Below are 140,015 nucleotides of genomic sequence, written 5' to 3'. Positions count from 1 at the left end.
TCTGCAAACCAAAAGCTAAGCTAACCCATGTTTCCCATTAAAACAAACTAGGTTTCACTACACCCTCCCCATTGCCGTAACAAGTATGACGTCATAGTCGTGACGCCACCAAAGGTGAATTGAACCCAAATGTTAAAAGCGCTCTGGACTAAAAGCATAAAGCTAGGTAAAAATCATATTCAAAACATGTTAAAACCCAAATAACTAAAAAAAACAAAGGGACATAATGTCCACCATGACGAGCACAGCAGGCCAAAGTAAGGGCAAGTAATGCAAGTATTGAATTTGTTATTATAAGCCAATCATCAAATTATCTAAGAATAGTCATGATCTTGAAGAGCATCTTAAAAGCCATCAAATGGAAAGGACCTCAGGAAAGAGGCCACATCGTCAGATGTTAGTTCGATCACAGGATAGGCAGATGGATTCACTGAGCAGTAGTGCGTAGTAGTCCCTTGTGTAGGTCCACTTGCAGGAGTGGCATCCTCCATAGTGCCAGAAAGAGCCAGATCGTTCACCGGGGCAGCTCATAAGTGTCGGGGGGCACGACGCTGAATGAAACCTCATCAGGGACATCAGCAGTGCTTGGTCCACAGGAGGCACTGGCGTAACAGCAAGACACACTGTAGGCAAGTGTTCAAAGAGGCACCATACGCAGCGAAAGACTGGTTGCCCGCACAATAGTAGTGGTCGGAATGACAATGACCAACCACGCTCCAATTCCTCCAGCAACGAAGCATTAAAGACCATGCGTTCACGGCACAGTTGAGCTGGTGGCAGCGGCTCCATTGCTTTGCGTAGCTGGAAAGACGCGAATCAGAAGAAATAGCAGCAGTATTCCTCCAATCAATGCCAAAATAATCGGAAAGCCGCTAAACACACTTAAAAAGCGTGAATGGATGGCTGATGGGTCTGGATTTGTGTCCATCTTCCAGACGGTCTTCGGAGTCATTCCATCAGCCTTAAAGAAATGGACAATCCCAGTAGTGCGACAAGCATTGAAAATTCTGGATACCAATTCTCCAAAGTGCTTGGGGAAATTGGTATTTAAAAGGGATTGTATCTCGGCTGATGATCTTGCAATCTGGAGAGCATACATCTCTCTAGCTGATGTCAACACGACTTCTTTTTTAAACAGTAGCGCCTCTAGCCTGTTCAGCTTATCATAATTTACGTTAGCAGTATCAACGTGAGGCCACATATCTGATACTTTTATCTCTTGTGTGGGGGGAACAAAACTTGTCCACAAGCTGTAACGACCTTATAGACTGAAACTGCATAGCCAGTTCCTAGTCGCATACTGCAACAGCTTTGGTCGCTCAGCACCACATAACTTCCATTCAAAAGTACATGAAATGCTGGTCGAATCAAAGGGATGGGAGTACCCTTCAGAAAACAGGCCAAGTTTGCGACCCCCGCATTGCTATGGCAGTGAAGGAACACCTGCTTGCAGATCCTTGAATGACTAACAGTAGTCTCTCATTCGCTTCCGCTGAGAAAGACCTCGGTTTCGCCGTTCAGACATTTGTATTCAAAGGGCAACTCCCACTTCTTTAATATAGCGATCAACCAGTCGCTCGTACCTACCCATGGCAAGATGTTTCAAACAATTTAAAAAGTGGAAATAGGCCGATTTAATAATGCCATGTACTGTTGAAGGACTCTCTGCAACTGTGAAAGGCATCTTTTCTATTTATTGTGAAGCCTGGTGAAACTCGCTTCCCTTTTAGCCATTGTCTGTTGTTCCTTGGATAAATTAAAAGCGGTGAACAATTCACTACCGTTAATGTACTTCCATGGAACTCTGCCATTTTTTAAAGTCTGTAATGTCCAATCTAACTGCATGATGGAACGCAGCTGACTTTGCCCATGATATAAAAGGGACATATCTGTCTGATTGGTATCTACGCAGACAATACAAAATTTGTCAGGGAATAAATCCTGTTGGACTGTGTTCATGTTATTTTTGACAACAGCCAAAGCCTTTTCTAAGTTTTCCCTATCTATTTGCCATAAACGTGCAGCAGCTTCTATCTGAGAAAGCTTCCAGATCTCATTATACATAACATAGATGAATCTTTTAGAGAGTGGCTTCCTAGGACCTAACAAAAAGTCCTGCAAGTCTACTTTTTCAGAAAGAGTGTTAAGCTGTTCTTTGACTGTGGCTCACATGTTAGACATTACCCATTGTTGGCACAGTTTACCCACACTGTATGTTGTAACTATACCCGTGTGTTGACCCGCGACAAAGCGAGGGTCTGGCCGGCTGAAAGGAAATGCCTTCCTTGGTATGGTTACCCCCTAACATTTTGCCTTTTGTTGATGCGAGTTATGATTGAAAGTGTGCTGGGACCCTGCTAACCAGGCCCCAGCACCAGTGTTCTTTCCCTAAACTGTACCTTTGTTCCCACAATTGGCACTGCCCTGGCACACAGATGAGTCCCTTGTAAATGGTACCAAGGGCCCTGTGGCCAGGGAAGGTCTCTAACGGCTGCAGCATGAATTGTGCCACCCTGGGGACCCCTCACTCAGCACACGCACACTGCTTCACAGCTTGTGTGTGCTGGTGGGGAGAAAATGACTGAGTTGACATGGCACGCCCCTCAGGGTGGCATGCCCACCTCTCACTGCCTATGGCATAGGTAAGTCACCCCTCTAGCAGGCCTTACAGCCCTAAGGCAGGGTGCACTATACCACAGGTGAGTGCATAGTTGCATGAGCACTATGCCCCTACAGTGTCTAAGCAAAACCTTAGACCTGGTAAGTGCCGATTAGCCATGAAGAGTATATGGTCTGGGAGTCTGTCAGTTACGAACTCCACAGTTCCATAATGGCTACACTGAAATCTGGGAAGTTTGGTATCAAACGTCTCAGCACAATAAATGCACACTGATGCCAGTGTGGGATTTATTGTAAAATACACCCAGAGGGCATTTTAGAGATGCCCCCTGAATGCCAGTCCGACTCCTAGTGCTAAGATAACCAGTTTCTGCCAGCCTGCCACAACCAGACGAGTTTCTAGCCACATGGGGTGAGTGCCTTTGTCACTCTGTGGCCAGGAACAAAGCCTGCACTGGGTGGAGGTGCTTCTCACCTCCCCCTGCAGGAGCTGTAACACCTGCCGGTAAGCCTCAAAGGCTCATGCCTTTTGTTACAGCACCCCCAGGGCATCCCAGCTAGTGGAGATGCCCGACCCCCGGCCACTGCCCCCACTTTTGGCAGCAAGACTGGAGGAGATAATTAGAAAAACAAGGGGGAGTCCACCTACCAGTCATTAGAGCACCTAAGGTGCCCTGAACTGAGGTGACCCCTGCCTTTAGAAATCCTCCATCTTACATTTGCCTGACATCCATTGGTGTCTATTGGCCTAATAAACCACTGCCGGGACTGAAAAGTGAAGAATTAAAGGTACCAGCCCGAACCTTTTGCATTTACCGCTTCCTAGGTGATATTCAGGAAGAATTTGCTATCATTAAACTTTGCAGATGTGGGGATACTGGGCGTGTTCATTTCTTTTATTTTTGCTAACCCCAGACAGGATGTCTGTTGAATGGTGTCATTTAAAGAGATCATTTGCACAGGAACCAGGCATGCTCTAAATAAAACTTCCCTACCTTGTATTTGCCATTCTTGTGTTCCCATACACTCTTTAGATCAACTGTGTTCCTCCAGTATTCATAACCTTCAACTGCAAGATTGGGAAACAAAGGAATCTGAATAAATCAGCTTTGTATCAGTTAGCAAAATGTTCCTAATTTTTAAAGGCGGTAACTTGAAATAATAGGACTCTGGATGTTTTGTGTCATGCCCAGAAAAATAAGTAAATTTATCTGAATAACGTTTTGGGCTCCCCACAGTTGGTGTTGTACAGTGTTTTCACTGTGTGTAGTTACATACTGGTCTATGTCTAGTGGCACGTTGCAGGTAGTAATGTCCCCAGTTGTAGCAGAACATTTCCCCATAATTCTTTGTATGGCTATATACATCATCACTTTCAAATACTGAATAGTTCTTCATTTCAGTTAACATAGAATCAACTATCTGGACATCCCTATCATCAGATACAACACCAGGTGTAATTACATCTGTCATAGAAATTTTGAATACATGTGGAATTTGAATGACTTCACTAGGCCCGTATATATCTAATGGAATGTTTTCCCACACAATCCCATCAGGAATTGGTACAGCTGAGATGTTCACAAGGGGCAAGTCTCTTCTGAACTTATGTGAGGAATGATATGGAGTTAAGACTTCATCCACAAGCTCAAGTGAGGAGCGTTCAAGAAGGTAATGACCATTTATAAGTAAAAAGAAAACAGTCACAAAACCAATCCATAAAAACAATGCAAAAAATGTCAAGCGGAACCATAAATAGTTCCATCGGTATATTAAACAGTTTTTTAAAGCCATAAATGCAGCTTACGTGTCTTTGAAACATTTTCAATCTCTGGAGTGGATAAGTCTGAAGAAAAGTCATCAATGTCGATGAAATAGCCAGAAGCAGTCTCTGCAAACGCAGGAGCAGATGCATTACCAGCGGATGGAATCCACTTCACGTGGAGGCTCATTGTAGATGCTGTTGTCAGTCTGTGTAGTGTTGGTGTAGAAAACAGCCAAATCTTGGATAGGTGGTGTTTGTTGAAGTGGTAACTGGAATTAGCAAGAGCTCATTTTCCGCCCTCCCCACTGTCGAGGGGGTATTTGTAGCATCGTTGAACATCGGTGTGTCATCCGAAGTAGTGTTATTTCTACTTTGAAGAGGTATGTCCTGTTGGGTACTGAGAGGGGACTGGGAAGTACCCAAGGGACCTCTGGGTCTACTGTGCAGGATCGGCCACGTGATGAAGTTTAACGCCATCACTAGAAATTAATCTCTTTCCTTTGGAACCAGGCAGCGGTGGTAGGATGACAGTTCTGGTACCATGTACTTCCAAGACTGAGACCGGTGCTCTGTAGGATGGACTGAATTCCTTCTTCACAGCGATCTTCTCACGAACCAGATCCCCGACTTTGGGAATCCAGCCAGTGGAAGTTGTTGGTAAATCTCTTATTCCTAAGGTGGCAGCACTGGCAGATGATTTATCATCACGAAGTTGCTGAAGCTCCTGTAAAAAAAAAAGTGAGACGTTCATTTAGTCAAAAGGTGTGTCTGCTGCCACCAAATCAGAGCCATCAAGATCTGGGACATACATAGGTATCCCAAAGAGAACCTCATAGGGAGTGTGTTCCCCCTCTTCCGCCCCCCCACCTCCCCCCCAAAGGACCGTCTTGGCAAATTATTCAGTGCTCTCTGGACCCCATATAGGTGATGTAGCCAACTGCAGCCAGAACCTAATATGCTAGCTGTTAAGGACTGCTTTAGATCACGGTTCCCCTTCTCCATGACCAAATTTCCCTATGGATGGTATGGTGAGTAATGGAGTTCAACACCTATCGTCCCCATTGTGTCTCTGAATGCCTTAGAGGCAAAAGCAGGGCCCTGGTCCGAATGGAGGGCTACAACTGCATATGTAGCGATAAAGATCAGCAAGATTTTTTTTTATAACCGTTTGAGCGACAGCTGACCGCTGTGGCCATACCCACAGGAATCTAGAACAAGAATCTACAGCGACTAAGATTTATTTGTATGCACCATCCGGTTGGAGGGGACTGCAATGGTCCAGGTACACACAGTGTAGTGGCCTGCTGGACACTGAGGGATGTCTGCGGTGGGCGTTTGATGTTTGAGCCCTTAATTTGCTGGCAAATGTCGCACCAAAGGACGTACCTTTTTGTCTGCTTGTATAGACCTGGGCACCAAGAAGTGTTTCTGTAAGAGTGTCACTGTGGCCGAAATACCAGCATGAGCAGAAGCGACGAGCTGATGTGCTGCTTTTATTAGATCTAATCTCTGGTCTTCATTGGGGATTGCTCGATATCCAACCCCAGGAAGTGTTGCGTAGGCAACATTCTGTGCACTGATATGGTAAGAGTATTTTGTAGGGTATCCTTTTGGAAGAGACTTGCCTTCAGCCGAAGCTTTCACGGCAGGCAGAATTTCATTATCCAATCTCGTATGGGAACCAGTCACTGCAGCCACAGAAGCCGTAGCTACTGCAGATTTGGCTGCCTCGTCAGCCAAAGTATTGCCGATAATGTGTACTTCTACACGTTGATGGCCCAATATCTGTCCTACATGATTTAGAGTCTCTAAACCCGTACATCCGCCAATGATTAAGATTGTAAGACTGAACGTGGTAGTACGAGTCACAGACAATTAAAGTCGATAGTCCTGGCTCTATGTGTTCTAGCAAGTTCAGCAAACTGAGCTGTGCAGTCCCCTAGTGTCTGTGTGTATGTATTGTTTTGTTGGAAGACTCCGTCCTTCGTCACTCTTCTTACGGCTGAGTATTGATGTTTAGTACCTACAGCTGGTTGTGCTGAACCATCAATGTAAATGACAGTATATCTGTCAAGGGGCAAAATATCTAGAGGAGCGGGGTACTCCTGTTTGTATTGGAGAAATTCTTGTGTCTGAGTAGTCCACATCAGTGGCAGTCAGGGAGGTTGCCCACTGAATCCAGCGTGGATGTAATGCTTTAGCGTTAGGATCGCTTGCTTTGATGACTGGCACTGGGTTAACAACAATGATGTGTTTCCCTTCGGCAAGTGGCCTGTCCTTAATGATAGCCATTTGAACTGCAGTTAGTAATTTTTCTGTTGGTGCAAAACGTTGTTCTGCATTGGAGTATAAATGTGATTTTATATGCTATGGGCACTGTGTCGCCTTCGTTGAAGGTGACATAAGTGAACCCTGTTGCACCAGCAATTATTCTGATGACCAAATTTATTTTATCATGGGTGTGCAAGTGTTTTGCTTCTAGCATGTCCTGTTGCAATTCCCTAAGGATGTGTGTGTTCAACTGTCCAGTGTCTGCTAGAAAAATCAGGGCGTATTAAGTCATAGAGTGGCTTGATACATTGTGCATAGTGAGGAATCTATGTTCTGCCAAAATTTAAGAAACCAAGTAAAGACTGTAGTTTCTTGAGAGTGCTGGGTGGGTGCGGGTGAGCGCATTTTTCTAGAAAGTGCGGGCCAGGCTCTTGCCCTCGTTTGAGAGCTCGCATTCCAGGAATACGCTGAGAGGGGCTGTAGGAAGTTGGCTCTGTATGCACTATTTCAAAGTAAGGAATAGTATGCACAGAGTCCAAGGGTTCCCCTTAGAGGTAAGATAGTGGCAAAAAGAGATAATACTAATGCTCTATTTTGTGGTAGTGTGGTCGAGCAGTGGGCTTATCAAAGGAGTAGTGTTAAGCATTTGTTGTACATACACACAGGCAATAAATGAGGAACACACACTCAGAAACAATTCCAGGCCAATAGGTTTTTGTTATAGAAAAATATATTTTCTTAGTTTATTTTAAGAACCACAGGTTCAAATTCTACATGTAATATCTCATTTGAAAGGTATTGCAGGTAAGTACTTTAGGCACTTTGAATAATCACAATAGCATATATACTTTTTACATAAAACACATTTAGCTGTTTTAAAAGTGGACACAGTGCAATTTTCACAGTTCCTGGGGGAGGTAAAGTAATGTTAGTTCTTGCAGGTAAGTAAACCACCTACGAGGTTAAGATTGGGGTCCAAGGTAGCCCACCGTTGGGGGGTTCAGAGCAACCCCAAAGTCACCACACCAGCAGCTCAGGGCCGGTCAGGTGCAGAGTTCAAAGTGGTGCCCAAAACACATAGTCTTCAATGGAGAGAAGGGGGTGCCCCGGTTCCAGTCTGCCAGCAGGTAAGTACCTGCGTCTTTGGAGGGAAGACCAGGGGGGTTTTGTAGGGCACCGGGGGGGACACAAGTCCACACCGAAAGTACACCCTCAGCAGCGCGGGGGCGGCCGGGTGCAGTGTGCAAACAAGCGTCAGGTTTGTAATAGGTTTCAATGGGAGACCAAGGGGTCTCTTCAGCGGTGCAGGCATCCAAGGGGGGGGCTCCTCGGGGTAGCCACCACCTAGGCAAGGGAGAGGGCCTCCTGGGGGTCACTCCTGCACTGAAGTTCCGATCCTTCAGGGGCTGGGGGCTGCGGGTGCAGGGTCTTTTCCAGCCGTTGGGATTTTAGAGTCAGGCAGTCGCGGTCAGGGGGAGCCTCGGGATTCCCTCTGCAGGCGTCGCTGTGGAGGCTCAGGGGGGACAACTTTGGTTACTCACAGTCTCGGAGTCGCCGGAGGGTCCTCCCTGAGGTGTTGTTTCTCCACCAGTCGAGTTGGGGTCGCCGGGTGCAGTGTTGCAAGTCTCACGCTTCTTGCGGGGATTGCAGGGGTCTTTAAATCTGCTCCTCTGGATACAAAGTTGCAGTCTTTGTTGAACAGGGCCGCTGTTCTCGGGAGTTTCTTGGTCTCTTGGAAGCAGGGCAGTCCTCTGAGGATTCAGAGGTCGCTGGTCCTGGAGAAAGCGTCGCTGGAGCAGGTTTCTTTAGAAGGCAGGAGACAGGCCGGTAGGACTGGGGCCAAAGCAGTTGGTGTCTTCTTTCTTCTTCTGCAGGGGTTTTCAGCTCAGCAGTCTTCTTCTTCAGTAAGTTGCAGGAATCTAAATTCTTAGGTTCAGGGGGAGCCCTTAAATACTCAATTTAAGGGCGTGTTTAGGTCTGGGGGTTAGTAGCCAATGGCTACTAGCCCTGAGGGTGGGTACACCCTCTTTGTGCCTCCTCCCAAGGGGAGGGGGTCACATTCTTATCCCTATTGGGGGAATCCTCCATCTGCAAGATGGAGGATTTCTAAAAGCCAGAGTCACCTCAGCTCAGGACACCTTAAGGGCTGTCCTGACTGGCCAGTGACTCCTCCTTGTTTTTCTCATTATTTCTCCTGGACTTGCCGCCAAAAGTGGGGGCTGGGTCCAGGGGGGCGGGCATCTCCACTAGCTGGAGTGCCCTGGGGCATTGTAACATGAAGCTTGAGCCTTTGAAGCTCACTGCTAGGTGTTACAGTTCCTGCAGGGGGGAGGTGTGAAGCACCTCCACCCAGAGCAGGCTTTGTTTCTGTCCTCAGAGAGCACAAAGGCTCTCACAGCATGGGGTCAGAAACTCGTCTCTCAGCAGCAGGCTGGCAGATACCAGTCAGTCCTGCACTGAACAATTGGGTAAAATACAGGGGGCATCTCTAAGATGCCCTCTGTGTGCATTTTTTAATAAATCCAACACTGGCATCGGTGTGGGTTTATTATTCTGAGACGTTTGATACTAAACTTCCCAGTATTCAGTGTAGCCATTATGGAGCTGTGGAGTTCGTTTTTGACAGACTCCCAGACCATATACTCTTATGGCTACCCTGCACTTACAATGTCTAAGGTTTTGCTTAGACACTGTAGGGGCATAGTTCTCATGCACCTATGCCCTCACCTGTGGTGTAGTGCACCCTGCCATAGGGCTGTAAGGCCTGCTAGAGGGGTGACTTACCTATGCCACAGGCAGTGTGAGGTTGGCATGGCACCCTGAGGGGAGTGCCATGTCGACTTAGTCATTTTCTCCCCACCAGCACACACAAGCTGGCAAGCAGTGTGTCTGTGCTGAGTGAGGGGTCCCTAGGGTGGCATAAGTCATGCTGCAGCCCTTAGAGACCTTCCCTGGCATCAGGGCCCTTGGTACCAGGGGTACCAGTTACAAGGGACTTACCTGGGTGCCAGGGTTGTGCCAATTGTGGAGACAATGGTACATTTTAGGTGAAAGAACACTGGTGCTGGGGCCTGGTTAGCAGGGTCCCAGCACACTTCTCAGTCAAGTCAGCATCAGTATCAGGCAAAAAGTGGGGGGGTAACTGAAACAGGGAGCCATTTCTTTACAGAGGCTATTTTTGTTTTACTAAAATTAAATTTGTAGCCGAGGGCTGCGAATCCTAAAACGATTGATCGACCCTGGCAAGATGAATGTTGAGGTCGTCATCCGAGAGATAAATATCATCCACATAAGACAACGCTCTGGATCAATATCATGCAATATTCGTGTTACTCGGGCTGAGAACAGTCCTGGGGTGTTCTGGCAGCCTTGGGACAAACGGCAGAAGCGTTTCTGTGAGCTAAAGGAGAATGCACTCAGGTCCCGACTTTCATGTGCTAAGTTCTGGCAGAAAAACCTGTTGGAAATATCCAACTTTTTTTTATTTATTATATATATATATATATATATATATATATATATATATATATATATATATATATATTTTAAGCACTATATTGTTAGTGTTGTGCTATGTGAATTCTATACAGCGTATGTATGTGTATGACTGTTGAAGTGTCTGTAATCTAAGACTATTCTATAAGAATGGTCTGGTTTTGCAACTGGGAATAATGGGTTATTCATTGCAGAGACACAGGGCTCAATTACTCCCTGGTATTCAAGCTGAGTGAGGATCTCCCTCACTGGAGCCTTTGCTTCGTGTTTAACAAGATATTGTGGCCGAGGTTAGGGTGTAGACCTGATAGCTGTTGTATGGCAAGGAGAATCCTTGTCCCAATCTACATGATTATGGTACAACGCAGGCTTTTGCGCCAAAGCCCAATTGACAGCGTAGGCTTGTTTTACCGCCTCTGGAATAAGATCAGAGAAGGAAGGCAAAATGACATCTTCCCCATGTGGGATCTTACGAACGTGCTCAGGTGGCCAGTCCCTTTCGACCAGCAGGACATCACAACTAAGTTCATCCCAAAATATCACACCAATGGTGCTCTCTACGTCTCCCTCAATCTGGATATTTAAATCATAAACTCTTTCAGGTGGGAGTGCGCGCCCATCCGCAGTCTCAACTGCAATGAAATCGCTAGTTGCTGTTGCATCCAGATGATCTTTCAGACTCTGGTGACATATTGTGACCTCTGCTGCGCTGTCTAACATTGTCACTGCTCACGGCTTGTTCTTCAGCAATGTTCTCAAGTGTACTGGCATTTTAAACTGTGGCTTTTCTTGTGGGGACTTATCTTTTTTTTTTGTCTGAAGATTATGGTGAGTCTTTCTTCTGTTTCACGTATTCAGGACGTCTATCAGGATGGCCCCCCTCTCTCGCTACATCTGTCCGGTGCGTCCTGAAAGGAACGAGAGGGACGTGAATCAGTATATCTTTCAGGAGTGTTTATATTTTTTCTATTTCTGAGAGTGTATCTCCTATTGGAGTTCACTGGATGTGGAGAATCTGTTCTCTGATCTAGTCTATCCTTAAATTCTTTTTGTTTATCCCAGCGCTTCTTAGAACCCTCCCCCCCACCCCCCTGTGCTTGTTTAGTACCTTCCTTAGGGGTGGTACTCTGTAATACAAGGATCTTCGGCTTGGCTCACAAACTATCCCGTGGATTAGGTGTAGGAAATCTTTTTCTGTAGCTCTTTCTCCTGGTCCAAATGTGGAATCTCTCGGAGGCACTGGCGTATAGCCAGTGCTACCACTTCCCCTTTGATTAATTTCATCCCCAAATCCAGGGCTGGTGCAGCCCTGTGCTCATTCTGTATTTGTTTTAACAATTCCGATAAATTGGCAAATGTCGGCGTACCATGTGTGGTAGTATAAAGTGCAGCGGAGACTGTACCCCATGTAGTGCAGTCATCCACTGAGGGCACCATCCCAAAGGGCAAGCACATTTTGAGAACTGTTTCTTCTGTGGTCACGTATGGGGAAACACAGCTTCCAGCGGATTTGTTTTCTGGGCTATCTCTTGTTCTGTGGGTACCTTATCCATGATAGTATGTACTGTTTGTGGATTAATCCAAGTAGCCAATTGATATCCAGCAGGTGCTGGACGCGCTGGTGTAGTGTTCGAATTCATAATGCGAACTTTGAACAAGTCATCTGTAAAATGTTTATTAGCTCAATGTATAAGTTTTGCAGGTCTGCCGCCTGCATGTTTTGTATACCTGGGTGAGGGTGTGTATGTGGCAAACATAGGCCATGTTGGTCCATCATTACCTAAGGGACCTAATCTGACGGGTTGTATTACATGTGGTAGAGCGCCATTAAACCAGTTCTGATGTTCTTGATAAGTAATCGTAATCTTAAGATACTGGTATGCTTGGTACTGTTGAGGTACGTTTGCAATTCTGTATGTGTGGAATGTGAATAATCTTTGGTCTTCCTCCACAAAGGTGACCCAAGAGTCGAATATTTCTGTTTGGTAGACTTCACTAGCTTCTACTATAAATGTGACATCCCTGCCCTCATCTGTTAAGCCATGCGCTACTAGATGTAGAGTTGATGCTTGTCTAACATTCTCAGGAATGTCTATGGTGTTAGCCATATTGTGAAATGGGTAAGAGATGGAACACCAAATGAGGAGTAAAGTCCTTTTAAGAGTTCAAGCTTGAACAACCTGCAGCCTGAAATGAGATGCTCCCTGTTCAGCTGAGGAGGATCTTCCCCCAAGACCACGTACGTCTCTGTATAATGGTACTTGGGGAACCTGTAACATGTGTGATCGTGACAGTCAGGGTATCTGTAAATTAGTGCCTAAACACCATCGTTGGTGGCGCCATGTCGTAGTTGGGCTCTTGCTCTGGGAAAGACTGCTGGTTTAAGGATGACAGTACTTATGCTTGTAGGCAACTATCGACAGTCCTACAACAAGTCGCAACTGCCGTCCTAACCCTCCTGGCTCACAAGCAGCACCTCACCAAAAAGCCAAACAGTAAAAGGTGATTTGTGGCAGCCTTTACGCATAGACACAAGAGTGTGACATTTCAGGGAGTGTTGTGGTTTTCTCACATGAACAAAATGTCTCAATCAACCACAGGCAATGAAGAAGATGCAGTAAGGTTTCAATAGGTTTTATTTAACAAAACTGCAATCTGCGATAAGTTGCATGGGCTGCAATGATTAGGATAATGAACAGTGCAAGAAACAGAATGGTAAAGATGAGTCATTAATACAAAGACCACCAACCATCTTGTAATGGTTGACGGGGGTACAAGTCTGCAAGCCAAAGGCTAAGCTAACCCATGTTTCCCATTAAAACAAACTAGGTTTCACTTCAGTCTTGATTATTATGGCTACCCAAGTTGAAAATACATGAATTGGCCCAATGTGTGAACACTGCATATTCACATCTTGTTCCAAACTATTTAGGTTGTCCAAGCATTTAATTTGTCATCTACAACAGTGTTCAGTTTTTAATGATCATGCTCAAAGGTTGTGCACTAGTCAAAAATATTAAATGCTGGTTTCTAATTTTGATGCAAGGAAGTTCCTTTCAATTTAGATAAATCACACGTTTTTACATAACTTTTTTTTTCTTCTTTTTTTCCCTTCCCCAAATCCGTGTAGACCACCTTCTGAGTAGGTCTGGATGCCCCAAGAAATGTACCATTCGCTTTGGGGCAGGCATGGATCTAGGGTACACCATTAGTGATGCATCCATTCCCCCACCATCCGCTTATAGCTGCTAAAAAAAAAAAAACTCTGTCACCTTTTACTGCTTCTATGACCACAGCGTTCTTATACAGGGATGGTCTCCCATTTCTCCACCAATTGAGAGACTATCGCAACAGATCACTTGGGTCATCCAGCTAAACCAGAAGGGTTATGCCCTCCTCTTCCTCCTTCTGTATCACCCTCCATCCACCAACAGTATACAGTTCAATTTTGGAGACATAAGTGTTTGCCCTACTGAGCAAAGGGGCCATCTGGAAGAGTGGGCACAGGATTTTTCTTCCATTACTTCTTGCTATCCAAAAAGGACTGAGGTATGAGGCCCATCCTGGATCCGAGAGGTCCAAGAAACATTCTGGATGTTTTCCTTCTGAACTTGTTAATTTGTCAAGGCAAATACAAAATGCTGTCCCTGAGACATATCTTTCTGATCTTGAATGAGCTTCTACTTCCATCTTATAATTCTCCTTGCTCTCATATGTTACCTGAGGTTCACTGTTGAATCCCCAAACTATTTTTTACGGTCTTGCTGTTTAGGTTGACAGCCATTCCTCGTGTTATCAAGAAAGTACCTGCTGTTGCTTTGCACTGAGACAACCAGGAGTCTGTGTTTCCATACTTGGACAAATGAGTAGTGAATGGGGGTGGGGGGAGGTCATGTTGTTTGTCTAGGCACACCCGCAGCAGGATTTCTCCACCAATTGAGAGACTATTGCAACAGATCACTTGGGTCATCCAGCTAAACCAGAAGGGTTATGCCCTCCTCTTCCTCCTTCTGGATCACCCTCCATCCACCAACAGTATACAGTTCAATTTTGGAGACATAAGTATTTGCCCTACTGAGCAAAGGGGCCATCTGGAAGAGTGGGCACAGGATTTTTCTTCCATTACTTCTTGCTCTCCAAAAAGGAATGAGGTATGAGGCCCATCCTGGATCCGAGAGGTCCAAGAAACATTCTGGATGTTTTCCTTCTGAACTTGTTAATTTGTCAAGGCAAATACAAAATGCTGTCCCTGAGACATATCTTTCTGATCTTGAATGACCTTCTTCTTCCATCTTATAATTCTCCTTGCTCTCATATGTTACCTGAGTTTCACTGTTGAATCCCCAAACTATTTTTCGCGGTCTTGCTGTTTAGGTTGACAGCCATTCCTCGTGTTATCAAGAAAGTGCCTGCTGTTGCTTTGCACTGAGACAACCAGGAGTCTGTGTTTCCATACTTGGACAAATGAGTAGTGAATGGGGGTGGGGGGAGGTCATGTTGTTTGTCTAGGCACACCCGCAGCAGGATGATTTTCATCCCTGTCTGACTTTACTGTCCATGCCCAAAAATCTCCTTTCACTACAACACTGAGATTAGCTTTCATAGGAGCAGTGTTTCTCACGACTTGCATGGTGGATTTTCTTCCTCCTCAGAAGAAAGTGCACCAAATTTCCTTGTAATGCATCTCCCCCACCTCTGCATCCTCTGATCATTACACTGAGGGAAACAACTAGAAAACCTAAGGACAGAAATCTGAGTTCTTCTTAACGCAACTTGACCATCTTTCTATATATGAAATGGTTCATCTGGCAATTGTAGGTTCTTGGATGTGCTCTAGTCAGTTATTAAATACTCCACTACAAGTTTCAAAACTACAATGTCGATTAAACCTGACCCTCTCCCCCTTGGACAGAAGCAGTTTCATCCGTGAACCCTCTCACTCTTTATAAAATTCCGATTGAATACTGAATGTTCCTCCTCATTCCTTTGAGACCGATCTTCCATCTCTCTCCATCAGTTAGTGTATTTCAATTATCTGCTTATCTAGACTATTCCATTGCCCTCGACCCAATAGGAAGCAGCACCTTAAATCTCATCAAGGCCAATCCAGGGCTCCTTGCGAATACCTTTATCAAAGTGGAGTCCCCTTACTTGCACTACCTTCTCTACAACTGCAGGTCCTCTGTGGTTCACAATAATGACCTGGCCAAACCATACACTTTTTTAGGCCGAGCGCGCAAGGGCTTTGAAATGTAATCTATCTGTGGGCTTTTAACCACGCCCATCACATCACTTGTTTGTGGGCTTGCCTTTCAAAATCCTTCATCATTGGTAAATGCTTTGCGTTTGTCCCTCTTTGGGGCGGTTTGGTTACCTCGACATCGACCCTGTTACATGGATAATTGCATGATTGCTGATACGTTTGTTGTGAGCGAACTTCTATTTCCTTTTGTATCTCTCCTTCCCACTCATGGTGGACATGGCACTTTGAATCGGCTTGCTTGTGTGAACTATTTTGCTTTTCATTTTCAATTTAAGTGGCAAGAAAAGTTAAATTAGGAATTTACAATGTTAACACCTGTAACTCAAGCAAATGCGAGACCCATTGCATTGCAAATGCTTGTTTTAATTGGATGTTATTTATGAAACCTTTCCTGACCTGAAGCATTAATTTGCACTGCCTGTACTAACCAGACAGCATAGTATATCACACAGCTTCCTTTCTCAAGCAAAATGACCCCTCTCAGCCACTGTTGACTTGGCACATTTTCTTGACCTTATACTCTTCCATTGACTAGAGCTTCTGGTGATGATCCCACAAGAGTAAAATAATCACTTCCATAAGATTATAGTAACATTGACTTATACCAGCTAAGTCTGCAAACAGTATCTGCTTTCTTTGTCCCTCTACAACCTAATGCCAACCTGCTTGCTACCCAGTACAACTCTTGACTGATGTAATCAGTTGAAAGGAGTTGCCTCTAAACTCTTTTGGTAGTCTGTTTGGAGACATGAGCTTTCCAGGATTGTCAAGAAGGTTGGCTGTAATACTAAATCCTGTCTTCTTTGAGACTCCATTTTACAAGGCAATGAACTGACCCCAGAAATTGTTTCTTTGTCAAACAGGCCACTAACCCAACTCTTTCTGTCCCTTGTGCTGACCTGCTTTTGCAAAGAGACTTCTAATGTTTTTGTAGAAACAATTTAATATTCAATCTGCTCTCCTTGATCGTAGCCATTGCTGAGAAAAACATTAACCACTTGGGCTGATATGGACTCAATTCCTCTAGCTAAAATAGCCCTAACCTTGCAACTTTCTGAAACTCTTGGCAAAGACTTTTGCCACCACCTTTCTCGCCACTGGACTAGCAATCAACTATTTTTCTTTGATGCAGAAATTGTTAAGTTTGCTCAAAACTTACAAGGTTGAAACCTCCTCTAAAAAAAAAAAAAAAAAAAAAAAAAAAAAAAAAAGCGAGTCTCTCTGCTGAGCTGTCGACCCATATCTAGGGTCATAGAGACTTGGGTTACTTCACACATTTTAGAAAATAACTCTTCTATGTTCTTGTTTTTAAACATGTTTGCTGCATAGAAATGTCTCAAACAATTGGTGATACTCTGTGTCCTAGGAGCTGATGGTTCTTGCCTTCTAATTCTCAGACATGACTGCAATGTTAATAGATTACAGTGGCATCTTCCCGATACCATTAAAAACAGCCTTGGCATTGAACCTCAAGTGCCCAGTTCACATACCTGCTAACCAGGTTCCCTGGGCCAGATCTCCTTCCCTAAAACTGTTGTGATGCATTGGCACAATTGACAAAACCTTTAGCTGCTACTATAAGTCCCTAGTAAATGGTACTTAGGTACCCAGGGCATGGGCCAGCACAGATTGTGCCACCCTCTAGGGCCATGCATCTAGAAGCACCCAGCACTGCCTTTGCAGGCTGAGTGTTCTGATGCAGTCCTAAAAGCCAAACTTGACATGGCACACAGCCTGTGTGCCCTGTCCACTACTCACTGCATGCACTATAGATAAGTCACCCTCTGGCAGGCCTTCCAGCCCTAAGGCAGGATGCACTCTACTGTATGTGTGGGCATAGATGCATGAGCAATATGCCCCTACTGTGCCCTTGTCTTACTTAGGACACAGTAAGTTAACAGGGTAGCCATTTTAATGCATGTGCTGGACAGTGGTCACTATGTGTTTTGCAGCTACATTTTTTTCATATTGTTTTAATGTTTCATATAGTAACTGTCTTTAATTTCAATACAATAGCCACGCATGATTACATTATTATATAAATGAGTCGAAGATATTATCTAGCCAGAAAAAGCTTGATAATATTTCTAGTCGTGTATCATGTATAAATGTACCAGACAGTAAAGACATCAAAAGAAAGAAAATAAGAGAGGAAAAAGGTGAACGTAACCATAATCTTTTATGTTGCATACACTAAACCAGTATCTTGGAAATTAGCATGGCAATTTGTTGACACCTTGTCTAATAGTGAAGCATCAGTCTCCATCTAAATTAACCGTTCATTTATACTAGTAGATGGTGCAGTCACTTTGCTCTAGTTCGTAATATGTCCCATACTAGGATGTCAACCGATGTTGTACTCTAATGGGTTTTACTATGCAAAAAATGTCCAGTGTCAGACATTTAACTGTTACTCCTTCTAGTCTAATCTCAGGGAGGCGCCTCATCATTTTTAGCTTAGTTTTGCAGCCTCGTGATGGCTACCCTGTGTATCAAACAACTCAGAATGATGAATCCAAACTGGTACCAGCATTGGATTTATTCCAAAATGTACCCAGGGGTCATCTTAGAGGTCCCCCCTGCCAAAGCTAACTACCCTGGCATGGTTGCTGGCCGGTCACAACCAGCCTTCCACTACCAGACAAGATTCTGAGCCCCTGGGGTGAGAGCGCCTGCTCTCTGGGCTTCTGAACAAAGCCCTTCCTGGGTGGAAGTGCTAACAGCCCTGCTCCCTCCGGAATATGCACTGCCCTGCAAGTGAGCTTGAAAGGGCGTACCGCCCTTGAAACTTGACCCCAGGCCTGCTGCTAGCAGCAGATCGCTGGCCCGGTTGTAAACCCCCACTTTTGGTGGGAGCAATGCCGGGAAACCAGACAAAGGACAGGAGTGGGCAGCCCTGGCTTGCACCACCCCTAAGGTGTTGGATGTGAGGTGACCTTTCCATTTCATTTTCCTCCATGTTGCATGGAAGGAAAATAGCCAATTGGGTGTAGGGAAAGTGACCTTTGCCCACAGGAAGCGGTCAATTGATGGTTGTAGCCACACTAAGGTAGACGACCCATTGGCCACTACTAGGTAGCCCCTAAAATGCCCACTAAATACAGTACTTAGTGGGCATCCGTAGACCAAGAAATCAGATTCCAAGGGCAAAAGACCAGCAACAAAGGAGACCCAAGGCTTGAGAACTGAAGTCCTGCTGCACCAAGAAAAGGTGCCAAAATCTGCCTGCTGCTCCCAGGACTCGACAATTGTCACTGAGGGGTTGCTTGGACATTGGACAGACTCTGCAAACCCCCAGAGGACCTCCACTCTTCAAAAATTGCCAAAGATCTACCTCCACAGTGAAGGCATCTCTCTACAACCACAAGGAACCAAAGACCCAGTGAAGGCCACTTCACGGACCGGCTGCTGATCAAGGAACCGGATGCTGCAGCTGGACAAACTTCACTCGTCGGACCATGAGGACAAACCCTCTGGTGTGCCAATTTTGGTGGCACTGCACCCTCCACCTCCCACCAGAGTGCCCCTGCTGACCTGCAAGCGACCTTCAAAGAGACCTACCTCCTGCTTCCAAGGGTACCTTTGCGCACAGCCCCTGGCTGACCGATTCGCTCTGCACCTGGACGTCCTGTACCCTGCACTGAAGATCCAACTGTGGGTCCTCCACCCCAGGCGACCTCGACATTCCAAGGGGATCCCCCAGACTTACCTGTAAGTCCACCTGTGCAGTGCTTTTCCAAGTGGTCCCCAGCAGTATCCTGGCACTAGTGTCAACGACTTTCTGCACCTGCTCCCGCCAAAACTGGGAGCCGCCCGAACTTCTCCAGTGGTCCAGAGTGCCCATCGATGACCTCAACATACATGCTAAAGGAGATATTGGTAAATGCACTGCCTGATTTTATATACATTTTCAAAGTATTTTCTCCATTGATTTCTACGCTGCGTATTTACGTAAAAAAGGCTTTTTTTGTTTTTTTTATTAAAACTAAAAAAAAATCATAACTTTAAAAAGTACTTACCCGATTTTGATGATATTGGCCTTAAAATTCATATAAAACATTTTGTCATTTGGTCTCGAGTTATTCTTTTGAGTGTCTCTTTTCATTTATTGATAGTGTGAGCACAACAAATGCTATGCAAGATTAGCCTAACTGCCCGGCCAAGCTACCATAAAAATTAGAGCATTAGGCTGTCTAGGTTTTTACCCCTCTAAACCACTGTGTGGTTGCCTGGACCCCCTGCACAGTGTACCTAGTTTTGCACACTACATAGAAGGCCAGCCTCCTACAAAGTGCAGCACTGCATCGAAGAAGCTTATAAATGAAATAGTAAGCAATAGTAATAGTAAGTGGTAGTATACCACATAGGGCAAACCAAACAAGTTCAATGTAGGGTTTTCAGGAGTGGTAAGACTTGACCTGCTTGCAGAAGATTTGGAAACAAAGCAGAAGTTTAGAGAAAGAAATATTAAATTGCATCTGGACAGCTCTATCATTGGAAAAAGCTGCAACCTTACTAGTCTGAGGGATGGCTTGCAGCTTCAATGTTTAAAGGAAAAAAAACTCCTAAGTAATGTATACATTATTAGATGAGCTCTTACAAGAATGAATATAGCTGCTATTTTTGGCAAAAAAAGGTTAGAATGGATGAATCAATTTTTGTAAAGCAATTGATTACAATTCTTTTTAGAGTAAAAAACATAACCAGGTCCAAAAATGGAAGAGCGTTCATGCAGTGGTTATTCGCAGTGATGAACAATTTAGAGGATTTTTTTTTAGTTTTTAGCAGTCTTAATATAGGATGCTTTACATTTTAATTGAGTTTTGCGGCATGCCTTGAAGTAGAGGTGCAGGTTTGGTAACACATATCTTAAGGGAACCTTCAAGTTAGTGAAGTAAAAAACAAATGAAGGGTCAACTAAGGGAGCATATTTACCTTTGCCACAATGGGGGGGGGGGGGGGGGAGGGCTAGAAAGCAAGGTTGCCTGCAGGCATGAATCCACTCACCCTCATTCCTGAAACAGGAGGGATCTCTAGGAACCTGGCCACAATTGGCAATGGCAAAAAGAAATCCAGATTAACCAAAGCCCTTCTAAAGGTAAATTTAGCAACGCAAACCTAATCTCTTTGAATATTGTGTGGGGCCAATAAACTTGCTCAAGATCCAAATCTGGAATCTTTCCTGTGAATTTTTGACATATGGTTACAGGAAACTTGGCAAGAGGCCGAAAACCCCTCTGTCTGGATATCGGGAATTCTCAAATCCAGCAGAAAAAGTAAAATCAAAAGGTCACCCAAAAGGCAGCTAATCAACTCCCATAACAACCATGGCTACTGGGCCCAATATCCACGGCTATCCTAATAGCAAACATTCATATAAATCCCCATGTGGCCTAAAAGAACACCTACTAAGTATAACTAAGCATTAATAATTTGTTTTCAGAGCTTTGTATGGTGGTCATTACAGGAGAACTTTAACTTAAACATGGCCAATCATGGCAAGCAAAGCATCATAGAAGGAGCCCAGGATCAGAATCTGGATTTTCCGTCACAGATCGATTGATTAATGCGACCACACACTCGTAGGAGTCATGGCGGCCTTAGGGCCCTTAATGGCAGATTTCCAAAGGATTCTCCAATGAGCCCTACTCATAAATCAAAGAAATCAGCACCCACCTTGGATTACACTTGTGCCCCTATGGTAATCTTTCACCTTATACAGGATTTCCTCATAGAGGTAAGATGTGAAAGTGACCACTGTAGGAGGCTGGACTGGCTTGTAGTGAGTACCAAGGGGTACTTGCACCTTGCACCAGGCCCAGTTATCCCTTATTAGTGTATAGGGTGTCTAGCAGCTTAGGCTGATAGATAATGGTAGCTTAGCAGAGCAGCTTAGGCTGAACTAGGAGACGTGTGAAGCTACTACAGTACCACTTAGTGTCATATGCACAATATCATAAGAAAACACAATACACAGTTATACTAAAAATAAAGGTACTTTATTTTTATGACAATATGCCAAAGTATCTTAGAGTGTACCCTCAGTGAGAGGATAGGAAATATACACAAGATATATATACACCATAGCAAAAATATGCAGTATAGTCTTAGAAAACAGTGCAAACAATGTATAGTTACAATAGGATGCAATGGGGAAACATAGGGATAGGGGCAACACAAACCATATACTCCAAAAGTGGAATGTGAACCACGAATGGACCCCAAACCTATGTGACCTTGTAGAGGGTCGCTGGGACTATTAGAAAATAGTGAGAGTTAGAAAAATAACCCTCCCCAAGACCCTGAAAAGTGAGTGCAAAGTGCACCAAAGTTCCCCTAAGGACAAAATAGTCGTGTTAGAGGGAGAATGCAAGGAAAACACAAATCAGCAATGCAACAACGATGGATTCCTGTCTGAAGGTACCTGTGGAACAAGGGGACCAAGTCCAAAAGTCACAAGCAGCTCGGAGATGGGCAGATGCCCAAGAAATGCCAGCGGTTGGTGCAAAGAAGCTCTTACTAGGCTGAAGAACTGTGAATACTGCAGGAACGACAAGGGCTAGAGACTTCCCCTTTGGAGGATGGATCCCCCACGCCTTGGAGAGTCGTGCAGAAGTGTTTTCCCGCCGGATGGACGCCAACAAGCCTTGCTACACGCAAATCGTGCGTTTGGCGTTTTTGGACGCTGCTGGGGCCCAGGAGGGACCAGGAGGTCGCAAATTGGACCTGCAGAGAGAGGGGACGTCGAGCAAGACAAAGAGCCCTCACTGGAGCAGGTAGCACCCGGAGAAGTGCCAGAAACAGGCACTACGAGGATGCGTGAAACGGTGCTCGCCGAAGTTGCACAAAGGAGTCCCACGTCGCCGGAGACCAACTTAGAAAGTCGTGCAATGCAGGTTAGAGTGCCGTGGACCCAGGCTTGGCTGTGCACACAGGATTTCCGCCGGAAGTGCACAGGGGCCGGAGAAGCTTGCAAAGTCGCGGTTCCCAGCAATGCAGCCCAGCGAGGTGAGGCAAGGACTTACCTCCACCAAACTTGGGCTGAAGAGTCACTGGACTGTGGGGGTCACTTGGACAGTGTCGCTGGATTCGAGGGACCTCGCTCGTCGTGCTGAGAGGAGACCCAAGGGACCGGTAATGCAGCTTTTTGGTGCCTGCGGTTGCAGGGGGAAGATTCCGTCGACCCACGGGAGATTTCTTCGGAGCTTCTGGTGCAGAGAGGAGGCAGACTACCTCCACAGCATGCACAAGCAGGAAAACAGTCGAGAAGGCGGCAGGATCAGCGTTACAGAGTTGCAGTAGTCGTCTTTGCTACTATGTTGCAGGTTTGCAGGCTTCCAGCGCGGTCAGCGGTCGATTCCTTATCAGAAGGTGAAGAGGGAGATGCAGAGGAACTCGGCTGAGCTCATGCATTCGTTATCTAAAGTTTCCCCAGAGACAGAGACCCTAAATAGCCAGAAAAGAGGGTTTGGCTACCTAGGAGAGAGGAAAGGCTACTAACACCTGAAGGAGCCTATCAGCAGGAGTCTCTGACGTCACCTGGTGGCACTGGCCACTCAGAGCAGTCCAGTGTGCCAGCAGCACCTCTGTTTCCAAGATGGCAGAGGTCTGGAGCACACTGGAGGAGCTCTGGACACCTCCCAGGGGAGGTGCAGGTCAGGGGAGTGGTCACTCCCCTTTCCTTTGTCCAGTTTCGTGCCAGAGCAGGGGCTAAGGGGTCCCTGAACCGGTGTAGACTGGCTTATGCAGAATTGGGCACATCTGTGCCCAACAAAGCATTTCCAGAGGCTGGGGGAGGCTACTCCTCCCCTGCCTTCACACCATTTTCCAAAGGGAGAGGGTGTCACACCCTCTCTCAGAGGAAGTTCTTTGTTCTGCCATCCTGGGCCAGGCCTGGCTGGACCCCAGGAGGGCAGCTGCCTGTCTGAGGGGTTGGCAGCAGCTGCAGTGAAACCCCAGGAAGGGCAGTCTGGCAGTACCAGGGTCTGTGCTACAGACCACTGGGATCATGGAATTGTACCAACAATGCCAGGATGGCATAGAGGGGGCAATTCCATGATCATAGACATGTTACATGGCCATATTCGGAGTTACCATGGTGAAGCTACATATAGGTAGTGACCTATATGTAGTGCACGCGTGTAATGGTGTCCCCGCACTCACAAAGTTCAGTGAATTGGCTCTGAACAATGTGGGGGCACCTTGGCTAGTGCCAGGGTGCCCTCACACTAAGTAACTTTGCACCTAACCTTTACCACGTAAAGGTTAGACATATAGGTGACTTATAAGTTACTTAAGTGCAGTGTAAAATGGCTGTGAAATAACGTGGACGTTATTTCACTCAGGCTGCAGTGGCAGGCCTGTGTAAGAATTGTCAGAGCTCCCTATGGGTGGCAAAAGAAATGCTGCAGCCCATAGGGATCTCCTGGAACCCCAATACCCTGGGTACCTCAGTACCATATACTAGGGAATTATAAGGGTGTTCCAGTAAGCCAATGAAAATTGGTAAAAATGGTCACTAGCCTGTTAGTGACAATTTGAAAGTAATGAGAGAGCATAACCACTGAGGTTCTGGTTAGCAGAGCCTCAGTGAGACAGTTAGGCACCACACAGGGAACATATACATGCCCACCTATGAGCACTGGGGCCCTGTGTGACAGGGTCCCAGTGACACATACATATAGGCCACAAACCTATGAGCACTGGGGTCCTGACCAGCAGGATCCCAGTGACACATAACAACCATACTGAAAACATAGTGTTTTCACTATGAGCACTGAGGCCTGGCTATCAGGATCCCAGTGAGACAGTGAAAACAGTGACAAACACCCTGACATACACTCACAAACAGGCCAAAAGTGGGGGTAACAAGGCTAGAAAGAGGCTACCTTCTCACAACCACCATCGACAATTTACTACAATATTGAGCGACAACCAATATGTGGATTACATGAAAAAGCTTGGAGAATAGGATCCAGGAAGTAATGAACAAGAGGGGCGAACTCATCTATGGAAAACTGAGGCATGGAAAGTTGGCCTACCAGCAGTGTGAGGGGCACAAGCGGATGCAATCTCCAAATTAGGAAGCCATGTTGACATCAAAAAGGAAACAGCTGGCCACCCAACAACAGCAGACTGCCATTACCTGATAAAACAGTGATGGTTCATGGGTCCTTAAAGCAGCCAGACTTCTAAAGCTCCAGCACTCAGAATGCACCCAACTTGGCTCTTTCTTAAAACTAAGAAAGAAATACAAGAAGGTGCTATGGGAAGTTTAGTTAGTTTTTGGTTAACCTTTCACTTTTTATACTTTTTTCAGGGTTTTTTTCTTTAATAAATCACCATTATTTTTTCTGTTACTATGTCAGGTGATGAGCAAACCCAGTCTATAAAGGAAAATTTGAAATCCTTCATTAAAGACTCTGTTCAGCATGCACCTGTGTCCATGATTGACATTTAAAAAAATGTGGAAGCCTCACTTTCAAAAATGTTACAGAACTCCAAGGGTGCTCCTCCTAAAAGAGGGACGAAACGTGCGGCACAGCCTTATGTGCCTTCCAAAGGCGTTTCGGTTAAATTTGGGCCTCCCACACGAGAGGCGAATTCTTTGGGTCTCCCTTACTCTCCCCTTAATATACTAAATCTTAGAGATACTGACAGTGATGGGGATGTCAATGTTGATGCCCCACAAGCAAATGATGATGCTTATGATGATGGGCCTTTGGAGAAAAGGTGTAAAATTTCTCCCTCTGTGCTCTCCCCTCATCTAGTGTCTGACAATCTCGTTGATCATTTTGGTGAACCCATGTTTGACACTATGTCAATCCACCACCCAAATTCTTCTGAGTGGTTCCCGTCCGATCATGTTTCTGATTTATGTATCCTTTTATTTAAGGCATGCACTGGATAAGTCATCTAGGAATAAGTTAAAGTCCGAATGTCCTAGATCTTCCCTTCCCTTTAAGGTGGCTGATACCCTCACGATCGACCCCAACATGCTAATATTTTTTACTAAGTTTCGGAAGGACCCCAAGAAAGGAGTTGATAGGGCCTGGTCTAATGGCCAGGATAGACTTTTGGATCTAGTTGGACCTTTAACTAGGATTCTTGATTTAGCCGAAGAGGCAAAGATGGAGGGCAATCATGTCAACCCTGAGGTGCTCTCGAACTGGGCTCAGAGAGCTATATGTATGCTGAGCAATGCCAATGCCTATATCTCCCAGCGGCGAAAAAGCCTGTTGTTAAAAATTGGCCCCAAGCTTAGTTCATTGACAACCAAAGAGGAAGGCCCTAATGTGGATGGCCTTCTTTTTGGGGACTCATTTATAAAAGAAATGAGTGTATGTGTCTACGTTTACTTCCTTGGATAAGGTGCTTTTTTGGAAGGGCCGGTAAAGGAATGGGTCGATTTGCCAGCTGTTATTCTTCAAGAGGGCAATCCCTTGGCAGAGGCTCCTTCAAGCAGGGCACACAGCAAAAATTCTACCAGGGGTACAAACCTCAATTCTATCCCGATGTTTCTGTGGAAGCCGTAACGGGATACAGATCCAATGGAGACCAGCTTGTAGGTAAGAACTTCCATTTCTGGCCTTCCTCCGGTTGGTCATCTCGAACCTCGGATCCTTGGGTTATCCAAACAGTTCAAGGTTACTGTATAGAGCTTTATCAGGTTCCTTTTCAAACTCACTTACCTCAACCTCTTAATTTTTCCCAAGATCAGTTCCTTCTGGTTCAGGAGAAAGTGCAGTCCTTACTGACAAAACAGGCTATAGAAAAGGTTTCTTTCGACCTATTGAGGTTCCTCAGTACCATCTTTTTGGTTCAGAAAAAGAACATCAAACATCATCCACTTATAAACCTGAAGTTCTTCAACAATTTTGTGGTATACCACCATTTCAAGACGGAGACTATTCTCCATCTGAGAGATATTCTGCTTCAGAATGACTGGTTGGGCCGTCTGGACCTCCAATACACATATCTACAGGAAATTTCTTCAGTTCCAATGGGGGACCTCTTTCTTTCGGTTCAAAACTCTCCCTTTCGGTCTTTTATCAGCTCCTTGGTGCTTCACCAAGATCCTGAAACTGGTAATAGCCTTCCTCAGAGGTCAAGGGATAAGACTCCTAGTCTATCTGGATGATTTCCTCTTGATGGCAAAAGACAAGTCTTGTCTACTGGTTCAATTAAACCTTTGCCGGGACCTTTTGTCAAGGTTTTTATTTTTATTTTTTAAATCTTCAAAAGTCTGTTCTAATTCCTTCTCAACGTCTCAAATTTATCGGTTTCATAGTGAACACTGTCGATTTGGTGATTCAACTCCCTCAACAGAAGGTGACTCTGATAAAGAAAGAGATACGTCACACCTTATCTATCCCTCTCTGTTCCCTCAGATCCATAGCATGTTTAGTAGGTCTTCTTTCCTCCTCCATTCAGGCCATCTTTCTGGGGGCCCCTTCATTACAGGGCTCTTCAAAGATTGAAGATCCGTCACCTCGAAAGGATCTAGCCTAATCAGACCCTTTTGTGCTGGATTCCGAGTCCAGAGAAGAGCTTTGCTGGTGGATGAGTCACTTAGACGCTAGGAACATGAAAAAGATTTTCTCTGCCTCCCCAGATCTTTTCTTAGAGTCAGATGCAAGTCTGATGGGTTTGGGCGCAAGATGTGGTCAACTCTCGACTGGGGGTCCATGGTCCGTTCAGGAGTCCTCACTGAACATCAATTATTTAGAGATGCTTGCAGGTTCCTTTGACATCCAGTCCTTCTTAAAAGACAGAGTAAAATGCTCAGTTCTTCTGAGAATGGACAACCTGTCTGCTGTCAGGTACATAAATTGTCTGGGGGGAACGAGATCCGAACCACTGGCTCTTTTGGCCAGGAGCCTGTGGGAATTCTGTCTCGCAAAGAATATCTCGGTCAAGGCGGATTATCTCCCAGGCAAGCTGAGTGTGGTGGCAGATTGGTTTTTCAGGCATACCTACGACTCAAGTGATTGGAGACTTCATCCTTCCGTATGCAGTCATCTTTCTTCGGTCCTCGGGTCCATGTCCATAGACCTCTTTGCCTCCCGGATCAACACTCAACTTCCTTCCTTCTTCAGCTGGAGGCCGGATCAGTTAGCTATTGCCACAGATGCTTTCCTTCAGCCATGGCCTTCTTCTCCCCTCTACGCCTTTCCCCCTTCCTCTTTATTGCTTGAGTGCTGGCTCAAGCCCACAGGCTTCACACATCCATTGTTCTGATCACTCTTTTCTGGCATTCCCAACCTTGGTACCCAAACCTGTTGGAGCTTTCTTCAGATCTTCCAATATTGATCCCTCTGTTTCCCAATCTGCTCTTAAACCCCCAGAGTCTTCCTCACAGTCTAGTCTTAGAAGGCTCCCTGCATCTCAAAGCGTGGAGAATTTCAGGGCTTCCTGGAGAACCCCAGGAATTTTGAAGGAAGTGGTCCAGGTCATCCAGCAATCCTTGGCTCCAGGTAGAACAAGGGTTTACAAATCCGCCTGGTTGGTTTGGTGTAGCTGGTGTTTGTACAGGGATTCAGATCCCTTTTCAGCAGATGTAACCTTAGTGGTGAATTTTCTGGCTTCATTGGCTTCACAAGGTAAGGCTTATCGTACCGTCAATACTTACAGGTCTACCATCTCTTGAGAGCATGTCAGAGTGGATGGAAGTCCCATTGGAGAACATCCATTGGTTTTGTCAACTTGTACGTTCTGCTAAACCTCCTGTTCCCAAATACAATGTTATGTGGGATGTTGACTCAGTACTTCAGTTATTTCTTGCATGGCTGGATAATGCTGATCTATCGCTGAAACATTTGTCTGCCAAATTGACTATGCTCTTGTGTTTAGTCTCTATTAAACAGGTATCAGATGTTAAGGCCCTGGACGTTTCCTCCTTCCGTTATTCCTAGGTGTTTATTTTCAAGTCAGTAGGCGTACCAAAACCATCTTATCTACTGTACATCACCCCTTTTTTCCCCCTCTCAACTTCATTTGTGTGTTGGTAATTGTTTGAAAACTTATTCTTGAACTGCAGATCTCAGAACTTCCTCCTCTTACCAATTACTTATTTCATTTCAGAAACCCCACAAACCTTGGCTCGTTGGGTTAGATGGCTCATGTCCCTGCTGGTGTGTCTACCCTTTCTTATGGCGCTCATTCAGTGAGAGGGCCTGCGGCCCCTCAAGCCTTTTTGGCAGGGGCTGGTTTACATGACATTCTCAGATTTGCAGATTGGTCAAACATTAGAACTTTTTATTGTAAACCTGTAGATCATCCACTGGACACTTATTTTGTTGCTTTAAACAAGCATAATAGGAGCCTCCGGTCTCGTAATAAAATTGAGATTTTCCTAGCCTTGGTGTCTGAAAAGCTACGTTTTATTAAAGACACGGAAGCGAGTACTATCCCACCTCATTCGTTTTAACCCTCCCTGTTGCTTCTTCTGCAGTTGCTATGCCTTTAACGAGCTCTGCTGCATCTGGCAAAGCCACATCCGGTTTCACCTTGTCTGATGCCTGTGTATCAAAGTTCTGGATCCTCAGTTCTTCCTCCCCGGCTCCTGATGGACTTCTTTAAGGATTTCTTCTCAGCTCTACTGACTCTGTGCATAGTTTTATTTTTGCTGTTTGAACCTATTTTTGACTGACTCTCGCAAGAAAAGAGGGCCTGTTGCTCTCAGTCAAGATGTTTATTCGTGTACTCAATGTTGGATTGGTCACCCCATTGTGATGCTATCTGGTAGTTTTTCTCCCAGGGTTTCTGGAATTTATAGTTCTTGGCAGCTGTTTAATAAAGTAAGAAAAGAAATGCATAATACTTGCCTCCATGTCTTTAATAAAATCTAGCCTTTCAGACAATAAGGCTAGGAAAATCCCAATTAGATTGGAAATTGGACTGCAGGAGGAAGTAATGGTACAAAAGGAGGCCTTTCTTAAATATGCCTCACTGTTAGAACAGGCTGTCTCCAACTCCCTGAAGACCCTGATTTGGAAAGAAATTGGTCTTAATGGCCCAGAATTCCAGCACGTGGTCGGAAAGAATTGTGGCGACATTTAAGCACATTTGGCAAAAAACTTTACCACACAAATCCTTTAAGCAACTATTGCATAAAAAAAATGAAGCAACTTTCTTGGAGCAACGAGAAAGGAAAGTTCACCTTTATTTGTATATTGGTACCTCTGTTTTACGGTGTTCAGAGCACCCAATGAATTGTCGGTGCTCCAGTCTTAACTTTCAATTGTTGCTAATTGCAATGGTTTGTATGAATTGTGCAAATAAATAAAAATACAAACAGTGCAAAATGACCTTTTCTTAAAAGCTTCTAAAATTTGCCTCCAGGAAACCTGTCAATGTAACAACTTTGAATTTGTTGACTGTTTTATAACTTCCATGAAAATATGAACTGAGTTTGAGGTCATACAACGGGTAGGGTTCGGCATTTGGTTTATGAGCTGCGATTTCTTGACATTTTGAGCAACTTCAAGAGAAACAGTTAAAGCAGTTAATATTAGCATTCCTTCAGTTAATGAACGCAATTCAGGGGTTATTTTTAAAGTACGCATTCCCCTCGGTAAAGCCTAGGGTAATATCAGTGCTTGATTTGTAAATAAAAAGGTGCAGGTGCCCCAAGCCCTCCTCTTAAACACGTGGCTGCTGCAATTAAATGGGTGAACACGGAACACTGAGGCAGAGTAATCCTGAAGCCATCATGGGCCTCTTAAATCCATATAAAGCCACTCCCTGCCCCTGCAGCTCACTCTTGCAGCTTTCTAATTTTTCCCTTTGCAACGCTTTTTCGTTTTTCCCTTCCCCCGTTTTTCCCATATGTGTCTTTTGCTTACAGCAAATGCTTGAGGCAGAAGAATAAGCCCCGGCCCTAAAAAAATGAGTGCCGGTGCTCCGCTCCGGATACAACAAGCACAAATTAAGCACTGGGTAATATTCTACTAGCTGTGTCTGCATGCGAGGTTCAGTGCTGTGGTTCTTTAAACCACAAGAAGAAAAACGATTGGAAAAGCAAGTTTTGAGGGAAATATTCTGCAGTGCTCGAGTTTGGTTGTCTGTAAACACAATACCTCAAGAATATATTGTAAATTGGATGATCTTAAAATTCTGAAGTGTATTTTTTTTTAAAACTATTATTAAGGACTGAGGGATTTCCCGTCAAATCAGTTACAGTGAGAAGGGTAAGATCAAGTTGGAGGCGTTGCTGTTCTTTGTTTACAGCAGTGACCCAGGAATTAAATAATATTTATTTTTTGTTTTCCCCCCAGTTCAGGCCTGAATATTGTCTTCCGACTAGGACTGCGCCCAATATTTATTAATAATAGAGTGACAGCGGAGAAAGAAGCTTTGTGTTGTATTGTGTCTCAAGCCACTCATCCAATTTATCTTTGGATTCCTTTCACATTTTAAAGTTTTCTATTGCACGAACGTTTGTAAAGTATTGATCTTTTTTGAGGCTGTGAATCTAATAAATTAAATTGAGCTAAATGCAATGCAGTTATCTCTGCATGTGAATATCCCCCTTGGCCTCATCAATGATATTTTCAATATTTACGCTATATTTGTTGCTCTTACATTGCCAACTTTGGTAAGCAACAATTCCTAAATCCCCGTAACTTGCTACCTTTTAATTGTCCTCATAGTTTTGTTTTCTATAATAAATATATTTCTTACTTTAATTCTCCATAGGTTTTATACTTTGGTTCTGCTGCCTTCCAATATGCAGTCGAAACTCTCAGTGATATGAAGAGGTGTTGTTAACTTTCCAACATTGCCTTCTGTGATGTTGGCTATATAATGACTATTACTTTGATTCCAAGGCTGCCACTAGCAAGCCTTCTAGAATATGTCAGCTCTATAGGTGCCAGGATCGTTTACCAAAAGGTTTTGGTAGATCTGCCTAACATGGGATTAACCACCCACCTGGTGTTGGTTATACCATTTGTTCAGTGTTCATCAGACTTCAGTAGGTTTAAAGTTCTACATGTACATGAGGAGGAATCCTTCATTGCCTTTCCTAAGTTTAGGAAGTAGTACTAATGTAGACAGCCATAGTTTTTTAAGGCTGACCACCCCAGTTTTCCCAAAAAATATAATGTACATATATACATAAAGGTGAAATGGATCTATTGGTCTTTTAAATTGCTGTTCACATTTTGCTTCCACCCCCTACAGATTGGGGCAGTGGATTGCCCCAGTTTACCCTTTGGCTCCCTTCTCTTTGAGTGACTACACAAAGCCTGGGGCTCTGCAGCCTTGTGGTGCAAGCCGCCCCTCCGTATAGGAAGCCCCCATTCAGCCCAAGGGGAGAGGCGGTGGAGGACTGCTATATACTTGGCATATTATGTATATCCGACCTTATGTTTTTATTATATATATATACTACTTTATTCTGCAATTGGCCATACTACTAAGTGTCATTTCTTCCACTGCACATTTGCTGCTGTGGAGTAGCACTGAACCTGGTCTCATAACTTCACTGCTGGAGCTGAAGTCTTTGCTTGTGTGCACAATGACTATATATAGCACAAGAATGCTTTTGAAAAGAAAAGAAACTTGCACCACCTTCCTAACGCCATTGGTTTGCCAGTACTTCTTGTAATATTGTGCGAGAAATTAAATTTCTCTGTTGATAGGTTAGTATGGCCACGGTCCAACGATTTATTTAATGACTGAGAGGAACCACCAATTTTTGCCTGCTGGAAGGTTGTGATCCATCTTTTCTTCTCCAAATGTTTTTTAGTGGTCTCTGAAGCCAATCAGGGCAATTTCTACTCTTCCGTACAGTTGCTGCAGAGATTCTTCCAACTTCTCCTTGCAGGGCACAGCTATACAGAAATATTCAAAGTTTTTTAAACAATCTACATGTATCGTATAAGTACCGTATATCTTTGCATTACTTATTCAGACATCCCCATTCTGTCTGATTTTGAGTGTATATGATAATAGTTTATTTACTTTACTTCTCTTTCGAAGTATAATTGTTTAATCCTCATTAACTGTGGCGCCATCATTTTAATTAAACGGGTCTCCATTTGTTTCTTTCATTCTAAGTAAGTCGCTACTCACTCTGATCCCACTCTCGCCTTCCTTCAGAATCTTCCATGAAATGCCAAAATTGCATATCCACTCGAGTAAGGTGCTTGCGGCCCACCCTTTTATTGGAGAAATGTGAAAAGTAGTATAGAGTGCATCACTTAGATATAAATATTTAGGGGCATATTTATACTCCGTCTGCGCCGATTGTGCGTCAAAAATTTTGACGCACAATCAGCGCAAACGTTGCCCCGTATTTAAACTTTGACGCCCGAGCCCGCGGACGACAAAATTCCGCCGTGTGCGTCATTTTTGGGATGCGCCAACCCGCCTTGCGTTAATTATATGCAAGTTAGGCGTTCCCGTCCAAAAAATGGCTTAAAGGGCCGTGCGTAGTATTTATGCTTTCGTGCAAAAATGACGCACAGCCGGGAGGCGGAGTCAGAAAATGACGCACAGCCCGCTTTGCGTCAAAAATTAACGCCTGGGTCAGGGCAGGCGTTAACATGGGGCAAACACACCTGTTAATTTAACACAGCAGAGCAGCAACAGGGAGACATGGAGGTGATTCTAATCCAGCGTGCACGCAGACGCAGAGCCCAGCAGCAACAACAGCAGCTACAACAACACCAGCAGGGACCCTAAAGGCAGCGCAGAAGGCAGGAGAGGATTTTCCGCCCAAGAACAACCCTTTAGGGCCTCAGGGAACACGACATCATACAGAGGTACCGGTTGAACTTGCAGGCCATTCAGCAGCTGCTGCGCAACATTGAACAGCATTTGGCACCCACTTTGGTGACAACCCGCACCATCCCAACAGAAACAAAGCTGCTTGCTGTAACAACTGGTGCCCTGGTTGGCGGAATATCACAACCATCATTCTCCACCTTTTTGCCCAAAGTACTGTATGCCATCATTCCACTGACACCCCGCCACATCTGCTTCCCTAACACACTGCAGAAGCAGCAGGAAACAAAACAGGGGTTCTACGCAATCAGTGGCTTCCCACACGTCCTTGGTGCAATCGACTGCACGCATGTACGCCTTGTGCCACCTGCTGCAACTGAACACCTCTACCGCAACAGGAAGCACACACATTCCATCAACGTGCAGGCCATAGTCGATCACCAGGGATTGATCACCAACATCGTGGCTAAATATCCTGGGAGTGTACATGACTCATACATCTTCCGTCACTGCACCATCAATGAACACTTCCAGGATGGACGGTATGGCAATGGACTACTTGTTGGTAAGTACAAAAACCTACTTATATACACACTGCACAGCAACCATCTAGGACATACAACACATACACCACAACAGCAACATGTGAACAGGAACATACTGAGGTCGTGCCATCGCTAGCCATGTTTCTTAGCTCACCATTGAACCTGTCACACATTGGAATTTACTGTACAGCTTAATGTGAAGACGTCAATGAGTGTGGTTGCCTAATTGTCACCTTGCAAATTGTAAGTGTCCCAATTACCTTTACATTAATACATTGCATAAGTTTCAAGGTATGGGATGTCCAGGGTACTTTGATATGAACGTGTTAACAACACTTTCAATTTTAACTGTGCATGGAACTATCATCTCACCCCCAGTGAAGACACATGGACACCTGTATCACAAGTCACAATGCTAGGGATGGCACACTGTACTGCAAATCCCAAAACATACTGCTGACAAACGGTTAGCAGACAAACACTCGTTCAGCCAAGGAAACAACACAATGCAGATGGTACAGCCAACAAGCATAGGATGTCACATTAGTACACAAAAGAGTCACAGACAACACAAGACAACTACTGCCATTAAAGGTCTTTTCAATAGTGCCAGCTACATCAACATGATCCCATTCATTTTCTCTTGCAGCTGATCAGGGGTATGGCATCCAGCCATGGATTATGACACCATATGGCAACCCAAGTACAGCTGCAGAGCGTGCATACAACGAGGCCCATAGGAGGACACGCAGCATTGTCGAGCGTACCTTCGGCATCCTCAAGTCAAGGTTCCGCTGCCTCGACATCACTGGTGGTAGCCTCCTATATTTCCCCGAGATGGTCTGTAGGATCATCCTCACATGTGCAATATTGCACAACATTTGTATCAAAAGAAACATTCCCCTCCTGGAACCAGAGCCACACATGCCTGAAGAGGAGGAAGAGGAGGATGCTGGCCTGCAACAGGAGGGAGAACTGCAGAACACAGCTGCTGGTATACGCAGGTGGCAACAGATTGTAAATAATTTCTTCTGAATATGATCACCTTCACCACTTTAGTTAACTAATTTAAATAAACACCTATTCTAATCACCATATCATGGTCTGGCTATTCCTTTTTGCACACCTTCATCTCTACTTATCAGAATAAGAGTGTTGCCTCATGGAGCATTGCTGAGGTACTGAGTAGGACACGGAACATCCCAGAGCTAATGTGATGCCTAACATACAATGGTCACATACACACACACTCTTAATGACATATATCATGTACATATCTCCTTTGAAGGCCAATAGCAGAGGACCACAACTATTTCACACATACATGTTGAAAGCAAGGTCCAACGCAGCATATGGCACACAACTATGACACCATCACTCAATAAGGGGAAAAGAAGCCTCATACATGAGGCAGTCAATGTGCTTTGGCATCACTAACAGGAATGTCTGACCAGACCCTTGACAGCAGTTAGTCCAACTGCATCCAATATTTGCAAAGAATATCTGTGACTAGAGTTCCATAGAAGCAGAACATAGACAGCACAAGCGCCACACATATGACATGCATTGCGCACATGACATTCCATGCACATGTCAGCCCATTTCCTAACTCCTGACACACCCATGCACATGGTCACAACCCACCTGTCGGAAGAGGTCCCTGGAATACTAAGATGTGTACCCTGATAATACCTCCTCTACACACACGGACCAACATTAGCAAACCAGTGTGCTACACCCTTTCCTAAGGTATGCCATTGTCATATAACATCTGACTGCATGGACGTCAGGTCAATTTATACGCTGTCTTCTAGTTTCAAAACCCTGTTAGCACATGTAGATTGCTTCCCCTTGTGAAAATGTCTGTTGGCCCTTAGAATGCAAGTCTCACCTACAGGACTGGTGAGAAACAGATGCAGCCCACACCTGTGATCACCTCCATGCACAACACCCATTTCAAAAAGCACTGCCCCTGATGATGCCTGGAACAGCATAGGAGTTGCCATTATGTCAAATACACCGTCAACCATTGATACTAATTAAGCCGTGTAACACAGCCCTTGGGTTCATTTGTCACCTTCAAAAACACAGGACATACACAGTTTGACATGTCAACTGTCTAGTTTGTCCTCCAAACAGTCTCAGTCAGACCACTGATTATGTAACTTGTCCAGTAGCTGGCTCCTGAATCACCTTGCATTCTGTCAGCCTGTCTGTGCGTCACACTAAAGTATCCCTGTGTCTACATATGTACCACACGTGCGTAAGCAAACCTCCCATTCATCAGGGGGCATTGGGCATGGGCTTCTTGCATGCATACCCAAATACATTGTATAGCATCATCTGCCTTTTAACTGTACCATTTGAGTTACATCCTCTTGGAAATTCAAAATTCATGGCCCATCCCTTGTCTGGGTTGCATATATGCATGAATGACAAAGTGTGACAGTGTCCCAGGGTCATAGGCAGGGATTGGGTACGGGGCTTTCAGCACAACCAGCAACCTCTGATAATGTCCATGAATAATACACAAATGTCAGAACCATGACAGTTCACACACAGCATCACCGTGCGCACAACATAGTGATGGGCCGTGTGTGGTGAATAGCTGCGAGAATAAACAGCACAGAGGCTATGATGTTCCCAGATGCAGTGGGAAGTGCAGAGGCCAACCTGTGTACAAATGTTGTAATGACACCTGTCGGAACATGACAATTGAGACATTATCTCTCTCAGCACACCAAGGTTGCCCTGTTGACTGTCTCATTACACGTCTTTAGTGACAGGGTGGGACCATCCACATGTTGGGGCACATGTCCACATCTACTTTACTCACATTGATCAACAAAGGATACTCAGTAGTTACAGGAATAGCTGCCACTGACTCATGATGAGTCCTGGTCCGAACTGTGACAAATTACACCCCAAACAATCTACAGGATCATCATTGGACCACACACATGAACAAGACACCGATGTGCAATTGATCACTGGAAATATGCGGACACGTGCTGTCTTGTATGCTGGTCCACCACAGCCACTTGATAGTTGGGGCTCACTTCTATGGCCTCAACTGTGGTGTCATCATACATATGAGATTGACCCTTGTCTGTCTGTGCAAACAACATGGTACCCACTTCCTCAATGCATGTGTATGACTCACTGTGGGATTCATCAACTAGTGCCTAGGAAGCTCTTACCAATGCTCTAGGACATAGGATGTAGAAAATGTGGACCATTGACATGAACATGCGTCTGCCATCCATCTGGTGCATGCTATGTCACATGTGGTGTCTACGTGACCCTAAAACTTGGAAGTATACTTTACGGGTGTTGTTACATGTATGACTAACACATGCCCTTGCTCATTTTCAATTTGACTTGCATCTTAGGATTGGACACATGGACGTCACATTCATACAACCATATGTATAATTATGCTTCATGTGATATACACACACACTTGGTCAACCAACACATTAGTTGTCAAAGCACACACTTTGAGCCAAAGGAATTTAGGTATTGTACATATGTGCGTCACAATGCTATCCTCTCCTTATGACAAACATGCACAATTTGTGCCACACATATAGGTAGGCCACACTTATGACCATCTATGACGTCAGGCAACTGTAAAAATACTGTGAAGGGTGTAGTGGATGATGTTCCGCTGCAGTATGATGTCACACATGTGAACATACACCATCAACACCATACTGTCTTCAATTAGCCATCTCTGATGTGTTCCAAATGTAAAATAACCAAAAAACAAGTAAAAATGCCCCAAACCAGTTAATGCACTGTAATTTTGACGTCCCTAGCGGTATGCGTAATTTTTCGTTTACCAAAACTGTATTTGCGTCATTTTTTTTGACGCACAGGAGTGAAATTTAGCCTGCATCCAGATATTTGTACAGTCCATGTATCATTATGTGGATGCGGGTTAATATTCACGTCTGTGCGCCAAAAAAAATGACGCAAATACAATTTTGTGCAACAAAAAATGACGCATAACGCTAAAAAGGTCGGACTTTTCATACAGGAAGTGATGTAATAGGATATCCTGTTTACAGATCATGTACAGTGGGTGTACTTTCACTTTGCAGTCTATGATCCTTCTAGACTGTGTGGCTGTGTAGAGAGTGTTCTCCAGAGATTTTGTGCTGTATTTGTCCTGTGTGCTATCTGTAAAGTCCTTTTGTGAAATAAATATTGTTTGTGTATACTGTAGTACTGTGTTTTGTCTACATTTGTCCATTTATCTTGTGTATTTCTTGTTTGTGGGAGTCTGTTGTGGGTAGTGTTAGTTTGGGGATAGTTGGGCTCTTTTAGTGTTTAGGTTTACTTTTTTTTCTGTCTTTTTACCCCTACTTTCACCCTTTTCCCCTTTCTATTTCTTTTACCCCTATTCCTTATCTTCATCTATAAGTATGTCTGGTAGGCCACGTCTTGGCAGGATGGAGGAAGAGGAGTTGGGGGGCTTCATCTGGCTGGTGACACATTTCTTGCCGCTCATGATCCAGGCAGGAGGCAGGGGGCAGGGTCATACAGGGGTATCCGACAGAGGCGTGCAGAATCCGGTGGGGAAAGGTGCTGCATCACCTGCAGCGTGTGTATGCCAGCCAGAGGAGTGACCAGCAGCTGAAGCACCGGTGGGCTGACCTCATCACCAGGGAGCAGGATCTCTTGGACCACCTGGGAATCATGATTGGTGGCACTGTTGGTGAGTACGACTATTGTTAATGTGCACGATTAAATGCTCTGTAGTGACATCAGGGGATTAGTGCAATGGCTGCCGGCTAACTTGATGACTGTGTGTAATGCTGGGGAAAAATAAGGGGATCATTGATGCACTATGGCAAGGATCACAATTGCTAGCTGTCAGGTAGCACGTGCTCAGCAAACTTACAGGTAACTTTACCATGAAGGAAATTGGTGCAGCCTTTTTGTCAGCACAGCTAACAAAATAGGAGCCAATCATGTCTATATAGGGTACTATTGACAGAGAAGTACAGATGTACCAACATTTAGGCCAACTATGTTGACGCAATTGCTAGACTGACTTTAGAATCACTACATGATGCTGAAAATGAGTGCTGCCTTCACGTCAATTGATAATAGCAAAGTGGCTCAGACATTGGTCTCATGTTAGTCTGGTGAGTGTGGAAGAAAAGCGTTCACAGAAGTACTATGAATGTGTGGGATTATTGTGTTTCGTGATCTTTTTGGATACATGTCAGTTCATGATTTGAAAACATCGTGAAAAGGTCTAAGGTGCCCTCAGCTAACATCTTAAGATGTTTGTTGGAATTAGTTGAGCCACAATCCAAATATGGATGGCAGTCCAAGTGTATGCACATGGCTTCACATCTCCATGGTTGGTGCAAATCACCATAGCTGGGCCACATCAATTGACTATACTGTAACAACAGGATGGCTTACAGGAGTCCCTGCCTCTCCCTCTGTACATTGGGCCTATGTGCAATATATGTGTCATGGCCACAAGGCATGTTTGACTGGTAATGCAGTCCTCAAGTAACCAGGCGTTGGATGTTTCTCTTGGATGCACATGATGAGACGATTACACTCCATATTTTTAGTGCTCACCAATTATGAGGCAAGTTTGCAACCACATGATAGATAGGGCCAATGTATGTGTGCAGATATGTGTGTAACTGTCACAGGAGACCCATGCTATGTACAAGTTGGCCGTGAAATATCAGATGCAGTACCATCATGTCTGAATGGCTGCCATTTCCTTATTCAGCCTACACATTGTAAATGATTATGAAATTGTTGCACTGTGCACAGATTTTGAGCACATTTCTTCCTTCCATACCTTACAGGTGGACCGGCACCCTACACTGTGGGAGAGGTGATGACATTTGAGGACCCCGGCTACTCCAGTAAGTGTTGATATGTCTGTTATGTGTTGTGTTTGCTGGTTATGGACTTGTGTGAGTTGGACGCATAGCAAAGTGTGATGCGTTGGGCAAGCTTTTCACTTGTTCCATGAGTGGGAATGCAGTTCTCACATGTTTTTAGTTTGCCAATGCGTATCCAATGGTATCATGTAGGGATTGTAGGACATCTCTGTAGGCCCCACTGTGAGTACAGGGGATAGTCATGTGTATGACATTTGTATCAACAAGAGTCGCAATGGAAGTCATCCCCTATTTAGTCAGCCTGTCAGACCCACATTCTCTAAGATTGGTAGAGCTAATAGCTTTCTAATAGACATCTGCTTCCCTATTTACCTACGTAAGTTTGAAACAGTAGGTAGAACCTCCTAGCAGCATGTACTTCCACATGTAGTGCATCAAGTCTGTGGAACCTGAGTGTAATGGCCTAGGTGTGCATGCAATTCATGATCATGGGTGTTCTAGCAACTCTGTGTCTGATGTAAGTCAGGCCTCACTGGAAGTATATGTTGTGTCCCAAGTTCTGCATTTCCTGACATGTCTGACCCTATGAGTGCTCTAGGGTTTGCTGACTCCTAATTGTAGATAGACCTTACCTGTGGTGTGTCTGTAGAGACAAACATGTGTGGAGTTGCCTATACACTCCTCGGTGTACTTGTTGTTGGCAAATTATAGTTGTATATCCACCGCACCCCCTAAAACACAGCCATGGGTTTGTGAATGGGGTACCTAGTACTGATGCTACCAGTATGTTACACATACCTGTGAATAAGTGACGGTTTGGTTGCATACTAGTATACACACTCAGGTTTGGCACTTGGTACCATACTGGAAAGTCCAGTTACAACTTGCAGACCATGTGGCTTTAGTTTTCCGTACACTGACATTTGTAGCCCAGCTCTTGGTGGAGGATATGCAGCATGATTCTTAGATGATAACTGTCAGAACTCAGATTGCAAGTCAAAGCCAGTTGTTACCCATCTTGTGGGTTATGGATGTGCTTTGTGTGATGTCACCTTTGTTGTCTGGCCTGCCATATACTTCCTCAGGGACATTCAATGCTCTGTATCGTGATATGAGCTGTTACAAGTACAGTAGATGTAATGTCTGATTAACTTGCTGTGCCTACTCACACAATGCAGTTACTAATGTAGCATATCTGCATTTTTCTTCACAGCAAATAACATGACTCCAGACCAGGTCCGTGAATTTCAGCGCCGGGCCATGCGATACCAGCACATCCTGCTGGTGGAGTCGAGGTTCCGGAGGATGGCCCGGCGATATCGCCATGAACGTGCCTCCGGGGCATGGCGAGCCTTCCCACAGGGTGGGCCTACTTTGCCCACCACAGCCACCACAGAAACAACCACCAATCAGAGCCAGGTGGCCCCACCCACAGCTGCCACTGTTGATCCAACATCTGCTGGACTTCCTGGCCCCAGCATTGCCACCGGTGCAGGACAGCCCACACAGACCTCCTCCACCGGTACCCAGACTGCCACTGCTCCATTTGTTGACCCTGCAGCCTTCAATAGACTTGAACATAAGATGGACAAAGTGCTGCGCAAGATGAGCCATCTGAGCCGGGACATGCAGCACATTAAAGGGCGGGTCAAGGATATTAAGAGGACCCTCCGGAGGGCCATCCTCTAGACACTTAATTTGATGGACATGATACCCTCCCCTTCCTCCTCTTTCCTTGTTCTTATAGTTAGTGGGCTTAGGGGGCTTAGTGTTAGGTTAGTATAGGCTGTTAGTTTAGTTAGTGTTAGTGGGTGTGGGGTGGGGGTCCTGCTTGTTTCATTTTTGACTTATTACATGTGTGGGTGGGTGGGGGGGGCTATGTTGGGGTTCTTGTGTGTAAAAAAAAAAAAAAAAAAATACCAAAAGTTCTGCGTACTTCAGCCACACTGTTAATCTTGTCGACAATTTGTTGCCATATAGCCTCTCTCCTACTGATTGGCAACTTTGATGTGACAAACAGTTGGTGCTGGTGTTCCGTCACCTCTTTAACCAGAATTTCCTGCTCCTCTGCACTAAAGCGACACTTTCTTTTCTTCTTAAAAGTGTCCTGGTTCTTGTGTGGGTCCTCCTGGCTGGTTCCTGTCATCTTCCTGGGGTCTGTAGTGGCATCTGGGATCCATTTTGGCTCTCCTCTGGTGAAATGGCTGTGTTTGCTGTGTTTTTTTGACGCTATTGCGTCAAAAAAAACGGCGCATATGCGGTTTGCGTTGTCGTAAATCGACCCACAGTCATTTCCACTGCGTTAACGTTGTTTTCCTTTACGACTTGACGCCGCGGTGTGCGTCAAAAATAATGACTCCCACCTGTTGTTTGTGCCGCCGTGCGTCAAAGTATAAATATGACGCCCGCACGGCGCACCAAAATGGCGTTAGCCGGCGGTAATATTTTTGACGCAAAACTGCGCCGGTGCAGTTTTGCGTCAAAAAGTATAAATATGGGCCTTATTATGTTAGGTAGGTCTCTTGAATAGGCCTGGGAGGACTTCCAATTACACCAGAGTAATTGAAGTAATTTTGATAATTCTGTGTTACTGTTTGATTCAGAATTACTGATAATGCCATTACTACTGCATGCATAATTAAGACTAATATGGGAGAGGAGGGATCCTACACAGAGTGAGTACGTTTAATAAGCACCCGCTCTCTATTTGTATTCTGACTCACTATTTCTTAGTACAAAATGCATACTCAATTTTGGATACAAGGGTCGTTATACGCTAAGAAAATAGTGTAAATGTGGAGAGTACGTTGGGGGAAAATCCTATACCCAAGAGCGTCCATTTGGGATGCAAGGGGGCATTTTTGCACTAAGAAGTCACTAAACACAGGATTACTCTTCCCTCATAAGGTTTCGTGATCTTGCTGACTTCAAAGGTAATTCTGTGTGATTATGCTACACAGCATTACGTGTTACACCAACTCCTACTCTTGAAGCAGAGTTGTCCTTGTTTGCAGAGTTGTCAATTTCCTAAGAAGGGAATGCTGTTTCACAGGATGGTTTATGCCTGGGACAATTTAGAGCATTAACCATGATTATGGCAATAAAATTTACAGAGGAGAGTATAGCTGGGCCTACCTCAGATATACTATTACGGTGAGTCCTATATATTCTATGCAGTTATACTGCTGTCTTTGAATATCAGACATAACCACACGTATGTACCATGCAGTTCTTACAACGCGTTGACCTTTGAAATGTGTGTAATGCCATGTGTGGTTTTATAATGCATGCTTTTACCATGCAATTCAATTGTAAAGCCTGATGTATCTATATATATATATATATATATGTGTGTATACACACACTCTCTCTTTTTTTTTTTTTTTTTTCCTTCCCTGTATGAGAGTCTTCCTTCGTCGCCTTACTTGCATTATGCCTATTGCTGTGTGCTCCGCAGGCTCAATGCTCGACTCCTCACGGGTCAGAGGTTCTAGAGTAGGAGCTCTGCTTCGTTTAATATAGAGATTTAGATATATTTGTAGATATTCAGTAAACCAACCAAAGATCACAGGGATGTTATAGTTAGGTTCAGAATTAATACGCACGATACCATAGAAATTCAGCTGTTAGTTATTTCAAGTAATTATATCTTGTGCCTTCAGGTCACTATAACTCATGCCCCCGCCATGCAGTTTTCTCATCAATAATTTCATCAGAAATGTTAGCGATATTACCAAGGATATAGAAGATGTCATGAGTGATATGTGTTGTAAGTAGCAGTGCATGGAGGGTTTTAGTAACCTGAAATAACTAACTATAACAGCTGAATTTCTATGGTTTTGTGCTTTTAAATTCTGAAACAAACTATAACATCCCTGAAACCTCTGGGTTTTTCAGTGAATTTCCATGTCGTTTTAATGCTGTTTCCTAACTATGAGGTACCTGTAACTTAGGTGTATGGGTGGGTAGGTGTGTGAGTATTAGTGTAGGTCTGTGAGTGAGTATATGTGTGGTTTTTTGTTGTTGTTGGTGTAACTGGGGTCTGGATCAGTTGAGTCACCCAAATCTATGAGGATCCACAGATTCTTTTGCGGTCCAAAAAGTGTTTTTGGATAATTTCCTGCCCATGAGGGGTCCCTCACAGACCCCTCCATTATTCCCATGGGGCCAAGGTACCTCTACACTGACGCCTTTTTTCATGTTTTAATTTTATATTCACCGCTGGGTACAGAGTTCCGCTGAACAAAATGGTTGCGGTCAGCCAATCATGGCATTGCTGTTGGTGCGTGGATCCGTGTCTCTAGTTATACAGATTTATTTTTACTTTAGTAACTCCTAAACTCATCAACAGATTTACACCAAATTACAGAAAGGGCTTTCTCTGGACCAAGAGCTAGCTTTCTGCCAAATTTGGTGTAATTGTGTCCAGCGGTTTGAGCTGTAGTTATGTTTAAAATCCCCATGGAATATTGCATGCGGAAAATGTGTTTTGGAACCCCCTTTTTCTCAGGCCCGTGCTTGACGGATCACCCTGAAACTTTCCACACAGCAGCTGAAGTGAGTTGTGTACTAGTTTTGAAAACTTTGTCAAGATTTGTCAAATGCTGCCAAAGTTATTAGCAAAAGAAAAGAAACACTTTTTCTAAGGAAACTAGGTCCTAACTAACTACCTACTGGCAACCACCACTAGGTTTTATTTATAGATATACACACAAATGCCAATGTGACATTGTAGTTGGGTGAAAATGACAGTTAAAATGCAACATTTTAAACTCAAATGACCACTAAAATAGACCAGTTCCAGACCTTTTTTGTTTGCAAGGTGCACGCTCAAGTAAGAAAAGTGGCGCAAAATCACGTGATGTCAAATTTTGAGAATACTGGCAAACTAAGCATGTGAAATTTGGGAATTTTGCAGATATTGTTGCTGTAGTTAGGCCCATATTTATACTTTTTGACGCAAAACTGTCAAAAAAATTAGCGCTGGCTAACGCCATTCTGAAGCGTCATGCGGGCGCCGTATTTATTGAATGACGTTAGCCGCCGGCGCCGTCTCGTGTGCGTTAAAAAAAACGACATACACCAGGCAGCGCCGGCGTAGGGGGATATGGGGCTTGGGCGTCAAGAAATGGGGCAAGTCAGGTTGAAGCAATTTTTTCGCCTCAACCCGATTTGCGCCATTTTTTTTCACTCCCAACCCCCATAGAAATTACTCCTGTCTTAGCAAAGACAGGAGTCATGCCCCCTTGCCCAATGGCCATGCCCAGGGGACATCTGTCCCCTGGGCATGGTCATTGGGCATAGTGGCATGTAGGGGGGCACAAATCAGGCCCCCCCTATGCCACAAAAAAATAAATAAATAAATACTTACCTGAACTTACCTTAATGTCCCTGGGATGGGTCCCTCCAGCCTTGGGTGTCCTCCTGGGGTGGGCAAGGGTGACAGGGGGTGTCCCTGGGGGCATGGGAGGGCACCTCTGGGCTCCTTCAGAGCCCACAGGTCCCTTAACGCCTGCCTTTTGCAGGCGCTAAAAAACGGCGCAAAAGCGTCCGTACGTCATTTTTTTTGACCCGCCCACTACCGGGCGTGATTTTTGCCCGGGAGTATAAATCCGACGCACATGCCTCGGAGTCGATTTTTTAGACGGGAACGCATACCTTGCATATAATTAACGCAAAGTAGGTGTCCACGCTAAAAAATGACGCTAACTCCATGGACTTTGGCGCTAGACGTGTCTAACGCCAAAGTATAAATATGGAGTTAGTTTTGCGTCGAAATTGCGTCAAAAAAAACGACGCAATTCCGGCGCAAACGGAGTATAAATAAGCCCCATCGAATTTTCCTGAGGGCTAGACACTTTTCATCCCATGATTTAAAGGTGATATTTGTATTCACCAGCTCAGAGCCAAGATAACCATAGGACTAGTACAAAGTGGACTAGTAGACATTCAGGGAAATGCCCTTTGTAGGGGGTGCCGCTAGTGTAAATACAGACTAGGGGCCAGATGTAGCAAAGGGTTTGCGCCTCGCAAACAGCGAAAATCGCCGTTTGCGAGGCGCAAAAGCCTCTTTGCTATTCAGAAATGCATATTGCGAGTCGGGACCGACTCGCAATATGCATTTCAGAATCGCAAATAGGAAGGGGTGTTCCCTTCCTATTTGTGATTCGGAGTGGAATGCAATTCCATTTGCGACTGCATATGCGGTCGCAAATGGAGTCGCAGTTACCATCCACTTGAAGTGGATGGTAACCCACTCGCAAATTGGAAGGGGTCCCCATGGGACCCCTTCCACTTTGTGAATGGACCCACAAATATTTTTTCAGGGCAGGGAGTGGTCCAAGGGACCACTCCCTGCCCTGAAAAAATACCGAAACTAAAGGTTTCGTTTTTTTTTTTAAGTGCAGCTCGTTTTCCTTTAAGGAAAACGGGCTACACTTAAAAAAAAAAAATAAAAAAATGCTTTATTTAAAAGCAGTCACGAACATGGAGGTCTGCTGACTGCAGCAGGCCTCCATGTTTGCGAGTGCCTAGACTCGCTATGGGGCCGCAATTTGCGACCCACCTCATTAATATTAATGAGGTGGGTCATTGCGACCCCATAGCGACTCGCAGACGGTGTCTGAGACACCGTTCTGCATACCAATTTGCGAGTTGCAAATTGCGAGTCGCAGGGACTCGCAATTTGCAAGTCGCAAATTGGCGTTTTGCTACATCTGGCCCTAGGTTGGCACTCCCACCTTTTACAAATGAAAGGCGCTGGAGACATAATAATTGCATCAATGTTTCAGTCACATAAAGAGAATGATCATTTCCTGCACAGGTGTACATCTCCAAGTGCAATACTTGCTGGATTTGTAGACCTAAATACTGTATCTGACTTTTTGAGTTGTCAGATCTATTAAACAAGCTATTAACATATTTAGGGGCATGTTTATACTCTGTCTGCGCTGAATTTGCATAATTTGTTTGACAAAAATTAGGCGCAAACTTAACCCCATATTTTATAACGTCACAATATTGGAGTTGGATGCGTGAACCCACCTTGCGTCAATCAGATGCAAGGTAGGCATTCCCATCCAAAAAATGATGCTATCCCCATAGCGCCATATTTATCCCAAGTACTAAAATGATGCACGGGTTGGAGGCGGACCCAAATAATGGAATTAAGCTTGCTTAGCGCCATTATTTAATGCCTGGGTCGGACCAGGAGTTAGGGGACCTGTGGGCCCATTTCCATGGTCAAACACCATGGAATGGGTCCACAGGTGCCCGACCCGGAACACCCACACCAGAAGATGGGGGGGGACCCCATCCCATATAAGTAGGGTAAGTATAGGTAAGTATTTTTGTCATTTTTATTTAAAGTGCCATTGGGGACCCTGATAAGGGGTCCCCTGCATGGCACTGGGTGCAGTGGTCATGCCCATGGGACACTGGTCTCCTGTGCTGGCCATTGGGGTGGTGGGCATGTCTCCTGTCTTTTCTAAGACAGGTGTCATGTTTTAGGATGGTTGTGCGCCTGGAAATGACGCAAGACTGGTTAGTGGCATTTTTTTCCCCACTAACCAGCCTAACGTAAATTTTTGACGCACAAACTCCTAATCACCAACACCGCCACCCCCACCCAGCAAGCGTCATTTTTGCCGACGTTAACCCATGCTTAGCGCCGGCTTGCGCCATTCCATAAACATGGCGCCCAGCTGGCACTCAGGAATTGCACAAGCCAGCGGTAAATGCTTTGGTGCAACACTGCATTAGCGCAGTTTTGCACCCAAAAGTTTAAATATGCCCCTTAATTTTTAGCACTCCAACTGGTCAGACGTCCAGAGGGCTCCTGTGCAGTAGTTAGCGGAATGTAGCAGGTGACTTGACAGACTGTGTGTTGAACCATGTCATAACAGGTCCGATTCCTTCAACCCTGAATATGTCCACATAGGAATAACCTGTATGACCTCACTCCTGTACCCACCTCCTTTTGATATAGTCTATCACTGGCTCACAAACCCAGCTTAGTAACATAGCTGACTGTTCATTTATCATCTCCCACAGACTACTGGAATGGTAAGCCAGTGTTTAGGGACCACACAACAAAGCTCAAAAACCCTCACTTCTGTCCTTGTATTTAGATCAGGCTTCTCTGACAGGTAGCCTGTGAGCTACTGGTAGCTCTCCAGCTACCTGTGAGTAGCTCTCGTGTATGCAGCCAAACCTACTTAATTAGAAGCTTCGGCTTGGCTGAAATAATTTAAGTATGCCAAAATTGAGAGTGTGTATTTGAGGTGAAAATGTGTTTATAGTCAGAACTCATGAGTTCATACTTTGAGGAGAACGGTTGATTTTCCAAATATATATTTAAAATTGATATTTCAGTGATAAATAATGTGGGATTGAGTAAACTTTTTACAAATGTTATTACCTTGGTAACATACATTGTTGCTCTGATTTATGGGTTACCCATGTAGAGGCATTGCATATTTGGAATGATTTTTCTTTTTTTAAACAATATTGCTGGCAACCATACCTGATGCACTGAAGTGATTGCTGGTAGCAAACCGATAGTAACCTTGCAAATGGTTGCTACTAATGTAATATTGTCCAATGTGGACACTATTACACTGCTAATATATTAGTCGCTCTTGATGCGTTTAATTAAACATAAGTAGCTCTGTATACTGAAAAGGTTGGAGACCCCCTGATTTAGATACTACAGTGGAAACCACATACAAGAACCCTTCCACTGATGACCAAAAAGATTCAGGCCCATATTTATGGAAGGTTAGTGTCGCTTTAGCATCATTAATTTTGACACTAAAGCGGCGCTAACAACTTGGGCCCGTATTTATACTTTTTTGACGCTAAACTGCGCTAACGCAGTTTAGCGTCAAAAAGTTTAGCGCCGGCTAACGCCATTCTGAAGCGCCATGCGGGCGCCGTATTTATTGAATGGCGTTAGCCGGCGCTAGCAGACCGGCGCTGCCTGGTGTGCGTGGAAAAAAAACACGTACACCAGGCAGCGCCGGCGTTGGGGAAAATGGCGTTAGGGCGTCTTAAAATGGTGCAAGTCAGGTTGACGCAAAAAAATCGCCTCCACCCGATTTGCGCCATTTTTAACGACGCCCAGACGCCAATTACATGACTCCTGTCTTAGTAAAGACTTATGTCCCCTGGGCATGGTCATTGGGCATTGTGGCATGTAGGGGGGCACAAATCAGGCCCCCCTATGCCCCAAAAAAATATTTAAAAAAAATATATATATACTTACCTGAACTTACCTGAATGTCCCTGGGATGGGTCCCTCCATCCTTGGGTGTCCTCCTGGGGTGGGCAAGGGTGGCAGGGGGGGTCCCTGGGGGCATGGGAGGGCAGCTGTGGGCTCATTTTGAGCCCACAGGTCCCTTAACGCCTGCCCTGACCCAGGCGTTAAAAAGAGGCGCAAATGCGGGGTTTTTTTGCCCCGCCCACTCCCGGGCGTGATTTTTGCCCGGGAGTATAAATACGACGCATTTGCGTCGTAGTCATTTTTTTAGACGGGAACGCCTACCTTGCATCTCATTAACGCAAGGAAGGCGTTCACGCAAAAAAATGACGCTCTTTCCTCATACTTTGGCGCTAGACGCGTCGAACGCCAAAGTATAAATATGGCGTTAGTTTTGCGCCGAATTTGCGTCGAAAAAAACGACGCAAATTTGGCGCAAACGGAGTATAAATATGCCCCTTGATATTTACATTTTGACGCTAGACCCTTCTAGCGTCAAAATATTGGAGTTGGCGCCATTTCTAGGAAGCGCCAACCCACCTTGTGTCAATGAGATGCAAGGTAGGCGTTCCCTTACTAAAAAAGACACTAGCCCCCAGCGCCATATTTAACTCTCAACGCTGAAGCGACGCACAAGTAGGAGGCGGACATAAATAATGGGGCTAAGCCCGCTTAGCGACCATTATGTTAATGTGAAGGTAGGCCCATTTTCATGGGTAAACACCATGGAATGGGCACAAAGTTGCCCACCCTACCCCCATCATCAATCATCAATACCACCACCACCACCACCACCACCACCCCCCCCCCCCTGTCTGTAGTTTGACAGGAGTAATTTTTTGACTCTGTGCAACAAAAAATTACACTAGGCTGACTAGAAGCAGATATTTTGCCGCTAATCAGCCTAATGTCATTTTTGACCCACTAGCATCATTTACCCATACGACATCTGTCACCGGCTAGCGTCTTTTTTTTTTGAGGCGCTAGCTATTCTTTAGCGCCATTGTGTGTATTTTTACAAATATGGTGTGTGGATCGCGTTAGCTAGTGTTAAAAAACAAAATTACGCACAACTGCACTAGCACAGTTGGGTGCCATTTTTCATAAATATGGGCCTCAGTTTGCAGTTTAACAGAGCTGGCCCAGTATAACTTTATGAAGCGTAAGTGTCTTATGCACAAGAACAGGTTGTCAGTGAAAGCTGCTCTGTAGAGGTTTGGTCTCCATAATTCTGGAAATACCCCAATCTTGTTGGCTGAATTTTAACACAACACTCATTGGGACCTAACGTTTTATGTACCAATACAGAACTATTGCCAACTTCTACCAAACACTCCCCTGACAACATTCAAACTTAGGAGATCTTGAAGGTAACTACTGTTGGTATTGCATCTCAAGATGAACACCCGTGACTTACAGGCTTCCAGACCACACCATCAAGCACACACGATTTCCCAATGAAAACCTTACACAGTTAGTACACCTGTAATGTCTACTACCTTGAAAAACTTTACAGCTCTGTAATGAATAATATTTAACACCCACCACAAGCCCTTGTATGTCTTGTGCAGTGTTATAACTAGTATAAAACATTACCTTATTTAACACAAAATAAACTCCTTCCCCCCCACCCCACAGTGTACATACTACGACATTTTGGCCCATATTTATACTTTTTGACGCAAAACTGCGCTAACGCAGTTTTGCGCCAAAAACATTTGCGCCGGCTAACGCCAAGTCAGGCTGAGGCAAAAAAAACGTCTTAACCCGATTTGCGCCTTTTTTTTTGGGCGCCCAGACGCCATTAACATGACTCCTGTCTTAGCAAAGACAGGAGTCATGCCCCCTTGCCCAATGGCCATGCCCAGGGGACTTCTGTCCCCTGGGCATGGTCATTGGGCATAGTGGCATGTAGGGGGGCACAAATCAGGCCCCCCTATGCCAAAAAAAATAAAAAAAAATACTTACCACAACTTACCTTTTCTTCCCTGGGGTGGGTCCCTCCATCCTTGGGTGTCCGCCTGGGGTGGGCAAGGGTGGCAGGGGGTGTCCCTGGGGGCTTGGGAGGGCACCTCTGGGCTCATTCTGAGCCCACAGGTCCCTTAACGCCTGCCCTGACCCAGGGGCTAAAATCCGGCGCAAATGCAGGTTTTTTAGTCCCGCCCACTCCCGGGCGTCATTTTTGCCCGGGAGTATAAATCCGACGCAATAGCATCGGAGTCATTTTTTAAGACGGGAACGCCTACCTTGCATATCATTAACGCAAGGAAGGTGTTCACGCAAAAAAATGACGCTAACTCCATGAACTTTGGCGCTAGACGCGTCTAACGCCAAAGTATAAATATGGAGTTAGTTTTGCGTCGAATTTGCGTCGAAAAAAACGACGCAAATTCGGCGCAAACGGAGTATAAATATGCCCCTTTTTGTCCATGTCTTAAACATCATGGCCCGTATTTATACTTTTTGACGCTAAACTGCGCTAACGCAGTTTAGCGTCAAAAAATTTTGCGCCGGCTAACGCCATTCTGAAGCGCCATGCGGGCGCCGTATTTATTGAATGGCGTTAGCCGGCGCAAGCAGACCGGCGCTGCCTGGTGTGCGTGGAAAAAAAACACGTACACCAGGCAGCGCCGGCGTAGGGAAAAATGGCGCTAGGGCGTCTTAAAAATGTTGCAAGTCAGGTTGACGCAAAAAATCGCCTCCACCCGATTTGCGCCATTTTTAACGACGCCCAGATGCCATTTACATGACTCCTGTCTTAGTAAAGACAGGAGTCATGCCCCCTTGCCCAATGGCCATGCCCAGGGGACTTATGTCCCCTGGGCATGGTCATTGGGCATTGAGGCATGTAGGGGGGCACAAATCAGGCCCCCCTATGCCACAAAAAAATATAAAAAAAAAAAAAATGTATACTTACCTGAACTTACCTGAATGTCCCTGGGGTGGGTCCCTCCATCCTTGGATGTCCTCCTGGGGTGGGCAAGGGTGACAGGGGGGGTCCCTGGGGGCATGGGAGGGCAGCTGTGGGCTCATTTTGAGCCCACAGGTCCCTTAACGCCTGCCCTGACCCAGGCGTTAAAAAGTGGCGCAAATGCGGGGTTTTCTGCCCCGCCAACTCCCGGGCGTGATTTTTGCCCGGGAGTATAAATACGACGCATTTGCGTCGCAGTCATTTTTTTGGACGGGAACGCCTACCTTGCATCTCATTAACGCAAGGAAGGCGTTCACGCTAAAAAATTACGCTCTTTACTCATACTTTGGCGCTAGACGCGTCTAGCGCCAAAGTATAAATATGGCGTTAGTTTTGCGCCGAATTTGCGTCGAAAAAAACGACGCTAATTCGGCGCAAACGGAGTATAAATATGCCCCCATGTTTCAGATCTGAAAACTCCTCTCTGGACCTCACAACTCTTTACATACAAGCCTTATCCAACAGCCTGCCTGTGCCTGAATAGCCTTAAAACTAGGCTCTTCCAACGTTAAACTCTGGCAGCCTGAGTAACAGCCTGAGGTAGTCATGCCTACTTGTCAGGTAAAGGCCATCAAAGCACAAAAAAGACACATGGAGAGCAAATAAACGTGCCAGTCTCTTCTGGAGCCAGTCCAGACCAACGAGGCCACAATCTGACAGCAAAAGCAGAACGTTACAAGAGCATCATGAGAGGCAAGAGGACAGGTTCTTTGAGTTTCCAATAGGTAGATCCAGAGGATGCTGCACTTAGCATCAATAACTGTGTCTACATGGCCTTCTCCTGCTATATCAGCAGTGATATCCATTACTAAGCTCTGCCCCTAGGACTCCTTATCTGCCAGATCAAAATATGCCTTTTTCTACCAGAGAAAGAAGACTGTTTCAGATTGTACAGGCAAACATTAAAGCCGATAAATAATCTTTAGACACTGATTAGCCATTACCCAGAAGATTAAAACTGGCCATTGCTACCAGTCTGTGTGATGGAGAGAAATTTACTGTCTGAAGGCACAGTATCTCTTCGAAAACGTCTCTTTTGTACCCCAAATGATTTCTCTGAGAACATTTACTAACTCTCTTAATAGCACGTTTAGCACTGAGTGCACCTCCCTGTCTTTCACAGATTTGTTATTCCTATTACACAATTTATTTGGAGTTTCTTAAATAATTATTATGTTTGTCTTCTCCCGGTTAGTATTAACTCCCCATCACAGTCCCATTTTCTAGAGATGTCATCAAAGCTGCCTTTTTGGATTTCTCCAAGTGACCATTGTTGGACATAACCCTGCCTGTGGTTGGGAGATCGGTGATGGATGCCTCACAATAATCACCCCCCCCCCCTCTCCATTTTCCGAGAGGTTTGCTTTTAAGGATGTTCCTGTAGATTCCATGGCTGGTCTCTCACCAGGGCTCTGTGCAGAATAAGCAAGTAACCTTGTCGCCACCAACACTCTGTTGGGTTCTCTTGTAGTTCTTATGTCGAGTCTTGCGAGGATTCTGGAACCTTTGCTCGAGACTCGACATAAGACGGGAGAACGGTTGGGCCGGCGGCTGTGGCGGTGGTGGTGTTCATGAGCTGGTCTGCATTATCCTGAATAAAACTTGTACTCACAAGAACCAAGACTCTTCACTGGCGACGAGGATGGGATACGCGCACCTTTGTGTTCTACACGATTCCTCACCTGGATCTCAACTTTCATCAACATTTTTATAGTGGTTACATTAAATATGCAGCAATCCATTCTCCCTCCTCCAGTATTCTCTCCTGATCCTATTTCATCAGAAGCGGATTGGGATTAGTGGAAAGAAGGTTTCGAAGCATATTTAGATGCCATAGACGGTGACTCCTTTACTCATAGGAAAAAGTTTGCTGTTTTACGTCATTGTTTAGGCCCAGAGGGCCGCAAAATTTTAAAACACATTCCCCAAGTGTCTGTTTCATTAGATGTGGGTGAAGGTGATGGCGGTATTGATGAATGTGCTTCTGCTATTAAGTCCCTTGATGATAGATTTAGAGCGTGTAAACATTTTATTATGGAAAGACACAAATTTTATAAAAGAGTACAAGTTCCTAGAGAACCAGTGGCTAACTTTGTGGGGGCCTTGAGAATGTTAGCAGTTTCCTGTGATTACAAGGCATGTGAGGATGAAATGATTAGAGATCAACTTGTCGAGAAAACTAATAATAAGAAAGTTCAAGAAACACTATTGTCTACACCGAATTTAACATTAGAAAAGGCCGTGGGGATAGCCACTAGAATCGAGAATACAACAGTGTTCATGCAACAGATGAGTATAACTAGTGAGAAGGATTCTCATCAGAAAGTTGCTATAATCAAACAGAAATTTAACAAATCCCAAGCAAATGTCAAAGCTGAAACATCAGTTAGGAAGGAGAATCACAAGAAAAGGGAATGTTTTAGGTGTGGTAGTCCCACCCATTTAGGTAATGCAAGTAATTGTCCTGCTGTAGGAAAAAGATGTTCCAAATGCTCCAAAGTTGGGCATTTTGCTAGAGTGTGTAGGGCCGTTAACACATCAAGTTCCAGTTCAAGGGATAAAGTTCTTAAGTTACACAATGACAATTTGGATGATTTTGATCCTCCCTCTAGTGAGGATGACGAAATTCTCACTGTTGTATGTTGTTCTAAAAAGAGCAATGGTATTTTTCTTAAAAACACTAAGAGGCCTACCTGTAAGTTGTCAATTAATGGGTGTGAAATAATTGTTGTGGCCGATTCAGGTTCACCCTATACACTTGTGAGTCAAAATGTGTGGAAAGAAAATTTCAACCATGTTGAGCTCAGGAAGTCTCGCATCAAGCCTGTGGGATATGGTGGCAAACCAGTGGAAGTTTTGGGGGAGTATGAAGTCGAGTTGAATTTCCAAGGTAATGTGGCTAAGGGAGTTGTGTATGTGGCTAATGATGATACATGTATTTTAGGTTGGGAAGACCAAAGAATGTTGGGTATTTTGTTGGATCCTAATAACCCCGAACAAGTAATACTGAGCAAGAATTACAACCAGGTGTTATCTGTTAGTTCTGTGTGGGTCGATGCCTTTCCAGGTGTTTTTAAAGAAGGAATTGGTATGTTCAGGGGATTTGCACACAAGATAAAGTTAAAGGAGAATGCAGTTCCCAAGGTCCATAAAGTACGTTGAGTACCTTTAGCGTTGAGAACAGAGTTGAAAAAGGAGCTAGATAGATTGTGTGATCAACGCATAATTGAGAGGGTGGATGCATCAGATTGGGTGGCCCCCATAGTGATTGCCCGTAAGGCCAATAACTCTATTCGCATGTGTGTGGATTTATGTGACCTTAATGCACAAATTTGGGTGGATTGCCATCCGTTGCCCAATATTTTCGAAATGCTATCTATTCTAGGTGATGCCAGCGTGTTCAGTTTGTTGGACATGACATCGGCTTATCATCAAATTAATCTGCATCCTGATTCAAGACATTTGACAGCTTTTGTTACTCCGGAAGGCTTGTTCCAATTTAGACGCATGCCATTTGGCTTAGCTTCAGCGGTATTCCAAAGGGTGGTGGACAGTTTATTTGGAGGTATGGAGGGTGTTATTGCTTTCCAGGACGACATTCTAGTCTTTGGCAAGGATCAAGCACAGCATGATGAAAGAATGGAACGAGTATTGTCTTTGTTGAATAAAAAAAGGGATTGTTCTAGGGGCAAACAAATGTAAATTTGGTGTATCTAGTATTGATTATCTAGGGTATAAAATTTCCAAACAAGGTGTGGAACCAAAGGAAAAGCTGGTTGGGGCTATTGAAGATTTTCAGTCACCTAGTAATAAAGATCAGATCAGATCATTCATGGGCCTGATCGAGTTTTATTTGAGGTTCATTCCTAATTGTGCAAGTAAAACACATACAATCAGATCTCTTTTAAGGAAAAATGTTAAATTTGACTGGTGCCTGGAGTGTGAACAGGAGTTTGCAGCCATTAAAAAGGAAGTAGCATTGGCAATTCCGTTGAAGTCTTTTAACACAAGGGACGAAATAGTAATAATGACGGATGCCAGTCAACTTGGGTTGGGAGCTGTTTTGATGCAGAGGAAAAACGGTAGGGATGAGGTGATAGCCTTTGCCTCGCATAGTCTGAGAGGTGCTGGAGCAACATACTCAACTATTGAAAGGGAAGCCCTTGCATGTTGGTGGGGCATTGTGCATTTCAAATCGTATCTGTGGGGTGTACAGTTTACAGTCAGGATGGATCACAAATCCTTAGTACAATTGTTTTCTACCTCTGGTGCGCATCGAGCCACTCCCAGAATAGCCAAGGGACAGATTACAAATGTATAACTTTCATGTAGAATATGTCCCAGGTGCAAAGAATATACTTGCCGATTCCCTTTCCCGTCTTCCTTGCAAGAATGAGTCAGATGAGGAGGAGCCAGAAGAGGATGATGTCCTGGTATGCTCTATAGTGTATCAATTGGGAGGTGCTGTGACGGAAGATGAGTGTAGGCAAGCGTGTGGAAGTGATGAACAATTGAAGGAGGTCATGGAGGGCATAGTGCAGGGATGGTCTGTGTGCAAATCTGAACAGTGTGAAGTGTACAAACATGTTTTTGAGGAGTTGTCTATTGTAAATAACATGTTGATGCATGCAGATGTAATGGTTGTACCAAAAGATTTAAGGTACAAAGTATTGTCCTTGGGACATGAAGGACACTTAGGAATGCGGCCATGAAAAGGAGGAGAATAAGAGAGGATTTCTGGTGGCCTGAGCTGGACAGAGATGTGGAACACTTCGTGAGAGATTGTTTGGCCTGTGCTATTAGTGACAAGTCTCAAGTCGTCCTGCCATCTCCTGTTGAAGCTACTGAAGTGCCTGGGAAAGCCTGGAGTAAGGTTGCAGTGGATTTGATTGGACCTGTCAATATGCTCAATGGGCAAGTGGAGTATGGTATAGTGTTAATTGACTTTTATAGTCGTTGGCCCGAGTTTAAGTTGGTGAAGGTACCTAATTCTCATAAGGTCATTGAATTTTTGGAATCTGTTTTTCACAGAGAGGGTATTCCTGATGAGATACTTACTGACAACGTCAGTCAATTCACATCTTCTCAATTTTCTGATTTTTTGGTGCTCATGGGCATTAAACATGTTAAGACATCACTTTATCATCCTAAGAGTAATGGTCTAGTTGAGCGCTTTAACAGAGTGATCAAAGAGAATATGCAGCTGGCCAAAGCTGGAGGTTTAAATTGTAAGGATGAGCTGAGGAAGTTGTTGTGGGCTTTGCGGACCACACCCAATGCAGATACCGGTGTGTCTCCTTTTATATTATTGAAGGGAAGAGCTCCTGGAACTAAGTTGACAAGGAAGTGGATGGGTGAAAATGGAGTTGATGAGGGATTGATTGAGAAAGTGAATGAAAAAAGGATTTCTGCTCAGAATAAATACAAAGATGATCCTAGGAAAACAATTTGTGTAAAGGTGGGTGATTATGTTAAAATCAAGAGTGCCCGCATTGTTCAGAAAGGTGAATCTAAATGTTCTTGTCCTAAGAAAGTTATAAAAATTTGTAAAAATGCTGTTAAATTGGAAGATGGCAATTGGTGGAATAAGGAGAGGTTGTCCTTGGCTCGTGATGTGGAACTTTTGAACAAGTCTTTGAAGGAATCCACCAAAGTAAATCAAGAGGCAAGGAACGACCCACGGAAGGACAAGAATTTGGAAGGACCTGACAAGAAGGAGTGTGTGACGATGGACATAAGGAGAAGATCCTCAACTAGGAATAGGATGCTTCCTAGGAAGTGTCGTGATTTTGTACTTTCAGTTTAACAAATGTTTTACATGTTTTTGTATATTTTGGGTGTAATTTTGTATGTGTTAAAGGGAAGGATATGTTGGGTTCTCTTGTAGTTCTTATGTCGAGTCTTACGGGGATTCTGGAACCTTTGCTCGAGACTCGACATAAGACGGGAGAATGGTTGTGGCGGTGGTGTTCATGATCTGTTCTGCATTATCCTGAATAAAACTTGTACTCACAAGAACCAAGACTCTTCACACTCCCAGCTGCTAATGGCCACCGAGCCTTGGGAGCTGCCGAAGCACTGTCAACTCTGGCAGAAATCTGCGAAAACACTTAAGTCGCCTGCCCCATCTTAAGTCTAATTAAATATACTCCTGTTGAGTTTAGGCCCTTGTCAGCTGACAGAAACCCATGGTTCATTGGCTGTGGCTAGGTCTTTTATTTGGGAGGGTATAGGCAGGTATCAGCAATGCTGCTAAGCCACCAGATCAGAGGGCACTGGAAAGTGAACAGAAGAAACATTACTGAAGTGGACAGAGGTGGTTGTGGCTCCAGGTAGACTAAAAGAACAAGTGTAGTTCAGTAATAGAGACAAGGCAGATACACAGGCTAGGTGCACGCTGTACCCAAGGTAGATGAAGGTAGATGCTTCAATACTAAGGGGCATATTTACAAGAAAGCACTTTTCTTGCGTCGCACCTGCCCCACCTAATGATACCATGGTTGCGCCGTACTTACAATATGGCGCACCATGGTAGTCGCTAGGACAATACCGTCAAAATGTTGATGCTATTGTGGCACTTTGCGCCACTAGCATCAAAAATGTTGACACTAGTGCAGCAAAGCAGAGGGAGGCCCATTGATAAAAATGGGTGTGTCATTTCAATGCCTGCTCTGAGCAGGTGTTAAAAATGATGGAAAAATGGCACAGTGAAATGTTGTAAATTTCACTGTTCCATTTTTTTCGGGCCTCTCCGTGTCGGAATGCGCCCCGTGTGCCACATTATGCCAGCGCAAGCACTGCACCACTTTGTAAATACGGGAACGCTGCCTTAGCATAAAACAAAATGATGCTAGGTGGGCGCAACATGCTTGTAAATATGCCCCTAAGGTTTGTCTACAGCAGACATTATCCCTCCAGGTGCTCTAACGTGTCATGAGCGGGTAAAAGCAAAATCACTGGCAGCACATAACGACTCAACCAAAGTTCAACTCATGTTTTTGTCAAACCCACTTGAATAAAACCAGACTTTAGGGCCCGTATTTATACTTTTTTAGCTGCGCATTTCAAATTGTATTTTGTAAGTTTGCGCCGCTTTTGCGTCAAAAAGCGTCGCAAATGCAACGCTAAGAAAGTATAAATATGGGCCTAGGTTCGTCCAAGGACAGTAGTTTAAAGGGGATAGTGCAAAATACCTACTTTTTATTCATAGACTCTGGGCTTTATCAGCTAGGCAGTGGTTGGTATGTTTCCCACAGTATGAACTCGTCAACTACCTGTTCTGCAGTAGTCTGTCGGAAAAAAAACTGGTTTGGCCATTAATTCTCTTAGTTGTACATTGACATTTTAAATGGATAGTGTAAGGACATTTGGTTTATGACCTCACCAAGTAATACCCTTACCATCCCCTTTAAGACCAGTAGGCTTAATTTGTTAAACCTTTTCAGCAAAACGTTGGCCCAGCTGTATTGTGGTCAGTTAGACACTTTAGGCAACAAACTCTAATGGGGAGCCAGTCAGGGGGACCAGCAAAGTCCTCAGAAACAGTTACCTCAGCAGGTGATGCAGAATTCAGTCAATCTCAGGCACTTTTATCTGTTGCAGTGATTCCCTACTGAAGTTGCCCTGCTGCAAGGAATACAGGATGCTGTTGGATGGGGGATGAGGTGTTCCTGCGGGTACTCCTCGGTCCAGAGTGGGATGAGGAGGTCCTGTCAATAGGGTAAATGTTTCACAAAGTCCTCTCAGTCCTGGCAGAAATCCATTTGCCACTGGACTACCAGGTGCCTGGTATTGTGTTCACAGTCAAATCCTTTCCTGGGTGATAACTTGCCTTCTGGGCATCAAAGCTGCACTCCAACCCTCCTGGCTTCAGCAAACATGTTGCAACAGGGCAGTCCTTCCAGTCCTGATGAGTTCTGGGTGCCCGGGGCTGACAATTTTATGCTCAGAAAGTGTCCTCAGGGTGGACATGGTCGGTGGCCAATGGGCTTCCAAGACTCCTCCCTCTTGATAGCCACTTCTGGACACCGCCTATCCAACTGTAACATCTAAATACGGGTGGTGGGATCCTGCCTGCCTGACTGCTAGGAAGGGTGCTCCACTGTGGCGGTCTTTGGCTCAGCGGCAATACATCTAAATACGACAGGTGGAACATTGTTAACTTGACAGTCTTCTTGCGTCCGACGCCGACACGACTTGGCAGTAACACTGCTAAGATCTAAATCAGGCCCTCAGTCTTTCCACAGTAAAAACAACAGATTTTTACTGTGGAAGCATGTAAAATATATGTTCTGCCCATGAAATATGCTGCACCCTGCCTTAGGGCTCAGTAGTCCTGTCTTAGGAGTGACATGTTTCAGGGGGAGATTTGACTTTGCCATGGCTTTAAATGGCAGAATAGTTTGCCCTTTTGGGGCCTCTGGCTGCAGTGTTCCTTTGCACTCACAGGGTACCGTTCGTGAGTATATATATTTTTTTCAATTGCTATGCACCCTGGGTTTTTAACCACTGTGTTAATCCCACCTTCTAGCAGCATTGGTATCACTGTGGCCTCCAGTTTTGCAGCCGTTTGGAGCCTACTAATTCCTTTCTGCGAACATGCTCCTTCTTAGAGGATTTTCATCCCCTAGGTCATCCCTTGTCCTGAAGAGCCCCTCTCATTCAACTCAGGGTCGAAACGCTGTCAATATTATAATATATCTTTTTTTAATTTTGTACACTGTGGTAACTGCCCAGTGTTGACCTATGGCTTATGTTAATCAGGCTGTCTTATGAACACCAATGTACCACTGATTTGCACTAAAGTTTGATCACTACTTTCTTTTATGGTTTCTTGTCAGAATGAGTTCCATGTGAATGTTTGTTCCCAAGTTTTTGATTGATACCCATGTTCACATGGACATTTAGGTTGCTCTTGTTATACTAATTAGCCGAAAGTAGCCCTCTTTAAGAAACACTCCATCATGATTTTGTAATAGTCCGCCTTCGCTCCTGTGAAACCTGCTACCCCTTCAATCACACAAAGTGCCTCTGCCCCGGTATAGCTTGTTGCTGGCTTTCGGCCACATTTGCGCTATATAAATAGCACAAACACACATCAGAATCCCAGTGGCTAGGTAAATATTTAATTCACACATTCAAATTTCAAATGAATGGCAGAACGTGAACAAAATATTTTTTCTTCCTTCAAAAGAAGAGGAAATCGTCAAAAAAAAGGAAACCTGACACACAAAGTTGGGAAAGTATAATTCCAATTATTATTTTGAGACTATTGTGCTGCACATCAAACACAGACCCATTTTAATACTTTTTTAGCGCCGCATTTGCTCTTCTTTCTGACGCAAAAACGGCGCAAACTTACAAAATACAATTGTATTTTGTAAGTTTGCGCCGTTTCTGCGTCAAAAAATGACACAAATGTGCCGCTAAAAAAGTATAAATATGGGCCATATTTCCTTGCTCATACTTCATATAATTTTAAAGCTTTTCTTTGCAACCTTGACCTGAATTGTATCCCTCGTCTTCTGAAATTGGGACTGTGATCCTGTCCAAAAGACTGGTAACCCTTGATACAGAGTCAAAAGTGGGAGCTGCCCAGGACGGGCACCTTCTTCTGTGCAGGGGACTCTGCTGACATTGAGCGGAACATGAGGCAGGTGTGGCAAATTCTACCTGCGCTCTCTATCATGTCCGTTTTTGTAACTGCTTGTGGCATTGACCCCCCTATAACTTTAAGGAAGAACGGATGCCACAGAGGTGCATTGTGGTGCGAGAGCAGGCGCTGAGGTCTGAACTTCCTGGCAAAGATCCATTCGAAGTGATGGCTTTCCTAATTAGTGACGCAGCCAAATTTCCCCTAATTAATATACATGAGGTGGGTCTTGTGCACGTCGCAGCTCATCTTTGACTTGAAGCAGATTAGCACAACAGGCAAACGGTTGGCTCTGCAAAGATAGCGCCTCACCGCAACAAGTTCAGTTGACACATCTGGCCACTTATATTCTATCCCTCAGACATAATGGGTGGTTGATTTTTTTATTGGACCAACCAAGAGTCTTCTCGGGACCTGCAGTTCTTGGAGATTCTTATGGAAGATGTACAGACGTCCCATTCTAGGCCATAGTAAGGACCTCATATCAAGGTGCGCGCCAGAGGCTAGAATGGGATCTCCAATACTGCGCTTTGTGCCTCACCTTAATTTCCTGGCACGTTTCAGATACAAATGATGTGCAATTCGTTTTTAGGATGTATTACCAAGCCAGATTAGAATTAGCTGGACCTCTCCCCATTAGTTCCAGGATGCCCATACACAGCATCGTAATGTCCTGCCGTAGTTTGCATATACGCACCCCTGGCCTTCACTTTCAAATAGGGTCCCCACGGACCCCTGAGGCTCATTCAAAAGGGTGTTTCCTTCTGTGTGATAAAAATGTTTTAATGCGTCTTGTGCGATATCTTTCCTCATGCACACACAACCTATTCGCACAGCATAAAAAGGGATGCCCTCATCTCTATGGATCCACATTTCCATGCAAATGAGGAATGACTAATAGATTTGAAACCAGAACCACTAACAGAGCATTCAGTACCACAAGAAGATCTTTGCAGTGCCTTTCGGGGTACAAAACTGCTCCACCTTCAGGACAAATGGATCCAGAGGGCAAATAAGGCACTGATTTAACAATAGCAACACAAAAGGATAATGGATGGAGTGCTGAAACCTTTCAAACACTCACCCCCGCCACAGATCTGGGTTATATCCATTGTTCTTTTGCTCACCATGCCACCCCAGTTTGGACCCAGCCATATGCAAATCAGTCTTGACCATGCCCCACATTGGGACAGTTTAACAATAATACTTATGTGCCTAGGACTGTTATTAAAATATAATATTTCATATGGTATTTGACTCATTTTGTGATCTACCACTGAATGATGAGCCGGGATAGTACCCGCAGCACTGGATCTTCACCACTGTAGCAGACAACTAACCGCGCCATTGAGAAGAACGGTATTAGAGGCATTGATGACACAATTATTGATGGACACCACATAGCAGAATGAGTGTTTGGATTACACTTTCTTCTACACCGTCATTGACTTTATTCTTTCCAGTTATGAACAAAAAAGAAATCATTTACCACTACATTTCCGAACTCTCTGTCTGCTCTTGTGCCCAAATAGAACGCATCGTATAAAATCCTCCAAAATTCACAGCGATCCATAGAATCCCTTAGCTCAAAGCTCATTGGCCGAAAAACAGAAAACTAGCTCACAAGCATATTGAAGTTTTGTGATTCACAAAGTACTTGATGACCAGTTGTTGCTAATATACAAGCGTGTTCTTCATTCACATACAGTTAACAGCATATTGTTCGTATGTTATTACAGAGCATAACAAAAACCGAAGAAACGAGTACAGTATAGTTTATTTCTGGAGAGTTAGAGAAATTCAAATCCAACATGCAGATTTTTAATGTGGTCTGTACCATAAAGGTCAGCAGTGTTCCTTAATTGTACCTACATTTAAACAGCTCTTTGACCTTTTTCTGTTTAAGCATTATACCAACACAATAGCTTTACTTATTAGTAAACATTTCTAGTAACTGATTAAAGCGGTCCCATTGGTGGGAAACATAAAATCTGATGTACAATAACTGTCCTAAATTCAATTTATTTTCAAAGTGTATTAAAATAACCCAAGGACTTTAACCGGATTTACACTGTTATTTCTTACAAATTGACCACTGTATTTTAAGACGTGGCTGCATTAGGCTATATTTTTTTGTGTGTGAAAGAAGCACAATTTGCTGTATGAAAAAGGACATAGATACAGTGCACAATTTAAAAATGCTTTTTTTTCAAAGACCTGTACGTTTGCATTTGAGGACTTGTATGTATGTATTTATGTACTGAAAAGAAACTCGTAACGTAAAAATAGACAATCCAAATTACAACCTATTAGATGGGGATTTAGTGTACTGTCAATGGCTAATTTGTTGAGGAAGAAAGCTAAAGGAAAGACACTTAGGGCCTAGTTTATACTTTTTTAGCACCGCTTTTGCGTCATTTTTTTTACGCAAAAGCAGCAGAAACTTAAAAAATTTCATTATATTTTGTACGTTTGCGCCACTTTTGCATCAAAATATGACGTAAATGCAGCGATAAAAAAAGTATAAATCAGGCCCTTAGAGTGGACGAGAGAAAATGACCTAGCACATTATTATGTTGAGTGGGTGGGGCTCCTAGCATATCATTATGTTGAGTGGGTGGGGCTGGCCCCTCAATTAGATCAGGTGGCAAAATGGGAGGATACGAAAACAGTGCTCTGTATAATTCTCGGTGCAGAATAGAATTCTTTCTGCATAAAGGTGATATCCATTTCCAGAAGGCAAAAATGCCTCTGGGGTAGAAGCAGTGCTTAATTGTTGTAGGGGGTTGCTGGTGGGCACCACTGGCACTTATGTGAGGGTCCTGGGACTCTTTGCCACCTCATGCAGTGTTCCACTGCTATACCACACAGAGCAGCTATACACAGCACATTCCCTCAATTTCCACTAGCGTCCAATGAAAATAAAAGGACAGCCAATACACTGACCCTTCAAAATTCACTACATTGGTAGCCCTTCTTCTATTCCCACTCCAAAACAGAAACAAGAGAAGTAGTCTTGCTCAGCAGTTAGGCAAACTGTGTGTATAGCAGACTGGTGGTAGGTAGTTCCAGGCGGGAGTGACACCTTAGCCTGTCTTCCTAGATTCCGTCACCTCCTCAGAAAAAAATTGTGGACGGCACGTATAATTTTACAAATTAAGCACGGGACAAAATGTCTACTATTGAACTTAACGTCACAAGTTCGAACAAAGGCCTATCCTCTAAGATTGTCATGTGTACAAAAGCAACAAAATTGATATTTTGAGTAGGGACAATGGCAAAAATCAGTTTTTACAGGTGGGAATTTACCAAAACCTCATTCGTCTATTTATCTCACATGCCAATTTTGAACTATTTTTTGTTTGTCAAAAGCTTAGCTGAATATTCTGCCAACATTCAGTTATTTAACAAACCATTTTCCTTCAAGTCCATAGCAAAAGATGAAACCTTCGAGGAGCACGCAAAAGGCTGTGAAAGTTGCAAAAGGGGGCAAAAAGGGAGAGAAGCAGGAACGTAATACCATGGCTAAGTACATTTCGTTGACAAAATTGTCAATAACAACATGGATGGCTCTCTATATGCAGGGCTTTGGTTTTGCAAACCTCTGTAGAAAGGTGTATCTAAGAATGGCAGGCAAGCTTCACAAAAGTTGGTCAGAAAAAGTCAGAATTTTTCAGCTTTTCTGGGATTCACTAATGAGCCCAGTTGCAGATTTGGAGGAGAACTCGCATTCAGAATATTTCCATACGTCTAATTCTAACATCTATAAACTTTGGCACCTGTATCTTTTTTTGATTACTTCAGGAAAATGTATTTTTCAGTGGATAAACCTTCTTTGTACAACCCCATGAGCAGAGGAGTTCTTGTTCCCTTCCTCTTCACACTCTGGAAAGGCACCACCAAGAGGCATGTGAAAACCGCCACATTGAATTTTTTGTGGATTTTCACTGAGCTTTGCAGGCTTCCTCATCCAAGAACTCCCAGAATACTTAATTCCGCCAATTCCGATAAATGAATCCTAAATGGCATATTACTTTTGATGATTCAATTTAGGTGCACAAATTGCTTTCTATATCGAGCTTGAGTTTTTTTTTGTTTTTTTTAATACCTCCTTGAAGCAACAGTCAAGAGTTTGCAAGATAATGTGATTTAAGGCCTGATTTCGATTTTGGCAGAGGGAATTCTCAGTCACAAACGTGATGGATATCCCATCTGCCTTATTATAATCTCCATCGGATATTATGGGATCGTAATAAGGCGGATGGGATACCCGTCACATTTGTTACAGAGTATTCCCCTCTACCAAGACCTAAATCAGGCCCGTAGTTCTTGTCTTTAGTAATCTCTCTTGTGGTTTTAATCTGAGCACACTTTTCATTACTAAGCAAGCTAAACCAATCATCTAAATATATCAATTCTTCTAAAGGAGGGGAAGCTCTATTTAGAAAAAAACATCCAGTGTTTTCAATGTCTCTTCTACACGGCTAGGCGCAGAGCTTCTATAAAACCAGGTAAGGAGCCATGCAGCACCACCTGGTGGTGGTGCTAAGTTACTGACAGAAAAAAAGGAATGAAAACGTACCTAACAACATACACATATATTGTCAGTATTGACTGCTGCCAAGAAGCCTGAGCAATACCTGAATAATTACAGCGGCATAGGCAGAAGGAGATTTGTAATTCAAGAGATACTCTTCTTTACATTTGGAATAATTCATTCAGAAAAAGGTATATGTTATTGCTTGTTCCAATTTCACAAACCATTTAATATTTTGTGTCAGCAATGTGCGGATAAACAGAACACTGAAAGGCTGAGTAAAGTATTATGGTATTTTTTTTGTCTCCTTTGTAATTAGGTCAGTAACTTAATTTTTCTTTTAGTAATAAGAGACCATCAGCCCAGTTCACAATCTGCTATGTAAGCATGTACTGCATTCCTGTACAGTTCTCATGCCCAATGCACCTCTTAAGAACACCCTCCAGTCATGCATTCCATAGCTACTTTATAAAAGCAGATATCAAATAAAGGCAAGGTACTCCTGTGATTCAATACGACTGGGCACAATTTCCCCACCCTTCTTTCTTCATGTGAAGGACCTATTTAGAGTTTGAGCTTCTTATGAGAGTTTCTGAAATTAGAAGCTCTACAATAGCCTAACTCACAACAGCTCATAATTAGGCCCAACAAAGCCCATAAGAAATAATTGCAAAATCAATATTTTTTTAATTGATTATGCCTAGTCACCCAATATTACATGCCTACTATAATGATTAGTGTGTATATTGCTGACTCTTTACAGTGTAAAGTATACGTTTAAATATATTGTAATATTTTATTGTATGCCAGTCTTGGCCCCAAATAACCTTGTTATTCTCCCTCCTAAAAAATTATATGCAAAGCAGTGGGCAATCTTTACAACAATGTGGCTTTCTATATGTGAACTAAAACCTAAAGCCAACTGACTCACTTCAGTGAACATTGGAGGGGGAAAAAAGAAAAGCCAATTTTTAAAAACAAATAATTTGCTGATTGGTATTTTATTAACAGCCTCACTTAACAATAAAAAGTGTATGTAAATGTAATCATGTACAATTTGTCTGATGATTCAGCAACGTTTAAGAGCAAACAGAAGAAAGTTGTGTGGGAGTCAAAAATCTGATCTGGGAATGAATATGTGTGTTACGGTAATTACAAGTATAGTAATATAACTAATGGTTATCAAGGCCAGATCTAGCTTACCGAGTAATACACTGAGAAAGTCTGTTACCCAAGGTTCTACTGACATGTACTGCAAGTAAACCATTGCAGAGTGGTATCAACACACCCTACTGAATTATATGATAAAATCCAGACATCCCTAAACTTTTGTTCCATTCATATCTCACTCCCACCTGATACAACAGAAACATGCGCCATTGTTTTTCCCTCAAACTTATGTGTCCTCAAATGTTCCTACTACACCTTCGTTCTTCTATTTTGAAATCTGCTCTATCAGTCTTTGCCTGTTGAGTTGGAAAAGTAAAATGCATCCTACCAGTACTATGCAACTTGCCATCACCTGGAGTCCAATGAGAGCATGTTTTGTTAGGGAAGTTCATGTTAGCATTTCCTTATCATTCATTAGCATAAGCATCTCCTATCTGATTTTACAACCTCTTCTGAGGAGTGCACTACATTTGGTACAAATCCACTCTTCACCCCTTCCCAACCTTCCTGGATACTAATGTCTCCCTTCCTAACAAGCTCGTATATGTCTCGGGTCAGCTCGGTGAAGGCCTTCTCCACATTGATTGCATCGCGAGCCGAAGTCTCGATGTACTTCATCCCATAGGCCGCAGCTAGTTTCTCAGCCTCATGTCTGGTAACTTGTCGTTGCGTGTCAAGATCACACTTATGACCCACCAAGACAAAAACAATCTGATAGGGTTGGACGTGAACTTTGGCTTCTTCCAGCCACTCATGGACGTTCTGGAAAGATCTGCGGTTAGTGATGTCAAAGAGCAGAAGTCCGCCTACTGAGTTCCTGTAGTAGGCCCGAGTTATGGACCTGCAAAAAATACAAATACAAAAATTAAAGGAGAAAGTGATAAGGAGTTCAAGAACAATATCTGCTGGGTAACACTGCATTATATCTTATTTCAAAGCAGAAGTCTGGGAAATACAATGGGTAGGTATTTAACAACAAGGCCTCTCGTTTGTGGACGATTAGAATACATATTCGAATGTGATCCCCAAACCATTTCCTGAGAGGTCCACAAAAATAAACAAAACTCAACAAATCATCCACAGGTAACAACAAGCTAAAATTGCATTGGGGAACACTGTGGAAGAGTTGAAAGCAACAGAAGCTTGAAATCAATTGGCTCTAGTGGTAACAACTCAGAAAGGGAATCTAGAGGCTGAACACTGCTCTTTTGACAGACCTCAGACTTGTTGAACTTCTACCTGAAAACTTACTAACCCTCATCACCTCCTACCTCAACAGGCGTGGTTGCACCCCACGCTCCTGCCCCACTACAGTGGCTGTATCTTCTTCATGATATGCTGTCATTTAATAAGGCCAGAAAAATCACATTTCAAAACGCACTGTTAGTGAGTCTTTCCTGAGTTGCCCCTTCTCTCATTGACTTCAGAAAGGATCTGAAAATGCATTACTTCAACAAACATTTAGTTCACTGCTCTTTAGAAACCTGGGGCCATATTTATGGCATGTGGTGCAGCAAGTCACCTTGCTGCGCAGCATCACGTGGAAGGGGATGAATACCCTGCATTTATCCCAATACAGCGCATTCCCGTCCTTTCGTTGACGCACAATGGGGTGCCTGGCACCAATGCAGGCACCCTTGCACCATCGTGCAAGGGTGCCTCTGTTGCATGTAGGACTATTTTTGTGCAGAAAGTGGCACCTTCCAGCTCCAAAACAATCCCCGGAGGCTTTGTCCTCTTTCTATGTGTGTTGCAGAATGCTGCACAAAGAGAAAGTGGAAAAAACAGGAAAAATAAAGACATTTCTCCTGGTTACAACTCACTTGGGGAGGCGTATGTTTTTGGTGTATTCCCAAGACCACCACTTCTGGTAAATCTGTAAATGCATCAAATTCCAGGGATTTTCGCCTGGGAACACCCATGCAACACACATGGTGCAACACACATGGTACACCTCCATGGCGCACAGTAAGGCAACGCAGCGATTTGCGCTATGCTGCTTTACTTGAGATTCATGAAGCCACTCAGGGCACCCTTTCAAGGCCTCATAAATCTCATTTTTGAGTTGCACCGTGCATGCAGCATGTTGTGTGGTACAAGTACAACGCAAGCAGAGCAACATCTTATATATATCATGACACTAACACAAAGAGAACCCTCTAACCCCCCATAATGTACAACATTTAAATTGTTCTCTCCAACCTCACAATCTATACTGCTCACTTGTTTCTCGAATGGGACTGCAGTGTATAAATAATAAAAAATGTGTTGGGGCAGTGGGGGGGGGTGGTGGTGTGTTTATGCTCTAGCTTCTACAAGGAAGGAACTTTGTTGTATAAAATCAATTCAGTGCTTTCAAGAGCCCTAGGTGTTACAATAGTTATACACAGCTAATAAGGAAGACAAGTAGAGAGAAATTTCCACTTTTTCTGACAATACATCCGGAAAGCCTGTTAACAGAGATCTATATTTGCCTTTATGAACATATTGATGTAAATGTTTTTTGAAGCTCTGGCATGTGTAGGAAGCCACTTTGTAGCACTATTGAGACTGGAATAAGTTTTTAAAACACATTATTGCCCTTCTCCATTCTCAGGGATCACTCAAGCATGGACTTCCTTTCAGGTAGGGGAGTAACCCCAGGAGCTTTGAGAAACCCTAGAAAGCCTTTTTGAGCTAGGTGGGTTTCACTGTTCTCTTAAATGCTGACAGCCTATGAAGATTCCTGAGATCTGGGCACAGCCAGTTCCAAGGCTGTTTCCATAACCTGGCTCATGTTCAAATTTGGTAACTGGCTTCTAGGACAAAGTTCAGTCGTCACTAGCATGTAAAAAATGTGGCAGAAGAAACAAACCCTTACATCCTACATATTTTTTTTAATCCTACATATTTTTTTTAATCTGGTCCTGCCTTTCCCACTCATAAGAGACTTTCATAATCAGCAGAAGAAAGGTGGCCACAAAATTCAACTCTAGGGATTGTTTTGCAGCAAACTAAGGCAAGGCACATTATTAGTTTGATCTACAAAAAGGCATAGGTTCCAGAGGTACTGAATACATTTTCAGGAGTGAGCACCCCCCTGTTCCCAAACCCTTCCTCCCAGCATAACCAGCAGGACACTTTGGTTTTAGCTCGCCTCATCAGCTCACAAAAATGTCAATACATTGACAGAAGAGACTCGTTACTTCAAACAGAGCTCGAAGTGAGTGGGAACTTATGGGAACAGAGTTCTATTTTCATTTTTACTTATAATTGGTTCTGCTACTTCTTCTAATCGCTTTCAAATGTGTTAATTTGTTTTGTTGAGCTATTATATGGCACGTGCCCACTATTTGAGGTAGGCAGTATGATCATGAAGGAAGACATATAAGGACATGCACATGCTGTTAAAAGTGATAAAATAATTTATCATATTGCAGCCCACTTTCAAAAACTATGCGATTCCTCCTTCCTATCTCAAATTCTGCAGACACTCGCACGGATGAATATGTGATGGAACAACTAGGTCCTAAACAACCACTGCTGCTAAACAACTAAAAAGTCTCTACAACGAAGTACTGAACAACTACTGTCTAAACAACGAATTTGCCTGAATAACGAATTTCAAGGCAAGTTTTTTTTTAAAGGTATTTTAATGATTTATTAGATTAGTTGTTTTGAATATATATATATATATATATATATATATATATATATATATATATATATATATATATATATATATATATATTCAAAACAACTAATAAACCATTTAAAAAAAAAAAACTTTCTTTAAAATTAATTGTTCAGGCAATTGATATTCAGGCAAAATCGTTGTTTAGACAGTAGTTGTTCAGTACTTCTTTGTAGAGAGTTTTTAGTTGTTTAGCAGTAGTGGTTTAGGCAGGTAGTTGTTTAGGACTTAGTTGTTCAGGATGTTTCCCCACACGGATGTATGACAGAATCCCGGAAGCCATTGGCTTTATAATACAAGCGTAACAATGAAAATGCCTTTCCAATGAAAGGCTTTTACAATGAAATTAATTACGACGATTCTGCCTTTCCAACAAAAGCCTTTATCACGGAAATGTAAGTATTTAACAAACAAGTATAAAACCTTTTTACACACACAGACACATATATATGTATATGTGTATGTATATATATATATATATATATATATATATATATATATATATATATATATATATATATACACACGCCAAAAACAATTCAAAATCTGGCACTCCTTGCAAAACAATGGCCTTCATTTATTTCAAAAATCCATAAAACAGAACATAGGGCAACGCGTTTCAACCTTCACGCACCAACCTCGATAGGCGAGCCCTGGAAGAAACACAGGATTCCCTCTTTGATGATATATATATATATATATATATATATATATGTATATGTATATATATATATATATATATAAACGTACTTTATTTTTACCTGTAAAATACTTTTTGTGGAAAGGCTTCCATGGTAAAGATATATATGTATGTTTCAAAAATAGAAATCCATATTATTTTTTATTTACAAATATATATATATATATATACACACACACACACATATATATATATATATACACACACACACACACACATATACATACAACTTTTAAATAACCCCTGTACCCTAAAAGAATTCCTTCCCACCCCAAAATTCCCTTGCTACCAAAAAACATAAACCACCCTAAAATTCCCTTGCCACCCAAAATATCAACACACCCTAAAATAAATTCCCTTACCACCCAAAAAAAACAAAAAACACACCCTTAATTCTACAAATTCCATTAACACCCAAAAACCCATACCCACCCTAAACCCTAAAAGTTCCCTTTAGTTATGCTCACATTTTAGACGTACGAAACCACAGAAAGTCCCCTGTTATAGTTAGAGTTATTTCAACTAACTGTACCTCGCACCCCCTGCCATGCACATTTTTTTCTGCAAAAATGTTACTGCAAATGTTATATTGATATTACCAACGATGTTATGAGTGCCATAATTTGTGGGGTAATTAGCAGTGCATGGCGAGGGCACAAGTTATAGTTAGCTTACGGCACGATTTCTAGTTACTTGATATAACTCGAACTATGATAGGTGAATTTCTATGGTTTTGTACGTCTAAAATGTGAGTCTAACTATAACGTTCCTGTAACCTTTGCATTTTTAAGTGAACTTCTATGTTTTTTTAATTCTATTTCCTAACTATAATGTCCCTGCAACCTTTGTTTTTTTCCAGTTAATTTCTATGTTGTTGTTTTTTTTTAACGTAAAGTAATTTTCAATACTACACATTAACCCAACCACGGCTGCGCATGGCCCTGAGGCCAACCCCATGCCAGAGCTGGGTGCAGATCTGCGTGGCTCCCCTCCCCTGGCCAATTTCTGCCCCAGGGGACCTCATCCCCTGGGGTCAGGCATTTATATATTTATTTCTTTGGGTGAAAAGGGTCACGTGGCCTCAGGGGCTGATCTGGGCCCTGGGTACCTGATTCTATGGGGCCTGCCCTTCTACATTTTTTTGTTGTTATGGGGGCGAGGGGACAGGCGGCCCACCTCCCCTAGCCTATGTCGACCCCATCCCCCGGGGCCCAGCCTTCATGTATTTTTTGGGGGGGCTGCGCAGCCCCCTCCCAGACATGGGCTCCAGCACTTGTTTTTTGATAGCCACCAGATGGGCCAGGTCCCGGGGGCATATATAATTGAGTGTGTAGGGGGTCTCCTGGCCCCTCACAGCCCCCGGGACCACCATCTCCTCGGGGCAACTATTGCCATATATGCCCAGGAAGTTGGTGGGATTGGGGGGCTAGTGGCCTGTGCCTCGAGGACCACCACCTCTCCTGGCCAATGTTGAAATCTGGTGCGGGAGGGCCGAGTGGTGCAAAGTGTAAAAATATGGAAAGGGGGTCCATTTCAGACCCCCAAGCCCTGGGATCACTACCTCGCTAGGGCTATGTGCACATTGGAGGGGGGCCCTCTCATGGAGCCAATAATGGCCCTGGGGACCACCCCCACCCTCTGGGTGGGCTCCAGCTATTTCCCGGGTGGCCCACCTCTGGGACATAGCTGTTTGCTGAGGCTTGGCTACAGCTCTCAAGCAGCAGCCAAGCCACAGCAAACAATCTGCTGTTTGACAGTGGGTTCTGTCAAACAGGTCCCGTTGCCAAACAGAAGAGCTTTCATCTCTGTTCCCAGCAAGCAATGGCACCGCCTTAAGTCTTTTCCCACTGTGCCAGATAGGTCGTAAAGGGCATTTTGTAAAAATAAAATAGATAAATAGATAAATATGTAGGACGGACCCAGATAGCCCATAAAGGGCAAAAAAAAACATCTCAGTGTGAAGGTTGCTGACCTTCACACTGAGCATTGGGGGTTCAAGTCCAGATGGACTCATTTCCCTCGTCCCTTTGTTTTCAAAATAAGAAGTACAAATTATTATATATTTTTAAAATGACAAATACATTATTTATTTTATATTGTACACAAATATCTCATTCTAAGAATATCAGAAATCGAAGCCTAAAAAAACTCTCTCCAGCTCACTTTCTTTTGCTTTCTGTCTCTCTTTCAATCAATTTCTCCCATTCACACACCCACTAAGAGACTTACGCATCCACTCAGACACTAATGCACCCACTCACAGACCCACTCATGCACCCACTCACTTACAGACCCCACTCAGACCCTCATGCACTTACTCACAGCCCCAGTCAGACCCTCTCAAAGCCACTCAAGACCCACTCAGACAGTTCCCCACCCACTCAGACTGTAACACACCGAATCACAGACCCAGTGACACCCTCATGCACCCACTCACAGACCCGTGCACATACTGACACACTCACTAAAACACTGATGTAGGCAGTCTCACACCCAAACAGACACTCTGACAGCCACTTTCACCCCCCCAGATACAGCCTCTCACACCCAAAGCGGCCGTAGCTAACTTACGCCATGCATGCACAAAGGGCCATGCACAGTAAGGGGTTGGGTGGTTAGGGGGGGTTGGCAACAGGCACTGGCTGCAGGTCAGCCCTCGCGGCAACCCCTACTGCGCAAGGGAGAGGGCCCTTCACGGTGCAAGTTTGCATCCACCGCCGTGTGTGACAGTGGTTGGATTAACGTAATGTAGTGAAAATTACTACACCTTAAAAATAAAAACATAGAAATTAACTGAAAAAAACAAAGGTTACAGGGACATTGTAGTTAGGTTCTGAATTTACTCGTACAAAACCATAGAAATTCAGCACTTATAGTTCTTTCAAGTAACTATAACTCGCATCCTAAGGTAACTATAGCTCGCACCTTCGCCATGCACAGCTAATTACTTCACATATTATATAATCTTCTACGCCATCTTTCATATTCTCACTGCAGCACTTCCAATAAGATTATTGATGACACAACTGTGCATGACGAGGGTGCAAGTTATAGTTACCTTAGGGCGTGAGTTATAGTTACTTGAAAGAACTCTAACTGCTGAATTTCTATGGTTTCTGTTGTTTTATTGGAGATTGGTTATTAATTGTATCAGTTGCCCTTCCATGCAGTATTTGTTATTCATTTCTTTGCACAATATTTTCATCCTGCGCTCAACCCAATAGTTTAGCGGGTATTGCTGCTACAGAGAGTACAATGTCTACCCTACACAGAAAAATGTGTTTTCACGTCTGGAGAGTTCTTAGAACATCAGATTTTTTTTTTTTTTTTAATAAAACACCACACTGCCCCCACCACCTCCCAGCCAGCCTGCCATCTCATGCTGTACGTTACAGTTGCCGTTTCTGCTGAAACTCTGTATCTTCTCCTCATCCATGTGGCAGGATTCCCAGCAGACCAACAGACCTCTTCTCTACCTATAGTGCAAGTATGGGGATTGGGTTTCCTTCCAGGGACTAGATGGGCAGATCAGGGCTAACACTGCTACAGCTCTCATGAAGAATCTTAGTAGTGCAGGTAGGGATTTTAGAACCACTATTGTGACAGTATGGTGGGACTTGTCCTCCATTTCACTTTTCTAGTCACAACTCTAATAGTGTTATGTTTCATTACCCTGATAATCGCAATTCATGCCTTTCTACATAGAATGAAGTAGCTTCAATAAAACATATTGAACCTAATCCTGCCTCGGTTTGTCTTTGTATGTATGAGATGTATGTAACTGAGAGAAAGGGGTAAGGTCTGTTCCACCATGACTTCCCTGAGGAGTCTTAGAGTGTCATGCAATAGACTGCCACAAATCACCTTTCCTCTTGGGTTCTCGTGAAGTGCTGCTAGCTAGCTGAAAGGGTTAGGCTGACAACTATCATCCACGTGTGAAATCAGATTCAGTCTCCCATGCGGGGTAGTGCTGCCACCCAAAATCCAGCAGTCTCATGCTTACATTAGGGTCCTACGACAGCGGGATTCCAGTGTATGCAGATATTGTGCCAACAAATTAATTACTATGATGTTTCTCTTTGAAATGTCTGGCAACACGATAATTCTCATCACAATTCCTAAATGCATGTTTGTTGTTCTTGTATTCTTTTTTTTTTTTTTTTTGCGGAAACCATACCATACCATAGCCCACAGTGATATTCCAACACATATATGCAAAAATCAGAGCTACAAGTGATACATTTGGAAATAGAGTGATCAGGGCCATTGTCATACTGGTATTTAAACCAGTTAGAACTGTGTCGACAAGCTTTGCATTTTCCACATTTGTAGAACTCCCTTGTGCTACTCAACCAGTTTTGGTGGTACATTGGAAAGGGATGTGTGTCCGGTATCTCTAAAGGATTTAGTCCTCATGTATGTAGTGCTTATGTGTGCTCCTACATGTGGCTGTAAGAATGGATCAGCTTTAATGAGTCGCCAATGTTTGTTCATGAGAAAATTCACTGTTCCTGATTTGTTGCTATAATTTGTTACTAATTGAACCTCGGTAGGACCCCCATTGCCTTTTCTTTGGCTCTTAAATAGTAGGTTCTCTCATGGAACCTCAAGTGCATGGTCTCACATTCCATATTGTACCCCTCTTCCTGTGAGCAGTTCCTTCTTGCTTGCATTAATTCCCTGTATGGAATACTCCATTTTAGCTTGCGGGAGGTGGTGGCGTTCTGCATGCAGCATACTATTTCCAGCTGTGATTTTCCTAAATAGACTAGTACCTATCCGTCCCTTATTTATAGTCAGTTGAATATCCAAGTATTCTATGCTCCCATCACTGACGTTAAACATGATGGACGGATTCAGATCATTTCAATATAAGCGAGTAATGAACTCCAGTGCAAGACTCACTTCTCCATCCCAGATGATGAACAGGCCATCCATGTATCTCTTCCACATTATCATTCTCATCAGCCCAGACTACCTGCTTCTCCCACTAGTCAAGGAACAAGTTTGCAATGCTGGGAGAGAATAAGGTTCCCAACTCTGACCGGGATATATGTCTATAAAAGACTTCTTCAAAGCAGAAGATGATCTCATTTAGACAAAATGACATCATCTGGCTTAGCATAAGGGTATGTTCAAGGAATTTCAATGATCGACTCTTAAGACTGCTGCTGATTAATGCAAGTATAGAGGGAAGGTACATCCAACATGATCATCCAAAAGGTGTTTTCCCAGTGTATGCCATGTATTTTAGACAGAAAATCAGTGGTATCCCTGCAGTATGATGGTGATGTGGAAACATGTGATGCCAAGAAACAAAATCTAAGTACATGGCCGTTTGTTCCAACAGGCCACCATTGGCTGACACAATGGGTCTACCTGGTGGGACCATGGAGTGTTTGGTGTATTTTAGGTAGACAATAAATGGTGGGTACCGTAGGATGGTCTACCTTCAAAAAACAATATTCATCATCATCATCAATCATACCATTGCCTAACCAACTCTGCAATATATTCCACTATGTAACACACGATTTCTTATATTCCAAGAGGCTGATTACAGCATGTAACATGCATGATCATTCAATTGCCTATATGCTTCTCTAGAATATTGTTCAACATCCATGATGACCACAATTCTCCCTTTGTTGACAGGTTTAATTATAATGTTACTGTCATTGGCTAGAGCTTGTAACGCCACTGCTTGTTGCTTGGTAAGATTGCAAGGCTCAGAATTCTTTGAAGACCTCATTTTTTATCAGTTCCATAATCATGGTTTCATGGAAAGAGTAATTCCAAGAGTTATTTCCCTATCTACACCTTAGCACTTGAGTCATAGTAGGGGTACCAATATGAAATATTGCACTAGCAGGATTTATGAATAATTGTTGGAACACCATGTGTGGTAAGCCGGCTCGCTGTTCCTGTATATTCAGTATTGCCCACTTGGTCCATATAAAATTAATTATAGCGAGTTACCAGTTCTACATAGCATAGCACACTAGCAATGATATTCTTGGGTTTGTAATTTGTTTGGTGTGGATCACCCTTATTGGCTGGCCAGCCCATTTGGGCTTGATTGATTATTTCCGTGAGCAGCAGCATCACACACCAGCCTACTATTATCATAACTTTTCTTGTAAGATAATAAGCATGCATTTATGAGCGATAGATATTTATATCCCTTAATGCATTGTTTTTCGGTGCCACCTCTTTCCAACCTAATTCATGGATCCATTACTAACTGTATTCACGTTAGAGCGTTTGTGAGTGCTTTCATGCTCTTTCCACTCAGGTTCTATGATTCATATCAAATTTGTGCAAATTCAGGTACCTTGCCTCACAGAACATTCTAGGGAAATTAAGTGATTGTATTAGCTTTAGGGCTTGGTTTACAACTTATGTTAAACAAATCACTCTTTTTATCAATGTCACTTCAGGGTCTGTTTTCTGCACATGTAGGGGATTATTTAAAAGCCCCTTGTGCCACTGTAGCTCCATTTTTTTTATGCCATGGCGGCACAAAACAGTCCCCCCACCCGCGCTGTATTTACAAACTGACACAATGTCACCATTCCGCCAGTTTGTAAATCCGTGTGCCACATTATACCAGTGTTAGGTATAGTGTATGCAAGAGAGGCGATCCTCCGCATGGAGGCCCAAAATAATGGTACAGTGAAATCTACAAGATTTCACTGCGCCATTCTAGTGTCATTTTTTAAGGTCGGCACAGGGCAGGCGTTACCCTGATGCTAGGCTCTTTTCAATGGGCCTCCCCGAGCTTTGCTGGACTAGCATCAAACTTTTTGACGCAAGTCCAGCAAAGTGCCACAACTGAGTCAAATATTTTGACGCAGTTGTGCTAACGAGCATCATGGTGCGCTAAATTATAAATACAGCGCTACCATGGTGCTGTTAGTGGGGCGCAGGGCGACACAAGGAAACTGGTGCATAGGAGCCGATGCGCCAGTTCCTTGTAAATGAGGCCCATAGCCTCTTTAATATGTCAATTTCACGCTGGGGAATGGTTTGCACTATATATTTTCAGCAGGGGATTGATCATGTACTTGACAAAGGCAGCATAGCTGAAACGCATTGTTGACATCTAATAAACAAAAGTTTGATCCCAGAGGAGTGCTTGAGCTTTATTCTTTGTTCCTGGAAATTATATATATCTAATATATATATATATATATATATATATATATATATACATATATATTGAACCTTTTTACTTACCTGCAATATACCTACATTTACCATTGCTTTCGATATAAAAGGCATACGTTGTAAAGGTATGCTCGTTGTGAACAATTTTGTTGTAAAAGCCTCTCATTGTAAAGGCATTTTTGTTATAAGGCCTTCATTGTAAAGGCCTTCATTGTAAAGGCTTCCCGTTGTTCGGCTTTCATTATAAATGCTGTTTCCCCACTAACACCCACAATTCAATGTGTAAGCACAACAGAGATAAAAAAAATACGCGGAGAAAAAATTAGATTAATTTTGACTTAAGGCTTCACCCTCACTTTTGTTAAACCAACAGATATTTTGCATTTGTGTACGCAGGAATGCAACATTAGAACTCCATCCATTTTCTCTCAACCTGATTCTTCAATTAGTATGATTAAAGACTTAGGGCCATATTTATACTTTTTGACGCAAAACTGCGCTAACGCAGTTTTGCGTCAAAAAAATTAGCGCCGGCTAACGCCATTCTGAAGCACCATGTGGGCGCCGTATTTAATCAATGACGTTAGCCGGCGTTAGCCGCCGGCGCTGCCTGGTGTGCGTGGAAAAAAACGACGTACACCAGGCAGCGCCGGCGTAGGGGGATATGGAGCTTGGGTGCCAAAAAATGGGGCAAGTCAGGTTGAGGCAAATTTTTCGCCTCAACCCGATTTGCGCCATTTTTTCCGACTCCCAACCCCCAAAGAAATTACTCCTGTCTTAGCAAAGACAGGAGTCATGCCCCCTTGCCCAATGGCCATGCCCAGGGGACTTATGTCCCCTGGGCATGGTCATTGGGCATAGTGGCATGTAGGGGGGCACAAATCAGGCCCCCCTATGCCACAAAAAAAAAGAAAAAAAATGACTTACCTGAACTTACCTTAATGTCCCTGGGATGGGTCCCTCCAGCCTTGGGTGTCCTCCTGGGGTGGGCAAGGGTGACAGGGGGTGTCCCTGGGGGCATGGGAGGGCACCTCTGGGCTCCTTCAGAGCCCACAGGTCCCTTAACGCCTGCCTTTTCCAGGCGCTAAAAAATGGCGCAAAAGCGGCCGTACGTCATTTTTTTTGACCCGCCCACTCCCGGGCGCGAATTTTGCCCGGGAGTGTAAATACGGCGCACATGCCTCGGAGTCGATTTTTTAGACGGGAACGCCTACCTTGCATATCATTAACGCAAAGTAGGTGTCCACGCTAAAAAATGACGCAAACTCCATGGACTTTGGCGCTAGACGCGTCTAACGCCAAAGTATAAATATGGAGTTAGTTTTGCGTCGGAATTGCGTAAAAAAAAACGACGCAATTCCGGCGCAAACGGAGTATAAATATGCCCCTTCGTATGCAAACAAAATATACTCTCATTTTTTAGCTTGATCTATTTGTATTGTTGAATTAGAAATACAGAACTTTGTTAGAGATGTAGACTTTAAATCAGAAAGTGGGTCAACGCTCACTAAAGGTTACCAATAATTAAAAAATCGAAATTAATTGGCTCATTTAAATGATGAATACTAACAGATGGTGTGAATATAAACAACTCATGTGGTGACGCACGTGGCATACTGACCTTTGCGCTGAAAGCTATGAAACTGAGGGAGGGAGAGCCTGCTGTGACTGGATGAATTCAATAACAATATTTTATGGTACAAAAGAGAAGGGCGCTCACACCTTCAGGTTCTGTCGGTTCGATAAATAGGATGCAAGCCAAAAAAAAAGGCGGTACAGCAAGCAAATCTAAAGTGTAATGAACAGGGGTCTATGGCTACAGGTACCAACATCAGTTTTCAACAATCATGTTTCAACATGCCATGGAAGTGGTGGGGTATGTAAATGAGGCTAGAGCGTTCTAAAAGCATAGGTTTCCCTGCTGAACAATTAGCCTGAAGAGAAAAATTAAACATCTCTTTGTACCCTAAAACCCTCAAAAGACTTTGTGGGCGGGCATCTGTTCCACCTCCCTTGTTCGAGGCAGCCTTCACTACTGGCTACAATCATGAAGGCATTTGGACATGGTTTGTTTTGCTTCTTGTACGTGAGGAGGTTACGTGGCTGAACGTACCTTGTCGAAGGTGTCATTAGAATGACCCCAAAATAGCTCCTTTAAACCCCTACGTCACCATCATTACCCCCCTCTGTCAGCATGTCAGAAGCTTTTGTGGGGCCGGGAGACAAACATTTCTGTGAGGCCCTTGTTAGTTTCCCTTCCAAGTTGCAGCTCGTAATTAAAGAAAGAGTGAGGGAAGCCAATGTTTGGCACCCAATAGTGTTGCGGTGTTGACTGCATCATGAAGGAACAGGTCAGGCCTGCTTTTATTAAGTAAAAACATGTAACCTGAGTAAGGGGCTTCCAATAACTGGGGGGTCTGGAGCAAAAAGCCCTGGCTCCCCCGCTCCCCCCATGGCCCTTCACTCTCTGAGCATCAATAGGGCTTTAATTGGATACTCTCTTTTTGTGTTTTTTAGAATCGATTTGCCTGTAATATATCACCCATAAGCTGGAGGGCATTTTTACCCGCCACTGATGCCAAGATTTTACAAATATTACAGTAATGATTACACTATTCGACTTCAGGCTACCCTGGGCCATAATTTTTAGCTAATGGTCAAAAGCATTGTTTGCAGGGTCTGTTTACCCCCTCTCCCCCCCCCATCCGCCGATGTATAAATACAAGTGAAAATATTTTCAAGACTCACTGAAAGATCATGTGAAAGTCATATATAAAGACAGTCACTGTATACGAACTGAAGCCCAGAGAAGATGAAAGAGAACGAAACAAATACTGGAGAGCAAGGACCAACCTCTGCGGAACCTCACATGCCAACTGTTCTTTATTTTCCGAAAATGTGTTTTATCTCACTTAAAAAAAAAAACTTTCGGCGGTCATCCAGGTATGAGAATCTGGCATCTACTCCTTCACTGACTCCACCCAAGAAAGCATGTATCTATAGACGAGTGTGACAGAATCTAAGGAGATTAAAAAAAAGAGTGGTTGATGAAATACACATATAAAGCTTAGTAACTGGTATTCTTTGGTCACTGTGCCACTTGAGACTTGGACCAAGCACATTCAGTTTTTTTTACCCTGCCTCAATAGGGACCATCCAGACCAAACAACTGGGCAACATCCCTCTGCCGACGAGCAAGACAAAACATAGTTCATCCTTATCCGACCTCATCAGGGGAGGTGCAGTTGAGTCTTGAGGCTTAATGCCCATGGGATGATGCTCTTGACATATCAATCCCATTTCTGGAATCTGAGAAAACAAAAAGTGGATGAGGAAATGCTTGAATTAAGCTCGGCCATTGGTAATTACTCTGCACCATATTCCAGTCCATCATTTTTGTTCACTTACACTAGTTTGGTTTTGGCATTCTCAAAAGCTTCTCAGATGTCACAAAGAGCCAAACCACTCTAGCCACAGCTGTCAATACTACAGAAGAGGCACATGTGATCTCTTCCATTGGCTGGAGAACAGAAAGAAGAACACCATGGGCTACCAAATGTTTCAGAGATTGCTAGGTCATCTTTTTAGCCAGGGATGTTTCAATAGCAACCATTCTAAAGTCACCAGGAGTCCATTCTACAGTCTTTTAATGAGTGACAACATAAGTGTTGTTTCAAGTGACCACACACATCCGTACAATTGCAATAGAAGTGTGGAAAGCGTGGGTATACAGGTGAGCTAAAAATGTTAAGGTGCCAAATGACCTGCTCATTAGCTGTTAAAATGTGAAAGAGCCTTGTGGTAACAGGGATGTTTCCTTCAAGTACTTAGGCCCATATTTATACTTTTTAGCGCCGCATTTGCGCCGCTTTTTGATGCAAAAGCGGCGCAAACTTACAAAATACAATTGTATTTTGTAAGTTTGCGCCACTTTTGCATCAAAAAATGACGCAAATGCAGCGCTATAAAAGTATAAATACGGGCCTTAATTTGTGAAAGAATGCGTGCTGGGGCCCAAACCTCTGCTCAGAAGCCCACAGTCGGCACTATTACCTGTCGGAGCTCTGAAAACCAAGGCTGCATTTCCATGAATCCACCTCATGCCTCTTTAATTTACTACCAGACACACCCTGCCTCTTTATGTCTTTCTTGCAGGTTCTTGCTTTCTCCCTTTGTGATGGTTTTCCCAACTTCCTCTTCCTCCTTCTTTCCCCTTTGTGCGTTTTCCCTCTCTTGCTCTTGGTAAATTTTCAAGGAGGAAAAATAAGCGCTGGTTCCCAAAAATGAGTGCCTGCGGCCCACCTTGCAACCGCCAGCTCAAATTATGCACTGGATGCTTCTAAAAAGGAATAACGTTGCTTTGTAAAAAAATAAAATAAATAATAATAATAATAATAACTCACAGGAGAATTTTCCATTGCTATAGGTAACAGTCCATATAGACTAACAAATGGAGGAGATGGAAATCCTGTGAACTGTATTCAGAATGTATACACAGTGGGACTTGTGGGGCTCCTGCTGCTTGCATGAGAGCAGAATGTATCATCAAATACTCATGAGAGCTGTCAAAGGATCTAAATTCCAAATGAGGATAGAATGAAACTCTTCCACAAAGTGGACTTTCCCTATCAGTGATGCTCTTGTGTCCATGGAAACAAATACTTTCTGCTATGGGAGGGCCATATCTGAGCTAAGGTTTGCAAGTGTCTGAAACTGCTGGCTGCATCAATAATCTGCCTTTCCATATCAGCATGAAAGCATGATAATGATCCACTCACTAAAAATTATGATGAACAGTGTTTGACAGAATAAAATTGTGCTACTATCAAACTCGAAATTATTTAAGTAAGCCACAAACGGGCATCACTACCAGGTTAGATATAAAGAACCTTAGGACACTGGAGCTTGCAACTGGTTACTAAACTGACAATTTCTCTGAAAGCTAACATTTTCTGTGATAGTTATAAAAATTCTATGATTGTGGTAAACTGAAGATGACTTTTCAAGCAGATAAAGCAAAGTATGCTCGATTACGAGCTGGCGTCAATGTTAAGGCCCTGTTTCCGCATGCCAGCCCTGCGGTGAAGTCGTAAATGTCTGTTCATTGTAGGGGCACTACATTAAATGTCAATGCAAAATGATGGCCTAGAGCGCAACTCCAGTTCCCTAGGGTCCGCAGACTCCAGAGTCGCATCAATCTACACTGTAACCTGTATGAAAAGACTAAAGTAGTAGGTTACAAAAGCATATCTGTATAGCTTATGGGTCATCCAGGAATGTCCTCTTTGTCTGACTCAGCTCAGGATTAGAGCCAATTACTGCTCTGTCCAGCTGCCCGAGCAGGGCGTTGCATCAATCAGCCAGCTGTCATTCGTGCCAGGAACTGGGCCTTAGAGGCCCTGGTAGGAATGTCAGTGAGGAGGGGCTTAGTCTCTCAGAGCATGTGGCAACTAACTCCTGGATGACACCATTTTGAGCTATCCCAGAAGACTATGCAGGAAGGTTGGGACGGGGCGGAGAAGTGATGGGGCACATCTGGATGGGCCAGAGGTTCAGCCCTGCTGAACACTTCTGCCCCCACGTAAAACGTCTGGCACAGGAGAGGGTTTTCTCTTGGCTGTGCCTCTCTGCAGGACACTGGGACTGAAGACGGGCGTCATGGGCAACTAGAAAGAAGAACCCCCTGACTGCCCACTGGGGCAAGGACTCCGCCCCTGAATGACTTAAGACCTGGCGAGGCATATGCCAGGGCCAGGTAAGCTGGCCCCTTTGCACCCCAAGGATCAGCTGGGGGAAAGACTGGGAGCTGATGTAAGAAGAGCGTGCAGCCCGGGAGAAAAGAAGGCACCTAAATAAAAGGCTAGTGCACGGAGTCAGTGGGACTGGCTGGAGGTCTAAAGAAAGTGCTCCTGGTGGCAAGGGCTCGATCACCAGGAGAGAAATGACACCAAGATCATCAAAAACAGCCCAACAGGGCCTGAGATATCATAATGAGGTCTGCGACCATTGACCTTTCAGAAGCGAGCAGTGAAGCATGGCTGCCGGCTTGTGGGCGGGCTGGCAGCATAAGTAAAGCCTGGGGAGTGCTGTTGGCTTCCCATGAAGGTCCCGGTAAAGGAGGGGGCCCAGGACCCATCCCTGGGCCCCTGGAGCAGCAGGAAGTTTGGGGCTTGCTCTCCCCCAGGTGGCCCGCCTCCTCCTGCTCCCAGTGCTCGTGGCTGGTGAAAGCAGGGAAGGCAGGGCCACTGTGCACGTCTGACCGCAGAAGTGGACAGACTGAAGTGAGGCTGCCGGCTCCTGTGGCAGCCTGTGAGCACTGCGTGCCCGGGGAGACGGTGAGGGCAGCCGAGGGGGGGGGGGGGTGAACGGGGTTCCCAGAGCTGCCCTCCATTGAGGCAGCATCACGGGGGTTGTCCGGGAGAGACAAGAATGATTACGCAATGTCATCCAAAAGTAATTCCATCAACTTGTGTATATTTGTAAATTGTTGCACAGTATGGAGTAGTATGTGTGTAATAAATTTACTTTTACTATATCAAAAGAAAAACCACAGAATGGACAATCATTTATTGAGTAATATTTTTGTGTGCTCGTGAATGGTGGTTACTTGTCCACACCACCTCCCTTGAGTAAGCCTTGGACTGCTCTGCAACGCTACCCTTTGATAGTCAAGCGCTACAATGGGATGTTTGGTTTCCAGAGGTGGTTGAGTGCGGACCCATTACTTGTGCAGGCCACACAACTAATGAACAACCTTCCAGCAGTTATTCTACATAGCGTGCACCACAGAGACAATGCCACCTCCATGATGCCAACAGCCCCTCCATAGCAATGGATGGGAGACCGGATCATTACTCCATTTGCCTCTGCAAAGCTGTGGAGTGTTGGAGGCGGCGCATACACAGGCAAGGGTCCACCACTGATAATCAATCAGTCATGGGGGTTCTATATAGCATGTGTCATGTTGACCATACCTTCCCTATAATGCTGCAGCCCGTCCAGTATGCATACTGCTGCTTTTGATTCTGGACTACATCGATTTATCTGTGCAACAAGGTACTGATGTACCAATCAGAACACATTGGGAAATAAAACGATTCTTAATTACTCTATCATATTAATATTGGCTTTGGAAATTCACTTTGTTTGGACTCTAATCATTTGGGTGCTTTGGTATAACTATTTATGATGCCTAATTTTGGACCCTGTGCACCATTTTTCTTTACTCAATTGCTATGGACCCATGCAGAACTATGGAACGTCTCTGTCCATCCTTCATTTTCAGCACGCTCAGCGGGGGCACTATAATGGTAACTAACGATATAGTGAGCGAACAAACATTTAAGTATTTTTTGACCACTTCTGTTAAGGGTTCCCTTTGGGACACAGTTAGTCCATGAAGGAGTTCAGGGCACTTACCCTCACTGTTCGTAAAAAGTAAGAACCTGGTCACCGCCTCTTGTTTACAATTCTCAGCACCATCAAATATTCTGTAGATACATTACACAAAAAAATTAGAAAGGGAAGTATAGCGCCATGAAACCTGCTACATATTTAAATTGGTCCTGTTTTCTAGTGGCCCTGAGCAAGTTTTGATTGATGGTGATGCTTGCTTGTCATAACAAACTCCAGCCTTTGCAGAGTTAATTATTCTCCTGGTGTTCACTTCTCCTCCTTCTGCCTCTCAGCAGATGGGTTATTAATCAAAATCAGGCAGATACAAGAACAAAGCTCGCTGCTAACATTAAAGTACCTGAGCCCCTTGAAGCGACCTTGAGAGATTTTAAAGCCTACAAAATTAATTTGCCAGCATGTACCATAATTACAATCCATGATGAACAACATGAGGAGGATGAACCAATGACAACACAGCCGCAAGGATGACATGTACAAATTATTAAAATAAAAATGTATTGTGCCTCGTGTATTTGTTTGGGAATTTTACGATTAGCTGCATATAACTTTTCAGTTACTCTAGAGCCCAAAAGTAAAATAAATTACTGACCAAGCTGAAGTCAAAATAAAGGTGAGGTGGGGAGAAAACATTCTGCCAGGTAGGGTAGGTGCTCATAGCTGATATTCTGCCAATACAGGCCCTAATAGCCCAGATGGTGTGTCCAAAAGTAAGTGAATAGTTGGAAACTCAGAGGATTTTTTGAGAAGCATGTAAATGGGTTTAGATCTAACGAGTGGCTGAGGAGGTGACGGTATACCGCGGTCTAGAACTGTGTGCTCCCAGGGACCTAGCTCTCTCCTTTTCACCAAAACACTTTGTGGACAGAGCAGAAAAATTTGAATTTGATCCTGGCCTTTGACTAACAACCAGTGGAAATAGTTTCAGAGCAGGTCTGATGTGGTCCTGCTTATGTAGGCTGGTAATAGGCGTTTGGTGAGGGCAGCTTAAATGATGTTCCAATGGTGCAGCAGGGGTGTAACAATGGCTTTGGTCAGTTTCACCTGCTGGTAGATTTGGAGTAATGGGAGCATATTATGGAGTAGGGAGAGCAGGAGACTGACCCTATGACTATTGCATTGATTTGTGGTGCAAGCAACAGTTCTGAATCAAAGAGCATTGCCAAGGACCCAGCTTGTGGGGTCAAAGACGTGATGGCGAATCGAAGGGCACTCAGATGGATCCACTTTCTCCCATCCCAGTTATCTCAGTTTTACGCCTGTGCGTGGTGAGGAAGTTCACCTCCCTGCAGCAGAGGATGTGGTGCTAACACAAGGTGGTGTTAGCAGAGTTGTTTGGGGTGTTGTTTAGCCAGCGGTGGGTTTCATTGTTATCTGTGTACATTTGAGGGTGTACTTGCTACTGCCTGAAAACCTGTGTCAGGGCCATATATAGATGCTGAACAAGACACAGCATAGAGACAATCCTTGGTGTACTCTGCAGGATGCCTGAAGATTCCACTGCACGGAATCCGATTTTCTCACTGCAGCTGGAAACAAATATTTGACCCAGGATAGCGCAGTGCCCGTTACTCCCGTCTAATTTTCTAGCCTGTCCAGTAAAATTGAATGTCCAACAGTGTCATTAGCTGAGGAGTCTGAGGACTGTTTCCACTGAGAGGAGTACAACCTCCCTTTTTTTGGCCGTGGCTGTTTGGCACAACTCTCAGATCTAAACCCAGAATGGAGGTTGCTGGGGAGTGATGGTTCAGTTCTACAGTGTTGGAGCCCCACTGCCTCCTTTTCGAAGATCTTGAAATAAAGTTATTGATGAGCTTGTAATTAGCTTGGATCTTGAGGGCTGATGATAGGATGCTTTTAATGGCCGAACACAAATCCTAATTGGAGGGAGGTATTAGTGTACTTATAGGTCTGATGCAAGAAAAGGGTGGGGGGGGGCGGGAAGGCACATGGCAGAACATAAGTCCAATATGTGAACTGAATACTTATCATGGCAGCCAGGCTAAGAATCTTACTAAAGGTGATAGGTGGGTGGGTATGAACCTGGATCTGGTGTGCTGCAAATTTTGGATTTCATTAACTCAGTAGGTGTTCCCAGTGTTTAAGCGAAGCATACAGGGTTACTTTTCATTAAATCAGTGTTAACCAGCTTGGCAGATGTTAACTCGTTCTTTGCCGCGGGCATAATGGTTAAGTCCCGCGGCACAGTGCTCCTGTGCAGAGGACGTAACCATTACATCCCGGCACCGGAGCCCGGAGGGAGCGCTAGCACTCCCTCCGTGGGTTCCCCCACCCCCAGGGTAGGGATGGATGGGGAAGTCATTCCCCTTCCACCCTCCCACCCCCTTCCAATGTCAGCACGCAATATGCCCCTTAGGGGGCATATTATTTATGGCTATTTCTGCCCCGCTTGGGGGCAGATCGGCCTATTATTTTTAGGCTGATCTGCCTCCAAGGGGGGCAGAAACCACTGGAATGCCAGGGATTTTTTTTGGTTTATTTCTGGGGGGCGGGCGCCCCCTTGGGCAAGGGTTGCCCTTCCAAGGGGGGGGGCATAGAACTGTTGGCCATTTTTGCCCCTAATTATTCTTAGGCCCATTGGCATTGGCTCCAAGGGGGGGGCAGAAGCCACTTGGGCACCAGGGATAGTGTGTGTGCGTGTTTTTTTTTGTTTGGGGGTGGCCCCTTGGGCAGGGGTCGCTCCCCATGGGGGAACACTACCGAAGGTCTTTTCTGCCCCCTTAGGGCAGATAGGCCTAATTTTTAGTAGGCCCACCTGCCCCTGAGGGGGGCAGAATCCACTTAGGCACCGATTTCTAAATGCTTGATGGTGGGGTGTTTGTCAACTGGCGAAGTATTTGCATTTGTGATTATAACAGTTTCTTTCTCCTTTGCTGTGGCTCCTTCCGGTTTTGGCAGTGGTTGACCTGCGGTTTGCGTAGTTTCATGTTTTAGGTAAGTAAAAACAATTTACTTCAAAAGGAGTATTGTTGCCATGCATGAATGACCTGTTTGTAGGTGGTGTACTAAATGCAGGATTGTGTGTGAAATTGTCCTTAGATTTGTGCACAATGATATTTGTGTTGTCTTATGTCTAATTTGTTTTTCTTTTTTTTCTTTTTAGTGGGATAACATTGGTGATTGCTGTGTCTGTGCAGAGTAGTTGCTGGTGAGTAGGTTTGTCCAGCAAGTGAGTGGTAGAGTTTTTCAGTCCGTAACTCTTTGTGATGAAGCCACACTTTGTTTATTACTTATCTTACACAGTGCTGGTTGTTGGTGGTGCATTTGCCCAGTTACTTTTTCGTAGGAAGGATCATGGCTAGCTGCAGGATGACCGCTCAGCAGGTTGTTGGTGTGCTTTTTGAGTCATTGTCTGATCATGATTATGAGACTGACTATGCATCTGAGGCAGAGGAGGAAGTGAGAGATTCTGGCAGTGAAGTTTCTGTCAGAGAGGAATCTTCTGATGAGGAAGCCACTCTCAGTGCAGATGAAGGGCCTGTTTTAGAGGAGGACACTGATGTGCCAATAGTGCAGCAACCTGGGGCTGAAAGGTTTCCCATTGGAAGACCTGAACTCTGGATTGCCCCAAACATGGAGCAGCCCAAGTTGCCTGCCTTTGCTGTTCTCCCGGGGTGTACAGTCAATACGGAGAACTTTTTGACTGTCAATTTCTTTCAGTTGTTTATAGACGATGTGTTTTTGGAAGAGATAGTTGAGCAGACTAATTTGTATGCGGAGCAGTATTTGAGGGACAACGCGGCCAGACTTAGGCCACACTCTAGAGCTACCCAGTGGATTCCCACAAATTTGGAAGAGATGAAAGAGTTTTGGGGTTTGACTTTTTTGATGGGGTTGGTAAGGAAGCCGTCACTAGTTTCTTATTGGTCTACTAGCCCCTTGATGACAACTGCCATATTTCCTGCAACCATGAGTCGTAATCGGTATTTGCTTCTTCTTCGGATACTACATTTTGTTGACAATGCTTTAGCCTTGCCACGAGATAATCCAGATTCTGTCTTTTTAAGATTAAGCCTGTCCATGATCATTTTGTAGATCGTTTTTCAGAGGTCTATGTTCCAGGCAAAGAAATAGCTGTGGACGAGTGTTTGGTCAACTTCAAGGGTCATTTGGTTTTTAGGCAGTACATTCCTAGCAAGAGGGCACGGTATGGAAGTAAATTGTATATGCTGTCTGAAAGTAGTACAGTATATGTGTATAATTTCCGGGTCTACACTGGTATGGATTCCAGTATTGACCCCCTGGTTGTCTGCCCACTTTTGGAGTTAGTGAGACAATTGTGTGGGAACTTGGTAGACGACTGTTTGACAAAGGTCACCATTTGTATGTAGATAACTTCTACACTGGCGTGCAGTTGTTCAAGGAATTGTTTAGAGTGGACACTGTTGCTTGTGACACAATTCATTGTAACCGGAAAGACTATCGAAGGGAGCTTGTCTGCAAAAAAAAAAACTTGAGAGGGGACAGTGCAGTGCCTTGTGGAATGATGAGCTGCTAGCTCTGAAATTTACAGACAGGTGACTGTTTGGGGCCAGGTTGCCGAAGTGCGCAAACCTGTGTGCATTTTAGATTATAATAAGCACATTGGAGGTGTAGCTAGAGTCGATCAGAGGTTGGAACCTTATACTGCTGTTCGTAAGTCTTACGTTTGGTATAAGAAGTTAACAATTCACCTGTTCCACTTGGCAACTTTTAATGCTTTTATTGTGTTCAAGGCTAGGTCTCCAGAGTCAAAGATGACATTTGTGAAATATCAGGAGTCAGTGATAGAGAGCCTTATTGTGGTGGAACAGGCAAGAGTTCCTAGAGAAACAGTAGTGGAGGATGTGGCTAGACTGAAAGATCGCCACTTTGCTGAGCACATTCCTCCCACGCCCAAAAAAGACTTTCACGCTACAAAATTTAGAGTCTGTGCTCGAAGAGGTATCCGGAGGGAGACTCAAATGTACTTCTCAGATGTCCTTCAAAGCCTGGGCTGTGTGGGTGGCTGTTTCAGGAATTACCACACCCAGAAGAATTACTGTGAACTACCGTAAGCGTAAACTGCCTGTTTTATATTTTCATGTGTTCAGTTTCATGGTTGGCATTTCTGTCATGTATTTAGTTAGAGCTTTTGTGTTTGTTGTTTTGTACTTATTTCTAATGAGTTAGTGGTTTCTTTGTTGTTTAAGAAAAAAAACAAGTGATGGCATTGTGCGTGGAGTGGCGCTTGGCTGGCGGTGTAAATATTGACATGCTGTTGGCTACTGCAACACACTGCCAGCCATACGCCAGTCCACACACTCCCATCAGCTGGTGTGTTTGTTGTATTAGGCATGTGGAAGTATGCAAATGATGGGCCATTGAGTGGCGCTGTCCACCGATGAGCGTGTTGTAAAGTACAGGGCCCGTGGCAGGTGGCGTGAAAGGTCTTGTGCATGTCATGTATGAAAGGTGTGTGAATGGACTGTAAAGCGGTTGGTGCCTTGTCGTGTCTTTACAGCTCACGAGCTGTGAGTCATTGGTTCCGTTTTTTGGCCTTTCAGTTATTAATAGTGCATTTCATTTTTGTGAAATCTCTTGTTAATAAAATTTGATCTACTGAACCATCACTCACCATCGTGCCAAATCCAACCAGTATGTGTGGTAAAAATGACAAAACCTGCTTCGCTGTAATCAGGCGTCGCAGCACACCCATGACACGCTAGGTGTCTCGGGTGGGACCCCGATGATGAAGCATGCCACCAACTTGGTTGGTGGGTGAGTGGTCTTTTTAACATAGCCTAAGTGCGTTTCTTTTCACAATTTTAGTATTTGGATCATCATAGAAGTACGTGGACACATCAGAATGATCTACTGCAAAACTACCTGTGTTTGGCGGGGGTGGGAGGAGACCTATGTTTTTGGTCCCGTGTGCGGCCCTCATCTAGGGAAACCTACCAAACCCAGACATTTTTTAAAACTCGACACCCCAAGGAGTCCAGGGAAGTGTGGCTTGCCTGGATCCCCCAACAGTTTCTTACCCAGACTCCTCTGCAAACCTCGAAATTGGCTTAAACAGGCATATTTTCCTCACTTTTCTTTTCAGGATCACCGCTGCGGCACAAATTTCCTACCAACCAGCATTCCCCTCAGTCTCCCAAGTAAAATGATAATTCACTTGTGTGGGTCCCCAATGCAGACTCAGCCTAAAGATGTATAAAAGAAGAATATGTGCTTGTCAACTCGCTGTGCTATCCTCTCAATCTCTACAGGTTTTTGGCCTTTTTCTGTGCAGGCACCTGGGCCACTCATACAAGTGAGGTATCATTTTTATCGGGAGACTTGGGGGAACGCTGGCTGGAAGGAAATTTGTGGCTCCTCTCAGGTTCCAGAACTTTCTGTCACCGAAATGTGAGGAAAAAACTTTTTTTAGCCAAATGTGGAGGTTTGCAAAGGATACTGGGTAAGAAAACACTGGGGGATCCACGCAAGTCACACCTCCCTGGACTCCCTCTGGTTTCTAGTTTTTTAGGAATGTTTGGCTGTTGAGCACAGGACCAAAAACGCAGCCACCCCCTCCACAAAAACAGTTAGTTTTGTATTTGATAATTTGTATGTGTCCACAGAGTGTTTTGGGCCATTTCCTTTTGCAGGCACTAGGCTTACCCACACAAGTGAGGTACCATTTTTATCGGGAGACTTGGAAGAATGATGAGTGGAAGGAAATTTGTGGCTCCTGTCAGATTCCAGAACTTTCTGTCACTGAAATGTGAGGAAAAATTGTTTTTTGGCCAAATTTTGAGGTTTGCAAAGGATTCTGGGTAACATAACCTGGTGATAACCCCACAAGTCACCCCATCCTGGATTCCCCTAGGTGTCTAGTTTTAAACAATGCACAGGTTTGGTAGGTTTTCCTAGATGCCGGCTGAGCTAGAGATCAAAATCCACAGCTAGGCACTTTCCAAAAAAGACGTCAGTTTTCAATGTAAAAATGTGATGTGTCCATGTTGCGTTTCCTGTCTCAGGCATTAGACCGACCCACGCAAGTGAGATGCCATTTTTATTGGGAGACTAGGGGGAACACAGAATAGCAGAACAAGTGTTATTGCCCCTTGTCTTTTTAAAAAAAAATTCCTTCCAAGTGTGAGACAGTGTGTAAAAAAGACGACTATTTGAGAAATGCCCTGTAATTCCCATGCTAGTATGGACACCCCCGTAGTTCAGAGATGTGCAAATACCCACTGCTCCTCAACACCTTATCTTGTGCCCATTTTGGAAATACAAAGGTTTTCTTGATACCTATTTTTGACTATATATTTCAGCAAATGAATTGCTGTATACCCGGTATAGAATGAAAACCCATTGCAAGGTGCAGCTCCTTTATTGGCTCTGGGTGCCTAGGGTTCTTGATGAACCTACAAGCCCTATATATCCCTGCAACCAGAAGAGTCCAGCAGACGTAACGAAATATTTCATTCAAAAATCTGACATCGTAGGAAAAAGTTAGAGTAAAACGTGGAGAAAAATTGCTCTTTTTTTTCACCTCAAATTCAATATCTTTTTATTTCAGCTGTTATTTTCTGTAGGAAAACCTTGTAGGATCTACACAAATGACCCCTTGCTGAATTCAGAATGTTGTCTATCTTTCCAGGATCCAGCATTGGTTTCACACCCATTTCTGTCACTAACTGGAAGGAGGCTGAAAGAAGAAAAAAATAGTAAAAATGGGGTATGTCCCAGTAAAATGCCAATGATTCACGTCTTCCTGTTCCTGAAAGCTGGAAAGATGGTGATTTTAGCACCGCAAACCCTTTGTTAATGCAATTTTAAGGGAAAAAACCACAAGCCTTCTTCTGCAGCCCTTTTTTCCCATTTTATTTTTTTAAACAAAATTTTCGCTGTATTTTGGCTAATTTCTTTCTTGGTCTCCTCCCAAATTATCAAAAAAAGGCTTAGCACAGGAGGGGAAAAGTCCTGGCAGCTAAGGGGTTAAATCTCTCCTTCCTTTTTACTAGTGCCTTAATAATACATTTTTTGAGGTCAGTCTTTTTGGCTTCTCCAACTGCCATGTGGTTGACTTTTCTATGTATCTTGAAGAAAATGTTGCCATCTTCGGACTTAGGTTTGTACCACAGGTGCTCAAGGTTAAAGTTGCTGTATTTCAGCTCAGAACGTTATTTGTTCATTCACTTATTGAGTGCTTTAGTGCCCTGTTTTGTGTGATTTACCAGGTTCAAGGATATCTAAGGCAGCAGACATGCGGAGGTAGACGTTGTGCAACAGAGATGGGGATCAGTTGAGATAGGATGCAGCATTTTTGCTTTGTTGTCCATCAACTCAAAAACTTGTAAGGATGTTTTGAAGTGTCTGTAAAGGCTTGGGAAGGTGTTGTTAGAGTTGCAGGTGACCAGTGGTCTGACCCTGTCTGCGATGTACCACTAGATTTGAGGTCCAAGGATGATGGTAAGCATGTCTCCCTGCTGTGAATCAGGATTCTATGTGCTGGAAGCGAAGGCTTTGCATGTTCTTGACGACTGCAGTTGTAGGTTTTCAGCCATGCCAAACAGCCCATAACGTCTGTTGGTCTTGGTCTGAAGATGGAGTGTCGGTTTTAGGAATTCCTGTATGAAATTAGGGTTGTGGCCTGGGGGCTGTGGAATTCTACTGCAATAAGAGACCAGTTGAAATTGCATAAGTTATCACAGAGGTGACAGACAAGCCAGATCTGTGGCATGGGGGCCAAGGCTATCCTTCCCTTCTTCTTACCCTCTCTGCTCTTTCGGATGGTTTTTTAGTCCTTGTGGGAGAAGTCAGTCCAGGGAGGTAGTTGAAATATCCCCAAACATGTCTCTTGAGATCAACTGTGTGGCAGTTAGAATCGGAGAAGAGGTCATGATGTCTACGTGTCCTCAAAGCTCAGTGAGTATTAATGAGGTAGATTCACCCACTTACTGTTAATGAAGGATACATTTGTGGCTATATTCAATCAATGTAGTCATTGCTCATTGTGATGGTGATGCCCAATGTACCTAAAGCAGATCAGAAGTTGGAAAAAAAACCTCAACAATACCTGGATACAATTATGAGCCTAAGTTCCAATTGCAATTTAATCCATGTTCTAGTCCGTACAAAGGGCACAGGACATTTCACAGGGAATTATGCAGTTAGGTATAGCTAAAACGTGTACGCCTGTGAACTTTAAGAGGTGGCCCGTAGAAACATCATACGGATGTTTTAGAGGGCTCAGTGGCATCTCCCCGAAGCTCTCTGCTATTATGGAACTCCATGGCCACCTGGAGGTACCATAGTTTTTCCCCCAGCTTAGGCATGTCAGATGGCAGGGGATGATGCCACATGCCACCTTCAGAGCAATCAACAGGAGATCCGATTACTACTCCTCTTGGCAATGTGGGGGAGTCAACCTACCCACATGCATGTGACCACCATTGCTTTGGTGCAGTTTCAATCACCTTCCAGGAAGGAGGGACCCTGTTGATCACCAATCAACTGTTGGGCAGGAAGAATATCTACTTCAAGCTCAGATATGAAAAAGGCAGGGGAGACATCACTGCATAGGACATGGAAATTAAATGGGCACCCAGCCCCGAATGGTTCTCAATGTCAGCTGACGTCACCAGAAGTCCCCAGAGCATTCTTTCTAAGGCACATAATTCCCTAAGGTGAACTTGGTGAGACTGGCCCCTGTAACTGTTTTCTATAGGGCCCGGCTGTTCTAGTGATAGGCTAGCATATAGACACCTAAGCCTAGTGGCTTGAGGTCAAATGGATACGTTTCTACTCTGTTCCTCTGTGGGCCTTTAGGCAACTTTGTGCCTCCAGTTAGAAGCCAGTAAACAAAACAACTGGCCTGGGATAGCAATGGCATAGCTACTACTGCGAGCTGCCCTGCTCAGTGTATGCTGCTGTGTATACGAGCCTGCTCCTGGCTACAGATCATCCACAGGCTGGAAGAACTTTCCAATTTTCTTCTGTGGCACTAGGAAGGGTTCAGAGGTAAGCCTTTTTCCTTCCTATCCAAAGAGAAACAGGCCATCCAGCCTGAGAGGAAGCCGCAAGACACAGACATATACATCTGACACAGAGTATTACTTGAAGGGAACCTCACACAGCTTACCTGAATACAGCACCATTGTTCTGCCTTATGCTCCTAGCTTTCGCCATGCTGTCTAGTTTCTCAGGCCTTGGTCCCAGTTGCTGCCCTATCATCTGAAGCCGCTGTGCAACCCTTTATTGACCTCATCTGGCACTCCAGAGCCTCAAGCCCTAACCCCCTACATCCCATCTACCAAACTACACTGCGAACCACTGCCTCCTCCAAGACGCAGAGTTTGCATGCCAACATGCCCAGATCATGGGCTCAAGTGCTCTCCTGTGCCCTGTTATCACACTTTAGTTACCGCTTGTTTGCTAACCTTTTGTTTCCCTAGCTACAGGGGATAAAAAATGTTTCTTTACATTTCTGATTTCTTGTGTTTATAAGGCTTGATCTTGCTACTGTATATACTGTACCACATCAGGCTGGGATCTCAACTACTTGCTCTGCAGAGATTCTGACTTCAGAGGTGAGGCACGCTTGTCATAAATAGGGGTGGGAGAAACATTCTGCTCTACCGGCAGAGTTCAATGAGGTTTGCCCACTCCAAGTTCCGGTTGGAGCGCTGAGGTACGACAAAACTCCGCCAAATGCCGTGTGGCAGAGTTTTTTTCTTGCATGCGGCTTGCCAACGTTAAGTTGATGATTAAGAATCTGCGTCCACTGGCATGATTTTCGGACCTTAGGACGCCTCCTGGCAAGATTTCTCAAAGCGGGCGGTTGCGGCAGGTCGTGACCATTCATGTTGAGAAGGCTGCCACTTGAGTAGAAAATATACTTGAGCGACAGAAAGAAGCAGCGTCCTTTGGTGCTCCGCAAAGTGCCTTTCGTGCTGATTTTATCGTGCTGAACAAGCTCCCGGCACTAAAAATCAGCACGAGCAGAGCGACGTGCCTGAATTCCACCCACTCGCGGAACTCCGGGGAATTTCACAGAATTTTTTATGTAACTTTGAAGAATTCTACACAGTGAACCTCTGCGTGTTCTACCCAGGCTTAGTCAGAAACATATGAAAGAGGAATCTTTGTTCATCCCTGCCCATCCTTACCCCATAGACCCTCAGATTTAGGCCACCAACATTGCGCTGGGCTGTTTATTTCCAGCACATTAGGGAGAACAGGCCCTTTCCCCATCAAGAGATTATCCCTGCTATATCCTTTATGGTGAGCCTAAGGGTGGCCTTGCTCTGGTAACTATAAATATCACTTGTGGAGTCCGGGGGGTGTGAGGGAGTAGGGAGTAGGGGTGGTCAGTTTAACCCATACAGCAATACCTGAGGCTTTCAACTATCAGATAAGAAGTCAAATGAGTCACTAGCATTATAGTTCATTGCCGACTGCAGGTCACAGAGGAACCATCAAGAAACGGCAAGAGTCCTGTGGCACGGTTGCTGTTAGCAAGTGTCTCTTATGGGTGACTTGAGTTGCAGTTGCGACTTCTTGTAGTCGCTATGACCGGCTTTTATTTGCTTCTGTGTGATTTTCACATTTTTTTTTATTATTATTTTTTATCTGCTTTTTAGGAGTCCCCGCATCATAGGTTGCATGTTAACACTTCTGGTGAGATCGAGGGGTTCATACAGCATGCAATGAGAGTTCTGCAGGTGCTCCCCAATAATTTTGTTTAAATTGTGTCTCTAGAGTGTAGGGGTTTGTTTCTCGCTTGTAAAATCTGCTACAGTGGGTTAACTGGAAAGAGATCATTATCCTACAGATCGGATGATGCACAAAGTCCTGCCTATGCCCCTTTCCTAAGGGCCGCTTGGGTGGGCGCGAGCGCAGCTCAGCCATGCCACTGCAGCTATCAACTAAAGGGTAGTAATGATGAGGGCTGCATTAACTGGATATAAACAAACTACAATATAGGAATGTCGTACTGATGAAATCTGAAAATGTACATTTTGTTTGTTAGGTGATACGGCAAATAACGAGCATTAAAACAATGTCAATTTCTTATTTTCTTAATGCAGTGTGCTACTGACTAAAATAGGGTTATACATATGGATACGTTTTGGACTACCGGTGTTGTTTATAAGTAACACCGAGTAACGGGTAAGGCTGATGTTGGGGTTGGATTTGATGTCGTGTTTGCAGCATCAGAGCATTCTGTGTAACGGGTTATTGTCAGCCTAATGTCAGATGAAAAAAATCTTCATTTTGGAATCATGCTTCACGTGTTTCCTCATTATGGCAACCTTCATTTTCACATAGATCCACCAAGGTCACCGGGCTTGTGAAACCCGGAAGCAGAACCCAAGGCAGCGTCGCACAATGAGCGGAAACAGACTTAGAAAGCAGCTGATGGATGACGTGTCCTGCACTCACTGCTGACGCATGATGCTGCTAGTGAGCTACAACAAGTCCATGTAGAGACAGAGCATTGCACCCCTGCGCCACCTGGCAGTTTTTGCCCATTACAGCATAGCAGCTCCCTTGACTCATAAGCTGCTACTCTAACTGCAGTCTTGGTATTATTGCCAACTCAGTTTCCTATGGTTACTGAATAAGCTGGGCGCCTAAATTACCAATGGTGTAAGCGATACAAAGCTATGGCTGAACTTCTAACAGCAATCATGTATGATGCAGTAGAGGTGGCCCCCGTTGGACCATTTGAATGGGTCATCTGAATACCACATTTGTAGCAACTAGAGAAATGGACCTGATGGTCAGTGATCGCTCTTGCTGCTTTATGCTGGAAAATAATTTATCAGCTGGTTCAGAATTTACCCAACACTGGTAACAAAAACAACTCTGACAGAACAAGTGAAGCTCTTGAAGAGCACTTCAATCCCTAATTGAAATCCAACCATGAAAAGATTTTGTTTTGAACCAAGCTCAGCAGAATGAAGGGGAATCCTTAGATTAGGAGAACTTGCAAGCAATATACTAATGATGGTGCGCAAAGAGAGGTAAGATTTCTGCTGATCAAGGGGTGTATACTTAATTCTCTTGTGAAAGACATCAACGATGCTGCCAGTTGTGTCAAGCCACAGATGAAGCCACCAATCACCACAGAAGCAGCATTCACAACAAGTGTTAGTATACATAGATGCGTGCCAGAAGCTCCCAGTAGTTGAAATTGTGGTGTCAACAGCTTTTGAATACATCAAACCCAAACTTGAGAGGGTACTATCAGCATATGAACTATCAAATGTCTTCATCCATTAGGCGTGTCTACTATCAATACAACCTACAATCACTGTAGATACAATATGATAAGATCACGACTCCCTAAAACCAGGTAAACAGGGAAGACAAGTTCTTCATGTGCAAGCTTAACAGTGTCCTACGTATTAGTGTTACAGCACTGTTATTTTCATTTTTAAACAAATCTTTAATTACTGAAACTATACTAAATTAAAAAAAAAAATTGAAGTCTAATTTAAGGAATATATTGCCACCTAAATAAAACTAATTTAATATGCATTAATAAGTATTAAATGTGACATAGAATTCATTACAATTAATTTGGGTATATTTTAATAAAAAAACATTGTTACATTAATTTTAAAAATCTAAATAGTGTATTCAAATATTTTGTAATCAAATAGTGAATATGTACTATTTTTAACAATATAGTGTTTCTTTATATTTTTAACTATAATAAATAAGTTTATTTCATTTAACATAATTTCCTGTGGGGTTTTATTTTAGGTTCCTATCACCGTTATTTTCTTCGGGAAGGCCTGTACCAGTGGTTGGCTGTGTAGGGTGCTGGAGTTACTACTGTTTTCTTTCTTTATTAGTAACTTACAATTGGATTTTGTGAGTAAACAAAAAGTAGCAAACTTACTCAGAAGTGTAAATTGCTCAAAAGTGTAAGCCATCTTTGTGAATCCAGCCCCAAGGGTGCCACGAGTAACAAAATCATCAGAGCAGCCAACAACAGTGAATGAAAGGGCAAGTGAGAAGAGAAGTGCCAGCCAAGAAACTGAAATGAAAATCTGAGATAATGTATTGGATAAAGTTCAAAATCCAGGACCTAATTCTGGTTAACTTTTGAGTGTGCTCCATGGACTGTAATAGAGCTGAAGGGACACATGATCAGTGGTGTAACAAAGGCCCCCGCAGTGCGGGGGCCCGAGCTCCAGGGGGCCGCCTCAGCACAGTACACTGTGCATGGGCAGCAGGCCCCTGACTGGGTCCAGGGGGGTGGGCCTCCAACAGGTACTTTGTAGGGGGGGCACAAGTTTAATTTCACCACTGAAGATGATATGGCAACAAACAGGGGAGAAAATGTCACTTACAAAAATTTCATGTTAAAAAAATGATAGTCAACACATGCCCAGAGGCTGGCAGTGGTGAAACTACCTTGGGCTGGTAACCTGGAGACCGTTGACGGAAAGAGTGTGGAACACACCCTCACCAAAGGGCGTAAATTGCGAGGATAGCCCAGGTATCACTCCTGACGAAGTGTTGAAAAGTCAGAGGACACACTGTGCTCTCACCGAAGCACATCAACCATCTCAGAGACTAAGAGACTTTGAGCTAGATGTACAAAGCCATTTAACATTTCTTAACGGTTCGAATAACTATTTTGGGCCGTCAAGAAATGCTAAATGGGCTTTCGAGATGTACAAAGGCATTTAGCAACTTGCGATCCCCAGTTAGGAAATTGAAAAAGGGGATTTCCTATTTGCTATTTCCTAAGCACATGTACAAAGCATTTCCTAAATGCAAAATGGAAATTTAGGAAATGCTCCAAGTCGATGGTAACCATGTGCAATTTAAAAAAAGCGCTAAAAGATGCTTTTTTCTTTTAAAGTGCAATACAGCACACACATGCAGGAGTCTGATGCCGCACAAGTGAGTGGGCAGGGTCTAGATGAGCACAAGTCTCTGGAGCTTGTGTGAACAGCTGCCGCTTGGGCTCAAGAGCTTTTTCTCTGGAAAATGTGTATGTGCTTGTGGTGAAGGCTGGGAATGCTGGAGTGATAAGATGGTAAATGGAATTGCATGCAAGACCTATGCATCCACTTCAACAATGTGGTACCTTTACTGGGAAAGAACCACACAGGACTCTCTCCTGAGACTGGGCTCTTGAGTGCCAGCTCCTATATGTATTTGAGTGGTGATGACAAGCCTGTTGGTAGTATGCATGCAACATGCTCTTGTTGTGCTGTGTTATGGCACATTACTCACCTCATGCCTCTTCCTTCTACCAACACTACATGTTTCTTCATCTCACTTTTGAACTTTCTTTTTCATCCCTCCCTTCTCGCCTTGCCATTGTTATTTTATCTTTCTCCTTTTTCTGACTTTCTCTCTTGCGCTTGGTCAGAGTTTGACAATAAAAAATAACCATATACCTTCAAAAATGAATGCCAGTGTCCACCACCTTTAATCAGTGGTAGAAATTAAGAGCTGCATAAATCATTCTCTAGTGTCAAACTATTGGGCCCATTGAAAGTTGCTTCCCTTAACAACTCATGGCTGCTCTGTCTCTTAATGTTAAGTTACTTGTACAACACACTTACACTGTAATGCGATTTCACGGTGCGGAGAGATTTAATTTAATGAGCATTTATGGGGCGAGGAAAGCTAGGAAAGGGTGCTAATGAATGATAATAGACAATGAGAGAGATTTCCTGAAAAAGATGAATGTTTGCATTTTTTCAAACTCTCAGAACAGCAGTGGAAGTGGATTCCGCAGTTTTGCCCCACCCCCTTGTAGCTGGTGCACGATTTTACATGCTAGAGTGACACTGCCTTGCCTGTGAAAACCAAGTGGAGACCAAGACCAAGTAGTGTGTACAGAAGCAAACTGGAGTTGTTTCAATTAAACCAATAGACAGCTGCACCTTCCCTAAATAAGCCTTCTTGGCAAATTTTAAGAAAGACACAACAATTAACACAATGGGCTGAGCTTTCAGTGGGAAACTACGGTAACTAAAGAGTCTCTTCAAAAGATGCATGTGGTAAAAGAGTGGTAAATTTGCAGACACCTGGTCACTCACGAACAATTTACGATCCATCAGAACTCTCAAGTTCTGAAGCTTTAGTCTAAGTGCTGAAGAATGACCTAAGCAGGCCAGATAGTGGGAGGTGCGATCGCCTGTAGAATTTCTGCTTTGCAGGGGTTTTGTATTATATGACTGTTGTGCGTCCATTCTTTAATTTTAAGGACCTGTATGACCAGATCTCACCAGATCTCTGCAGTAGAAGAAATCATTTAGTAATGAAATGAGAGTCATCAGTGTAGTTGTAGAACATAACGTCCCATGATTAAAGCAAGATCAATGAAGAGTTAAATAGCAGGGGATAGCTCTGCAAGCTAGGGACGCAACTTACCACCAGGATCCACAGAATTTGAAAACCCCAACTTTGCATCCTGGGTTTCCCAGTTCACGATAGCGTGGTTGTTGATGCTTAAAGCCAGAGAAAGGTCTAATACATCAGCCCAACACTGTGATCATGCCATTAAGCACAAATCTACCATTATAGCTGTAGGGACAGATCCAGTACTATGGAGAGGGTGAAACACCAGCAAGATCATCACTGAGAATTTTATGAGACTCACTATCAGTCTATTTGTTCCAGATGCTTGGATCGGTGCGGCAGATCAGACGTAGGCCTGTAGTTCAACAGTGTGCTCAGTCTGCCAGAGGTATCTTCGGGATGGTGCTGATTCCAACTCGCTTCGAATCAAAGGGAACCTGAGGGAATTGCTGAAACTGTGCAAAGATTAACTGCAGATGTAAGAAGAGGCATATGTGCTGTTAGGATCATAACTACCAAGTTCAGAAATTATTTTTCAGTCTTCCTTCTGGGGGTATAAGACAGAAGCTAAACAAAAGCAGAAGGTTCTCTTGTCAGATTAATGAACATTTTGGGGAATTTTCTTAATGGGGTCATGGCCACCTCTCCTTCATGGGTCTCCTCGTCATCTATTTAGAAATATATTCCACTGTTTCAGAAAACCAGCCCTTTTGCAGGTTATGGAGATTGACTTTATACATGGTCTTCGGAATGTGGCCATCAAGGTCTGCTAAAATGAAATCAATTTGATAATCCAAATTATATCTTTCTTGACACCAAAGAAGGATTTCTGCCTGAGCCACAGAATGAAGTAAGGAAATGTGTAAGGCATTTCCTTGTGGGGTAATCAGTACATCACGAGACTAACCAGCATTATGCATTTTACCTTGAACATGATGACAAATTTTAGTCTCTGTCGTCTTTTCCGAGATTAATTAGGATTTTATAAAATGACCAACATCCACCCACTGATTAAAGTCACCTAGGGTAGTGAGGTTTTAGTAGGGAAAAGCAAGTGCGCAGAGGCGTATTTAGGAAAAACATCAGCAAAAATATTTTTTATAAACCAATTTTTACTAGTGTTAGCAAACAGTAATAGCATCATCACATGTGTAGCCAAGCGATTGCCAGCGCTTACGCTCATTGCAAGCATTCTCCCTTTATCTTTTTCTTTTTTTGTAGTAATACCCTAAGTAGCCTAGGGCATGCCCAGGCGCTGGTCCCTTGCTCACTGGAACCAACCTACACCCCAATCATCTTGATTTGTTTTCTGTTCTGCTTCAGAGAGAACCTAGCTTGGCCGTTTGGGCTGAACTGTTCATATTGGAACTGGGTTGAGACTGATTTGCATCGTGCAGGGTCTAATCTGAGGTTGCATTGTGGGTAAAATAATGACGGATTTGAATGCTACCCTGAGCAATCGCTATTGTTTTGGCTTATTGCAGGCATCCTTCCATCACCTTTTCTGTGCTTCATGACCCATCCACCTCTCCTACTGCTCCTTGAGGACTGTGAACCAGTCAGCAGCATTGAAAATGAACAATTTGTATAGTCGTGAAATCCCCACCCCCCGGGCCAAAGGTCCGCTTAATTTAGCTTCTAATGGGTTAAATTCTAGTTGATCGGTCAAGGAGGCCTGGTCGAAGGCTAGTGCACGTCAGATCTGTATACTTTGTCAAATTAAGTTTTGTGCAAGTCATGCTTCTCTTAAAGACTTGGAAAAGATTGTGTGTTAACCTTGCCAGGCATGTCCTAATCCAACTACTAGAATGAGGTTCCACTTCTCAAACCTGACAGGTGGGCACTATGCAGGGGCCAGGTGTCACGCCAAAAGGAGGTCTCAGGCACAAGCTACTTGCCAAATAAGGACGGTTGCTTTAGTGAACTCTGGGATATGGCCAGGGATCCGCCTGCCATTCAACATCCGAATGATATTGTTACAGCCAGTGAGGAATATTTCGGATCAAAAAGGAGGGTCATCAAACCCTCCATAGACCCAGTCATTTAAAGTCGGCATCTGTGAGGCCCAGTAATAGATTCACCATACCTAGCCCCCGTCATAAATCGATTGTCCGTAAGGAATCCATGAGACCCAATTTGCCCACAAGAAGGCTTGTATTCTGATACGTAATGCAACAAACCAATCCCGAGAGATCAGTAACAGGAAATTCTGAAAGGAGTGTAGGAATCTTAGTGAAAACACTATCATAAGAAGGGCAATCCCCATAGATTATTCAATGGGAGTTTTGACCACCTCTTGAGATTCCTTTGAGTGTTAAACACTAGTGGGAATAAATTAAGGTTCCAGGTTAGGCCAGGGAACTGCACAAAATATATGCTGAGGTATTTAAAGGTAAGTTTGTGAATGCAGAAGGGGTGACAGCCAGTTGGTCGCCTCAGCATCCTCTTAAACTAGGACAAGGGTTGACTTTGTCCAACTGACTTGCAGGCCACAGGCGTGACCGAATAGGACTAACATTGCAGAAAGTCTGGTGCCGAAGGCTTGAGAGTGGGCCAACACGTGAGAATAAGTAATCAGCATAAAGCACAATACAGTCCTCTGTGCCCCCGCAACCGGTCTGCAGTCCCCACACGTTGGTGTCCTCCCTGATCCAAGTTGCCAAAGGCTCCATCACTAGGGGGAAGAGAAGCAGGAATGGAGGGGGGGGGGGAGGGGCCACGGACAAGTAGCTCTGCCTTGTCCTGATACATATTGGAAATGGAGGCAAAAGGATGTCATTGTCTGCCACTCGCACAGGGTATAAAACTTGGTACATACATCACATACCGCAGCACCACAAAAAGGAAGAACCAGTTGAGGGTATTGATTGCTTTTTCAAAGTCTATGAGCATAAGGGCTCAAAGCCTCATTGGAGGCTTGGCCTGATCCAATATATACTCGGTCACTAGAAAGCTGGGTGCTAAGCTCACACGGGTCGAAAAATCATAAAGTAAAGAATTCGGATTTGTCTTCATCCTATTAGAATAATGTAAAATAATGTAAAGTATTCTGATTTGTTTTCATCCTATTAAAATACTTTTTCATCACACAGAAATATAAAACAAGCATTTGCAATGCAATGGGTCTCGCATTACATCGAGTTAGAGCTATTAGCGTTGTAAACTCCTAATCGGACTTTTCTTGCCACATTAAATTAAAAACAAAAAAAACAAGAGTGATAGCGCTGTGTAAAACACAGCGCGATCACGTTACGGAGCAAAGAGAAAAAGTAGTCCAGAAACCATACGGAAAACATAGAGCCTCGTAGGTTTCCTGTACTTTACCGGTGCTCTTGAGGAGGGCTAAACACTGGAAAAGGCATGACGTATGCATGCCTTTCACGAATGAAAATAAGTGGATTTTAAAAGGCAAGCCCACGAACCAATGAAAGTGACTGACGTAACATGGGTGTGGTTAAAATCCCCCTAAAGGGAGATTAGAAGAGGGACGGAGCGCTTTGTGCTCACCCCTAAAAAGGGCTTTTACAACTACTGAAATATATTTTGAAATGTTTGCACAGTTGACTTAGTCATTTAAATGTTGTGTGTTAGGAAAAACCTGACACCCTATATCCTTTTATTTAACATTCTAAGCAGCATGTCACAGGGTTCACATTACAAAGTCCTGGAACTCTGCAGCCAGAAGGAAAATTAATTGTAAGAAAATCTGACTTTTGACCTCTGTCTGTGAACACTGAGCAAATGTGACATAAGAACAAGATTTAAAGGCCTCTTTTATTGCCCCTCCACTTTTCAACTGAACAGAACCCCTATTCAGTGTCAACTCGCCAGAAGGGACAAGTAAGTATTAAATATAGCTCAACCTGATCAAATAAGACTGGCCAATGCGAGTGGTCATTTTCGAGGCCTGACACAGGGACTGGAGATGATGTACAACGTAGAAGGAGGTATGTGACTAAGACTACAGCTAGCTTGTAACCTAAAATGGAAAGTCAATGTTAAAAACAGAACATGCAAACTGTAAATTCACCCCCCCACACAAATACCCCATATCCTTTACTTCCACCCCAGAAGCATCTGTCATTCCAAAAGGTTGCTTTAACAGAGCTGCAGTTAAAACAGTAGGCATACGATTTCCCCTGTATTGTAGAGGATTGTGTGTTGCTAGCTATTGGACAAATGGAGAAGTGGAGAAGCGGAGAAGCTTACGAACAGGTTCTCACATTAAGTGTCACAGGCTGTAACCTGGGCGCTCAAATATTAGGATGCAGTCAATTCAACTCAATGGTTTGGTGGCCCTCTGGACAGAAGACCCGGTCCTCCAGGACAACCATCGGCAAGGGCTAAGTGTCAGGTCTGTGTGTCAACGCTCTCATAGAAGGAACCTCCTTCTGCATCAGAAGACTCCAGAATGCCAAAGTTAATCTGCCCATTTGAAGAGAGTCCCCTCTCCTGTGCACTCTTCCACCACTTACGCCCACGACTTCTCCAGGCATTCAGCTTGGAAGCCATGCTTATTCATCACTTCAGGACGCGAGGCAGGCTTTTTCACGGTGATCCAATCCCACGCTGCTTTTGGACACTCGAAGAAGATGGAACAGGAGATAAAAATAACTTTGAGCTTGGCTGGGAAAATGAGCATAAACTTAAGATTCATGGCTCGTAGCTTCTGTTTAACTGCATCAAAGGATTTCTGTTGTTTCTAGACTACTCTGTATAATCAGGGAACACAAAGATACAAATAAGCAAACAAATAATCAGGGAGCACAAAAATAGAAACCAATAGAAAAGCTCATAAACCGCTCTTGCTCCTCCAAAGATAGTGTTTTAGTCTCTGAAGATGAAGACCTTGGCTATCCGTGGGCGAGGAGGGTCTCGGGCAGGGTCTTCTGCAGCAGAGATCTGTGCACCCTCTCCAGGACAAAGCAGGGTGAGAGTTTGTCAATTGGCAGTATATTGTTTTTCCTGGCCGTGCCCTCTGCATCTTGAGCAGGCTCCTTCAATGTCTGGGACACTTCAATTAGGCAACCAACAGTTGACTTAAGGTCAAAGACCACATATTCAAGCCTGCCAGATTATGCAAATTTTGTCAGAGTCTGACATCCGCTCACACCATGCACATTTTGGTTTCTAGCGCCACTCCGGGTTCCTGGATGGCTTGTAGAATTGTTTCACTGGAAGATGGTGCTGGAGCAGATAAGCCAGGACGCTGGACGCTCAGCTGCGCTGGAGTGTTCAAGGCCAGCGCGGTACAGCTGTTCATTTTGGTTTGAACGTTGGAGGGAACCAATCATCTTTCCTCACGATGTTCTGGCGCTAGTGGTAAGGCTCCCTAGGAGGAAAAATATTGAAGGAGTATCAGCTGAAAGCCCCTGTGGCAACTGGGCTTTGCCAGGCTAGCCTTCAAGGCATTATTAATGGATGCTAATAGCACTATTAGAATCTGTTGCCCAGGAATACATAGGAGATAGATAGGATGGTCAGCCTAAACTCGGCCCGCTTGCACCACAGTTGTCACGCTGTGTCACAGGCAGCACAAATAACCGGTTAGTGAGAACTTACAGTGCCCTGAGAGTACATCATTTCAGAAGGAGGCAAAGGGATGCATGAGAATGCCCCTGTGTGCGGGAGGTACCAAGGCCTGTACAGCTTTGTTCTTTTATCTCAGCAGCCAGGCCACATGAAGTGAAGCGAGAGCTGAAGGGGTCAAGTAGTAACACCTGGAAGATACTAGGGGCGGTACTGCAGTTTGTCACTTAGTTGTTTTAACTCAGTGGTAGAGTCAGGCCACACCACTCGATATTTTGATCTTGGACTTGTAGCAACTGCCCTAAGAGGGAAAGAGCGACTAGCAGGTTGACTGGGAGATGCGACCACCCTTTGTTGCTGGGGGCTTCTGTTGTCTATGATGGCCCACCTCAGGCCAAGTCGGTAACTTGGCCCGAGGCCCCCAACAAGTCCTCAGATTGTAAGACTGGTGCCTGGTCAGGGCTGAAATCCTACCAACCTGCTTGCGCCACAGCCACACTGCTGTGCCATGTGCAGCATGAGCAGTCGGGGGAATTGTGACTCTCCATCAGGTTACAGAGTCAGTGTGGGATGTTGACGGATGGTTTGAGGCCTCAGGGGAGGCACAGATCTCTGTTCTGCAGGTTTAACCCAATACTAGGTTTGCTATCCTACACCAGCTCAGACCCTGACCAACGAAAATGGATTTTGCGAAGAGGAAGGGCCCCACCTGTTCAAAGCTCAACAAACACTCTGGGCACAGATGGCTAATGCCCAGTCCCCACATCCAGGCCAGAGCCCCAGGCCCTCTGCACAGGGCACAGGGCTCTCATGTGAGCCCTGCAGCAAGCAGTAGCAGCGCACCAATCGACTCTCATATCAGACTGGGAAGGGGGGGGGGCAGCTGGCAGGATCTCAGGGAAGTCTCTTGGGTCAGTACTTCAGCAGCTCATCTCGGATCCCTGGCACGGCATGGTGCCCATCCAGGTCTTACAATCCCAGAAAGCACTGGATGAAGCTCCTTCGTTGCGCACAGACTCCTGCTACTCCACTCAGTCACGCAATGTCAGACGCCTATGTGTGGGCCATCAGGAATCCGGGGCTAGCGCCTCAAGGGCCTTGGCCTCAGCATCCATTTTGTCAGCGAGACATGGTGCGGTGTCCAATCAGGCTCCAAAAAAGACTCTGGGAGTGGAGGAGGTGAAAATTGTCTCATGTATGCTGCTGCCACATTTCCCAAGGCACCTAGGCCGCCAACGCAGCTGCCCCTTTCCTAACCAGAACAGGATCAAGGCGCATAGATAGGATCTGAGCAGAGCGCGCTGAGAAGGCAACCGCCATGTTGGGTTCACGAGCCACGCCCCTAACATCAGTAAAATATTTATTACTATTAGGTGGTCTAAATACTGCCAAGAAATAACCAGACCAAGTGGTAAGAGTACTAAACCAACAGAGTCTGCATCTCCCCTGGAAAATTAAAAATAATAATTTTCAGCTGACAGGACACCCTTGTGGTTGTGAAATCACCCCTTCTTCAGTTTAGTTTCCATTTTTTAAGGGGGCACTTGTAGGAAGTTGGAATAAGGTCATATAGGAGGGGGAGGCATCGGAATCCTACTACCAAGTTTTGATAAAAACAAATATGCCTAGACTTGAATCTAAGGTGGAGTTCAGATTCATGTTTAACAACTGAGAGGTTAATCACAGAGGCACAAGTTGGGTTAGATGCTGAATGGAAAGGCTTGAATAGCATAGGGACTGTTGCAGTTGCATTTAAAAATGATTTGTTCACATTCTTCGTCTCGCCACACACAAACAAAAAATTCCAGGAAAAATACCCAAGGCAAGTATATATTTAGGAATGAAATAAATATTATGAACATAGTTCGTGTAAAGAATGTAATTTCGGGAGTAAGGTGTCTGGTGCGAACAGCATTTCTAGCCTTTTGGTATGTTCCTAGCTGAGACGGACCCGGAATGGCTTGCCTTAGACATACTTTGGCATTCCCAGGGGGTGCGACACCTCCACAAATGCACAGCATTCATGCTCAAAAATGAAAAAACATAGCGTCACACAACTCAAACAGGATCCAGAAGATGAAAGCACCCCACACAGGGTCCAGCTGGAAGAATGTCATTGGCTAATGTGAAATAAGATGATCAGCGCTTTCTACTGGGCGAAACATATAGACATGGCTTCTGATCAATGTACACACAGACCGCCGGGAGTGGATACTTCCACAGAAAAGCTTCACAGGAGAGGACCGAAAGATCCACAAATGTCCACAAATTCTCTGGAAGTTAATTCAGACACAAGTGGCTTTGAGAAGGTCATGTGTACAAGAAGTATGGGTCAGGTCACAGCTCTGTGGCCGACTGAAGCTCATCTACCTTGACCCACTCAGACGCAAGGGTGGTTAACATTGTCTGTGTGTGGTGTGCTGTTCTTGCATTGATGACATCCCTTGCCATTAGGGTTAACAGGTAATCAAGCAGAAGTTCACGACATGACAGACAATATGTAAGGGAGAGGAAACACATAATGAATGTAAAACAGAAAAACAGAGAGGACGAAAAAAAGACGGTGGGAGGGAGGTAAAAAAGTAAAACAGGGTGAAAAAGAAAATAGTTAAGACAGTGAGTGCATTAGAGACAGGTGAGAAGGGAGACTATGAGAAAGGAAAAGAGTGGGGAAGAGAGAGAGAGAGAAAAAAAGAAAGACAAAGTGAGGCCAGAGGAAATAAACATTGATAATTCTTGAAGGGGAAGAATGAGAGAAGGAATGAAAATGTGACCAAGAGAGAAACCACTGGGAGGTTAATCAAGGAGGCACAAGTTAGGTTAGACCAGTGAGAAGTGAACTATTGACAATACTATGGAAAGAGAGGAAGCCAAGGAGACAAAAATGAAGAGTAGACAGTACCATTAGAAAACAATGATGGCGAGAGGGAGGGAGAGAAAATGGAAGGGAGTACAGGAGACAGCAGAAACAGGAAATGAAAGAATGTGGGAAAAGGTAGGAGGAAGAGACGGACACAGAAAGAGAGTCTGAGAGAGACATGGAGAGAAAGTTAAAGGCGAGCTACATTGGCGATAGCGAAAAAGAGAGAGAGAGAGAAGGGAGAGAGGAGATGAGGAAGAGTTGGGGTGTGAACTAGAAAAACAGACAGAGGAATAAAGTATTGAATGAGAAATAAAGAGAAAGGAAAAAAATAAAAGAGAGAGAAAGAGGAGGAGAGGTGGACATTGTTGTGTTTGTTTGCTAGATCTAAATTAAATCCTGGCTTCCTCAGTAGTAAAAGTTGTTTGATCGTAAGGCATATAGTTGGCCTAATGGCTTATAAGTGGGGCTCAATGTTGTCTCGAATTTTACAACTGCTGGTGGCAGATATTATGTGTACTAACCTGGAGATACTGACCAGCTGATGTTGAGTGATTTTTTTTTATTTACGGAAGCGAGACAGGATACTACCGTCGATTCTTAGCTAAGTTATAATGTGTATGGTGATAAATGCACTTTGTTGTTGTAAGGAAATGGAAATAAAGAGGTTTAAAAAGAATCTGGGGTTAAGAACTTTACACATCAGTGCCTTGCTTCCCGCATTTGTGAAAGTTCGGAGAACTTGCAAATAGGGGATTCACGCGTATTGAGCACTATAAATACAAACTGGAGACAGAAATAACTAGTCAGCACTGTGGAGTGAAAACTGTGAGCCCTTTACGATAAGAAGAACAAGTACAGACAGAAATGATGTGAAATGAGACATCTTCAGAGTTTCAAAACTCAGGAGCTCACGTACTACGGCCGAGGGAAGAGACCTTTAACCTGAAATGTCTGACTACTTTTAAGTTTTTTTTAAATTTTATTTTATATAGCGGTGGTGGCGCGAATAAGTCGTGGACGCTTTCTAGTGCTTTCTTTAGGGCAGCAGGAGCATCTCACACCAGACGGGCTGTGCCTACAACAGTACTGTGTGTGAGTGAAGCCACATTACAGAGACACGTGACAGGCACGGCATGGGAGGGGAAGTACTCGTGGCTGCACTTTCTATACTATTACGCTTCCATATTGAAAATAAAGCCACAAGGAACAGCAGCAGCAAAACGCCAGAGTCGTGCAAATCTCCTAGAATCAAGTAAAGATTGTGAACCAAGGCTATAGGTACAAGCATGGTCACTATAATCAGAGCCCACCTCCGAGGCCTCGTGCACGGCCAGAGGGCTACAGTCTCTTGGGAAACTAAGTGGGAATAATTTATTGCCACCTGAAACATTCCATCGTGAGATACAGCAGTGCTCTCCAAACTTGTTCAAATTAAAACAATTCGTAGGGCATTATAACCCAAAGATACCCGAGCACTGGCAGGGCAGGGGCACAGGGCAAGCACCACTCTGTCTCCACTGAACATTAAACATCAAAGTTGGAAGGCTGCACTTAAAGTATATGGACTGATGGCATCTCTCAACGAGCACTTGCACAGCCAATAGGTCTGGCTTCAATGTGCTAACGTAAGAAGAGACAATCAATAATGCTGTTTGCAAGCCCTTCAAGCAGAAATGTGGTTTCGTGCATTAAAGTCAGACCCATTGGCTTTGCCAATACTGGGCAAAAAAAGTAGTAACGATAAAATCCTATACGGAATGCATGCAGGAGTTAAAGAACTGGGTGTGACAAAAAGTGTGATGATGGAATACACGTTTCAGATGTAAAATAGTCCCTCATTCATTCTAATGGAGGCACTTACTAGAAGACGTAATGTTGCAGCAAACAGCCAACAGCATGAGGTGAGAAGGTAATACTCCTACTCTATGTATATTTTAAAGAATTGGAAACAATAGGTCTAACATAACTGATTTCACCATTTTGCCCTACTAGCCTGCATCATTCTTGCCACGCACAGCATTTTCTGTGAACTGGGATGCTTTAAACCAAGCTTCATCCTTGAGTCCCATGCGTCCTGGTTCATGAAGTTTTCTCAGGTACCCTCTTTTCTTCATAAGCCTCCACAGCACTTGGTCTTCTAAATTGTATTTTTTTCCAGAAAGACATCTTGGGCATCTTGTGCAAAGACAGCCTTCTGCTGTGGTCTGGAGAACTCGTAAAAGGTGTTAACTTAGAATAGCAATAATTTCCTTGGCACGCTTACAGGCATCCCCCACCCTTGGAATGTCATATCCTCAAGCTTAGATTTTAGCCTCTTCTGAGGTGTCAGCTAAACTGTGGATGTACTTTGTTAGAAATGAGGGATTCTTTAGGGCAGCTAGAACCAGAAGAAAAGGTCAGATGCCTGCCAAGTGGTGATTTCCCTCCCGTTACATTTTCTCTCATGGGATGTGTAGTACCTTGCTTGGAATTGAGGAGAGTTGGGCAAGGATGTGGGTTTGTTTCATGGCCACACGGTGTTAGTTTACAAAGCTGGAGGTATTGGAGAAGAGCAAGACCAAAGCAAGAGTGAGGACATGCTTTATGTGACTAGCAACATCCAGAGTGTCACCAGATCGGATGTTCACTGCAGCTGCCCGGCTTTGAGGGAATACATGCCTGTTGACTTGTTCTTGTCACGGGATAAGAGTCTGTTGAGTATTGGAAAGCTGCAATGACCCAAAGCAAGTATATGCTCTTGCCTAGCAACATCTCTTGTGTTTCCAAGCCACATTTTCCATGTAGTGAAATGGTGCAGAACTGTAGATGGCATTCTAGTTGTTATAGTCAATGAACACCTAGGCTTGAGCACTGTCTATTAGAAACCAATGTGCATTACACATCGAGATCCATTCCATAGGAACAAGAGTCTGTATTCGTTAAGGAACTTTTCAGGTTGTCAGCCCACATCAGCCTGCTTCGCTCCAGCCGCTGGTGGATGACTGGCAATCCTTCTTTGTGAGTGTTTGCCCGGTCTTTTACTTAATGTAATAGCTTGGTAAATTCTTGTGCTTGGGAGAGGTTTCAGATCAGATTATACTCTCTCGTGTTGGGCTCTTGTCTGCCTATGTTTCAAGCATTACAAAAACATAACTACCGATTTGATGGGTTTTCTGGGTCATGGGCCCCAATGTTTAGCTCATGAAAGAGGGAGGGTAACAGGAGAACACATATGCAGGTATTTATTTGCACGTGCTGGAGGAAACATTGCGCAATTTATTTCATCATCTCTTGTTAGTTTAGTTTGGTGTTTACAAGTTAGTGAAGTGGTTTTTAAGAAGGTTTTGGGTTCTGTTGTAGCTGTGGCATCAGAGTATTCAGCCATCATTTTAAATGCCTCCTGTGCAACCACCTAAAACATCAACAAAATAGAAAAAATAGTTTGGACACTGGACTTTTGAGTTCACAGCATTGCTAATGCACTGTGTGAGAAAAGCAGCATTGTTAATGTGATGTTTGAAGAAAAAAACATTTTTGATAATGCACTGTTTGGTTCCCAGGTGCCAATTGCCTGAATATTTACCAAACGTCTTCCGTGAGGATGCAGATGGTTTAAATGACGAAATTGACTCTGCTTCACAATCCAGGTGAGTTGTTACTTGAGACACCATTTTGGCACAACTCTTCAGGTCAGGAGAGAGTGTAAAAGGTTAACTGACTGATTTACACAGATGTGCATCTACCTGCAAGTCCGCTGAGAGTATGGAAGAAAGAATGTGGGCCCAATTCATGCTGCATTGTGTCCACATTTATGGTGATAAGAGCTGTGGTTGAAATCTAACCATTAGCTTACTGAAGTGTAAGGTGAATAAGTTCTCTAAAGAAAAAAGCAAGAGTAATAGCTATCAAGGTGTATTGGCTAAAGCCAGAATATGTAGAACGTCAAGGAGACCAAAAATGTACAAATCAAGTTATGTTTTATATGTGGGAGTCTGTCCCACACGACAGAAAACAAGCAATGCCCCGGATAGAAAGCGCTGTGTAAAAATCATGGGAAGAAAATGAATTTTGAAAAGTGCTGCAAAAGTCTAGAGGAATGGGATGATAGAGAAAAATGGAGAAAGCGTGTACAAATAGTGCAGTAGGTGAAGGGTTAATCATGTGGAGGGTCTGTAAGGTAGTATGAGAGCTGATGGACTACAATGACAATATGAGTGGATTCAGGGTCTAAACTTACAATCATTTCCATTAAAATGTTGAACAAAATGAGGTTGTAAAACCTGGTTTGTGCCTAGCGATTGTTGAGGTAAGCCGATGAAGAGATTTTTTCAAAGCAGGAATAATTACTGAATACCAAGATAGATTCATTTCACGTAATACTAATATTTCTGTGACTAGTGACAGCATTTTAGGTCACCTAGACTCACAGAAATTCAGAATTAAATTTGATTAGATTGTGTTCATGATAAGTGTGTAGTAGTGAATTAGTTTCCACTCATTGATGTAAACAACATTAGTGCCTGAAGCAAAGTGTTCTCCACTTAGGACCTGGCATCATTGTACACATGGATTAAAGCAACAGTGTTTATTGCAATCTGAGGAGCTTTCTCATTCCTGAGGATGATATGATGTATGATGGAAACATTGCTAGGGTGGCCAAGCCGGCGATAATGGCGGACGCGAGCTGAGCGAGCTCCGCATCCTGCCCGGCTTATCTGGTGGCATACGGGGGCTTGGTGGCCGTAGGCGCCCAGTCGGCAGGAGCGCTGAATTGCTGCGGCGCCCCAGATCGTGGCGATCTCGGACGCCGGCTCCCTGGGGCGGCACGGAGCTGTGTCGGGTCAGGCCCACGAGGATCCGCGGCCTGCCAGGCCCAGGTGAGCGGCAGGCGCGGACTCGCTGAGGCGCGCGGCAGAGGTGCCGGAGGGGCTTGGCTGCCGGGGCCTGCTGGAAGAGGGCACCTGGGGGACTATTGCTCCTTTGGGAGTGAAGCGGAGCCTGGGAGCTTTGAGACACTCGCGGTGGCGGCGGGGGACGGCCTCCTGGACAGGGTGCTACTGCTGGATCTGGACCTGGATCGCGCTGTCTACCTCGGACATCTGGGTGCCTGAAATTGGCGACCTGCAGCCCGGAGACTAGCGGAAGCAGGAAGTCTGCAGAACGGCTGTTGGTTGGGCTGCTCGTGCTGCTGCTTCGGCGAGCTGGTGAGGCGCTGGTCCAGAGGACGCCCAGAGCGATCTGAAGGCAGCCTTGTCGCTGGTTTCGGAGCTGGTGGCGGGGAATCGGTCCCCACTGGCTTAAAGCGCTGAGAGACCAGGCCACGGGCTGACTGAGAGGGGCTGGGGGCTGACCTGGAGGGCCCGCTCTGCCGCACGACTGCCACATTTGTTATGCCGCTCTCCTGGCCTGGTTCTCCTGCTCTGGCTGGGTGTACTGGTGGGCTCTTGGGTACCAACACTGGTGCTGTGTTGGCCGGTGAGTGGAGTGGCGCCAGTTGGACTCCACATAGACTTTGGATATGGCGGGGACAGGCCGCCTTCGCTCTGGCACTGGAGCTGGGAGGTCACAGGACGCCGCGGCGCTGGGCAGCTAGAAGCTGGATGCTGTGCTGGCTGCGGTGGAGCGCATTGGCGACTCGTTGGAGCGGGCTCGCACATCCCTAGAAACCAAGATAGACAAGGTGGCCAGTGACCTTGTCCTGCTACACGCTGACCACCGCAACCTGGCAGACAAGACAGGTATGATAGAGGCGCGAGTTGATGAGCTGACTCCGGCGACGTCTCGCCTGGAGGCCAAAATGGGGGATGCACTGACACGTATAGGAGAACTGGAGCGCCGTGTTGAAGACGCGGAAGGCAGCACCAGGTGAAATAACATACGGGTGGTTGGATTACCAGAAGGTGCGGAGGGCCGTGATGCAGTGGCCTACTCTGAGAACTGGCTTAGGGGGCTAGTACCGGATGGTACACTGACCCCATTTTTTTCAGTGGAGCGGGCTCATCGAATCCCCATGCGACCAAGGCCTCCAGGCAGCGGCCCTCGTCCCTTTATAATTCGCTTGCTCCACTATGCGGACCGAGATATTATTCTCAAAACTGTGAGATTCTCCCCGCCGCCTCGGGTGGACGATGTGCAAATAATGCTGTTCCCGGACTACACTCTGGTGGTGCAAAGAGACCGGGCCTCCTACCTACCCTTGAAGCGTAGACTCCGGGCGCTGCACCTGGAGTACTCTCTCTTATTCCCAGCCAGGCTGCGCATCATAGCTGAGAACAAATCTCACTTCTTCACCACGCCAGAAGTGGCGTGGGAATGGCTGGATTCAACAGGCCGCGTTTCGGGCCGCGAGACGGAGAGGAACTCGCCTGCGTCGAAGAGCAGGTGCAACAGGGTGAGGCGTGGCCGTAGGGGAGGCGAAGTGACCGCTGAGGCTGCGACACACGCTCCTGACCTGGAACAGCTCATACAGGAGCAGCGCAAGGCCCTAGAGTCGGCGGCGGCTATCAGTGCTTCTCTGGCGGCATTGGAATCGGAAACTGAAATTTCACAGCCTCCCAGCGATTGCCCTGCCCCACCGGACCGGCTCTTGGAGTTGGGCTTTCCGGAGTGCCCGACTGTGACCCTTGGCACTGCGGACGACCTTTTCTTGGCGCTGCAGGGGCCTATCTGAACTGCCCGGAAATGATGTAACTCTTTGCTTGGTGCGAACGGGGCGCCTGGTCTATAGAGGTGACATGCTACTCAATATATGCTGACTGAGGAAGCGACTGCTAAGCATGGGATCCTTTGTGGGCAGACTGTGCAGCTTTCACTGGCATTGTAATTGTTTCAGATCACAGTTTAAAAGCGCAGCTCGCCACTGCCCTGCCCCCCCCACTCTGTTATCCACTCTAGCCGGGGTGACTGGCTTAGTGCGCGTTTACTTTTTGTGTGATCTAGCCTACCCCACTCTCCTGCTATCGGAGAATTAGCATGTGTGATTATTTTGTTAAATGTAAAAGTTGTTGGGTTTGGGCGGGAACCGGTTGTTCATCTGCTCTGATGGTATTGATTTTGTTCTGGGTATATTGGAGGCTATACACAGGATGTCTAACTGGGTGCTGGGAATCCGCCATTGTGCGCGCAGTATTACGCTTAAGGACGGGACGGGCAGTATACAGGCACACTGAACTGATGCCGCCATGAATCCCTATATTGCGATCACTTGGAACGTGCGCGGCATACACACGCCTAGGCGCAGGTACTCCATATATTCATATTTTAAAAGGCACTCACTCCACATCGCCTTTCTGCAGGAGACCCAGTTGGCGCTCTTGGAGCTCCCTCGCTTGCAGCGGCGCTGGGGAGGGCAATTATATGCTACAGGCCACTCCACTTATGCTAGGGGAGCCCTGATCTGGATTAAGCCGGGTGTCCCCTTTGTAGCTGAGGACCAGATCATAGATACGCAAGGGAAATTCGCCCTGGTATGTGGGCGGCTTGCGGGTCGGCCCATAGTGCTAGGCTCTCTATACGCCCCAAATGTAGATCAGACTTTCTTCCTGCACATTCTGTCCCATCAATTATCGGGTTGGAGCGAATACCCCAGGTTACTGGGAGGGGACTTCAACAGTGTGCTAGATATTGACTTAGATCGTTCCTTCCCCCCCACTGCCTACATCACCTACTGTGGCAGCTGCGCATGGGCTGGTCACCTGGACCCAACACTGGCACCTGATAGATATATGGCGGCAGTGGAATGCTGCAGACAGAGTTTACTCGTACTACTCTGCCCCGCACTCCCTGCATGTGCGACTCGATAGAATACTCTGCACACAAAACGTGACCTCTGCCATTGTGGACGCGGACTATTTATGATGCACGCACTCAGACCACAACCCACAGATTGTGCGGTTGGGCTGGGATGTCTCCCCTTCAGCTGTCCCTGCCTGGAAACTCACACCTGACTTCCTGGAAGATGCAGCCTTTAAAGGCATCGCTCGATGCGGCGATCCCTGAATTTTTTTAGCATAATGACGGCACTGCCTCTATGGGCCTGTTAGAATGGGATGCCTTTAAGGTCTTCATCCGTGGCCACTGTATGGGGACCCAGTGGAATTTGCGCCGCTCGATCGAACATGACCTTGCCCATATAGAGCGAGGCTTGCTGCGTCCTAAGAGAGAGGCTGCTCGGAACCCCGCAGAGGTGGCTTTGTTATCCAGGGCCCGCGCTGAGCGCTTATCCCTACTTGAACGGCTGCATTGCTTGAAATATGCTGCTCACTCGGCGAGAACGCACGCATCAGCAGACAAGTCGGGTAGACTTCTGGCCTGGTTGATTAGAGGCGATCGCAACCATGGCCCAATTATGGAGGTTCGCTCAGAGTCTGGTCGTTTGCTACATACACCTGGGGAAATACACTCTGTGTTTACTCAGCATTATAAGACACTGTACGCCTCAGCTGTTTCTTCCTCTGAACGGTCCTGCGTCGAATTTCTCTCTGGGGTGGAACTTCCATGTCTGACGGCTGACCAGAGGAGTGTGCTGGAAGAGCCTCTAGACCTCACTGAGATTCAGGCCAGCATTCGTGAGCCAGCGGCTGGCAAGACACCAGGCCCGGATGGTCTGCCGGACGACTTTTACAAGGCATTTACTTCAATCCTTGCACCCAAGTTGCCCTGTGTCTATGAGGAGGCAGTACAGAGGGGATGCTTGACGACATCTCAGACGAGGCGATGCTTGTGTCCCTTCCCAAGCCTGGCAAAGATCCGGCAGAGTTGGGCTCGTACCGACCATTGGCAATGCTCAACACAGATTATGAAATACTGGCCAAAACCCTAGTAATGTGACTAGCGCCTATGACGCCGGGCCTGGTGCATCCGGATCAAAACAGGTTTGTACTGGCGAGAGATACGTCCCACAACATCAGGCGGCTGTTCCGTGTCATGCACTACGCGAGGCGGGACTGGTCGCAGGCGGGATGTCTTGTCCCCGACCTGGAGAAGGCCTTTGATTCCTTAGAGTGGCCTTACCTTTTCGGGGTCTTACAGCGGTTCGGCATTGGGCCCCTCTTTATTCGTATGGTTAAGCTACTATACACTAATCCTCAGGTCCGGGTCAAGCTGGGGGGCATTATATCAGAGTCAGTCAATGTGTGCAGAGGTACAAGGCAGGGTTGCCTCCTTTCCCCATTGCTTTTCTCCCTCACCATGGAGCCGTTGGCGGCAGTTCTGCATGACAGGGGTGCCGGTTGGGGTATTGCCCTGGGCGATGGCCTGCACGTGGCATCGCTGTATGGCGATGAACTTTTGTTGTATTTTAGGGATATCTCGCGTATCCCCTCAGAGGTTGGGACCCTGCTGCAACAGTTTGCCTTGTTGTCTGGCCTCAAGGTTAATTGGTCTAAATCATGCCTCTTCCCTTTTGACCCCGCACTTTCGAACCCAGAGCTTTGTCTCTCCGGGAGTACTGTTCCTTGGCAACCCCACGCATTCAGATACTTAGGCATCCGTATTTACCACCGTGAGGGAGACCTAATTGATGGGAACCTCAAGAGAGCAGTGTCCTCTATTAAAACCCAAATGGCTTTTTGGCAGACGCTGCCGCTGTCGGTGGCAGGTAGGATAGCGCTGCTACAAACGATAGTCTTACCACGCCTATTATATTACTTTTCTAACTCCCTCCCAGTTTCTTCAGGAGCCTGGAGTCTACGTTGAGGGAATTTATTTGGAATGGGGGACGCTGCAGAGTTGCACTGAGAAAATTGTATTTGCCACTGGAGAAGGGCGGCCTGTCAGTCCCTAATCTGGAGCACTACTACTTGGCCTCTCAACTCCAGTGGGTGTCCAAATGGCTGGCGGGCCTTCACCTTACAGACACAGCGACCACGGAGGGCCCTTGGTCCCTCATGCAAGTGTCGCATTTATTTCACCCACTCACACGAGCGGCGTTGCCGGGACAGATATTCCTTAAGGTGGCCTATAGCTGTTATCGTAGGTCCCTGCGTCTTACCAGGGGGATAGTCCCATTTGCCCCAGCCTTGGCGTTGCTGGGTACTCCCCGAGGCCCCAAGGTTACGTCAGGTCCCGAACTGCATGCGTGGCATGCGGCAGAGCTGTATACGCTTGGCGACCTCTATAATGATGGTAAGCTGATCTCGTTCCCCGAACTGGTTCGGGAGTCGGGCCTACCTGCAGGACAGTTTCTGCTATATAATTCCCTGTTGAGGTCTTTAGCATCTAAGTGGGACAACCTGTCAACTGCTCCTCCCACGCATCTGTTGGTACAGTACATACAGGTGATGGGGCAGGGACGGCACCTGATTAGATGGTTCACTGACGCGTTGCGCATGCACACAACACTAGAGTGCGATACACTGCGTACAGCCTGGGACATGGATGCAACCGCCTCACTCGCAGACACGCAATGGAACTCTGCTCTCTCCAGCCATGTTAATGTACTCCATAACTCCAGATTTCGCTTGATACAATTCTATATCATTCATAGAGTATACCTCACTCCAGCCCGAGTGAACAGATATTTTGCTTGTCGCGATGCAGCTTGCCCCCGTTGTTCCTACATTGATGCAGACATGATTCACATGCTATGGTCCTGTCCATCCTTGCACTGCTTCTGGAGAGCGGTGGTAGGCTGCTTTTCAGAGTGCACGTCGCGCTCGGTCCCGTTCACCTGGGAGGTTTGTGTGCTCGGCCTCTTTCCTAGAGGCACGCGGCATAGAGCTGCTGCGAGATTTCTGGATCTAGGCTTGATAACAGCCAAGCGGCTGATAACCCGCAGATGGAAGTCGGCCGACCCACCAGCCGAGCGGGCCTGGAAATACTCATTTGTGATTTGGGCAAGTGCGGAGGGAGTGGCATTAAGACGGGAGGATGCACTGGGGTTACGCAAGTATCCGTTATCAGACAGCTGGGAGGTGATGATGGCATGCTTACAAGGCTCGGGACCGGGCTCAGGTGTGGAGGGATTAGTTTAGCAGCTGAGATGGGTGCGCACCTGATCCAGAAGCGGGAGCATGAGGCAGAGGGTGCCGGAGCTTGGGTAGCCGGTCCAGCCTCTGTTTTGGGGGTGCAGCTGGGTCCTATCTAGGCAGCAGGTGTCTGTGGTTTGCATGTGTTCCCGTCCTATAGTGGTACGAATGGATAGAACAGAGGGGTTCCCGCGCACATGACGACGCCCTTTAATCAAAGTCTGTTGACTGCAGGAATAGTACTCCAAAGTTTGTTAATGTTCTTATTGTTATCTGTGGTTTGCTTAAGATCTTAAGATAAATATCTGCAAGCACAATTCTGTACGAATACACTGATCTTCGTGTGCGGATTAAAGGAACACTGGGGTATTTATTGTCCTTCAGGTTATCCATGGGTTTAAATATTTTAGTGGATGGACTTTTTCTTTTAAATTCGTATGTCAATTAATCCTGATCCATTAAGTTCTGGCAGAGTGTAGTTGAGTACTCCGATTGGAGGTCTAGCTGTCAACTGTTTCGATGCCTACTTTCTTCTGATGTGCTTATACAGTCGACTAGTAATTGCACAAATTTGTTATCCTAGTGTTGATGTAAGTCAAAATGTTACAGTATGATTGAAATAATAAACAGATTTTTGAAAAAAAAAATGATGGAAACATTGCTAGGCCATATCCAGAGAAAAATACTGTCCTGATTTTTAAAAATATTATAGAAGCGTGCAATTGATGCATGTGCCAAGTTCTCATTCTAAGAGCTTATAAATGTAAGCTTGGGAAGGACACATTTGAGTCTCTGGGAGATCAAATGATTAGATAGGCACATGTCCAAAGAAGGTTTTGGTATCGGTTACAAGAAAAGCTCCTTCACGATCTTCCAGAGAACAGATGTCATTCCAAGGAATATCAAAATATTTTAAAACTTCACAAGTAAGACAGCTTTATGGAGGAAACTACACGGGAAACAAATGCAATTTAAATGGTCCCATAATTGGAAGAATTAATTTAACTGAGTAAAATCAAGCACTGAAACACTGCTGTGATTGGAGGGTATGTCCTGTGGTTTGAATCCACGGTTTGGTTGTGGCTTTTTACAAATGTCCGTATTTATGGATTATGGCCCTCATTCTGACCTTGGCGGTCTTTTCGCGAGACCGCCGAGTTACCGCCGCGGTGAAGACCGCCGACCGCGGCGGTATGCCGCTGTGCGCATTCCGACCGCTGGGAGCGTTCCGCCGGGAAACCGCCAGCAGCCACACTGGCGGTCGGCGGAAAAGTGGAGACTGGTCAACCTCCACCGCCACGCCAGCAGAACACCGCCCACAGAATTACGACCCACATATCTGTGTGGCGGTCTTCTGTTGGCGGTGTTCTGTTGGCGGTCACCTCCCCATGGCTCCCGTCGCCTCCCGGAGGACCAACGCACAAGGTAAGTTGACCGTCCGTGAGGGGAGGGGGAGGGTGGGTGTTGTGTGATGTGGGCGTGCATGGGGGTGTGCTTGTGAGTGTGTAGAGGGGGTGTGTGAGTGCGTGTATGCGGGCGGGGGGTGCTGCTGTGTCTATGGGTAATGTGTGCTGTTCGGCAGGTGCGCATGTCTGCATGTATGTGTGCGGGTATGTGTCCCCGTTGTGTATGTGTGTGTAGGGGGTGTGTATATGTGCATGTTGGGGGTGTGTGCATGTCGGGGTGCATGTATGTGCATGTCGGGGTGGGGAGGGGGTTCGTACCACCTCTGGGGGGTGGCAGGGGGGTGGAGGGTGTGGGGGGAGGACTCGGGTGGGTAGTGGGGGGTGGGGGAGACCCCTATCAGTGCCAGGGAAGGAATTCCCTGGCCCCGATAGTGCTTACCGCCATGGTTCGCATGGCGGTTCCCGACCGCAAGAAACCGCGGCGGTAGGCAGGGTCATGATACCGTTGGCGGTCTTGGGACGACCGCCGGGCCGGAGTGCGCAAACTCCAGCCCGGCGGTCATGACCGCCGTGGCGGTCGGAGTGGGGAAGTGGCGGTCGATCGCGGCGGTGACCGCCGCGGTCAGAATGCCATTTTTCTGACCACCGGTCTGTTCGCGGTCCGACCGCCGCCTCTCCGCCGACCGCCAAGGTCAGAATGAGGGCCTATGTGCTATCTTAAGCTTTTTCTTCCAGAGTACTAAGAGGTAATGGAATCTATTACTTGGCCAATGTTAGGGAGTCCTGTAAGTCACTGGAGGACCATCAAAAACATTTGGAATTTCATTTATGGAACAAGACTTGTAGTAGCCATTGGTCACAATCCTTAGAGAAAGACGTTCATGAGAAAAAGCATTCATCAGATCTCAGCATGCTCATGTAGCTGGATCCTGGGAATTGAGGATTGTGCATTAACTGTTGTATACTTGCAAGTTGTAGAAAGTGACAGCGGTTAATACTAGTGGTAGACACTAACTGGAGGTAAATTTGAGAATATTACCCTTGAACTTCACAAGCTGCTTTGGTTGCCCATTTGAGCTATAATCAAATTCAAAATATGCCGCTCTGTACAGAAGGCCAGCCATAGAAACACAACATCATTTCTTACTGATCTTCTCAATACCTTTGGTGGTCAAATGGTTCTAGGAAGTCTTAAAACTGTTCTTCTTGAAACACCGAAGTTGAGAACATGAACAGGACAATCACAAAACTTCTCTGGTGCAATCCTGTCACTCTGGAACGCTCTTCATTCCGGTCTTAGAACTCTGACACTAATCACCACCTTCCATAGACAGCTAAATGCTCAACGACTTAGACAATACCTAGTCTCATGTCTTTGAGAGAATGTATGTACTCAGTTAGCAAATGCTTTATGCTCAGTTATCAAACTATTTAGGCAGATCATGTTTGGTGTCTTTGGAATTGTAATGAAAAATCCTAAGTTAAGGTGAAGTCGGATTTTAAATTACAATTTTGAAAATGCCACTTTTAGAAAGTTGTAATTTTCCTGTCTTAACCATTTACTACTTGCAGCCTCTCTCTGGGTCACCCGACTGGGTGTAGTTTAAAGTTGACGTTGTGTATTTCTCCTGGATGCAATACACATTAGAGAGCTTAGGTGTGTTGGATGGGACATCACTGGCAGAATGAGAGGGAGAAGCTGGGCATAGCCCCACTTATACTTGAATAGGCTGTGTCTTGCTTCCACACAAAGGATTGCATATCCCCTGTAGTTAGTCTGGAGCCAGGGCCAAGGAAGGGAGGGTGCCTGGGGGCTTCAGAGGGAACTTCTAGAAACTTCGTCCCCTTTACAGAGGAAAGGCACCAGGTATAAATATTAGACCTTAGTCGCCAACTCTTGAGTACCACTGAATACCCTTCTGGGCCTGTGGATATTCTGCCAGGAAGAAGGACTGCTGAAGGATTGCCACTCTGCTGGACTGCTACCTTGCTGTGCTAACTTGCTACCGGTTGCCCTCTTGCCTGGGTGAGAAGGACCTAACCCAGAACATGAGGGCGACTTCAAGGGCTAGTTGGCTGGCATCCTGATCTGAAGCCTTAGGCACACAACAGGCTTCCAACAACTTTGCACCTGTACTTTGCCATCGGTGAGTTTACCCTCCCTGGGTTTACGCAGCCAAGCAGTGCCACCCCAATCCTGAATCTTTGGAAGTGGGCCTGGAGTGCTCTGCCAGCCTCTTTGGATCCAGCAGGACCCAAGCAGAAACGATGCATTGTCGCTGCTGCATGGATCTAAACCACTGCAAAGATCTGTATCGCAGCCTTTTGCCGCATCGGATTCGAAGCAGCATGATGCATCCAGGGCACAGGCCCTTGCATCCCTTTTCAACGGCAGCCCCGATGATGACAACGGACTTCGCATCAGAGCCCCGCATCTCCTCAGAACTGATGCAGCACCCTGACTGCATGACGCATCCTTGACGCTGGACTTCACATCACAAGCCCTCATCAATGGGATCCTCAAAAATGCCACAGGACCTCACACTGCAGCCTTGCATTTTTTCTGAACCGATGCATCGCTCTGGCTGCACGATGCATTTTCACTGAGGATATTCGCAATGCTCTGAAAACCAGGATTTAAGTTACTCAGTTAAGAGGGCCTATCTGGGACCCAATAGCTGGCCTGACTGGCTGATGACTGCTGTTGAACTTCGCCCTGTCAGCAGGGTCACCCCTAATGTTTTTGCCTTTCCGCTCCTGTTTTCTGAACCCTCTTTTGCTGGCCTTAGGACTGTGTACACTTTACTGCTAACCAGTGCTAAACTGCATGTGCTCACTCCTTAAAACATGGTAACACTAGCTTATCCCTAATTGGCATATTTAATTTGCTTGTACGTCCATAGTAAAGTGGCACTACCTGTGCCCAGGGCCTGGGAATTAAATGCTGCTGGTGAGCCTGCAGCACTGATTGTGCCACCTACTTCAGTAGCCTTTTGAACATGTCCCTGGCCTGCCATTGCAGCCAGTGAGTGTAGTTTTGAACTGTAATGTCAACCTGGCAAAGTAAACCTTTGAAATATACAGGCAACAATGACTAGCTCAGCTGCACATTCTATAATTTTATCGGATTGTAATGTTAATACATATGGGGGGTCATTCTGACCCTGGCGGCCGGTGACCGCCAGGGTCACCGACCACGGGAGCACCGCCAACAGGCTGGCGGTGCTCCCAAGGGCATTCTATCAGATGCGGGAAACCGGCGGTCTCCCGCGGTTTCCCGCTGCCCTTCAGAATCCTCCATGGCGGCGGAGCGCGCTCCGCCGCCATGGGGATTCTGACACCCCCTCCCGCCATCCTGTTCCTGGCGGGTCTCCCGCCAGGAACAGGATGGCGGGAGGGGGTGCCGCGGGGCCCCTGCAGTGCCCATGCCAACGGCATGAGCACTGCAGGGGCCCCCGTAAGAGGGCCCCACGACGTATTTCAGTGTCTGCAATGCAGACACTGAAATACGCGACGGGTGCAACAGCACCCGTCGCACCTTCCCACTCCGCCGGCTCAATTCTGAGCCGGCGTCCTCGTGGGAATGTGATTTGCCCTGGGCTGGCGGGCGGCCTTTTGGCGGCCGCCCGCCAGCCCAGGGCAAATCCCAAAATACCCTCTGCGGTCTTGCGACCGCGGAGCGGTATTTTGGTGGGGGAACATTGGCGGGCGGCCTCCGCCGCCCGCCAATGTTAGAATGACCCCCATGGTGTTCTAGACACTATCCCACACCTGCTGCCAAAGTTTGTTAACTAGAACCGAAAACAGACCAGTAAATTAAAAAAAAATAACAGTGAGGCACACATATGCAAATTCCTATATATCCAATTCAATCCAATCATCCATTACAAATTATTTAAGGACATCCGGGTGTTATTCACTATTTTCTTTACAGGTCAAAGATAATTACAAACATCTATTTCTATTGTTTTTCTAACATGTGGCCAAGTGGTGCCACTCCAATACTGGACCCTTGGACGTGGGCCTGAAGGTGCTCTGCCAGCTCATATGTGGACACAGCAGAAACAACGCATCACCTCTGCTATGCGGTGCAACCCCAAGCAGAACCGATGGATCACTTCTGCTGCGTGAACTTTCCTGGAGCAAGGACTTCGCATTGCAGCCCGCAACCCCATCGGAACCGCCACTTCATGACACATGCCCAATGCAGGATTCCACATCAGAAGCCCTCTTGTCGATGGGGTCCTCGACACCGACGCAGGACCTCCCATTACAGTCTTGTAACTCCTCAGAAGCGCTGTTGCACGAGGTATCTCTGACCTGGACCTCATGTCACCTCAGTTGTGCAATGCATCCTTGACGCAGGACTCCGCAACTCTTCCCAACCAGGATTTAAGGTACTCAGCGAGTGTAACTGGGTCCATAAGACTGTCCCGCACTGCATCACAGTTGGCCTGAACTTGTGACTTTGTCCCGGTCTAGCACAGCCAGAGATCCCCTGTTTGTGCTTTGTGATTTTTAGCGCTATTTTCACTTAAATCTTTAAAACTGCATATCTCCGGTTCTACAGATTGGATTTTTGTCATTTTGGCCTTGATTTATTTTATTAGAATTCACTATTTATTTCTGAATTCTAAATTGGTGCGGGATTTTTCTTGTGTTCTGCTTTCACTTTATTACTTTTTAAAGTGCTGCATAAATAGTTTACACACTGCCTCTAAATTAAGCCTGCCTGCTCTGTGCCAAGCTACCAGAGGGTTGAGCATAGGTTAATTTGGGGTTTCCTTGTGCCTCACCCCGACGAGGATTGCGGTTCCTGCTTGAGTAAGGTTTCACCTCAGCTCTACTCAACCGCACCCAAACTGGACCTGTGGCACTGCAATCAAACGGCCCATTACTCTCTTTCCTGCTGTTGGAATAATACTTGAGAAGGTGGTACCCAAACAGCTCCCAGAATACCTGGAGGAAAACAACAGTCGTGATGACAGGGAGTTTGGATTTTGCACTAACCAGGGAACAGAATCAGTCCTGCTTGTAGAACTGGAAGAATTGAGAGATACAGTAGATCCGGTCCAGACATTAGTAGTGTTCTTTTTGGATCTCTCTTCAGCTTTTAATGCTATTGACCATAATATCTTTATCAAAAGCCCTAACGAAGCAGACATTAAGGAAAAGTACTTGAATAGTTCTCCTCTTTTATCGATGCTAGAACTCAAAAGGTTAAGCTAACAAGTTTTTTTTAAGAAAAAGTGTCAATTAGAACTGGAGCATCACAGGAATCGTCTATATTGTCAGTTGTCTACAATATTCCTATCAGCCCACTGATAGCTTTATCCAGGCTTTTGGCTGAAAGGTCTTCGCATATTCAGATGATAGTAGTTAAATCTTGGTACCTCTAGATCAGCACTCAAAAGCCTCTCTTCAAGACTAACCGTCAGTGCGTCAGGGCCAGACGGCCTCAACTTGCTAAAACTTAATTTCAATAATACTGAGCAAACAACCAGATGAAAAAAACAAGACTGCTAAGAAACAGGATACTTGTTCATGAACATGGACCTTTTTCCTCTCTAACACAGAAAATTATTCCTTAGAATCATTATTTGATTCCAATGTTTTCTTCTGCAACAAATATATCCCTTGTGCAACTCTATATCTACATGATATGTCATCTTCAAAGGACTCTCACATACCTTTCAAAGAAGATGCATCTCATAGTTGTTTCGGCCTGCGTGTTGAGGAATAGTGACAATTGTGGCATCCTATTCATAGGCCTCTTAGCAGATTTTATGCTCAGAGTTCAGAATGCAGCTGTTTGCTCAGCATGTCATTTGAATCATTATGATGTGTCTGAGGCCCAGGGAAAGCTCCACTGGCTACACACAAGGCAGAAAATCTATTACAAATGCCAATGTCTTATACATAAGGCTTTCTACTCTGTCAAATCTTCATGCATAACAAACTGGATCCAAAAGTACAAGCCAGGCCACAGCCTGTGGTCTGAGGGACACATGGTACTTTAAATCACTTCAATTCAAACAAAAGTAGAAAGGATGTACATTTTTAAGAGAATAACTTTGGAAAAACCTCACCTTGTCTCCGAGACAGATTCCATAACATAATTCCTTAAAAAAGAATCTCAAAAGTCACCTGTTCCTGTAAATATTCCATGATGTGTTCTTATGGCAACTCTTAGCACCAGCAGACTAAGCCGCTTTGAGTATCATAGAGCTCTAAAAGTTTCTCAATCAACTGATCATTTCTACATGATTGGCCTGGGCCTGGTTCAATTTACTGTCAGCTGGGCTCAGCCCAAACTCCTTTCAGTGGAGGTGTGGGCAGACCGATTGTGTCTACACATTCTGCCCAACTCATTATTGGAAACAGTTTGGGTCAACAATGAGGGCAAGACCATGTAGTGACAAGCTTGCTTGCCATTCTACATGACATGTTGGACATTACTGGAACAACAAATCACTGGAAAAGAGGGTACGCCAACTATCTGGCTGTGGAAAAACTCTCACTCCTCGAAAAATGGAAATCAGTGGTCTTACCCACACATGAGTACTGCCTGAAATAAGTGACAATACTGGGTTTCCAGGAGAAGCTGATACAGAAACTGAATGATCAGCTCCTTAACTTCAAACATATTTTACATTATCTTTCAGGCAAGCTGGTTCCAGTGGAATGATTGTGATTTGATATTCTGATCCTATATCAGGACAATGTTTGCCAAATATTTTCAAGTTATCAGCCAGCACACTGGCAATAGCTGTCCCATCTCATTCAATGAAGGGTTATTGGCTATCACTCTGTGTGTTTGTGAAGGTCAACCTGGTTGTCACCTTTCATTTTGTTTCACCCGCTTTATCCTCTCATTTTAATTGCCCTATTCTCTCCTTCTGTTCTTTTCTCTCTAACCCTCTTAGACCATCATTTTTTAAAATATTGTGTAAAGTGAAAGTCGTTACTGATGCGAAAAGACCACAGAATAGTAAAATCTGGATTTTGAATAGAATGACATTCCTTGAGGGGGCACAGGAGTTGTAGAAAAATGAAGACGGGCCTGAGGAACAGTAAAAAACATTGGAAAGGCAAAAGGGACATGGTGCCCTCAGGCAAAATAAGACAGAGCTGTATAATGTGACACTTTTAGGATCGTGCCTTCGTGTGAGTAATCATTTCTCATTATCTTTATGAGATTATCATGGCTATCTAATGAAAGAAATTGTGAGTTCTTGTGTGTGCAAGACAAACAGAAAACGAGATGAACATGGAGATACTAGAGACATAAAGAAAAGGGGAGAGGGGAGGGAAAGGTCCTTATTAGTCTGTAGTTATGTTCTTGTGTCTTTAATACATTATGTTATCATTGTCCAGCTACAATATTACGCGGTGTTCTACGGAGTTAGAGGTTTGCAGTAACTTACATTCTGCATAAAGCTGTTTCTTTCTCATGAGAGAACTTGCATCTTTTCAGGGCTGTCTGTCTGTATGACTGTGGTAATGGGAAAATGGATTTGTTCATTTCAGTTAATCTCTAAAAAGGAACCAACACTGGTATTGTAGCCTGACCATGAGATGAATATGGGGACCTGTGCAAAACATTTGTGGCTAAGAACTTTCTGCATTCCAATAAGCAGTAAACCCAATGGGACATGTAGCCCCATACACACAATTCCAAGAAGTCTGTGACACTGTGTTACAGACAGTGCAATATGGATCAATCAAAGAGGTTTGATGCTTTCTGTGAAATTCAGCCCTAGGAACAAAATATCAAGAAAACAAAGCCACCACGACAAGCAGCTCTACAAATATAATTAAAAAAATGTTGGAGATCATCTGTGACATACAGTTAGTTATGTGCTTATCATTCTGAGAAGCCAGAATCCAACCATAAAATACAGTATTAGACTCTCCTTAGCATGAAGTCAAAGACCTCCCGATCTATGAATACATAGATGCTACAGTGGTAAGTAGGTCAACACCTCCAGTGAAAGGCTGCTGACATATAGATGCAGAATCAAGTTCAAGATTGAGGCAACTTATGTAGCTTCTTGGTATCTTATCACCAAGAACACCTAGAATATGATTCAAAATTGCATTTGGGGAGAGTGCCATGGGACACAAGAAAACTATTACTGTATTTGATTGGTTCTCGCCTAGTAGCCAAAGAACTACTCCGCCAAAAAACTTAGAATGTTTACTAGTCCCTATCCAGGAAACTTTCATTACAACAAAGAGTTTGTGATTATAGACATCACTTTCTCTCACTTAGTACATTTCATGGTTGCACATGCTTCACTTGAATTTCTGGAAATCTATGACTCCTTCTTATGTTGGCCTCTACCATGTTCCTTGCATAAGCTTTGCCTGCTAAAGATAAAGACACTGACCGACTGCTCTCCTCCTCATTTCCAGCTAGTGCTCTACTATACCTCATATATACCTTCTGTCAGGGCTATAGCATTTCAACAGCCTTCTTCCCTTCTAAATGACCTGTGTCCACATTCCATCAATATTAGGATACTTAACTGACTATCTTGCAAAGGAACCTCTCCTGATGTCAGACATCTGTTAGAACTGAGCTTATTCTGACATACTTTCACCAAGAGCCTCACAAGAGCATCACCTACCACAAAAACGCCCATGGTGTGGCTCAGTGTAACTTTCATTTGCATATGTGCCTACCTTGTGTCTTACCTGAACCTTTCTTGCCCTCAGTATACTTCTTGTTCTCATTAACGTCTCCTTCAACAGTTCCACGGAAAGGACATATTCAAACACTTCCTGCTACAGATCCTGCCTATAATCCTCTTCTGTCTCTTATCTCATGATTCTTGGTCGATGCCCCCCTTTTCATGCAGGTCTGGTGCAACTTCTCCCATGTGATTCACGCACAGAGCATCATTACTATGGAGCGCGCCAGTGCTTCTGATGTCACTTGGACTTCTGAGTCCGTCTTGTCCCCTGCCACTTCAGTCCATTCTAATGAACCATCTCTTATCACAGTGCCTGAAATGAGCCTAATCTGAATCGTTTCTATCCAATGGTACAAACTCACCTCCTTATCATGTAATTCTCATGAACATCACCTGCCACATGAGACTATTTGAACTTCTTTCTGACGTAGACCTTGGCTTGTCGGTATTCTATGATACTCTTACCAGAAACCACACTGCATCTCACTTATCCTGCTACATCTTTGATGCTCCTGAGCTGAACATATGTGTTTACAGCTGCCCCACCCAGCTCTTCACTCTCAAGCCTCAAGACCACAGTCCACCCATGTCTATCTTTCATTTGTATGCCCCCCCCCCACACATCCATCTCTGCAAGCGATTTCCCTAAAATCTGGTGATGAAATCCTCTCTCCACCCCCTTTATCCCCCTACTGGCACCTGTTTAAGCACATATATCTGATATTTATCATACTGAGTCACTCCTTTCAAAACAAAACCATAGTGGTTTTCTCTGACACAGCAATTCACCTGTAGCACATCTATCCATCAGCCACACAATACACTGTCTCCTCCTACAGGCTCACATCAGCCACAAGATGTGCTGTGCAGTCTGCAAGGCTGTAACTATCAGCACACCACCCTAACTGGATTGAAAAATGAAACCTCAGGAGGCCAATGCAACATGCATATAGCAGCCATCAAATTAACAGAATATAAATCAATTGCTGAAAACAACAGACCAGCCATCTGAGTGTCTACACCTAGGATCTTGAACACCTACCCACTGTGTATGAAACTCTGTCTGTCTCTCCATTTCAAAAAGGAGCTGAAAACCCATCTTTTTAAAAGGTACATCTCATATGGAATCATTAGGGAACGTTTCAACTCGTGCTCTGCAAATAATCCCTCCTCCTCATCACTGTGTCCATGATCATGAATCACCCCACATCTCACTCCTCAGTACGACATGGAGTCATAACCCCAAGTGCACTCAAATGGTTGCATCACTGAGCCTTACAACAGCCTACACTGTTCACTTGTAGAAGATTCTTTATGGTCAGCTGTGCACATCACAGGCTAACTCCACATTTGCTAAGCTAGTTCTCAATGTTAATCTCATATACTTGACTTGATCCCCATTCAGCCCAGCCATTCTGGCCAACTTATTCTTTATGGTTAATCACTTTTTGATTCGATATATGGTCTGCACCTACTTCTCACCTTCTTATACTAACCCGCACCTCACTTCTACTCTTCAAGTAGAAGTGTTTTACTTGATCTCTGTTGCATACTCTCATTGACTATAGTCTTCTAGCCCTGGACCTCTCTTCTTGGATGTTGTTACTGGCTTGGCTAGGGTCACTGCTCCTCACCAGAGGTTTCCCCTTAGTCTTCACTGCAGGCTCATTTGTGATTAAAATTCCTCATCTAACTTGACTTTGTGCTTCTTTAATTCCCTTTGTTTAGGACTCACCTGATCTCTGCACCCGGCAATGTGCAGAGACTTTTCTTTCAGCTCTCCATCTGTGCCTGACTCTTCTGTGGGCGATGTTTCTGTGTTTTCCCTGCATTCTGGCCATATATCTGTTCTGATGCCTCATCCTCATCTTCGAGCCCTGCCCGTTGTAGACCCTCTATTTCCAATTCTGTGTTGCATTGTGGTCCTTGTGCCCCATTCTAGGTTCTCCTTTGATCTCTGGTTCTGGCTTCTCTAGAGGCCACGCTTCTCAGCATAAGTTGATTTCTTGTCATGGTTCGACTAATTTTCAAGCTCCACCAGATTTGCATTTGCTCTTCCGTCCTGGCTTCACTGTTGTCGACATGCTTTCTCCAGACTTCACTGTACTTGCTCTGCCTTACTCCATGTTCTAGACCCTGCTCTTCATCCAGATAAATACCATGCTCTCTAATTCTGGCTTCCTGATTCAGTAAATCAGGAACCCTAAGCACATCCGCCCTAGCTCCTGTAGCCTCACCCAGGGAATACCAGAATCTTTCTTGCTATGATCCACTTCTCTTACGCCACTGTCACACTTGATCTACAACACTTCGCTCCATGTCTATGTTAATCACCCAATTGCATCTATTGAACTCTTCTCTTTGTGCCCATATTCTCCACAATTCTCAATCCATGATCTCGCTTGAATATCCCAGCAGCTCTGTAAACCATGCTTCTAACCTCTCAACATCTCGCATGGTCTCAGACTTGCTTTTTCTATAGCCTAAAATCCTTGCTCAGAGTACCCCTCGATTTCCCACCCCAAAGACTTCATATTCCGTCCTCTTTATGTTGGGGTTGTGCTTGATCTCCTCACACTAGTTCCCCTATGGTTCACATTCTCCATCCCATTTGGTCTCTTTGTCTCTCCTACTGATCGTGCTCATCATTCCAGTGACCCAATATATCACCTGTTTTGGCTTTCTTACTCTAAATGCTCCCCTTTCGATGATCCCTTCTGATGATTGGTTCATCTGTGGCCCATGCCTCTCTCTCAAAAGTCTCACTTGATCCCCCATGCTAGATCTTTGGTTGTCCCACTCCTCACCAAAGATCTTGCTTCATTTAGCATCATCATGGCTGCCTTAATGTGTGTTCTCATCCTATAGGGTCTTTGTTAGTCTTTAGTTCTACCATTTGTATAGTCCCAGCTCTTAACTCCAAGTTCTCATATTTTTTTCTGGCCCTATCTTGCCATGTACATGCTCCTCACACCGTACACTCCCTTTGATCATTTGTAATGGTTTCCGTAGCATTCTCACTGGATATCCTGTCTTGTTTCCTCTGTGGTCATGCCATGTATCTCCTGGAGCTTCCACTAATCTTCTGACTGCCCCCTCCCCCGGTCAATACACTTCACTCTGCAGTCTCTTCTAATCTCTTGTATGGTCTTCCAAACTGTCCCTGTTCCTCATGCAAGGATACTCCTTAACCTAAAGCCATTGCTCCATTATGTTCCATTATCCTTCCCCAGTGTCTCACTTAATCCCATCTCCTCATCACCTAAAGTCCCCGCTTTTCATCGAATAGCTTCCTTTGGCTTCACTCTTGACTCGTCTTCTCCCACTGTCATCACTTATTCTCTCCTTTGGTTTCTGGCCCTGACTCCCCCATGGTCCATGCTCATCATTCCAGGCCAACCACTGACCTCTTGCACTGGCTAGCCTATGAACCATACAATTCGCTTCAGGCTCTCACTCAATTGCCTGTACTCTAATTTGCTCCTCATTCCTGAGACATCCCTTGATGTTAAGGCACGAGCACCTATTCTCAGTTCCCCTAGTCTTGCAGTTTCCTTTGATTTCATGTCTAGGTTCCCCTAGATGTCCCCACCTCATGCTTGGACATGCTGTAGAATGTATTGAATCACATCCAGATAAATGATACGAAACTTGCTTTAATAATCATCACGGAAGAAAAGCCCACGGTCAGGTCTGCATCCATCCAGGTCTGGCAGTTCTACGCCGGGTGAATGGAATAACGAACCTGGAACGCCGGCTTATAATTAAACCATAACACAAAGTACTGTGGCTCTAGATGGCTTGTGTATATCACCATACACGCGGGGAAACCTGCAGCACAAGACATCTGTCATACAGTATAACATTAGTTACGTAAACCTTATTACAAATGCTAATACTACACATGCCTTGACTACACTTCCTGACTTTCATTTTCAGGAAACCCACTGACTCCTATTCTTGGCTTATCTCTAGACCATGCTCCCCTTCTTGGGCACTCCGTCTCCAGCTTCCTCATCTCGGTTTTTCACCTTGGGACGCCCTTGGATCTTCTGTCCTGGCCACTCTGTATTACATGCTCATCACCCCAGGGTCTTCCTTTACCTCCGGGGTTATCTGAGCTCCTTACTTACCTACATTCTATTGTTATCCTGTAGCCTCACATGTTTCTTGTTTAGGGTTCTATGCAGCCCATGCTTCGCAACCTGCAGGCTTTCTTGATGTCCAATTTTGTCTCCCTCGTTTTGCCCTGCTCCTCACCTAGGAATCTCCCTTCTTGTCCAAGCCTGACTCCATAATTGCCCCCATGCTTCTCACCATGTGATCTCTGATTCTCCACTGTCATCTAGCCTGGCTCCCCCCATTAGCCCGATGCTCCTTCCCATCAGGTCTATTGCCATCTACTGTGCTGGGCACTTCTGATACATGCTTCTGACCTGTGACCCGCCTTGTTCTTTTGATCTCCTGTACGGTTCATCTTCCTCTACCTTCTCCTCGTGGCTGACCTCCCCGGCTCTCTTGCTCTCATGCCTGGCTCCCCTTTCGCAACATATTACTACCTTATGATCTTCCCACCTCTAGATTCCATAGCTGCCAAGTTTCCAAGAGACCTGAGTGATGTGCTACTCCAGTTCAGTTTTTTTCTTTTGAATTCTGGGACTTCAAGCCCTTTTTTATAGTGCAAAAAAATAACACTACAACTCCCAAATCTCAAAGGAAAAACCTGGACTGGAACAGCACATCATACATGGACCTGGGAACTTGGCAGCACTGGCATTCTTGACTGGCTCTTCTTTTGGGATCTGCTCCTCACAATCTCCTGCCTAGATGTCACAGGATAGGCAAATGCTATTGCTCTGGTTCTTGACTTTATTTTCACAAATAACTGCTTTCAAGTGCAGTAGTTCAACTGAAGTATGCTAGGACTGCAAGTCCCAGCATCCATTAGGTTGTTAAACAAAACACAAGAATAGAAGCACTGTGTCCTCCGTGACATGGAGGAATCTATATATCTGATTGTGTCTGGCTCTCATTCTAATACATGCTGATTGTATGTGAACTCTTTGAGCTTGGATCCTTCCTCCTCTATGGTCCTTGATTTCAGATCTCAACTCAGTTGTGGTTCTCAACTTCAGCAAGCAGAATCCTCCCTTGATCTAATCTCCTGGCTCCTCTATGGCCATGATTTATGATGCTGCAGGCCCTTAGCTGCCAGGGTTACTAGATCCATGTGTGATGTGCTACTCCAGGCGAGGTTTTTTCCTTTGAGTTTGAGACTTGAAGTCCTGTTTTATACTCTGATAAACAAGACTCCAGGTCCAGAATTCAAATGAAAACCTGGACTGGAGCACCACAACACGCATAGAGATGGGAACTTGCAAATGCTGCCTATATTTACACCGTGAGGGACTATACTTCCACTAGGGTCTATCATCCCTGGTCCTTGTGTCTACAATCCTAGCTCCTATGCGTTCCACCATGCTCCTCTGAAGAGAATCTTAACATGCGGTCCTGTCTCACCCATGCCCCTCCATTTCTGCCCTTGGGTGCCTCTATACCAGTGCCTCGACCCTGAGTGTTCATTAGTCTCCAGATCTGCCTACCCTGTGGCCAAGATCACCAAACCACTTCACGTCAAGAATTTAGTTTTACAAACTACTGTCATTTGGCGCTTTGGTGCAAGTGGCGCACAGGAAGACTACAGCTCCCAGAATGCACCGGTCTGCCAAATGAAAAGCCAGAAGTGGAAACCTAGCATGCTGAGGAGCAGGTGCGCTCTGGAGACTTTGCGAGGATCCACAGTTCCGGTGCACAGTCCTGCCAGGTTTCCCAGGTCAATGCTGATGTACTGCTCCGGTGCAGTTTTTTTCCTTTTAATTCTGGGACTTGAAGTCTCGTTTATTCCATTACAAAATCGGACTTCAAGTCCCAGAATTCAAAGGAAACAAATGTGGACTGGAGCATAGACCTGGGAAACTTGGCAGCTAGGGGGGCAGTCCCTGCTCATGCACCCAGGTTCTCCAGTGACCTCGGACGTGGAGGCCCACTCTGAACACCCATGCCACCGACCACCCTGCCCGCCCTCCGTGGTCTCACCTGAAGCGCTCCTGCCCGGCAGTGTCCCAGATCTGCAGCTTGATGCGCTTGCCCGGCTCGATCTCCACCAACCGGGAGAAGAAGTCCACGCCCACCGTGGGGTCGGACACCTGCGCGAAGCGGCCCTCGGTGAAGCGGCGGATCAGGCACGACTTCCCCACCGTCGAGTCCCCGATCACGATCAGCCGGAACTGGTACAGCCAGATGGCCTCCATCTTGTATTCACAAAATAAAGTTAAATCGACGCCGGGGCTCCGTGCTAAGGCTGGCTCCGCATCCCGGGCGGGATGCGCGGGGTCCGGGAGATCTTCGGTGCGGGTCCGCGGAGACCGGCCCTTGAGCGTCGGTACCCGTCCGCGGCCGGCAGAGGGCGCCCGAGTCTCTCTTTGAGTGGCAGGGGAAGGGCCTGAGCGAGCAGCCGTCCGTGTATCCCCCACACTGACTTGCAGACAGCAGCAATGTGTCTATATCCCCACCCTGACAGCTAATGCCAGCAGTGAGAAATAAACCAGCAAACAGAGGGATTGACCAGGGAGCAGCTGCGGTAAAGTGTCTGTATTCCCACGGGGGCAGCTACCGCAGCCAGCAATCCCAAAACCTTATGCCAGAAGCAGCAGCTATATGTCTGTAACCTCACATCTCACTCAATGCCTAGGGGCCAATACACACTGCACCCTGCGCCGCAGGCCCTGGCTAGCAGCTCCCTGGGTAGTATGTATCCTTGCAGGCATTCAGTCCCAGCTCTCAGCTGTTCCTGGGTAGGTGCAGGCGAGATGCCCAGCTTGCAAGATCCCTGCAGAAGTGTTTATTTATCCTTGTGTAGGAGAGATGTTCTGTTTTCCAGGATCTGTGAGGGGGAGGCGTTCAGGGAGAGGTGTCTCGCTTCTTGTGTCGCTGTTGGAGAGATGACATGTTTACTGATGCTGAGTGGGGGGGATACAGAGAGATGACTCGTCTAACTGGATTTAGAGATAGGTTAGGTGCTGTGGGGGTGGGAGGGGGAGATTTATAGATCCCGGACCTGCCTGGAGAGAGATATTCCGTTTTCTGTCCCTGCCCCACACTGCGCCGCTCAGAGGTCACACGCACGGCGCCTCCATTTTATAAAGCCCATGACAGCGTCCCTCCTGCCACACGAATCCGGCTTTTATCTGCGATGGGGAAAAAAAATCACGGATTTGATCCCGTCTGCTCCCAATGCCGGGCCAGCGCCCGTTTCTATTTCTTTGTAATTAAGAAGGCGGGCAACGTTACCGTCTTATCTGCTGAATGTTCTATAGAAATTACCATGTAGTGCCATTAGAGGTGTTTTGCGTCCCTTTCTCTGAGAGCGGAGTCGGTGTTCTGTGCCCCTTCCACCACCCGGGCTCCATTGCAAGGTGAGGCTCCTCCAAGGGCGTCAGAGGGCCTCGCAGCCCGCAGAAACGCACAGTGCCTCGATAACAGGTGTTCCTCTGCCGTCCTCCTATTTCCTTTCCTGGATTGTGTTATGTCAGTGGATATAACGCCTTTCCCGTTATTCTTCTTTCAAGACAGAGCGATGCTGAGCAGAAGGATGCTGGGATCACAGAGCTGATGAAATGGCAGCAACATCAGCACCAAACACTCTGACTCATCGTTGGCATCAGCAACTACCGTAATAGCTCGAAGAGCAGATCCGGTTCTGCGTACCGTATTCAAGAGAAGAGTCGCTCGGGAGGGGCTTGGTGCATGACCAGCAACTCAGTCCTGCCACAGACTGACGCTCACTGGTAACTGTATGAGAGCACTCGTCCTTGTGTTCGTTTGCATACAAACGACTTTAAATAACCCACTGTTTTACCTATTCAAGGAGGTAGTTTTTATTTTTGTTTATATTGCAGTATATCTTCTCTTTTTGAAAGCTATATGATAGGTACATAAAGTGCACAGCAGGTAGTATTCACACCTACTGTGCTTAGACACAATTTGCTTGCAGACTGTAGCCTCAGATTCAGGAGATCTACATGCGTATCCCGACTTAATCACATTGTGTGATCCTGTGCAAAAACGTTACACTCGG

The 140,015-nt window shown here is 44.8% G+C and overlaps 1 protein-coding gene across 1 annotated transcript; it reads right to left on the bottom strand.

Annotated features, from left to right (window-relative positions):
* Positions 1 to 63,217: 63,217 nt before the first annotated feature.
* RAB39B (RAB39B, member RAS oncogene family) lies at positions 63,218 to 139,603 on the bottom strand. The gene is made up of 2 exons (XM_069211680.1): positions 137,975 to 139,603; positions 63,218 to 68,006 (listed from the first exon to the last, which is right to left on the bottom strand). Exons 1-2 carry the CDS (start codon positions 138,187 to 138,189, stop codon positions 67,580 to 67,582), a joined length of 642 nt encoding a protein of 213 aa, XP_069067781.1. The 5' UTR covers positions 138,190 to 139,603; the 3' UTR covers positions 63,218 to 67,579.
* Positions 139,604 to 140,015: the final 412 nt, after the last annotated feature.

This window comes from Pleurodeles waltl, chromosome 2_1 (genome assembly GCF_031143425.1).
Source record: "Pleurodeles waltl isolate 20211129_DDA chromosome 2_1, aPleWal1.hap1.20221129, whole genome shotgun sequence".
In the NCBI taxonomy this organism is placed as follows: Eukaryota; Metazoa; Chordata; class Amphibia; order Caudata; family Salamandridae; genus Pleurodeles; species Pleurodeles waltl.
Note: the sequence above shows the minus strand (reverse complement) of the source record. Positions and strands in the feature narration are given on the sequence as shown.

Excerpts from the sequence above, each read along its gene's own strand:
- RAB39B (XM_069211680.1), bottom strand. The coding sequence starts at position 138,189 with ATGGAGGCCATCTGGCTGTACCAGTTCCGGCTGATCGTGATCGGGGAC. Across the intron at positions 68,007-137,974 it reads GCCGGGCAGGAGCGCTTCAG|GTCCATAACTCGGGCCTACT; the intron begins GTGAGACCACGG and ends TATTTTTTGCAG.